Here is a 143,649-nt window from a genome sequence, read left to right on the forward strand (position 1 = left end):
TCTAAAGTATTAGTCGACTTTCTTAGAAACTGACAGAAAACAAATAGTAAGTAAATTATACACCTTAAAAACAAACAAATCCAGGGAAGAATGAAAGTCAAAGAGCTTTAATACGAATTGCAGCTTCACCATCCTGTGTGTTGTGTAAATTCAAATGTTAGAAAAATAGCCTAAATCGTGGAAGAAAACTCTGTTTAAAACTTCTGCATGCTATTATCAGCTAGAACAACTATTCACATTTCAAGAATTATCTTACGTTTTAAAATCAAGTCCATGATGTTAAACAAAATTAAGTGGGCAAGCTCAGAATACTGCAGCTGAGCATCCTGCTTCTGGAGGTTAAGTCTGCACACTACAGCAAATCCAGTGTAGCGATATTCAAATATTTTAGTCTCGTTTTCAATCTGCAGGCCTTAGTTCAATTATGAAATGTTAAATGCTTAGGGCAAGTATTAAATGCTAAAAAGAAATCAAGTTTCAGAAGTTTAACATACACTGGATTTATATTATATTTTATGGGCTAACTGAGTTAAGATTTGGCAGAAAAGGAGGAAACTTCTAATGTATGCGCTCAAATCCCACTGCCTCAGGAAAATCTCATGTCTGCATGTTTGGGGTTATTTTAAATACAGAAACTAAACAATTAAGAACTTTTTTCTGCTGTTTAATGCTTATAACAGGTCTTCAGAGGGTTTCTCCTTTTTTCTTTCTTGTTTCTTGCAGTTGCAAGTTCTGAGTCATGTTTCAGTCATGTCAGTCATATTGTATGCTGCGGCATTCAGAGCACGTGAACATCAGCTTCCATTCCACATGTACTGGAGAGCATGAATTGTTTTGCATGTTGCTAAACATATAAGCCAATATGTTTGAATGAACCTTTTTTTTTTTGTCTCAAACCACATCATTATGAACGCATTTAAGTCCTTAAAATTTCTCTTCTTTTGCCAGACAGGTTACTGAAAGACATAATTCTTTATAAACATCAGCTTAGGGATTTTGATGGAAACTCTTAGGTTATTGTATGGCTTTTCAATACCCAGATTTCCCCGATTTCCTTAAGCTGTGGCATTTCTTGAAGAATGCTGTCTTCAAGATGTAGAAATGCACTTAGAGGTCACTTCCCAACTATTTCCTCTTCTGCAAAGCTACATTCCCAAAACCTGTCTTCTACTCCCAGTTTCTTTCTTCACAGCACTACATCAAATATGTATATGGCACTTCAGTCAGGAACTGAGGATTCAACATTTGCAAAAAGAAATGCACTCTCACATATGGCAGCATCATCTTCAGACTGTGAAGAGTCTACCAAAAGCTTAGCCTTTATTTGTTTGAATTGCAGCTGATTTGGTCTTCAGCAGATGTAGAAAGAGACAATTCCTCAGTTCTAGGACGTTTTGGTGCTGGGGGATTTTGAAGACTGTCATCAGATGGTAATGGCCTCTCTGGAACAGGCAAACAGGAAAATCATTTAAGTGAAGTAAATCCGTATTAAGAAAATAAATTCGTTTGCTGAATTCACAAACAATTCAGCACTCGCCCCCCCAAAAAAAACCAAACCCAAATAACCCTGGTTTGAGAGTCCAGCATCTGAAACAATGATGTGCTGAAAGTACAAGGGTCTTAAAACCCACCTGTAGGACCCGGAGAACATCACATCCAAGTGAATATACTCCTCCTGGTTTCAGTGTCAGCTAATGCATCCATTAATATAAAAACTGTAGTGACAGTCACTACAAGAGCAACCCAAGTTGCCCAAGAGCAACCGCAGTGAGAACACATTCCATACTGTCAAAAGCACCTTTCAAACACACCAAAATAACAAAGCTTTGGAGTCTGCAGCTAGGTTTAGGTTTGTCCTTGATTGTGCCTGTGTTATAATCTTACAGCTTATAACAGAAGTCTATAATAGAAAGAACTGATTGACAAGACTTTGCTGGATATTAATAGCCACAAAAGTTTACCGTGTTCCTGTTCTGAGGAAGGAGGTATAGGAACTGTATCTGTATATGCAGAGGTTGGCGTATCTGGCTTCAGTGGAATCAAGTTTACTCTCCTTTAAAAGAGCAGAAACAGTTCAATTTCTTTAAAGCCATCATTTCCACAAATACTTTATTTAAAGATTTACTTCAGACAGAATCAGTTAAATTTAAATGTAGTTTAGGTATATTTCACTATGCATTTTTTCTTCTTTTTATACATTGAATAGAGCATTTTTTAGAAGTACTTTAAATACCACTAATGATCTTTTCTACTAGAAAATACTTTTGCATATATGTGGCACAATGCTTGATATTCACCTTCAGTATCTTTGTCAAATATTTTAAAATTAAGACTGCCTGCGCTTACTATTCCCTAGCCCTGTCCATGTTAACACTTCAGATTCATAAAACTCTAGGGAGTTCTTTTGCCCACGGAGGTCCACTAACAATTACTGTAAATCTATTTTCTTCTGCTAAATCTCTTCTGGTTAGCTCTTAAAAATTAAGCACAGAAGTGGCAGAGGATTGAACCATTAACAAAAGTCTTACAAGTAGCACCACGCATGCTACTACAAGATGACACTCATGGCATAATCAGTTGGTATGATTAAATATAGTTTCTCTCTCTCATAAATAAAGAGATTAATTAGCTCCATCAATCACCTCACCCTCCAGGCAAATGTCACTTTCAACTACCTACAACCTTTTGACTCGTTAGTTCCAGTACAGATGAACACTGGTGTGTAGAAAGCCATGACTTCTAAGATTTCTCTTTGCGGTTGTTGATGAAATCCACTATCCTGCTTTCTCGTTCACTATTTCCTCCCTAGCCATCTACTAATTAAAACATTCCTATGAGAAGTTATAGCAATCTCCTTTCATTCTAAAATAGCCTTGTTTTGCTGACAAGGTCTAGATCTCTAATTGCATGGCTGTCTCCTCACTGCTGCACACCAGCTCAGGATCTTATATTGCAGCCTGCTTGACAATCAATACATGGATTACAGGCAATTTCTAAAAACCTAGATCTTCACCTTAGGAAATAACCTTAATCAATGCATTAAGTCCCACGGCCATGACTGTGCACACTAAGGGCCTGTCTAGACTTGCACTCTTTAATTCTTAATATATTTCTTATCAGAAGGGTCTTTAAATAGTTCTTGTCAGCTGAAGACTTCAGGTCCATCTTTGTACAGAAACCGGGACCTGAAGATAGACACCTGCTGTTGTCATAGGGACAAGGCATAACTGTGCCTACTGCCTCACATTTCAGACAGAACTATAAAAGCTGGACGTTCAGGATTCAGGAGATGTTTTGACCTTTCAGTTGCAGTACAACTGGAACAAAAAGTTCCATCTCAAGGCAGCTACCACCAAGACACGGGGCTAGGAATTTACATCTAAACCTCAACCTTTAAAGGTAGCACAGGCACAGCTTGTCTTGGCCTTCGTATTTATAACTGGAAACGGCAATATAAATCTCACCTTGGCGTCTTGCTCCATGCTTGTAAAGTGTTGAGAGTAATCCTCCTGGGCTGGTTTACTTTAGTGCTCTGGCTGGCTGGCTGGCTGATTTTCCTCTCGTCTGAGGATGACACTGGAACATTTTTTATGCCAACAGGTGTGGAAGGCAAGTCCTTACCAGCAGCTGTGGGTGTTCTAGGTTGGAGCGTGGGTGTGCTGGGGTCAGTAACCCTGCTGGAAGGAGTCCCTTCTGTCAGCCTAGAGCCTGGGGAAACGACTTTGTGTGACTGGCTCTTTTTCACTTTCTTCTCTGTTGTACCAGAAGTCCTGACATTTATCTGTGGCATCTCCTTCAGTGGCACGCCCAGTTCATCCTTCTCAAAGGTAACAAATGAACAGTATCCATCCGTGGAAGAAATAGCAAGAAAGGCTCCATCGCTGGACCTATTTGTGATTGTTATTTTTTTTCCATTAAGAGTAAAGGTCAGAACTTTTCTTCAAACCCCACCCTCCCATCTAGAACACATGCTGTACTTATCTTTTCCTCCTCCCTTCCTCAAGTACATGTATACATTTAAACAAAACTGCAGTCAAGTGAGACATACAACTCAAATGAACGAAAGATCTTCAATTATGGCCTTCACATCTGGTTTAATCTCTCTGGTGCTGTCTGTGATCACCTGTAATATGCTGCTGTCAGCATCTGCATGTGTTTGAGCTGGCACAAAGTATGGTTCAACTGCAGGTACACAAATCTTCAGCCACAGTTTCTGAAACATTGCTGTACTCTCCTCATTCAGACCAGCAGAGCAGTTCAAGCTCTTTGGCAGTGCTCCTTGTGCTAACTAGAGGCAATGCTCAGAATCGCCATGGGGCTCACCTGAATGGGCTCCTCATGCTCATTGCAGCAAGTAATGTCTACCTATCACTGATTAAAACCACTTGATTTTCTATTCTCTTCCACTACCCTCCTCCTGACACCCAATGGTTTTCACAGTGTCTGAGCATCAACAGTTTCTGAAACAGAGGCCTCTGTACCTCAGCTTAGGTATACTGGCTAGAAAGGCACAACAGAAGAAGCCTTGTTCAGCAGAGGGGCGTATCCTGATTGCAAGATTTGGGCTCAATTTTCAGCTTCAGTTCCGACTCCCCACATCAAGTCAAGATAAATTACTTTGTCCCATACATGAAGAACCACTGAGCAGAACTGTGCAGATAAAGCAGAATTTGGCCAGGCTACAGACACCTGAACTCAGAAAGATGACCTCCAAAGTCTCCAAATAACTTCATTATTACGAGTTACACTGCCTAAACAATGAGTACTTTTCATGGGCACCTAAAATTTCCATCTGCTTGTCCCCCGGGTGCTTGCACCTTGTTTCCCAACCAATAAAGAACCATAATTCTCCAGTTTATAGGACAAAAAATGGTGGCTTACTGTTCAGACACTGTGATGACAGTGACTACACGCGTGTCATAAAAATAAAGCAAGATACAAGAAGTTGTGCAGAACTTCAACATGTAAAAAGGACATTTCCCCCATCACAACAAATCTTAAGAACATAACAATTACCTACCACGAAATGTCACTCAGGGTGTGATAATGTATGTTAGAAACATAACCAAAGGGGAAGGACTGCTCAGTATCATAAAAAAGCACAGAATCTTCTGAAGCAACAGCAAACACCAATCGATACGGCAGATTAAACAGAGCAGGAGATGACTTCTGACTGATTTCACCTAGAATGCAAAGAAATGAACACATTGAAAATTCTGTCTTGCATTCATTGCAAGGTAGTAACAGCGCTAGCTTAGCCATGAATCTAAACAAAGATTTCATTATTCATCAGTATCAAGATAATGGCTAAGAAGATAGCACTTCCATAAAACGTAAAGTTTAATGTCAATCACTAACATTTCTGTTGCTGAAGTTGGCCCTCTATTGTCTTAGCTAAAGAGAGAGAAATTGGCAGAAGCTTTGTCCATCTGGATTGCTATTATATCGTTTTGTAAAGTTTGTCATATACTTTCCAGCTGAAAATTTTCAGCATATTTATATGAACTTTAATACTAAAGTCAAGAAAAACACACCTTAGGATATAGTGTAAATCGAGGTCATGACAAACTTACACCACCACATTATATTCTGTATGACTTGGTCAAAACAATGGATTTAGCTCTATTTGTGTTATCTTGGATTCACCTCCTAGCTAGGCCTTTCATCACAACTTTAGGTCTTTGTAAGGCCAGAGTATTCCAACTTCCACTGGAAGCTGAATGCTAGCTAGCTGCTTTCAGAAATTCCTAGTATATAGGGCTCCCATTCAGTTCTATGATTATGGAAGCTATTGCTTAAACAGACAGGCCATTATCATTAACATAATGTAAGGTACGCACAGAGATTTCTAGACTACCATGTTTTCACTTTTCTGCATATATGTTGCAGAAACTAAACACTCTGTTTAGAGGAGCTAGAGAGACCAACAGCAGACACTCATCTCCTTACTTTGCAACACACCATTACAATGGATCTAAAGACTATGGTGAAAATACAGAACACAACAACAGGTAATCTCTAAATCCTGTAAGAAATACCACAAACTGACCCTCTAAAGAAAGGAGCAAAGCTCTGCCTTTTCACCAAATAAGACCAGTCTTGTTAAAATATAAACACTCCTGGACCCACTGGGCTCACAATAAGGCTGGATTTCAACCTCCAGCTAAGTTCTCATGCAACTTCATGCAATCCTTTCCCCATCTCAGAACTCCTGTTCTGGCCAGTAACACCAATACTGCTTCAGGTTTGACTTCCTTCAGTAAACATCAACGGTTGTTGCAAACTACACCAGCTCTCTGGTGCTTCTGTGATGTTGGTTAGTTAAGACTAACAGAAAATATTTCACTAGGTCATTCCTTTAGTGCTAAGCCAAGTTAATTTACTTTTACTTACACAACATGGTTAAAAACTAAACAAAAATATTAAATAGTGTTTCTGTAGCCTAAGAGGCCAAGTGAGAACATTTATCCACTATATCAAAAGCTACTCACAAGGTACTTAAGGTGAATTCAGGGTCTTAGAATCAGGAAACAGCTTCCAAGATGTGGTACAACACTATCTTAACGGAATGTTAAAAGGCTAGGGCATAAAATAGTAAACAGCCACACTGGCCTTTTCACATATTTGCTGTAAAATCATACTCCCTGAAGGATTTACAGTACCTTTATTAAATGCTCGTCTCAACTCAAAGTAGACTGGGCAGCAGCGAACAGCAAGAGTTGCCTTTCCAGGACATGGCAGGTGACCCACAGGCCTTTTAGAAAGAATCAGTATTTCAGAAGACAGCATTCCAATTTTTTTTTTTTTTTTTTTTAATAAAAAGATATTTTGATCTTATTAAACTCTACCTTTTAAGATTGCTTCTGGAGAAAACATACGTGGTGTTTGTTACATTTTCTCCTGATTCAACACAGCCAGCTGCAAAAATAAAGGTTAAAACGTTACCCATCAACTCAAAAAGGTACTGAGTCCACACTTTATGTCCATAAATATTATACTTCTCAGGAATTAGGCTTGTCAGTTGGGCAAGAGCTGTGCAACCTGAATACAACTTAAAAAGGCATCTTAAATATTTACTTAGTGCTGTTTTTGTTCCCCTCATATACTTCCCCCTCAAAGCTTCTTTTTGATGTTGCCAGACATCTATAAAAGCTGTGCTTATGTGGCCAAACTGACCCCCTTCTTGCAATGTTATTTTTACTATGGCTGTAGAATGTTCTTAAGAAAGGATACAAACAGAGAGAGACCAGTCAAAAGAAACAACTCATTATTCTTCATTTCTATTTTAACAGACATGTATTGTCTGTTAAACATGTATTTACATGTTTCAGTTCACAAAAATGCCATAAATATAGTTTTTATCACAGGAGAACGTTGATGTTCTGGACTGCTAAAGAAAGAGCATTGTGGAGTCTCTATTTTCTTCAGTAGGAAGAATGAGGAATGGCATAATTCAGACAAATAAGCATCCCTTAGCAGTGTGAAAGCAATCTTGATTCACATTCAATCAAACTAGAGCAAAACAGATACAATCTAAGTTATTACAGTACACGTTCTCACATACCTGGAGTGAGTAAATAGGAGCCATCAGGAGTAAAACTGAGCCTGCGGAAAAATGACTTCATGCTGTCATCATGAAAGATCCGATAGCTCCTAGCCTGTAACATTGAAAAGATCATTGTGTGAAGTCCCATCAACGTGTCAGCTGGAATTCAAGTGAGAAAAAACATCCAGTTGTACAATTCAGCCTGACAGAACTTTTATTTTAAAAGATGTTTTAAAAACCATGGCTCCTTGAAACTCACTTTCTGCTGTGCTATAAATTCTTCACAGCTAAGAAAAATAGTCCTTGATCCCTCTTCAGCTACTAATCAAAACACTCCAAGAGCAGTCACATTAGACTAGTAATCAAAAAATAGTAATAACCTGAAGAATAACATTATTTAACAGTCAATGTAAAAGCCTGTTCCTTAGGCATTTAATTTTAACTCTAGTATTACAGGTTTAAAGAGAACTTCCATAATGGCAAAACACCTTCTCTCAGGCCCGTTCGGCAGTCTCCATAAAACTGTTACAAATGTTTTCACAAAAAAAGAAAAGGAATAGAAGGGATTAAGAAGGTTATAGCCAGCTTGGAGGTGTTATTTTACTATCACTTACAACTGTTGGGGAGAAAAAAGCTCTTTGTTTTCCCTCTTAGGGTTAGAGAGAATTTCCTAAATTTTCCCTAATTGATATTTTTCCTAAAAATCAGACTACCTTTTTGAAAATTTCAGGCTGTTGACTTTCAAATATTATTGCTATATCATATCCATTCATAAATTTAGAGCTACTGACAGAAATGTTTGAAGTTTTTCCTATTAAGAATTCATTCCGCATACTATTTTTTCCATACTATTTTTAACATTTACAATCAAAGACATTGTGTTACTACTTTAATCGGCTGAACTTGTAAGAGATCAACAGCAGCAGGCAGTGTCCTTAGTCATTTCTGTAGTGTTTGAGGAAACCTGATGCGGCCTCTATTTACAAAATGCAAAGGTGAGATAGAGACAAAAATATCTGATATATGGATTACTTGAATGGAAAATATTTGCCCCTTTGGTTTCATAGAATAAAAGAAATATAAAATAGCACCCAGCACATTCTCCAGTACCATTAGTAGCAGAATAACGCACCTCTCCTTCAGCTCCTGATCCAGATGGCATCTTGGTAACGTTGAATGCTACACGCTTGGTTTGTGTGTTGTATACCCGCAGGACCCTACATGGTGGAGAGCACAGTTAACTGAACAGCTTCCTTTCACCCCAAGTTTCAGACAACACTACAGGACCTCACTTCTCAGTCAGGACTGCCAAATACAAATGACAATCACACATTAATTACAACTCTATTCATAAGACACCACCAGGGGGACAAGTTTTGATGGCTAAATAACCAAAGGCCTGAGCTCTCTGGCTCCGCTGATATTCCACAGTTGAATGTCTCCGATCCAAAGCATTGTGATGAGGCAGTTACAGGCAATTTTCATTAAAAACCACTGACAATTATTTGACTCAATAAGATTTGTGAAGTACCAGCACATGCGTTCACGGAAGGAATGAGGGAATTAGTGGACAGCAAATGGCCATGCCATTCCTACACAGGATGGTAGGGTTTGGAAGGGACCTCTGAAGATCATCTAGCCCACCCCCCCTGCCAGAGCAGGATCACCCAGAGCAGGCTGCACAGGATTGTGTCCAGGTGGGTTTTGAATATCTCCAGGGAAGGAGACTCCACAGACTCCCTGGGCAGCCTGTTCCAGTGCTCTGTCAGCCTCAGTGTAAAGAAGTTTTTCCTCATGTTCAGATGGAATATCCTGCATTCCCGTTTGTGCCCGTTGTCAGTGGGCACCAAACAGGCTGGCCCCATCCTCTTGACACCCACCCTTTAGATATTCAGAAGCATTGATAAGGTCTCCTCTCAGTCTTCTCTTCTCCAGTCTGAAGACCCCCAGGTCTCTCAGCCTTTCCTTGTAGGAGAGATGCTCCAGGCCCCTAATTATCTTTGTAGCCCTCTGCGGGGCTGTCTCCAGTAGTTCCCTGTCCTTCTTGAACCGGGAGGCCCAGAACTGGACACAGAACTCCAGATGTGGCCTCACCAGGGCAAAGTAGAGGAGGAGGAGAACCTCCCTCAACCTGCTGGCCACGCTCCTCTTAATGCACCCCAGGCTACCATTGGTCATCTTGGCCACAAGGGTACATTGCTGGCTCATGGTCTGGCTCATGGTCAACTTTGTGTCCACCAGAACTCCCAGGTCCTTTTCCGCAGAGCTGCTCTCCAGGAGGTCGACCCCCAGCCCATACTAGTGCATGGGGTTATTCCTCCCCAGGCGCAGGACCCTACACTTGCCCTTGTTGAACCTCATTAGGTTCCTCTCCGCCCAGCTCTCCAGCCTGTCCAGGTCTCACTGAATGGCACCACAGCCCTCTGGCATGTCAGTCACTCCTCCCAGTTTTGTGTCATCAGCAAACGTGCTGAGGGTGCACTCTGTCCCTTCATCCAGGTCATTGATGAATATGTTGAACAAGACCAGACCCAGTACTGACCCCTGGGGAACATCACTAGCCACAGGCCTCCAACTGGACTCTGCGCCACTGGGTTGGCTCTGTCCTTCAGCCAGTTCTCAATCCACCTCATTGTCCACTTGTCTATCCCAGACTTCCCTAGCTTACCTATGAGGATGTGATGGGAGGCAGCGTCAAAAGCCTTGCTTCCACATCCACTGCCTTCCCCCCATCCACCCACCCAGTCGTGCCATCACAGAAGGTTTTCAGATTGGTCAAGCATGATTTCTCCTTGGTGAATCCATGTCCTGATAACCTTTTCCTCCACATGCTTAGAGATTACATTCAGAATGAGCTGTTCCACCACCTTTCCAGGGATGGAGGTGAGGCTGACTGGTCTGTAGTTTCCTCGATCCTCCTTGCCCTTTTTGAAGAGTGGAATGACACCAGCTTTCCTCCAGGCATCTCTCCTGACCTCCATGACCTTTCAAAGATGATGGAGAATGACCAAGAACAATATCTGCCAGCTCCCTCAGCACTTGCCAGTGCAACCCATTAGGGCCCATGGATTTGCGAGTGTCTACTTTGTCTAAAAGATACCTAACCCAATCCTCCTTGACCAAGGGAAAATCTTCCTTTCTCCAGACTTCCTCCCTTACCTCTAGGGCCTGGGATTCCTGAGGGTCAGCCTTGGCAGTAAAGACTGAGGCAAAGAAGGCATTCGGTAACTCCACCTCCTCCATCACCAGGGCACCCACCTCATTCAGCAGGAGGCCCACATCTTTCCTCGTCTTCTTTTTGCTACTGATGTACTTGAAGGTGGCCTTCTTGTTGTCTTTGACATCCATTGCCAGATTTAATTCCAAGCGTGCCTCAGTATTTTGTTGCCTCCCTGTATACTCTGACGACATTCCTATACTCCTCCCAATTGGCCAGTCCCTTTTTCACATGCTGTAAACTTCCTTCTTCCCTTTGAGTTTTTCCTGAAGCTCCTTGCCCATCCAAGCAGGCTTCCTGCCTCCTTTGCTTGATTTCTTCCTCATAGGGATGCACTGATCTTGAGCTTGGAGGAGGTGACTTCCTCTCTGACTTCATCTCACTAAAACAGCAGGTAGCCTAAGCAAACCAGACTGCTCGTCCCAACACCCCTTCCCTTCTGCCAGCTCTGACCTTCACCAAGTCACGTTGGTTTGTTAGGCTGGCAGAAAACCAACTTAACACAAAAACCAGACAGCTTTCTGACGATTTAATGTGCTGAAACAGCTCCAAAGAATCCTGAACGGAGTTAGGAAGAGAAAACAGAAGGTGAAGGTGCGTCAGACAGCTTGAGACGGTTGTGGAACTACTGGCTCTGGATGTCACACAGCTAAGCTGGTCTGCCAAAAGGGGGAAGAGGTCTCCCCACCCTGGGCTGGTGAGTGCCTAGTCCTGGCAACGGGTCTGGCTCCTGTTAGACCCCCACCGAGCCAATGCTATTCACTAACCTTGCAGAAAAGCACCTGAAACCTGAGGGGGTGGGAGATCTCCTCTCTTCAGATTAGTTCATGCCCTCGCTTGCAACTTCACTCCAAGAAAAACTTGTACATCATTCTATTACTTGTGTTTCACTGCTGTTTATTTTAATAAAAGCACACAAATCTCACATAACTGATTACCAGAAGACAGAGGCTTATAATGACCTAGTTGTGATTAACTTACCATTTTTCTGAGGCTATTGCAAATCTTAAATCAAAACTACTTTTCCACTATTACAGTAATTTTCTTTGCAGTGGGTGCCAGATGACATGCATTTACTAGCCAGCTGCGAACTGCTGCAGAGCAGCATGCATGCCCTGAACAGTTTAAGCTCACTCAAGTTCTGACAAGGGCCAAGTTTATGAAGTGTGTGTTCAGCTTTCCCAATGACATCACTTACAAAACTGCTGGGAATGGAGGGAGCAAGAAGGCAAAAGAAAGGTATCAGTGGAAAAACATTTTAACTCATTTCTTAACCTATTTATTTATTTCTTTAAAACGACAGGGATGGACTTATTTAGCTCACTAACAACCGAGAACGCAGCACTCTCTTAAGATGCATTTGGTATCTCTAACGACCAACACCATGAAAACTTACTTCCTGAAGAAAAATTTCTAGAGAAGTTTATATAAGCTTATTTGCTGCTTAGAGAGGACACTCAGACTTCAGTAATCATTTACCACGAGCAAAAGGTTAACTACAGTATCATTTTACTTTCACATCAACCTTCTTACAGAACAATCTGAACAAAACTAAAAGAAAAGTCACATTTATCCCACATACTTGCTTTTAATTCAATCTCAAGTAAGAAAGAATACTAAGGCAAAACACTTAGACCAACAGCTCACCTATCACAACTCAGAGTTGCAATGTACTGGCCTAGAGGATCCCAGGTTATTCCTTGGACATAACTCTTGTGTTCATTTAATATTGAAACCTTCTGTCCTGAAATTGTAATATAAACAGTTTTCAGAATCTAAATTAAAACGTGTTTTAGAATTTTTTTTCATTTCAGAAATAAAAGACGACAAAGCGTTTCAAAATTTTGAGAAATAATTTTTTAAACATACAAACTGTTAACTTGATGGTACCTGGTAAAAGTATCAGAAACAGTTGCTTTATTTCTAGAATCTTCACAAGTATAGGAAATTGTGACGTGCCAATTTAGGGCTTGTTCCCTACAAACTAACTCAGATAAGCAGCTTGGCTTAGGCATTAAACATGCAAGATGAGTATATTTCAAACCAGAAGTATTTCAAAACCTTTGTGATTTAGAAAAAACTTTTCAGGCCAGTCTAGAATACTGTTCAACAACTAACTGAATTTGGCTGAATACCGAGCCGGAAATTCCAGCATTAAAACACAACTTCCAGCTGGGGAGCTGTATAAACTCATCTACTCTGATGAGCAGGCACTGAAAAAAATACACTACACACATGCTGACTGACGCTTACATATGGTCAGCTGTCAGAAACAACTCTACAGCAGTGCTAACTCACATTCTTCCACAGCTTATTCTGTCATGAAGATCTCTCAATGGCCTGAGCTCTCTGGCTCCACTGATATTCCACAGCTGAATGTCTCAGACCGAAAGCATTGTGATGAGGTAGTTACAGGTAATTCTCATTAAATACTTTGTTTTGAATACCAGTGACAGGTGGGTTTTTTCCTGTTAGTTAAGTGTTGCTTTGTTGCGAGGAAATTCTATAAGCTGACAAGTTTCAAAGACAAGAGCTCTTCAAAAAGATTACACAACTAGAGTTGAGGCCATGCTGCATAATACAAAAAGTCCTTCTGGTGTAGTATTCTGTATCTGACAGTCGCCAACAACAGATGCCTAAGGAAGAGTGAAAGAACACTAGTTGTCTCTCTGCCTAGAAGACACAAAATGCCTTCGATGGCATCAATTGCATGCTAAAAGAAAGCAGTGAGAATGGAACACATTACATATATGTAGCATATCATCTTAAGAGGCCATCCAGCTTTTTTTTTTTCAGTAATAATCCTAACAGATATCTCCCTTCAAAGTCGTTACAAGCAGTTTGAGATGCAAGAGACATTTGGACACAATGCCCCTACACATACTTACGCTCTAAGTACACACACTCTTGACTGAACATTCACGTATCTATGGTAAAGACTTCTGAAAAGAAGTACACGTGACAGTTTGGATGGGAGAGACATTAAGCATACTAACCAGGAACACAAAAAATGTCAGCAGCGAACATTCATACCTTCATGTGTGCGTACACTGAAAATTAACCTGGATCCTACTTTATTTTTCTTAATTAGATACTAAATATTAGAAATGTGAGATAAAAAGTTAAATTTAGAGAAAGTTAAGTATTTCCACATGAAATTAAAAGTGAAAGTAATGTTTACACTGCTAATAAGAAAACATCAAGCCACAGTAAAGTGACCTAACCTAGATGGTTACTACCAGAACTTCTATAAATGGGCCTTTCTTGGAGAATACAAGCAATCCCACTGCAGTAGGATGAGAATGAACAGTAGTGTTTTGCCTAATGGAGCCTAAAAAAAAAAGTCACATCTTGCCAAAACCAAGCCTGAAATCTATACTCGCTTCCCATTTTTTACCTAGGTAGTTAATTACTTGATACTAGTCAAGTTTGGTTTGTTTGTTGGGGTGTGGGGTGGAGTAAGTAATACATAAGCTGCTTGTCTAGGACTTGGGCGGGGGGGGAATTGGGTGAAGTTTATTTCCTGAACACTCCAAGATGAAAGGGTTACTTTTGTGTAAAATCTGCTGGCCTGAGGGTACCTTTATATGCTGGGCTATCTGCCTCACAATCCCAGAAATCTAGCGACCACAAAAAAAAGACGCCTTCAAACCTTCAGGTATATACTCTGAGGCACTTCCACCAGGACTGGAGATGCAAGTGATAAACGTAACATTTACCTTTATTGACATCCCACATTATAGCTGTGTTATCTACAGAAGCAGATGCCATGTAATTTCCATCTGAGGTCCAACAAATATCATACACATCTTCTAAGTGCCCTCTAGAAGCCAGAAGAGAAGAAACCAATTATTAATTTAAAAAAATTAACAGCTGTAAGTAAACATGCATTTTACGCATTTTTAGGTTAAAAAAAAATCAGACGTAAATAAAGTATCACTGAAGTAAAATGAACAACATGACTTTCAGCTTTTAAAAAAACTTCCATATTCAGAAGGTTGTAGTAGCATTTTAAAAAGCACATCCTACTTCTATTCAAAATTAGCTTGCCTTTTCAACAGGTCTTTTTCACAGACAATGAAAACTCCACATTTGAAGTAATTTATGAATTTGTACCAAGATCTGGAAACAAACATTTCTAGGATTTGTACAAATAGAAAATAAAATACTACATAATTAAGAAGTATCACTATTCAAGAAAATTTCCCGTATATTTATGGGTTTCATAAAAGCTGTAAACAAACACGCATACTCAGCAGAACCACATGAAACACAGAAAATTTAGGTTGATTTAGATATAGTTGAACAAACACTGCAAGACATTCAGAACCGCCTAGAAGGGGTCCATTAAAACCAATTTTTATTGCTTGTTATTTGAAGACTTACCATACAACGCATGTAACTTCAACAACAAATATTTGCAACACCAAGTTTATGGAAGGGGGATTTGGTTTATTTGTTTTCTGTAAGAGATTAATGTTCCTAAAGGATCATGCTGGTGCTTCAAGCAATGCCACTAACACTTTTGAAACTGTTCTTACATAAGCCCCAGCAGTTGCAAGGAATCTATCAGTTACGGATAGCAGTTACTTATTTTTTTGTAAACAAGTGTAAATTCTTAACGGTTTTATCAGTATGGACATAGACCAAAACTTTTAACAGATACTACAGAGAATGCAAGGCAGAGTTATACATACTGCTCATTCAAAACGCATTTCCAAGTCCAGAACCACTAATTTCTTTCAGACTTCAGCTGAGAGGGAGAACAGAACACTGTCATAGTTCAACTGCCAGCAGTGGTTTTCTGCCTTAGCCTCTATCAGCTAATACTTAGTCTTAGTAGGCACTGTGTGTGTATTTCATTAACCATCGTACACTTGAAACAAAAGCTGTATAATACAGTAGATTTTCAACTATTCAAATGAGCTAGTTGAAAATGATTGCTCAAGCCTCACAGCTATCATCTGGCAAAACTGCATGAGTCAATCTACTGCTGCTTTTTGCTTTAATAATGATCAAAATTTCCACTATAAAGCTAGTAAATAAAACTTCACATTTACTTTATATATCTATGTGCTAAGCGTTAAGTGACTGCAAATCTCAGGAACCTATTTCAGAGTACATCAGTTATGTCACATAAATGCCAAATCTTCTGCCTTAACAGAAGATGCAGGTTGGCACCGTATCAAAAAAAAGTTAAATACAATTAAAGGATGAATATTAGAGCAAGCAAATTTTAGAGCGCATTGAAGTTCTACATACACTCAAACAGAAATTTTACTAGATGATAAAAGCCACTGGGGAATCAAGAACACTGAACAGAAAACAAACTCTTAAAATATTAAGCTACCTTAAAGTTTTAATGACTGTCCAGTTCTCCTTGTTGAGCTGAGCTTCATCTTCATCCTGAAAAACTAATGGTTCCAATTCTTTGCTATCATTCAGCTTCCACAATAAAATAACAGCATCTGTAGAAGAAATCATATGAAGCTTCTTTCTTTCCCACGCACTGTTTTGTTAATGCATTGCATTTAGTTCAACGTTACAATTAGCTCATGTAAAACACATGAGCAGCAGTTCTCACCGTCTCCTCCAGATGCCAGGATCTCACCACTTGGAGAGAAGCGCACAACATTTACTGCTTTGGTATGGCGGGCGAGGTTGGACAAGAATTCCACAATTGCTTTTCCATCCGGCCCTTTTTCCACTTTCCATATCTATTACAAAAGCATTACAGACATTTTTCAGGAACAAATAGTAATATATACGCACCCCTTCAGTAATCCACAATTTACTCCTTGGCCAGTCATTCTGAACTTATTATCTGAAGCTTTAAGAGCTAAAGCTGCAGTTGCACCACAAATTTTCCCTCTATGAGCTACAGCTGTGTACTGGGGTTATGTGGCAAGGTTTTGGTAGCTGGGGGAGGCTTCAGGGGTGGCTTCTGCGAGAAGACATCAGAAGTTGCCCCCATGTTGGACCGAGCCAGCTCAAAGACTGTCCCGCTGCTGGCCAAAGCCGAGCACACCAGTGACACTGGTGACACTTTTGTGATAACCCGTTTAAGAAAGGGTAAAAAACCACTGCACAGCAGGTGTGAGAGAAGAGTAAGAAAAACGTGAAACAGCCCTGCAGACACCAAGGTCAGTGAAGGAGGAGGGGAGGAGGCACTCCAGGCGCTGAAACAGAGATTCCCTTGCAGCCCTTAGAGAAGACCATAGTGAGGCAGGCTGTCCCCCTGCAGCCCATCGAGGTCCACAGTGGAGCAGATATCCACCTGCAGCCCATACAGGACCCCACGCCGGAGCAGGTGGATGTGCCCTGAAGAAAGCTGCAGCCTGTGTACAGCCCGTGCTGGAAGTAGCTGTGGCCTGTGAAGAGGAGCCCATACAGGAGAAGTTTTGCTGGCAGGACTTGTGATTCCATGGGGGACACACGCTGGAGCGGTCTGTTCCTGAGGGACTGCACCCCTTGGAAAGGGCCCACACCGGAGCAGTTCATGGAGGACTGTCTCCCATGGGAGGGACCCCATGCTGCAGCAGGGGAAGCACGTGAGGAGGAAGGAGCAGCAGAGGGAACATGTAATGAACTGACTACAGTCCCCATTCCCTGTCGCCCTGCGCTGCTCCGGGGTGGGGCAGAGGTAGAAGAGTCAGGAGTGAAGTTGATCCTGGGAGGAAGGGAGGGGTGGGGGGAAGGTGGTTTTAGTTCTGCTCTTTTTTCTCACTATCCTACTCTGTTATTAATTGCCAATAAATTAAACTAATATCCCTACGTCGAGTCTCTTTTGCCCATGACAGTAACCCATAAGTGATGTCCCTGTCCTTATCTCGACCCATGAGCTTTTCCACCATATTTCCTCCCTGCCCTGTTGAGGAGGGGGCGTGATAGAGCAGCTTGGTGGGCACCTGGTGGTCAGCCGAGCTCAACGCACCACAAGCTGTAATTATATTGCGGTATAATAAACATAACAAACACATAACATCGTTCTCTCTGCATTCATCAACAACCACTAGCTTCAAAGCCATTCAACAAGCCTATGAATACAATGGTTCAATAGTACGGAATTACAGTATCTTGTTAACAAATCTATCAACGACCAACTGTAACAGTCTGAAAAAAACCCTGGGTACTACAGGAGAAAAAAACCCTATTAGCTCTCTTCAGAAGTCTGAACAAATTGAAGAGTTTTGCAGTATACCCCAAAGATCAATAGATTTACTGGTTTCAAACAGATGATTTGAACAAGTCTCAAATGATGAACAATCATTCCAGTCTCACTGATCACAACCACAGCATTAAGACAGTTGCAAAATATGGACACTTTTCCAGCAATGCTGGCTTAAGGAATTCCTGATCCTCCCACTTGTTCTCGATTTTGCAGCACATAATGAAGCCACTCCTTCTGCTCTATTTGTGCACTAGTTCAGCCATGAGAGCAACACTATTATGTCCCTGTATGGTGGGACTAAGGGCACAGATAGCTAAATCCTACTAGGTGTTTCAAATAATCTGCTCTTGAATACAGCCTCAGTTCAGGAAAACAAAACAAAACCATCCAACAACCAGGCCTTGATAGGAATGTACCAAACAATGAAGCAGCCTGAATTAAGACCTCTATAGCTTTTGCCAGTTTTCCCCTTTATGCAACAGTCCTCTGAAAGAAGACATAGCAGCAGTATCTTCTATGTGAAAGACGACTGAAATTTTTCTGACTGTAAAATATGTATATGTGTAAATATGACTTAAATATATGTTCAGTAACCTATATATACAGCCAAAATCCCTGAAATGCATACACCATCAGGTAAGAAGTCAATTTGCCAGTGAGGAAGGGAAAAGTTTTGACTGAGACTCCTGGAACAAAACCCTAATTTTTAACGACATCTATCCCATTTACCATCTCCAAAAGAAAGAGGCATTCTAATCATTTTCAGAAGAAAATGCAGCAGTAATACAAAAGAGAACCTTATTCTTTGTCTGCGCCTACAGCATTGGTAGTAAAACCTTATTATAGTATTTTTTATTTCTTCTTCAAATAGATGATGGAAACCTGACAGAACATAAGCAGGCCCAAAAAAAGAATTAAAATGTAAAATTACCATACAAAGACAGATAAATACAAAGACAGATACACAGACACAGAGCGGAGAACCTACAGGAATTCCTTGCATTGCAGTTCATTACTAAGGAGCACAGGGAGGGTCCCAGGTTGGAACCCTTCTTTATTGCCAGATAAGTTTGAGAAACTGTCTCAAACTGAAAGGTTAGCCCTAAAGATTTTAGTAAAGAAGCAAAAAAGTTTTTTACAGGAAATCACCAGGCCCAGATGCTGAAGCGACCCACAGGAACTCAAACATGGAACAAACAGTCCCACAGCGATGGGTAACCTACTCTCTTTCACTCTCATCTCCAAAATCAAGGGAGGCAAATGTGTCATTTTTTCAGAAGTGCTCTAATGCCAATCCAGAAAAACTCTGACCAATGTCTACCCTCCATGCTGACAAAGTTGTTAAATAAGTTCAACTTATTTCTCTGCAAAGGAAATCGTGCCTCACTTGGCCATTAACTTTATTTAAGGAGCTGACTAAATCCAGATAAAAAGAATAGAGTTCATCCAGTGCACTCCATTTCCCAAAGCTTTCCAACTAGGGCTAAGGCTTTTAGAGAAACCAAGAGATCACTGAACAGTGGGGACAGTCCTCACATGGATTAGGAATTTAGAAGATAGTAAACAACTGCCTGATTTTGAAAAGGTGAATCCTACAGCCACATCTTTTGGGACATAGTCAACACTTTCATAAGTGATTCTCAAAAGGATTAACAAAGTTTGCTAGCACCAACCAAAATTACTTAGGGGAGACGCATCCGAAGTTGAGTGAAAAGGGCTGTAGAAAGGCATCATCAGTGACTACTTATAAAAGCAGACAAAATTCAACTTTGATGAATATAAAGAAATTAAAACCATTTTTTTCTCACTAACCCACAAGACTGTGCCCTAAATTAGCAGTTACTACTCAGCATTTTCTAAAGTTTTATAGCAGCAGAACTCAAGGACAGTATGGAAGTGGAGCTGTCATTCTGTATACAGCTGTACAATCTCATACTCCTTCCCTAAACCATCCACCACAGGTGTCACTTGCCAGCCAATAACCTAACACCTTGGATAACAAGCCATTTCATACTCTACACATGCTACAAACCCAAAACAAACAGGTTTGAAACTTACCCGAACGGCTGTGTCCACACCTGCTGAGGCCAGTCGATTGATCTTCCCATCAGCTCCACGTTGGAAGTCTAAGCTGTAAACAGGCTCCTTATTATGCCAGGCTATTTCACAAGTGATGACCTTCATGTTTGCTGAAGAAAACAGAAGAAATACCAGATAAATTCTTGTTTCTTATGACTAAGGCAATCAAAGTTAACGCAGGTTCTGCAAGCACTGCAGACAGATGCTGTAACAATTTCACTGCAGAAACGGGCAGGATGGTTTAAGGAAGGCCATTTCTAAGGGTCATGATTTATTATGGCTAAAGTTACTGCCTGAACACTGCATGAGAAAGGTAATAAAGCCGTGGTGTCTCTCAGTAGAATTAAATGTTGTGGCGGAGGCACAGGACAGGGTTACAATAAACAGCGAACCCCGGGGGCAGACACCGCAACTCTCCGCTTTGAGGCCCCCGAGATGCGGCTGCCCTCCCTCGGCTGCCCCGACCCCTCCCGGCGGGGGGAGCCCTAGCCGGGCCGGCACCGAGCCCACCCGCCCAGCCCTCGGGTAGCAGCTACCCCCGCCTCGACGGCGGGGCATCGAAACACCGGAACAACGGAAAGACATGAGGGCCCCGGCGGGGGCGAGAGGAAGGCAGACGCACCGCTGGCCGCAGCCGCCCCTCGGCCCTGCAGGGGCCGCCTCGCAAAGCCCCGGAGGCCTCGGAAACCGCCGCCGGGGACTGGCGGTACCCGACGCCGCGAGAGGATCAGCCGCATGAAACCCAGCGCCCTGGCTGGCCACAGCCCCGCAGGCACCGAGGCTAACTCACCGGCACCCCGGCTCCCCGCCCGCAGCCAGCCCGGCTCCCGCCGCGGCGCCTCTCCCCGCAGCACAGCGGGGCCGCAACCGCCGCCACCTGCGGCCGCGGGGCAGGCGCGCCCCCAGCCCCTACCTGCGGCGCCGCGCAGCCTGGCCGGGCTCCCGCGCGGGCCCGCGTTTCCCGCCCCAACCCGCCTTGCCCGCCCCGCGCCTGCGCGCAGCCTCTCCGCCGCCGGCGGAGGAGCGCCCCGGCGGTGCGGGAGCGCCCCCTGCCGCAGGCGGGAGCGGCGGCAAGGTGGTACAGCGACAGCCTCGGCCGGTGCCCCGCGGTCGGACCGTGGCCGGGAAACTCGCCACCCCCCGCCGGGGTTTCCGCCGGCGGTTTGCTGCAGGCAAAGCTGGAAAAGCAAAAACGCGGGGGGTGGGTGTGTGTGTGGGGTGTGTGTGTGTGTGTGTGTCGTTGGGGAAAATCCACGAACTCTGCAGCGTCGCCATTTTGGCCGGGCTGCGTGCCTGCTTGTTCTTGCCTGGGGCGTATTGGCCCTGCTCTGGGGAGGGTTTTTTCCTGTATTTACCATGTGAAATCTCGTTGGTTTTAAGCTGTGTAGTTTAGCCTTTAAGAGCGGTTTGACCTTATGCCCTCTGTTTGTAATTTACATTGTTTGTCAGAGCCCAAACAAGATACAGGGAACTCAAATCATGTGTTTTGTGTCCAGGAAGAGCAGTTTGTGTGATCTTTGGTATCTGGAAGATGCAGACATACCAACATAAGTAAATAACAGGAACTTGGAAAAACACCCAAGTAAAGCACAAGACCAGGGGTCACAAAAAATATGTTCAAAGGACAATCAAGCACGCGCACAGGTTGGGGTTAAAGAAAGGACAATGTGAGGAAGACTACAGACGACCACCAGAGGGAGGAGAGACCACTACCATAATTTAACTGCGCGTGTTCCAAAATAATTAGTACATAGTAATGAGTTCCGGGAAAATGGTTGAATATTGATAAATATGCATGAGGTAAACCGTACTTAAGCTACTTTGCGAGACCACTCCAGCAGAGCGCTTGTGGTGGAGCCGTCCCCAGAGCTGCAATGAAGAAGTCCTCCTTAATAACACCCTGGTGTTACTGCGTTTTCATCTCGGAATCCTTACCCAGCCATACCTAGCCTCCCACCTCGGTGAGGAGCGTTAGAAAGCAAGGGGGTTTAGAAGCTCTGACTTTTATTTCACCCTAAGCTTGCTTCTAATTAAAAAAACCCACAAAACCAACAAAACAAAAACTAAAAAAAGCCCAGTGCTCTCCCACTCCCCAAGAGAAAAAGAAAAGGCATTGCTTCATTTGAGATGTTTTTACATTTAGACTGGTTAAAGGGCAACCAACTCCCCAAATCCACCTTTATTTCAAATGCAAGCCTTTCAATTTGAAACAATAATTAAAAATGTACATCCTTAGAAACTGGCATCTACTTTTCCTTCTTCCCACACCACCTGCGGCTGTGCCGCTTCCCACCACCTTCCCACCACCCACAGGCAGAACCACCACCAGCCATGCAGTTAAAGCCAAAATTTGGCCTCTGAAGACCTCACCAGTTACTATGCTGCCTAACAACAGGGGAGAAAGCAGAGAACAAATGAGGATTTATTATATACAGATTAGATTTTTTTGGTTTAATTTATTTTTTAAAAAGAAGGAGGGCAGTGAGCATTTCCATGCAAGTATGACTAGGCTTCGAATGCCAGGACAGTGCGAGTCCTTGTCCTTGATTTGAAATTTCACTTGCGCAGCAGAAAGCACACCCATATACTAAACTCAGTAACCTCCTTCAAATTCCATTAACACATACCCTGGATTATAACAGCACTGCTTTTTCCATACGCGGAACATTTCCATACCCGGTGCACCCCTTTCCACACCACCACCTTGCGTGCTCCCGTCTCTTTATTAGTTGTCGGTATTGGACGATCAAGTATCAGTCAGGGAAGAACAGTCTGCCTCAGCCACACAACCGCCACAAAAATAGCTGAAAGAACTCGAGCCTCTGATCAACTAGCCTAAGGGTAAAATTTCACCAAGAGAGCTGAGCTGATCTGATCCAAAGAGACAGGTGGTCCCACCTCCTAATACCCACCGCTGTGTTCCTGTCGCTTCCGCCTTCTGCCTTAGCACTGCGGAGACAACAGCTCTCTAACAAGGCCTTGAGAGACAGTTTTGTCCCAAATCCTGTTACAGTAACAGTCTTGTAATTGGGTAACGGAATCCCCTGTACAAAACCAACCACCTGAAGAAGCCCAGACAGTCAGACGGTGTGGGGCTCGGTGAGGATGCCTGCCCGGTCTGAGGGCACACGTGGTGTGCCCAAGCCTTCTGCTCAAAACCAGATTGAGACAGCTTTCTTGTAGGACCGAACACTTAAAGTCAGTCAGAAACATTAACCATTCTGCATAGTATTTATTTATAAACAAAAACATTGCATTTGATCACATACAAGTTTTGATCCAGCAAACAAGATTTATATATTGTTTTGTTTCTTTTTTTCTTTTTTTACAAAAAATACATTTTAACAAGTAAATAAAAACCATCTCCATTACTCCACTGCTCCCCAAAGTGTAAATGTACAGAGTAGATTTGCAATTTTTAATATAGACATATACTGTATTTTGCCAGTTGTCTGTAAGAAATTAAACTACAGAGTCTGATGAAACATAATAAATAATGATTAAGAAATTGAAAACTACGCACCAATAAATGGAAAATAGAAACTTTTAAAAAGTCATACAGTTATATTACAGCCACCTCTTCAAAAATCAAACATTCAATTTATCCATTATAAAGTCCAATGGTATTGCATTACCTTTATTGGCATATTAGAATGGATACCATCTTCAAATTGAAATACTGTCCATCGAAAGAACCTGACTGAACTACAACTAAAAGGAAAGTAACCTCATTAAATCAGGACAGCAGCAGTGCAAAAGCCAAAAATGTTGGCTTTACAAAAAAAGACACTTCCTAAGAATGAATATATTGAATGTCATGATTTTTTTTATTTTTTTTTATTTTTTTTAGAATTTCATAAAAGCATGAACAATTTTTTGGATCACTGTTTGGATGACAAATACCCCCCCCCCCCCCAGAGTAAAAGGTGGATTTGCCGCCTTTGCCGCCTCTCTTCTCATTCCTGATGACTTCAAAAGGAAAACATGCAATTGGCTGAAAATACTGTCACCACTCTAACAGCGATTTCTCTCGGTACAATTTCTTCCAGGAAGTTTTTGCATGAGCATTAGAGCATAGAAGTCATGGCCCAAGAGTCACTGTAAAACATTTATGGGGAAGAAAAAAAAAAAAAGGAGGGGGGTGGGGGATGGGACACAGAGAGGACTTCCCTATCTTGCCTGTAACAAAAGATGTCTCCACTTCAGCTGGCTTTGGATACGCCACCCCAGCTTGTTCTCTGCAAGGGTCCACCAGGATGCTTCCCATTCCACCAGCTGCCTTTGACTTGGAAAAAAGCAGGCAAGAGCTGCGTGTGAAATCTGACCACTGAAGCCGTGTACTGGCGCACACCTGCGCTTACGAACCAGCACCGCTGCGTTCCAGTGGGGACTATGGGGTAGAGCTGAAGATCCCTTTGACTGTGCTGAAATACAGACAGGTTCTTGGATGTAGGAAACGACAATCAAGTAGCAAGGGCAAGACACAAACAGGCATGTGGTTTCCATCACTGAAAAGACTGAAGTATTCTAGCCATATCCCAGGGAGTTGTTTACGCTGCAAAACTATGTACAGACAATGTTCTTCAGTGACATCAAAAAATCCAAAAGAGAGACAAAGATCATCAGTTTTCAGGATAGTTTCCTTAAAGGATTTTTCTTCTTTTGGTAGTAACCCACAAATATCACCTATATGGCCAAAATTTTCATCTACTAGTTATGTTTGTCCCGTTAATGCAACATACAACATCGCTGATAGCAATGAAACAATACTGTAGTATACAACAACACTACTAAGGTTTGTTCTGAGAAGGAAATCAAGGAAGGTTCTTTTTTTGCATTTTTAATATATTCCACTACTTAGATTTTAGAAGAGGAAATAATTGCAAGTATTAATGCTTATATAAGATCAGAAGTCAACAAAAAGAACTTTTGTAGAAAAGTATTAAGATTCCTAATAATAAAAATATTTGCAAATTTAATTACAAATACATTTTAAAAGCAAAATCCTTAATTAAGTACATCAAGGTTGGTCAATATTGACAGTGTTCCTTTAAGAGGAAGTGAAGATAACACCCACTGTACCTGTGGGAACATCTAAACGTGTCGAGTATATACATTTATTGATCAAACTATGTCAAATATATAAAGTGAAGAAGCAGTATATACAATTTTGAACCTACACAAAGGTTATAATGGAAGATCAAGTAAGAGTCTGCTAAAATCTTAAGTACTACTGATTTCATGCATTTGTTGTACAACTTGTCCTAAAATTTCATCTACTACATCAATATCATAATTTACTTGCTGCAAGTCTAGATCAGGCATGATTGTAGCCAGAAGTTGTCCCACGTTCACTCGAAGAGAGCGTAGTTTCAGGCTGTGAAGAAACAATGAGGCATGATTAGATACAGATGAAGTTTTACATTCAAATACACAGTATGTTATTTAACAAAGCTGGGCTAATACTCTTTACGGTAAAGGCTCCGTACATGACTTCCATAAACCAATGAAAACCTGAAGCAGTTAAAGCTGGTGATTTTTGAAATTATCTTGATGCAGTTTTTCAGAGATGAGCCTCTTGAGTTTTAATTTTGAAGGTGTATATTCCCTTAGTTTCAAACAAATACTAAGGGCTACACTGAACTCTGCCTTTCCCAACACAGATCGGAAGTATTTCTGAATGCTTTTATTTAAGTTAGCAAATACGCACTGGAACAACACTTTATCTCCCAATACCTTTTTATTCTCAAAACAATATTAAACCCCAGTATTTTTATACGTTTAGAAGCACAAACTACTACCACCTATGGGAACAAGAGAAGAGAAAAAGAAGAGAGAAGAGAAGGCAAGAAAGGCTAATTTGTCCAAAGGCTTTAAAATATGAAGAGGAAATAAGGTAAGAGTTATAGTACAGGCAAAATGCTATGCCTCCTCTTGTTGCTTTCTTTCCTGGATCCCTGTGCTGTGTCCTCTTCCTGATTGAACTGCTTCCAAATCACCCATCCCTTCTTTTGAGCATTTCCTTCTGCCACCAGTTCCTTTCCTCTATAATCTCCAGTAGCCAGTTTCACAGTGCCATCATATCCCAACAGGACTTGTGGCAGAAGTTACTGGCAAGTCCTGCATGTATTTGGTAATTCTTTTAGGGAGCACAAGTCAGATGCTATAAAAAGAAAATTAAATGCTGGCAGATAAAAGGGAGATGAACCACAGACAAAAAAATGAGACTGAAAGGGGTCTGTGGAAATCGTCCAGTCCATTCTCCCACCCGCCTCCAGCACACGTTCAAAGCAGGGCTAGCTCAGATCAGGTTGCTTAGGACCTTCTTGTGTTCTGAAAATCTCCAAAGATGGAGATTCCACAATCCCCCTGGGTCCCTTTTGCAGGGTTTCACTATCCTCACCGTGAACGCATTTTTCCCTCTAGTACTCAAAGCAGAATTTCCCTTGTTGCAGCTTGTGTTTATTGCCTCTCACCCTATCACTGTGCTCATGAGAAGAGGCTGGCTTCATCTTTTCTACACTCTCATTAGGCACCAGAAGAGAGCAATAGGATTTCAAGGTAACCTGCTCTTTGTAAGGCATTTCCCTCAGCTTCCCCTTCTATATCAGATGCTCCAAGCCCCTACTATCTCGGTGGCCCTTCAGTAGACTTGCTCCAATATGCCAGTGTCATTCATATACCAGGGAGCCCAAAACTGGACACAATACTCCATGTTTGGTCTCACAATGTCTAATAGTAGAGAAGAATCACCTCCCTCAAACTGCTGGCTGAACTCTTGCCAACACAGCTCAGTAGGCATGGGCTCTCCCACCACAAGAGTGCACTGCTGACTCACATTCAACTTTTAGTCCACTAGCATCACAGGCCATCTTCTTCTGAGCTGCCTTCCTATGAGTAGTCTCCAACTTGTTCAACTGCATGGGGTATTTCCAACACATGTGCAGAACTTTGCAGTTGCCTTTCTTGAATTTCCATGGGGTTTCTTTCAGCCCTTTTCTCCAACTTGTGAAGTTCCTTCAATAGCAGCCCTACTCTCCAGAGTATCAATGGTTCCTGCCAATTTGATGTCATTGTGAATCTACAGAGTTCATTTTGCTCCGTCATCTAAGCCATTGATGAAGGCATTAACCATTACTGGCTTTGATATTGATCCCTGGGCTCACCAGTCTGGCCAACTTTAAGACCCACATCTCAGTCTACCTATCCAAACCATACCTCAAACTTCACTATCATGATATTATGGCAGCCCACGTTGAAAACTTTACTAAAATGAAGGGCCCACAGAGCTTGTCATCTCCCTGTAAAAGGCAATGAGGCTGCAAAGGCATGATTTTGCCCTCAGTAAATCCATGCTGGTTGTTCTTAATCACCTTGACTATCATGGGGCTGCAGGTGGCTTCCAGGTAGATTTGCTCCATGGTCTTTCCAGGGACAGAGGCTACATTGACCAGCCTGTAGTTCACATCTTCCTTTCTGCCTATCCTAAATACGGAAACAACGACTGCCTTTTTCCAGGCATCAGAAACTTTGACTGCCACAACCTTTTGGAGGTACCATCGTGAGGCCATCCTTCCATCAACTGGCCACCTCCCTCCGATGCACCTCATCTGGTCCCACGGACTTGTCTATATTGAATTTGCTTAAATGGTGCCTTACTTCAGTCACCTTTTATTACAGGTAATGTTTCACCCCCTAAGATTACTACTTGGCTCAGGGGCCTGGGCAGCCAGAGGGCAGGCCTTACCAGTAAAAACCAAGGTAAAGAAGATACTGGGTACCTCAGTAATTTGTGCTTCATGCACCTCACGTCCTTTGCCACTACGCACCTGCCCCACTGAGCAGCAGGCCCACATTTTTCTCAGTTCTCCTGTTGCTGCTACTGTGCTTACAGAAGCCCTTCTGGTTGCCCTTCACAGGCCTCGGCAGTTTTAACTCCAGCTGAGCTCTGGCTTTCAACTCCACCCTCCGTGCCCAGGCAGCATGCCTGTATTCCTGCTGGACTGCTCATCCCTGCTTCAATCAATCTGTACATGTACTTCTTTTGCACGACTGCTATTGCTATTAATGGAGAGCTGCAAGCTCTCTATTTAGAAGTTTAAACACTCGTATAGTTCAAAGATACACCCTGGGCACAAGCTAGTTCCATAGGACTGGTCTGCAGCAAGATGTTCTTACAGGAAAGGTAAGTTTCAAAACCAAACCCAGACTCTTTTCAGTAGAGTATCATTGATCCAAAAAAGAAAAATAGACTATAAAAGTGAAGTTCATCTACACAGCACAAGCTAATGATCACCTTCTTTCCTACCTTTCTTTCTCCTTGTTCTAGAAGTCATGTCTAGAAGTTATGTAACATTTTTTATATTTTAAGAAGTGCCAGTGTGGCATTCTATTGTGCGATGGCCAACCCTGCTCACAGAAATAACTAAATCATAAAAAAATTTAAATAAATCACTTGATTAAAAAAATGTTACTGAGTTTGGAGTCACAAGAGGCAGTAGAAAAGAATTCCAAGCACCACTTTTTATTATATGATTATCAGACATGACCTTCATCAAGATACAATCAGCCAGCCAAAATCTTGCTTGAAATATAGTCTAGAAAGAACAAAATGAATACCTTTCTCCATCAGAAAAATTTACAGAGTCTTCTACATTACTGGTAGTAGAATCATTTGCACATGCTACTGCTTGTGGAATTGAAGCTTTTAACTGTGCAATTTCTGCTTTGAGTTCTTCACATTGACAGGCAATTTGATTTTTTTCCACTTCTAGTAGTTCAATCTGGCAAGTAAGTAAAAATAATGTTATATATCAAATAAAATTATGGTGGATTGAAATAAAGACAACTTTTACAAATTTAAATTTAACTTCATTGACAGCTTTGAATGAACTTTTCAGTGAGATTTTAAAATACGACAACTTAGACAAACTGCTATAAAATAGCCAGCTGTCAGCTGAACCACTGTGTGTGTGCTCCCTCTAAGCCTGCTCAGTCTCTCTTGTCTTTCAGTCAGAGCCACTCAGAGCCTTGCAGTCTCTCTCAGGTTTCCTTAATTCTATCTATGGAATCAAAAAAACAGAATCTCCCAGGCTAATTTTAGTATTTCTTCCCCATTTTAGGCGGCTTGATTAGTTAAGTTGACTGAACTATAGAACACGTTGTGTACTGGAGCTGCTATGAAACACCCATTAAAAAAAATTAACTGTTTTAACAAACATACCTCACTTTTATATCTGTCTCTCTCAATGCTGCACTTGTCCAGTTGCCTGAAAACATCGTCCAGTTGCACAGCAATTTCCTCTACTTCGCTTTTACTTTCACCATCAGCACACTTGCTGCATTCGGTTTTTAAGTTCTGCAGGGTGCTGCATTGTTCTTTTAGTTTTGATATTTCTTCTAAGGCCTGTTCGTAGAGAACGGTCACGTCTGCCAAACTTCTTTCGTTAACATTTTCTTCAAATGAAGAAACTGTCTCAGTTGACTGATGGCACATTTCTTTTTTTACATACTTATTATTCATTTCTACAATCCTCTGTTCCAGTGTTTCTACTTGTTTGGTTAATACTTCACATTTGGTTTGGTACTTTTCTTTTTCTTTGTTTAATAATTGAAGCTGATTTTTCAGTTCATTTCCAAGATCTACAGATGACTCAGAAACATGATTAACATTGTGCTGTTCAGTTTCCATCTCTGCCCTGGGAACCTGAATATCAGTCTCATCTTCCACCTCTTCCTTTTTAACAATTAAGTTTGGGACGTCTGTCTGTGTGGCTGACGACAACTGTTCACTTTTTGATTCTGAAGTAGCTGCGCTGCAAGGTTCTTCAAAATCACAGGTTTTCTGCATCTCCTCTTGATCCAAATTAATGCATTCAGTTTTTACTACAGGAACATCAGAATCTGCTGAAGGCTTTGGAGTACTGCTCTCCTCTAAAATAATGACGTCTTCATCATCGTCATCATCATGGTTGTTGAACATTTTGTCATTTAATCGAGGTGTCTTTACGGACACAGGTGTCACACAACTAGGTGTCCTCCGCTTAAGACTGAGAAGGAAAATATTAAGCTGATTATTCTATTGCTCAAATACTGCAAAGTCATATGTTTCAAACCACGTTTAGCATTTCTATAAGCACTAAGAAGAACTACCACTCACTAACTAGAAAGAGATGTCTCCCTGCATAGTATTTTAAGGTGTGTAGCGACAGTAAATACCTTTCCTGCAAAAACAAGTGGCTGAGATCCACACACTACATTATTACCTTCACACATTATTCTGAAACAGACTTGGACTCAGTATTTGCAGGAACACCCCTCCTGCAAAAGAGGTTCAGGAAAACATACTGCGGTGTGTGGTTAACACAATACGGTCTTTTCCAAAACAGACAAACTACTAAGCAATTTTCCTTGCTGGTCCACAGTATTTTTTGCTGCATTCACTTTTGTGCTTCACAAGGTTTCTAGGTACCTTTAATCAGCCTGCTCCTTCCTATACTCCTAAAGCGGCATATGAATTTGGGCAGCTGTCACCTGAAGATGGGACTACACCCAACACCATCATTTTAATTAAAAAAGTTATAACAAGAAGTCTGCTTTGTACAGGTTCACTAACCTGTTATCAGAATCAGAATGAGGCGAAGACACTGATCTATTTAAAATAAGCAGAGGCCTTTTGACAGAAGCATTTGATGTTTCTGGTAAAAGTGATCTTGAGACAGCTTCCTTTCCACTCACAGCTGAGAATGCTTTGAAGTCTTTAGTTGAAGAAACAGGTGTTTTTAAAAACATTTCATTATTGATCTATAAGATAATATTAGTTAAGAATGGAAAGAAGTAGACATTAGTAGAGTGTTCAGAATAGGTTTAAGCAGTTCTCCCAACTATCTGTCAACACCTCAAATTCTGACCGACATCTCTTACGTATACTACAGGGATCTGCTTGACCCTGGGCTCAGTATTTTGCAATGAGCAAGCCTAACTAGACTCCATGTTGCAAACCCTAGTTTTCTTAACATAATGATCGCACAACCCCTCCACCCTAAACTGATCCATGTGAAGTATTTCCTTCATGTTGGTTTAAAACGTGAAACGTATTAGAAAGCAGCAAGTTCTATATCATACAGACTTCTAGCAGATTTCTCAGACGACTTTGAATGCTGTACGCCAGGCTGCACACTTCTCTTCACGCACGGCTTTACTGCTGTCAGAAAGCAGCCTTCTGATCTTACAAGTCTTTCTCTAGATACAGCTATTTTTCAAGTACCGTGTAGAATCCTGGGCAAGAGCTGTTCCCAAGCTGTATTTCTGTCTGAAGCCTAACCATCACACACGAAGTACGGGACAGCCATCTCTATTAAAGCTGCTCATAATCAATTCAGTTTGTTTAAAATGAACAGTACTTTACTTTTAGAAATTGCTTTTGTACTTGGGTAAAAGTAGTGGCAGAAAAATGAATACAATGAGCTATATAGGTTAGAACAGCACATACAAAATATCTACTCCAGAAACGGAGTGATCTTAGGTTAGTACTCTACTTGGAAAGCCACTTAAGCTAAATCACACTTAGGAAATTTGATTCCGAATTACAATCTACACATTCTCATCACTCAGCCATGTTGGTTTGCATTTGCGTTGGATTTGAGTGCCTCCTTGCAAAAGTACAGCTACTACAAGTCCGTCTTGTATTGAGTCACTGACATCTTTTCTAGTACTATTTTCTGAGAGCGCTTTGTCCCTCTCCAACTCTTTCTTAAGTACTACACAGAAAGCAATGGTGTATTTTCCATCATTGGACAGCAAAGATGGGGGATTTTTGGTTTACTAATAGTGAGCATAACCTGTACAGCCATCAAAACAGAACTGGATGTTGAACCAATCAGATGGCCACCAGCTAAAGCAAGCTCTAACACAAAGCCTGGCCTATTCTATTGAACTGCATGGTATCGTTGCCAGCAAGAACAACTCTGCTACCAAAGTCAGTTTCCTGTCAACTTCAAGAGTTACCTGGTGGCTGTACTCTAGTCGCTTCTTCAGTTTTTCCTTATCTCTGCACAGCAGCAAGGAAAAAAAATAAATTAAGAGCTTATATTCAAAATATTAGTTCATTATAAAACCAAACCAATCTCAAAATCTAAAAGGAAACACAGTACTCCTTATCTCAGCTAGATACAATAAAGTTCTGATGGACATATTCTGGTTTACTGAATGAAAATTTTCTGCATTAACTTAGAAGCTAGTATAGCTTAAAGTCAGCTTAACTTCAAACAAGTTCTCAGATTAAGAGTTATTTTAAAAAAATTGAACCCCCCTCCCATAAATCCCACTTCTAAAATACTAGTCAGCATTAGATAAAATTAGCCAAGTCAGTTTTTTTCCCCATACACCTTAGCTAAGAATCCTCTTATTCTTACATAAATGTATTGAGGTATTCAGCTGCTTCAACGTGGACCTTGAAAATAAGTTACCTAGACAAGGTCTCCTTACAGCTTGCTTCTCTAACATCCCAAACTATGCTAACACCGCTTGCTACTACAAAACCACGCTCCTCAGAGCTGTACTTGAACACCAATTGCTGCATTGCTCTCCTTCGTGATCATGAAATGAGAGAGGCCCCTTTTGTTAGGGCTTTCCTAATTTCAATTTAGGAGGGCAAACAGGTATTAAGTCAAAGACAGAAATTTGAAAGTAATGCCAACATGCTAATAACAGAGAAGAGAACAGTGCTATTCATCTACTCACTGCTACAATCAAGTCTTGATTTCAGGGCACTATTTTCTGGCTGGATATATTCCCAGAAGAGTTGCAATTATACCACAGGCGAGAGAAAAGGGCATTTTGTTTTCACATTCCTTTTCTAGTGTTGAGACACTTGTAAGAAAGTCTCTAGTACTCACTTTTTCTTGTAAGTCTTCTCATATGTAGGATGTATTAAGTCATCATCTTCCGGTTCTTCTGGCACATTACAATTCCTGAGTAATGTAGGGGGAAAAAAGAAACACCAAACATGACAGAAGGAGCTTAACATCCATGCTTATAACAAATGATAAAATAAGAACCAAAAGCAGTATTTAGATATTCATAGAAATCTAATTTTACCTGAATTGTGGGTCAGGGTTCAGTGAGCAGTACCACTTTTCTGGCAAGTGCTCTATTCCATCTGGCAGCTTCCGCCATTTCAGACATGCATCACATTGTACCCACGTCTGATCAGGTTGTTTTCTGTAACAGAAAAAACACCAGAACTTTCACATGAAAAGTCCATTTTCATGACAGAGCGTAAAACAGTATGTAAAAATCTTTTATTTAGAAGTGATACTCACTGTATCTCCTCAACTGGCAAAGCTAATGGATATTCTCCATTTTTCTTAGCTTTCATTTCATTCCAGTAATCATTAAGCTTTTCTCCTAATGCCGCTATTGTAAGTCTAAAAAAGAGAAGTTTTTAAAGACCATCTTAAATAATCAAATCCGAGCACAGAAAGACCCTTTATAAACTACAGTGAAAGAATAAATGTATGAACCACTCTAATATCTACTCGCACAACAGTAAGCTTCTTGCTTTTAGAAAACCCTAGAAATTAGGAATTGTGCAAAGTCATGTTTGTCAACAAAGAAATTACTGGAAATGTGAGTTGGAGCACAAAGCCTGACATCAAGAGTGCTAAATTCAGAAGCGCTGTGAATGTACACCGCAAACTCTGAAACCACCTCACCAGTTCAACCTCAACCATAGAAGAAACAAGTACAAAGCCACCTCTGCCAATCCAGTACCCAACTGTGCATTTGGCTGATGCTTCTGTACATCCACTAACTGCAGGTTCATGACTACTCTTTGTTGACGCACAACAATACTATACGGAGACTGCAAACGCATGATCACTTTAACGTGGTATAAAGTCTACGCGCTGCTAAAAGCAACAGGCCAGACTTACCCTTGGTTAAATTTTAGCTGGATTAGCATCCTGATCAGGGCTCACCGTGCAGCTCAATGACCACTAGAGCTGGCACACACAGGAAAGATTGGTGCAGAAGAACAAGAAGCCCCACAGGTAAGGTAAAGGTAAGGCTGCCTCTTGTTAGCATGCTGAATTTACATCAGAGTAAAGTGGCTGGGTAACCAGAGCCTGAAAGTCAGTCCCTTCCTGCCTGGCTTATTCCAACACCTACACCACCCTGTCCCCTGAACTCAAATGTTTGTGCAGTGAACTCATCTGACCTAGACGGTTTTTATCTAGATCACCTCTGAACCCAGGTCATGAATTTCTGTGCCAAAAAAATGAAGTACAAGGGCAGAAATGAGCAGCAATGCATGGACGGGATCACGTCTCTCTTCTGAAGAGGGAAGGAGGGCAGGTCAGCTTACACAGACCGTGAAATTACAGCATTGGTTTTACGCTTCAGGCCGGAAAGTTACCTTTTCAAAACCTGCAGCACTCTTTGCAGAAAAACCTATATAAAAGATCTTTCAAGGGTAGTATCTCTATGCCCGCATTACAAGTGCTTTTAAAAAGAAACGAGCAAAAAGCATTCAATGCACACTGTGCCAGCCTGTGGGAACATAATGCAAACCCTGGTCAACACAAACGACTGTCCTACAGCATCCTAATTCCTCCCCCTCTGCCAACAGAGCTGTTAGCACCACTGCAAAGGAAATGGTTCAGGGAACATTTGTATTGAAAAAAACTAACAGAAGAGCTATTTTCTGTTTTGACCGGATTCCCTGATTTGCTTTACCATGTTTACAAGATTCTAGTGATGTGCCACACAAATATCCAAAGCTCAGTGAGTTATTCTGTGCTCATTTTACAATCAGTGAGGGGCAGAATTGCAACAAACCACTTTTAGGGCATTTGCTTTAAAACGATCTGTATGATACTCTAGACTTCCCTGACTGCATTTGCATTTGACATGCGTTTGCTGAATACGTGACTGCATACTGCAATGAATGCAGTATGACCAGTGTAGATTTAAGAGTCCCATCCCTACTGTTCAGAGCACTCATGCAGTTCAATGCATGAGTTCATGCAGAACACAAGCTTTTATTCTTACTACTTTGAAAAGAAGCCTTTGTCATCAAGTATTTCACAGTGATCACCACTATTCAATAGAAAGTCTACATTAAAATATGCATTTACCTGTATTCATTTGTGTAGTCAAAATCTTGTTTGTTATGAGTTGGTTTTAGGAAGTTGCATTCGATAATCCCAACTACACCAACACCCATGTTGTTTGCCTGTAAGAAACTAAGAACTATCAGGAAAACCTGGTAACACTGCAAGAGTTTGTCAGATGTAATTATAAGTGATCTATATTAGGTAAAAACAATTTCCTGGCTTATGGCTCCTCCCCAAAAAGAAACTCTTGACACAAACCCCCTAAATCAAAAATTATCTGTTCCACTCTTCTTTTTGTCCTGAAAGATATACTTAGGCTTATGTTTTGTGTATTAAGCTTAGTTTCAAAAGCAAACACTAAAACAACTGCATATAATTTATCAGAGTTTTTAACTGCTGCACAAAACTAAAACGGTGGTTTTATAAAGGATACACCAATATCTTACTTTCCACCTGAATTCTTTTTTAAAACCAGCGTTCGAGTGAAAACAATTTCTAAAGATGTTACAATATTTTTTTACCTTAAATTTCTTACCTTTAACTGACAGCCAACTCTTTCATAAGCTTTGATGAGTCTGTTTTTATGGTACATCATTATTCCATAATGATCTTTGTTTCTGCAGTTAAATCCAAAAGTAATTCTTACAGTTTTAGCCTTTTACCAGATATTAAGGAAAAATCTGGCTAATCTCATGTAACAAAACCCACAGTTGCTGAGCATTCATTCTAAACTGGAACTTACTTTTTTTTTTTTTATATTAGAGATAAATTCCTCCAGTGTACCTTTACAAAAATAAGAAAAAAAAAAAAAACAAAACATAACTGCAACACACCCAGCAGAATCCAGACAGCTTACCTGAAAAGTTGCATCATTAAATTCAGCATGGAATGATGTAAATATTAGCAAAGGATACATTCAAAAATTTTGGCCTATATATATCGCGTTCAATGAAGGCAAGGCTCTTGGAAACCAGCTGTGTTTTCACTTTTTGCCCTCGCAGAATGATCTGCATTGTTGGCTTCAGATACAAAATACTGCAATAAGCCTGCAAAACATACAGTAACTCCTGTTATTTAAAAAAACCCACCAGAACCTCAAGATAGGAATATTTCACAATGCACATTATGTTTAAGAAGACAAACTCAAGTTTTAATTAAATTTTATGAAATGTGGTTTATTCCAACTTGAATCCAGAAAAATAGGAAATGCAAGTGTGCATAATAAGCATACATTTATCACAAATTAAATGAACAGCAATTGAAGGACAACTGTCATGAATACAACAAATGAATCCAGTGTCTGAAGATTCAGCTTTACCACTAAAAGAGCTCTCAAACACTTTAAGTCTCTTTTCTTATCCCCTATTGGGAGCTTAAAAATTCTACTACAAACTTTAACAAACAAAAGCAAGTGTAACTTCGTTCTAAAAGACTGCACATTATCATAGCTTCAAAACAGCTACGCAATCTTCTTATGAATGTGTAGATCTATGAATTTTAATTTGCATTTCATTTATCACTGTATTCACAACTTTTAATAATCGAAGTGGATATAGGACTTCAGCAAGCCTTAGAGTAATTGAAGGTGTTCATTCAACTGGAATAATACTTCTGAATATTATCTACAAGAAGTGCCCAGAACATCTAGTAATTCCAGATGAACTTTCTTAGAAAAAGAAGGCTTCAAAGCTTATGAATCAATAGTGGATAAAACGCTCCTATCAATTAGCCTACAGAAAAGCCTTATCCCTGTCTGCATGCATGTATTCAAACAGCGGAGCTGCCTCCCCATTCCTTTACCTCTTTTTGAAACACAGAAATGACACCTGGCCAACCAAAACCTTTCTGTTTTAAAACACCCACACGGGCATAGCATCAGTACTATATGCACGTATACCTGCACTACAATGGAGTGTTTGCCGACAACCACACACCCCACTATTTAATTTCTGAAGCTACTGATTGCATTTCCTTCTTGCTCCTTAGTGGATAGTGATGGCTACATTTTAACAGCAAAAGTTACTTGCAAGACTACATAAAACTTGGTAATTTTCTTCTAAATAAACAGCAAATGTTTACACAAATTCAGAAATACGTCTCTTCAATTTTCAAAATTAACATTAAGTGTTAGGGCAATATGTCAAATTCTGACATTTGCCCTCCATCCCCCCACCCCATCAACACTTCCGTAGTATAGTACCTCATATTAAAACAAAACCATACATCCTTCAGTTTCAAAAACAACAAACAAGCAAATAATTTTTAAAAAAATGTTATACACACTCGCAGCGAGTAGTCACTTTCTGGAACAATCTGGTCCATTCTCTCTTGTTTTTTATATCCTCTTTTGCCTGTTTCATCCAAGTCTTCTGGAATTCTGATGTCGTATTTATCCTTGTCAAAGTCAAACTCTGTTTTTTCATTTTTATCTCTAAGAAATAAGATTAAAAAACCCAACTAATTATGGAAAAAAAAAAAAAAAAAAGGCCAAGCCAAGATAATATATTGTGGTGGACCCAGTGGGTATCACAAACATACAAGAGAAAGGGAATTCCTTTGAGCCATGCTGGTTTTCCTCATGGATTTGCTAAAATTCACATAAACAAAGTTCACCAGTTGCTTTCTGATATCCAAGGAATACAAGAGAAGTGATAGTAAGTGAGACATTAATAAACTTTAACTTAATTCTAAACAGGTCACACTTCAAAAATAAAAGCAGTCAGTATCAGCTTTAAATTCTGGGTGGACCAAGACACACACATTCCTTCTAAATGCAAAAACTTCTGAATACTACAAATTGCCTTCCTACGATTTTTAATGCTGCAAAAGTAACACTTATCACAGCTTTCCAATTCAGTAATTATCCCAATTTCTTACTGGATCACTCACTAGCGTAAAACAGTTATTTAGTTGCAGACACATACACTGGAGGATACTGGCAGTACCTTTGAACACTGAAACATCATAGTTGACACAAATATTCCAGAAATAAAGTCTTTTAATACTGAAACAACTCTCTATTTTTTTTTAAGTAGATTTGATAAGAACATATTAGAAACAACATGAATTCCCCCAAAAGTGTTCTTTCCCACAACTTCCCATGAATACACTCCAAAATTCAGAACATGGAAGTTATCCTGCCCAGTCAGCTGAGTTCACTGTATTTTCTTTTGCTGAAGCAATGAAGTGATGCACATTCCTAAAAACGCTCATACTTAAAAATAAATGAAAGTATACTCGGGCAACGCAAATTAGTTTCTGAAGTGTAAAGGAGGCAAAGTTCTTCTTACGGAGCTGCTGGCAAGGGGAAACAACCAGGATTAGTAGTATGTTTGTTACCTCCAGCTTTCTTGTATTAAAATCTCCTAAACTAAAAGTGACTCAGGGCTGCAATGCTCACGAGAAAATAATTAAATAAAAAGCCTCCACATTTTTCACCTGCTGTAACCAACTGAGACAATTTTTGTCCTATAATCTATACTCATCCAGGTGTGGTTTCCTGCCCCCCTCACCGCCCCCTCCTCCCTTTTTCTGATGAGCCACAATAAAGACAAGAAACTGAAAACCAAGCTAGTTTCTTGCCAAATCCACAGGACAGAAACAGTTAAAAACTGCTTCCTATGGATACCTTGTCATTTCAGGTATCTAAAACTACAGTAAGCTAAACACTTAAGAACATAGTACAAGACAACATCTTCCTAACCAGTTAGTGCCATCACAGCTAAAGGCGTGCTAAAGCTTTTCTGGACAGACCACCAGACAGGTTCCCTGCTAGTAAGGCAGCAGCAAAGATGTGAAGGAACGGGAAAGAAGACGGGAAGCGATGACATCCATCTGCCACTGCTACAGCAACAGTTGCGATTAAAAAAAACCCCAAAAAACAAAACCACAAAAGGAACAAGTAAAACCTAGAAAAGGCTGGAAATCTATACTGACATGAACAATCCCACAGAAGCAAGTAGATAAATAAGATAAATACAACTATTTATTTACTTGGATTTCTATGTATTTTATGATATGCAGTTAAGAAGTTTAGAAAGGCCTAGATCCCTCTAGAGGGATACTGCTGACTCCAAACTTAAAAAGCCAGTAATACTTGCCTGCACGTGCAAGTATTTGTTGTTTGAATTTCTGCATTCACAGTTTCATAGGTCTGAAATAACAGATTATAGTTTATCTATTTCAATTTTCCTCCTGGTAAAAGCAACAATATCTCAAAGGAAGATACAAAGTCCTTCACATTGTCCTTCCTTCTGCTTTGTTACTTGAGACATTAGCAACAGTTCTCACGCAACATTACAGCCCTTCAATCACGCGAGTTTGAGTCTAGTTTCCCAGTTACAGCTAACTGCCCACAGTCTTCTGAAATGATTTCACAAAAAAAACAATCCCTTGTACGTTTGCATACACCGAAAGATAACATCAACTAAATGAGAGAGATAAGAGACTGGACATCTTACCTTCTAAGATTCCATATTATAATTCTTGTTCCTTTTTTTCCTATTATAGCATCTAGCTCTGCCAGCAATTTCTCCTCAGTAGAAAATAAAGAATGTGTTAAGATGGCCTTCAGGCTGTTTTTGGATTCCGCTGGATCACTTATCTGTCGTAAATATTATGTTAAGGAGAGTAACTTTGAAGTAAGCTTTCAGAAGGCGAGGAAACTTCTGCAACAGTATCCTGTCTCAATTCACAGCTTCTCTTCCACATCTCAGAGCTCCTACAAATTTAAAGGTTTTAACAAGTTACAGCACTCCTTGCATCTTAAGCTTTATTTAGGGTATCCGTAAGACTAGACAAGATTTCCTTTACTGACATTATCATCCAAACTTTGCATGTACCCATCACTTTTCATTCAGAATTCGTTGAAAGGATATGTTGGTTGTTGAATGTGACTATAGGAACCATGACATGTTCTGCTTTTGTGACTTCGAGGAAAGTCTGAGATAACAGGCCCACACTCATGGTTTCTCCATTCTTGGTGAAGACTATTGCATCTTTTCCCAGGCGCATGGACCCCGATTTAAACCCATTTCCATACAGTCCCACTGGAACACGGCCATTCATCACAGATTTCTCACTGAAGCCAAAGCTGAAACATATGAAAACATCAGAAGAGGGTAAAAAGCCTTATAAAACTTGAAAACCCAAAAGATACATGCAAGACTTACGAAATTAGATTTAAACACAATGAGTTAATCTCAAGGGAATTTACTTTCCTCTTTACCTATGGAAAAGAAACATCATCCGTCTGGAAGTACGCAATAAGCATTCTTACAGGATTCTAACAGTTATCCTGTAGCTTCACAAAAATACTGAAAAAAGCCCCTAAAGCTCCCCATCCACTCTACTTGCTTGAAAACGCGCGATCTACAGATTTTAAATGTAATGTGTAGTTAGTAATGGAAAGTAAAACAGGTAACTGTATGTGGAACACTGAATTCAGCAAGCCAACTATTAATTATGGTATCTAACAGAAAAATAAAAATAACAGTTTGAATTCAAGCTTGCTCAAGTTTAAATCCAGAGATTTATCTGCAGGCAGAGCAATCTTCCGTATCGAAAGCACAACTGAACAGCAACTGCTTTGCTAACTGTAAAAACGAAAGATGCAGAAGAATCAGTTCAAACCCTACAGAATACTTAAAGATAAACAGACAAACCACATCAATTATCACTCCATAAAGTTTTCCACAATACCTTCTGCTTCCAATACTCCAAAGGATTTGAGCTGAATCTCCCTTTTTCTCTTTCTCACTAACTTAAACTAAACAATCTTGAATTAAAAAAAAAAAAAAAAAAATCCTCCTTAGCTCCACTAAAGGGCACTACAAAGAGTCTATGCAGCACAAACACTGCACAGAAAGTTAAACAGGAAGGTTGACAGAAAAGATAAAAGAAAATTATGAGATAAAAATACAATGACAAAGTTGTGCTAAGTTTTACTAGCATCTGTCTTTTCTAGAGTCTCACTTGGATAATCACCCACCTTCAGAAATGTTAAGTTTATGAACAAAATTAGTCAATTACATATGAGAAAAAGCAATAAGCTGAGCAATAACAGAACTAGTAGTTGGAATTTTTACAAGAAAAAAATTGCAAGAGGTTATCCACCTTAGCATTTTGTGCAGCTTCTCCGAGTCCATACCATTTCCATTATCAGTGAATGTCAAGCACATATTGTCATTAATCACTGTTTTGTCTATCCATATCTGTTTAGCGCTCACATCTGGATCATAAGCATTATCTGAAGAGAGAGAAAGCAAACAAGGGTGGGATACTAAAAAGCAAAAATTAAACAGTTTAACTGTCAGATAGTAACTCTTCCAAAGTTACTTAAGTCCATATGTAGCACACAACAGAGCCTTATCTAGCAGGAATACATATATAATCAACCTGCTGAATGTTAGTCTTGCAACACTGCCAAACAGCTGTATGGAACAGCTGTCCCTAACTTTAGTATGGTGCTATGCTTGCACATATGTTTATTCGGTGAATATTTGGAAATATATCTTAATATAGTTCCCTAATCATGGGCCTATGACCCTGAAGAGTCACATGCTAAACTAATGGAGCTCTAAAACTGAGGCCGTTTTCCAGCTCCACAGATAGGTATGTAATACAGTTGTGGAAATTTTGTGCCGGCACAGGTAAACATTTCTCAGCTAAATCACAGATTATTAGTCAATTTTTACACAGAAGCAAGAAGCCATAGTTTTTAAATAAAGTAAATGTGACACTAAGACCTGCGTCTCCTAAATCACCATTTTCTTTATAGATGACTTCACTAAATCAAAAAATCACAATGAAACAGCTGCATCTAAACCTGGCAAACCTTGCCTGAAAACAGCACACAATTTCCCAGCTATTAGAGATGACAGTAATACATAGGCAAAAGTTTGGGTGGAGATGAGCAGCTCAAACATGAGAACAGAAAACGAAACCAAGGCAAGTTTCTACTTTCATATCCTGTCTCCCAAGCAGCTGTTGCAACACTTTTCTCCCAGCCACACAAACACCTCTTCTGACTGGTTCTCAGGAGGCCAAGTTATTGTCCACAATGCAGACTGGCTCATCACCAATATACAAGGCTGCAGCAACATTTTACCTGCTGTGTGCCTGTGGGGTTTTTAATTGGGAAACCAGATTTGAAATACTATCACAACTTCAGATAATCGAATTTGAGACACTAAAAAAAAAAAAAAAGGCAAGCAAAAAAATTGAAGCCCGACTCGCTGAATCCCAGATAGTTCTGTGAAATGTAGAATTTTGGCCCCACAGGTACAGGAGATTTATATGAAAAAGCTGTTGCTGCCCTGCCACCGCATCACTTCTGTATTAACAAATATGTATTTTGCCGGTGCAAGTTGTTCAAATCTAAAAAGGTGCGACTTTCACTGAAGGGAAGTACAAAACACTTTAGACTAAACTTTCTATCTACAGGATTTGAAAGTGCTTGCAGCATTGCTACCGCAAGTGAAACAGAAACCGTGGCTCCACAAACATTTCTTGGCAGCAAAGCTAGTTTAAATCTCATCTGCCCTAACACCACTTTCTTGCATCTCTCTTCCCCCCTTCCCCAGCACTGTACTACTCATGGAATTTGTGAGGGGGGAAAGCACAGGGAGGAAGAGGGGTGGGATGTGATGGCACAGCAGGAGGCAGTGCCCCTGCCTCACTGCCTGTTTTACAGATTCAACTGAGGTTCAACAACTCAATAAATAAACAGCTTAAGCCAACACTGTGGCCTATAAAAAGGAAGCACAGCTTGGCAGCTTGCCTTCTATAAGCATAAAGTACAAATCGCATCCACAGTGAGAAAGTTCATAAAATATATTTCAGCATCAACAAGACAGGACATTTCAAGTACAATTGAAAGCTTGGAAGTATTCTCCTAAGACCATGATTTGTGGAAGTCTTCTGATCTGCTAGCTCACCAACTCTCTCTAGATGTCCCATTTACCCTCTTTCCAAGTATCACCATTAGTTCACCTAAATGTAATCTGACTGACAACTAATGGGAGAAGCCAGCAATATAACCATCAAAAAATGGACAGGAGGGATTAAATTTATAAGGCAAGTTTTAGCATACAGACCATTAACGTTTTAGGTAAGTTCACATAAACTAGAATTCAGGCCTCCATAACGTAACCTTAGTTATATTACTTGGTATCCAGCACACGGTATAGCCTTACATAGCATGTGAGAGATAGATTACAAAACTTATTTAAATCAATATGACTAACTCAAAGCCTTTACAACCAGTTTGTTGCTACTATGCTTTTGAAGCTTTGTTAAAGCAAGACACATAACAAACCAGAGGCAGAGGAAGAAGACAAGCTTGCATGCCTTCAACAGTGCATCTAGCATCATTCCAGCCAGGTACGGCATGGGCTGATAAAACAGGTGAAATGACTTAACTCATTGTTACCCCCAAAACAGCCAGCCCTTCCCACAGCCATGTGGTTCTGGTTTCCTCCTTTGTGACAGCTCTGCCCTCATCTAGCTGAAAAATTCCCATTTGCTTTGTTTCTGCATTAGCAACCGCAACACTCATGCAAAGGAAGCGAAGCAATGTGTGACCAGAAGAGTTGCTCCATTTGGCAGCAGTAAACTGCTAAAGAACCTTCGCAAGTCTTTCCAAACCACACCTTTATTTTGAGGAACCAGTTAAAGAAAATCTGCTAATCATTCCTGTCCTAGGTTACAGTGTAAGACGTGCCCAAAAAAGTATTCTATTACCATCTTCGGGAGCTGTTGAGCCCAGGTGGGGCGGTGCTCCCTGCCACCTCCCTCTGGACTATCTCCTGTTAATGGCCCATCAAGGAACTGCCTCACGACTCGCCATCTCATTGCGAGATGCTCCGCCCGACGGGGGGGGGGGGGGGGGAGGGGGGGAAGGAGCCAAGCATTCCATGCTAAATAAAAACTGAGATCTCGAACACCCTAGCAGCCTTCTTCCACTGGATTCCCAGAGGAGCTTTTCCCCCCACTGGAGTTCCAGAGGACAAGAGCTACCTACCTACCACTGGACCTCCGGAGGAAGACCAGACCCTTTTACCTGATCGCGACTTCAACAGAACTACATCCATCGCTTCAGGAAGACTGCCGCCACCATCTTATTGGACTGCTACTGCCACCCTAACAGGGTGTCAGGTTGTATTCCTGACTCTGTCAGTGTAAACCAGTGGGTTGGTTTTTTTTTTTTCTGCCCTGTGTTTTTTATATATATATGTAAAGAACTGTTATTCCTATTCCCCATATCTTTGCCTGAAGGCCCCTTAATTTCAAAATTATAATAATAATTTGGAGGGAAGGGGGTTGCATTTTCCATTTCAAGGGAGGCTCCTGCCTTCCTCAGCAGACACCTGTCTTTCAAACCAAGACAATTCCCTAACTCTGGAAACAAGCAACTATGAAGATATGCAGCGAACCACTATTCAAAATCAAAAGCAAGATGATCACACAAGCTAATAAATTAAACAGATACGCGAGCCCTAGCTAACAGCAGACAACAGACAATAACAAACAGCAGAACTCTTAGGACACTGATGGATGGACCATTAAAAGCAAACGCTTGAGTATAACCCTGAAGATGTTGAGCCAGAAACTTGGTAACCCAAAAGAAGAAAATTAGGATGTCTGAAGAGTATTGTGACAATGTGCAAAAATTACTACTGGATGTTTTGAAGAAGCATCAAAGAAAAGAGAAAGGTCAAGCTGGATGGGAGAAGAATGGTATAATGGGCGGGGGATGGGGAATAACACAGGCTGATTGTGTGCAAGCTGGCTGCTAGTCAGTATGCTTCTATGGTCGGACCCTGTGCCACTCTGCTGTACATTCTTACTACACACTATTTCTAATGATTTCCTGTGTGAGTGTGTTCTCTGTTCTCAGCGTGTCTCTGTACACATTTGTTCTGCTAGCAAACTTCGAGCTGGACAAGCCAACAAGTTGGAAGAAACTAGGAACTGTTGAGATCCAAAGTCTAAGCCAGAGACTGGTAAAAAGCCCAGGACACAGGTACTGGAAAGACCGCCAGGTCTTGGTGAAACACCCAGAAACGTGGGTAAGCACGAATGGTGAACAAGAGTACGCGTGTGTGCCACTACCAGACTTTAAACCTGGTTAGCCAGGAAGCAGAAGTAGGATAAGGCCGTTGGCACTGTTCACGTTTCAAGTGTTGCTTGTGTTTACGAGTGTTCTTGCAAAGGTGCTCTCCTCCTGCCTGCGCTAACCTGCCCGCGGCCAGCTGGGTCTGTACGGGATGCAAGTGGGCACGCACACCTCTGGAACACGCACTCAGCCCTACTGCTCTCTGGGCTTGGGAACAGCAAAAAGCAGTAAGCTTGCATTTGGCGGACTAGAAGAGAAGGAATCCACTCGGTCCCACAGTCTTCTACATTTGGCAATCCTTAACAAACACAGTAAAGAGAAACTGGCAAATCCTACAAGGCCCCTCCAACTGATGTCAGGTAGTATGTATGCAGTTAAGAAAGAAAAAAAATCAAAAACCCCATTGTAAGATTCTGAACGGTAACAGGATCAACTCCTTCCCACACCTGAAAGAAAAGAGTTTTATAACAGAAGTATCACAATCAAGTACTCAGGCAAACTATTGATCCACCTACCTATAAGTTCTGCAATTGCACTGAAAGGCCAGGTGTGACTGGTAGAGTTGGTATGCAAGAACTTTGGACAAAGCTGAAATAAACCACAAACAATGGCATTAGTCCGCACTCTTCAGTGATACCAAGCCAGAAAACAGTACAATAAATAAAGTAACATTAAACAAAGCTGTTTTGTACAACACTACCAAAAAAAGGCTGTAATTTAATTTATTATTAGATATTGTCATACTAACATCTTTTTTTTAAAGGGAACATTAATACAGCTATTAAAGACAAAAAAGCAATACAGAATTCAGCACAGTATCATACTATATTCCGAGCATGGGTTATATTGTCAACCTATCAAATTCTATCCTTATAAAAATATAAGGAACTATTTTGCTATTATGTACTGATGCTGGAGGTTACAGAAAACATCAAAGCCGTAGTCCAAATCTAGGAACAGAAGCACATGCTCTCAAATGTTAAAAACATACATCTTAAACCATGAGAATTAAACTTAATCCAAAAAGTGAGCAGCACCTAATATACTCCATGGCTTACTGTCCTATGTCATTGCTGCTTTTGCCCATATCGATCAAAGTCACCTGCCAGATTCTTTCAACTAGTGGTTTGCGCTTTCAGCAATTTATCTCATACATTTTATCCTCGCTTATGGTAAGATGTAACCAGAGGAACTTAGTCACTACTAGGATTAGATGAAAATATGCAAATAAAGTACCAATTTATGGGACATAACTTCTAGATTCCTGTGACAAAAGTATTCTCAAGTAATTTAAAAAAGCCTGGGTTCATATATATTCACCTAAATCAAAAGAGTAGGAAAACCAGAAGTAAATATCCATATAACTTAAGGATTTGTCAGTGCAATGTTTGGAGAAATTCAACTGCTGAAATTGATACAGTTGCACTTGCATCACCACTGAGAATATCTGTAATTATATTTTTACAAGGCCTTTAACACAAACCCACTGCACATATATGCTTAAGCCTCACTGGCATAGTTACGTTGATGGCAAAAAAAGCAGTATCTACGAATACATAACGCTAGAAATAGTCCTTGTACAGTGCAGTTACATTAAAAAACAATAATTCACATTATTTCTAAATATTTTTATGCCTTTTTTATATTTATATTATAGTGTGCACATACCATACTTCATAGATTTTACAGAACTACTGCACTGACAACCACTTTTACGTAGTTAGCAAAGTCTAAATAAAAGCAAGCGACCACTTCAAGTCTCCAGGTTCATTTATCAGAGAAAAACAACAAAGCTACAAGCAACTCCTAAAGCCGTAAGCCATGTACCAGAGCAGGAGTAAGGCAGTAGCAGCAGCCCCAGTTCAGAACAACATAAATTGACAAGAATCCTCACCTTGATTCTAAGATCATAAGAGCACAGGACACACTTTCAGACTGCAACCTAATCCCTGCATTCCTCCTCCGAGCTAGAGCACAAGTATGAACAGACATCATGTTCTCCATCGCCATCTGTGCTTTAAAACGCTGGTTTTATAAAATCTGGTAAATTGAGTCAAGCTAAGTCATTGAGCCCCTTTCAAATTCCTAACAGATATTTACAAATGATTCAGAATCCAAGAAGCAAATAACATCAAGCCTATTAATGGAAACCTCACATATTCCACGGCTCACGGTTAAAAGGATCTTTCAATTTCTTCCTGTGCCATATGGTAACTCAGCAGATCTTAAGACTTCTGTATCATTCTCTCCACTTCAGCCTTTCACAGTGCTGGAAGCATTTGTTCCTTTGCTTTCCAAGCTTCCTGATCAAAACACACAACCAGGGCTTTTCTTCCACCTGAAATCCCTCCTTGTCAAAATATAAACATAAACACTTAAAAAGACCCCACCACACAGATGCACATTCAAGCATTCAGCATCTGCTCAACTCACTGCTAAAATATTTTCCTGCCACTAGCCAGTGAAAAACTCCAACCTTACACAAGGTAAACCGAGACATCTGGAGTTACTGCCAGCATTGTAACCTCAGAAATACATACTTGGCAAAAAGTCCCGATTGTAATTTTAATAAAGGCATGAACTCACAGTTGTGAGAGCCTCCCCTGATCACCAGACCATGCTGATGAAGGAAGGAATCTCAGCATCACGAACACTGACATAATCAAGAATAAGTGTTCTTCTTTCTGTGAAGCAAAGCGCACAGGCGTACAGCAAGAAAATCTCTTCACGTGTCATCGGTATAATGCAACACTTCTCCATCCCTCATTTCACTGCTGCATACTAGTGATTAACTTCGAAAAGAATTGCATCTTAAAACAGCAGCATCTTCTATAAACAAAAAACAGAATTATGCAACACTTCTCTGGATCACTGTTTCAAGTGGTAAGGTTTTGAGAAAGGCTGGAAGGTGGTACACGTAACTGGGAACTTGTGAAAAGGTATATGAAACAAGACGACATGGGTTGGAACATGGGAACTGTAATGGATTGGTTCTTGGTTCTAATATCTGCCGCCCCCCAGCAAAAGGCGAGCAAGTATCCCCCAGCGTAGTTCATGGGGATGTCTACCTCAGAGCAAACAGCACTACTTGCTCATGCAAGGCACTGGAACAAAGGCACATGACAAAACTGGTCTAAAAAAAAAAGTGGAGAATAGTGGTTTAAGGCCATTACCTTCATCGTTTGCTTCAGAGCATACCTAGCTGTCAGCAACAACTCATCATCTCCTGATGAACTCATCAGGAAATATTTAAGCCCATTTTGTCCCCTTACACTTAATTTTGTGAAAGCATCACTTTAATTAGCTCATGAATAATTGAGGTTCAATAAGAACAGTAAGAAAGAGTTAGTTCCCTGGTGAACACTCACTTTTGGCTGTTAGCATGACTGTAGCTGAGAAGATCCAGTCGCTTTGTTCACTGGGCCTAATACATTTCCTTACTAAGTGGGTTTTGGTTTCATTTTCTCCTGAGACCAAGTGCAGCCAAATTCCTTTTGGAGATACAATTAAACATCTCCCTCCTTTAAACCGCTTACACGGTGCACATCATAAAAAGACTAAACTGCATTAAGAGGAGCATCTTCTACAATTATGACAAGCAAATATTTAAGAATACAGCAGCTTACTTCTCAAAAATGACAGACAGCTTCGGGAACTTTAGTTTTCCAAGAAAACTGGAACTCTTCCATCCCTCGCAGATCACAAGGCACACACAAATCAAATTACCACTGAACAATCTGTTTTAGCTTACTAAAGTGTTTTACAACTTCATGGGGGACAACCCCACTGCCATTTTCCTCCTTTCCCTCCCAGTTATGCTAATCCAGTTACACGATTGTGTAATGAACCACATTAGGGAGCTGAACCAAATTAGAAACCATTTTTCAAATCTTATTTTTAACCTGGATCACTTCCCTCATCTGTCTCATCATGCAGCTGAGGAAAAATTTTACCAGAGCAACAGAAGGAGATAAATGCCAGTGTGGGAATGAGTTACCAGGCCTGCTGATGCTGCCTGTGCTGTTTATACATACTCCTGAAACTAACTAAAATATTTTGGTGAAACCCAAGGTATTTTCAAAGAACAGCTGCTGACAGAAGAGACTGTGACCATCAACTCTTTATTGCTCTCTAGAAAACACAGCCTTTTACACTGTAGGACATAACCTGCTAATAAACTGTAACAGCTGCTTAACTTCTTTAGCGAAAACCTATGAAAACCACAGCTTTCACTGGTAATAGGCTGAATGTAAATTTTCAGTTATGACTACTGACAAACAAAACCAAACAGCATCCTAAAAATAATTCAGAAAGTTACCAATTGCACCAAGTTTAGTTTAGATTTCTCATCTGTATCTGTAAGAGTTCAGCTTGCCAAAGTGATTTCAACTTGAGAACAGTTTTAAACGCTGTAGTCTGGCTTGTGATATGCAGGTTTTCTGCAAAGGCTGATTATTAATGCTGATGTATTCTTCTCTTCAAGATTAATAATGCATTAAAAACAAAGGGAGACCTCCCTCCTTTTTTTTTTTTTTTTTTAAACATTGTTATCTAAAGAACACTTCCCTAATAAAACACATCAGATAAACTGGATTTCAAACACTTCGAAAAATTAAAGACCTGAAACAAAAGTGTAATTCTTGAACTTCACGGAGATGACAGATTTATAGCTAACTTCTACAATCATGGCAATTTATATTAAGGCAATTTAAGCAGCGCTGAGAATGTATGAGTGTATGTTTTTCACTCCAATGTTTGCTAAGTTCCTGACTATAATGATCCAGCTTCTTTCCACTATTCTGTAAGTTAGGTTATGAACCAGGTGTTTTCGAACTCTAAGTTAAACTAACAGGTATAGATAACTGAAATCAGAAAGGCTTAAACAAAAAATACTGTTTCATCATTGACGTATCAAACAACTGAAACACTACCTTTTACTTCATTTAGATCAGCACAAATAAGGAAACGACCAATTGCCACAAAAGGACAGCAACGAGCAATACTGTGATCGAGAAGCACAACACAGCAGTGGATTTAGCGACATGCACATTCATCGCCCTGGTTAAAACATAATTAGGCCTCTTACAAAAAAGTAGTTAAGATTTTAAGCCGCAAGCTTCCAGTCAGAGGTTACTACCTTCACAACTAACTGCATCCATACACCAGGCTGCAAATTCCCCTCCCCGCCCCCAACAGCCGACCCAACCCACCCACAGACCGTAATTTCCCCTCCCGCACAGCCTGTTCCGTGCCCAGGGGGACAGCGGGGAGCGCCCCCCCCCCTCCCCCTCCCTCCGCCTGCCGCCCACCCCGCCCTGGGTCTTCCCCATCCCCGGCTGTTCTCCTCCGTAAAGTGCCCAAGTACCCAGGGGCTGGGTAAGGGCACGGCCGGGTACAGCACACGACGAGAGGCAAGTCTGAGGCACGGAGGGGGGTGCTGGTTTATTTTAGGCGAAGGGCTCCAGAGCCCGCCCTTCCCAACACTTGGCCGACAACTTTTTACGCGCGGAGAGGCCAGGCATAGCCCCCAGCCCGGGCAGACTCCGCTCCCCGCTTTACACCGAGGGAAAACAACAAGCCGTTCCAGCGGCGGCCGCAGGGGCACGGCAGCTGCCTCCTCCCCCGAGCGCCCTGCCCCCAGCCCGCTGCCTGCCCCTCAGCCGCCGCGGGCCTCCCACGGGCACCCCCGCTCCCCTCGGCTGTCAGACAGCGCCGGCCCCGCGCCGCCCCTTCGTAGCGGGGGCCGCCGAGGGGCCAGAGAGACCGTCCTCCTCCCCTCACGGGCGCTCCCCCGCCGCCCCGCTCGGACTGGCGCCACTCACCGCGCTGAGGCGGATGCCGCCCTGTGTTTTCGCCGCCATCTTTTGTGCCGCAGCGAGCGCCGGGGTGGGGAGCTCCCGCGCTTCCGCCTCGCCCCCTCCTCGCCCGCTTCCGGCACCGAGCGCGCCCGCTCCCGGGGAGAGCCTTGGCGCCCAGGCCACGCCCTCTCCCCGGCGGGCGGGGGCCGGCCGTGACGGGCCGGCGGGGGCGGGAAGGCGGGCCCCGGGGCGGCGGAGGTTCGGCCTCGCTGCCGGGCCGAGGCGGGCGGCCCTGCTGCTCGGTGAGGTGGAGGGGCGTGCGGCGCATCAGCGGCACCGGCTGCGGTGTTCCCCGGTGTGCGGTTTTAACATCGGCACGTAACCAAACACGAGCAGCATGTGCGGTGCGAGGTACGTCGTCGCACAACGTTACGAAAGACGTACAGAGAAAGGACGCAGCCCAAAAAGCGGCTCCGGCGGAGGCGTTGAAACCGCGCTCCTCCGGCCTCGCGCGTTCGAGCGGGAAGTTTTCTTCCTGCCGAAGGGAAAGGCAGCGCCGTCAGGGCACCGGCCCTCAGCGTGCGGAGGCGGGCCCTCCCTCCGGGGGGGTCAGTGCCTGGCGGTCAGTCCGTCTGCTTCACGCGGTGCTTCCCAGACATACGGACCCACAAAACTTGTCCCAAGGCCCCAGGGCTGGGATCCCGGGCTGGAAAGTTAAGGAAGGCCAAATCCAAGGACGTAACAGCTGGAGCAGGAGGGGCTTACGAGGAGAGGGTGAGGGAGGCGGTGGTGCCGCCTCGCCCTCGGCGAGGGTAGCGGCTAGCCCAGGCTGCCCTGGGCCCCTGGGGCTGGATCCAAGCTGCGGGCTGGAGAGTTCCTTGAAAGGGAATGGGGACGCTTTTACAGAACCAGATGAAAATTAAGGTTGGTGAGTGAGCAGTAAAGGTAGTCTGAAAAATGAGAATTGCAGTTGAAAAGGTATTTCAAAATAACATTTAATATTATTAGAAGAATTGCATTCAAATATAGCATCGAATACACTTAACCATTACCTAATGCTCCGTATTTCAAGTTCTGCTGTTCTTTGGCCGTTACCTTGGTTGCACCTAGTGTATTTTTCCTTCAGGAAAATGAAATCCTTGTATTTAAATACGTTTCCCTCTGCCTATCATGCACTGTGGCTATGCTATCTCAAAGCTGAAGTATGCAAAAGAGAAAGAAAAGCTTGGTTATTTTGAAAACAAGCAAAGAACTACACAGCAAAGCAAAAAGCATTTTCTCTCCTGTTCTTGATACAGAGTTCTAGGCAAAAATTTTTCAGATTCATCTACAGTTAAGTTACTCCACCTGGGCAGTACCAGTGTGAGAACAGTACAGCCCTCCTTCCTGTGGATTTAACAGCTGTAGCATAAGAAGTAAAATGGCTACGGCTAGTCCCAGATAGAAAGGAATAAAGTGACACTGCGGGAGATACCTTTAGGCCTATGTACCTGTGCCCCTCCACCACCCAAGTAGGACTTCTTTTAGTTAGAGCCCTTTCCTCCTTATTCATGTGCTATTTATAATGATACAAAATCTGCTTATATACTAAATTTTAATGAACTTTTTGTTCTTAAAAATTAGATTTCTCTGCAGTGAAAGGATTCTGCGCGTCACAAATATCTGAGGCCATTTAGAGCAGGCATCTGCAGAACCACAGGACAAATGTAAACGTATGTGTGAAGGCAGGAGTTGGAAGCAACTGGTATTTTTCTAGAAAGCGAGATCATCTTAGGTGTTAGAGAGAGATACAGCCCTAAGTCACAGATTCTGCTTTTGAAGCTCAGCACCATGGCTAGGGAGGAGGTGACTGATGTCTGATCCCCTGCACATCTGAAGTACAGGCAGCCAGAATGGGACATTCCCTTTCAAGGGGAAGGATGACAAAACCCTCAACCTAAGCAAGTAACTTGTTCACCACCTCCAGTTAGTGATGAAACTACGTGAAGACACAGGTTTACAGCTCTTGGGAGCATGTGAAAACAAAAGGTTTGATGGCAAAAAGTCAAAAAGTTGTCTTAGATTTTAATAGCCCATTGGACAGCATCTCATCAGGATTTTAAGGGAAATACCCAAGTACGGAATGCAACTACTGGAAAACTGAAAGTAAAACTACCAAATCATCCTGAGTATTAGCAATATTCTCTTTAAAAATTATTGAAGATATGTAAGTAATGAACACAAACATTTTAAAAATATCCTGCTTCAATTTTCAAGTAATGCTTTCAAAGGATAACTTTTCACTTGTGCTCATTCCAATAACATTAGAGATCATTAATAAATTATATTGATACAAATAATTCACATTCTTAGTGACCACACAGTATAACACTTCAGTCTATCACCTTCCTTAACTGTAGAAGTGCAAAGCAGCTATTTAAGTTTAGCATAAGCCTATTATAGTGTTATCTTCATAGAGCATTACAGTATTATCATAGTAAAGCATGTTGTTCAGTTTCATTATTTTAGTTTGTAACCCAAAGATGAAAACTTTATACATCTACAGGTTAAAACCACTGCAGAGTAGCCTTCCGTGTTTGTTGTGTGAGTTTTGAAAAAACTAAATCCCTGACCTCACAATATAGTGACACAAACCGTACATTTTGTATGCCCTTTTTTAATTAGCAAGACCAAGAGGTGTAAATTCCAGTAGCCAGCACATTTACCTTAGTTGTGATGTTCGAAATAACTCAAGCAGCACATACCAATCTACAAGTATATTTTACAAAACCAACTTCTCTGGAGGCAAAGGTGTCTAAAAAGAAAAAAAACCACACCCACAAAACAAAAAAACAAAACAAAAACCAAAACAGAGCAGACAAAGCTTTTCATCATGAAAAATATGATAAGCTTCCCCTCCCAGGCAAATCAGGATTGGAAATTCAGTCAGATAATCCAGTAAATACGGAAATTCAATGGAGTCCACCTCCTCATTTACAAAACATTCTACTAAGCCTTTTGTTGTATGTGTTGCTACCATGGTGCTTATCAGAAGTGTCCTTCAGACACACAACTGAGCTGTTTGGTGGCAGAACTAATCCCTGTCTCCCATGTCCTGAGTGGTGGCAGCAGTACAGTTCCAAAATAAACTGCATCTTGAACATTACTGTAGTGGTGGCACTGTGATGATCTCCCTACCTCTCTTGACACCTAGGAACAGCCAAATACATTCTTTTGTATAAAAAATGTTCTTTAAAAAAAGGAATTTTATTTTCATTTTAAGTAGGCTGTTGGTATACAGCAATTTATATTTTTACAGAATTATCTTCATTTAGTTGCATTTCAGAAGTTGCAAAGTGACCTTAGTCACTGAAAGGACAAAGTTTAATTCAAAAAACTGAATTAGAATATCTTTAGTTAATTCATTGAAATAAAAATCCCTCAAGTAATGTAAATTACAAAATGTAACTGCGTAGGTTTGTCTTTTATGCATGTTTGTCTTTTATTTAGGAATCACTAATCCTGAAGAATGGTATTATAGTACAGAGTTGAAATTACAAAGGTGGTAATTCCGCAGTTATTTGCACAATGCTAAGACTTACAAAATGCATCTGTTTGAAATTTAGGTGATTTGTTCAGAAGTTGGTAAGTTTTAGGACAAGTTAAAGAAAGGAGAAGTAGAAGTGAGCTTTAACCTCAGGAAATGGCTTATATGCAAACTGACTGTATGCTGGCATGCAGTATTAGCCTTTTCTTGAATTTCCTTTCAGAATACAATTCCAAAAGCAGTTTAAAGTACTTACTTGAGAAGTTACTGGATAGATGGTACAGTTGCTACTTTCACCAGGTCAAAAATATTCTTCCTTTATTTACAAAATCTCTTTAATCCTTCACATTGAAAACAAGTAAAAGAATACAGTAACTATGATAAAGTACCACTAAACTGTACTTTGTCTTCCCCCCCCACCCCAGAACTGAAGAGTCCTGCTTTTTAACCCCAGCTCATAAGCCTGGATTATTGAAGAGCACTCCACAACAGCAGGAAGAAAAACCCAAAATGTAGTTTCAAAACTGGGGAAAAAAAAGAAGAGAATTGCAGTCAAGTTTTCCCTTTTTTTTTTTTTTTTTTCTATTGATTCGCCATGAGCCAAGTGTCTGATGTGTGGCTTAACTTTCCATGTTTTCAAGGAAGTCACACTCAACACCCTCCTCAAGCTGCTGCAAGATCTTTATGCCATTACTGCCAACGTAGTCCGCAGAGAGAGCTGCAGAAGTATGTGAATTCTGGGACTCGCTCCCGTTTGTTGTAAATGCGCAACACAGAGTCTTGAAGAAGGGCATAAGCTGGGTGATGCTAGATACAGAGCGGAAGTTCAAAAGAGGGAATTTGTGCTTCTTGGAAATTCCCTCCGTGTTGTTTGTTTCCTGTAAGCAAACAAACCGAGATTGACTAGAGGTTTTGCATTAAGACACAGTGTTGTCAGGGCTTGTCTGAACCCTATACTATACACTTTTTTCATACCAAAAGATCCGGACCCTACAACTGTATCACAAATTAAATTGTATAGATGGTATACTGAGTTACCTCTGCATTTGGATTTGAGGTCCCATTAAACAAAAGTCTCAGAAGTTCAGAAGACTGCAAATTTGGACTAGCCTTCTGGGAAGGACAGTGATTTTTTGCCTTAAACAACCTGTTTTGCATATTTTATGTATGTCTTGAACAAACCTGTTTTACAGTGCAAGTTTTACGTGTTAGCCCTAAAACCAGCCTGCTTTGCAGTAGACTGCTCCAGGGAGGGAACAATCCCTGCAGAGGTGGAACAGTGCTCCTCCTCAGAGATAAGAGGGTGGAGCGGTGTTCCCCCCTTCAGAAACTTTAGCTGGGGTGATCAATAAGGGAGGCTTCAGTTGGAGTAGCCACAGAACCTGCAGAAGAGGGATGTTTCCGGACTTGGGGAGGCCCACTCCCTTATCTATAGTGGACAAAACCCCCTTGGAGCCCCCAAAATGTTGTATACCACACCTGCATCCTAATTAGCATGAAAAGCAAGAAGAGGAGGGGATAATGTGAACATGACTCATGAATATTAATGAACGGGACAATAAGAATACCAATAATCAAGGCACCAGTGTGCATCCACCATTGAAGAACTAAAGATCAGACTAGACCTGTGAGATGTTGCTGGACCGCAGGAGTGCTGATATTTCTTTCTTTCTCTCTTTTTTTTCCTCTCTCCATATTATTAGATAAAATTAGTGAAAGCCATACCTTTATCTGATCTGTGAAATATTACTAATAAAGTGTGTTATTGCTGCAAATCTACTTACCAAAGAGGGTTATTAACTCGCTAGCTTTGCTGAGCAAAAGGTCTCTGCTGTGCAGAGGAAAACCCCTTTTAAAAGGGAGGATACAAAAGATTCACCTGCCCCAAAACCCACTGAGTGGGACGGGACGGGACACCTTCAGAATCAGATATCAAACAACAACAGAATACAGAGATCTCTGAGAAATACTAATGCTTCTATTTACTTTTCTGGAAGAATTAATATGAAACCTTAATGGTAATTTAAAATGCTATGATGGTAAACTTTTTTGACAAAGTACAGCATACTCTTTTTTTTATAAATGCCAGTCCCATCCGAGATGGGTGGTTGTGGGCAGATTTAAGGGAACAACAGGGAAACTGCCTATTGTTCCCTCAGTCAAAAGCAATCTGACATCTTAAAGATATATGTGTGAAAGCACGCGGATCATTTTTAAAAGCCTCATTAATTTTGTCAGAGTATCTGAAAACCTCTTGCCTAACTTAAAATCTTGTCACTTGTTTAGAAAAGTAAGTGGAAAAAAAACCCCAAACAAACAAGAAAAAGATTCAAGTAAAGCATTCTTTCTGTACCCCATATTTAATCTTCAGCAGATCCATGATTCTTATAATGTGTGGTCTGCATTCCTGATGATTTTCTACCAGATGAGAGGTCACAGTAGATGACTCTGTGTCCACCTCTGGAACAAATGCCCATTTGTACCTGAAACAAATGGATTACTTGATAAGACGACAGGCAGGAAAAAAAAAAAATCCTTGTTTGGATCACACATAGTTTAATAGAGCACTGATTTGTTTACAGAAAGCTGTCATAACTATAATTGTATGCTATTACTAGAGCCAAACTTAATGAACAAGGATGTTACTACCATGTCAGTATTTAAATGCAACTGGCTCCAAAGAAATCCCTAGTGTGTGCAAGGGAAAACAAAGAACAGTCTCCATTTTCCTCTTTTCCCAGTTTTTCCAAGTTAGGAAGCCTCCTAATGAGGATGGTGAAATCCTCCTACACTGACAAGACCAAATTGTTTTTCCAAATACCCGGAATTATGTTTGTCTGAGTATCAACATCTGCACTTGATGGCAAATTTAAGTCTAGAAGAAAATAGATCTGGGATTACTTTAAAGGATAAGAACAGTAACAACCTGGAGAACAGGGAAGTGATTGGAGAACTTACATTTGAAACAACTGCATCCTGTCAGGCGGGAATGAAAGTGCTGTGTCCAAAAACTTACAAGCTGATAAGTACAAGGACAGCTCATTCTGCTGTATGTCAGATCCACTGCCATCACCTGAGACTTTCTGTTTGCTTATTTTGCTGTTGCTCCTGTGTTAGTTACAATTAGGAAGTGTACCGTTAATAAATAAACCACTAAATGTTTCTTCATTCAGCAAGAGAGAAATGTACACTTTTACACAAATGAGCACTTGCACCTGTGCGCAACAAAAACTGTATTTATTCTGTATGACCACTGTGATTAATATAAAAGGCTGTTAGATGACAAAGTAATCTAAAATATGCAGGAAAAAAATGGCAATATGTTAAGACATTCAAATGCTGACTTAGCAGCTCTTCTATTTTTGTATGCAACTAGTAAGCGGTATTTAGATTTTTTGAACACATCACTATTTTAGCTGCTGAAAAAAATTCCTAAACTATGATTCAGCAGTACCGGAAATACACAAGCGCAATAACAAAAAATTCTGTTGTTTCCTCCCTATCCCAGAGAATTAAATAAATAAAAATTTGCAGATACAGAACAAGCGCAATTGTTACCAGCTTTCACAAGCTCTCTACCAGACAAATGGTAATTCTTACTTTGATGGTTCATCTTCCTCAGTTAAATCTTCTTCCAGCTGTAGAAATGTCTGAATCTTTAAAGAAATAAATTATTTATGAATATTGAGCTATATGTACCTAATAGCTCAAATGCTGAAATGTCCCTGCAACTCAATCACAAAAAAGATATGCTTCACATAGTATAAGGAACCAGACTCTTAGTATACTCTTACGACTGACAACAAATTAACAAATCATGCAAGGGATTACATTAGAAACAACAACAAAATTAATCAAAAGGTATTTCCTAATGACAATGTTAATTCTTTTCCCAAATTATCAGACTAATGTAGAACTATGAAAACATTTTCTTTTTCAAACAGGGCATGTATTTGGGAGAAAGAAACAGGTGAAATGGGAAAAAACACTAATCATTTTGAAATTATTATATTCCTTACCAATTCAGTCACCATAATTGGCCACAACGAGGTTAGATGCTGAGGAGAAATCCTTAACAAAAGAACTCTGAAGAAGAGAAACATTTGTGCGGCAACTATAGAAGTCTGCCCAACACGGAGGTTCTCAGTCAGTCGTTCTGAAATAAACATGAAAAAAAGTAAAAAAAAAAAAAAAAAAAAAAAAAAGAAAACAACCAAAACCCAAAACAACCAAAAAATCCAAAACAAAAGACTAGTATTTTCCTGAACAGGTGTTGTTTTGGGAAATTAAAAATGTAGAATGTGGCAAAACAAAATTTGTGCTTTATCTTCAGTTTTGGGTTGAGTCCCTTGCACTCTATTAACAAAATTATGATTCAGAAAATCTGAAGACATGTTGGTTTTATACGGGACAAAATTTTGTCAAAACTGACATTTAAGGACAACAACAACAGCCCAAGAGTGGCTGGAAGATTGCCACAAAATAATTGTGTTTCCAGTTATACTTCCAGACCAAAGGCTTTGGAATCCAGATTCCTGTCTCGCTCTTAATGAGATTACTTATTTGTTAGAATTCAGAGATTCACAGCGTAATAGATTTTGTTAAAAACTTTAAAAAAAATGGAAGTATGTATTGGAAAATAGGTGACATTCTTTTCTTACACAATTAATATATGTGTTATAGCTGAAAAAAAAAAAAAAAGGCAGGTGAAATTACAAATCTTACCTTGTATTAAGGGAAGATAGAGATGATACTGATCAATCTCTCCGCTAAAGACAGCAAAAGCTTGCCGCTTTAACAACATTGCTTTTTGCTCAGAACTTGGGTACAGTTTTAAGGCGCTGCTCTGCATATCTAGAACAGAGATAAGAATTGTCTACCATATAAAGACTTTTTGTGTTTTGGGCTGAAATACTTCCTATGTCCTGAAATTTTTAAAAAGGAAAAAACCTCCCTTTAGGCCTACTAATTAGAATAATAAATTAGTGTTGATCCAGATTTGCTCACACGAGCAGGAAATTTATATGAAACAAACACTGCAGCTCCAGGGAGGCTGTCCAATATTTTAAACTTTTGTCTCTGCCCTTATGTGCATGAACCTTCCCCTCTTTTCAGTCTCCTAAATCCACAGATGAGTGATCTCAGAGCTTTAAGACTTACTGAGAAAAAACTGAGATAAGTTTAAAAATATATATTGTTAAAAACAAAAGTGCATTATGAATTAGCCTTGCATTGTAACCCTTCAAATATTCTTCTGGAAGATCTGAAAGAGACTAAAGCTGCTTTTTCTTTTGCTCCATGTGAATTTAGGGGGTTCTATCCCACTCCTTCCACCACTTTTTTCTACGCTCTTCTCAAGCCTGAATTAGAGGTCAAAGCACGTTGCTCAAAGGTTTGCTGTATTGGTGCTCCATATTCCTACAGCTCGATGCCAGCATACAGACACCTGCAAAGTTAGCCAAAGTCTCCTTGCTTTCTAAGAGGGCACAGCGGCAAAAGGTCACAATTCAGCAACTTAAAACCACGGCAAAATGTTAACGCAGGGGTCCAACATTAACATTTCTAGAACAAAAATACTTAGTGGGTGTTTTAGACCTGACTGAAATACAGAATTAACTTAGCACAGCTTTTAGCTGTGAATAAAGTTGGCAACTCAATTATGTACCCAATAGCTCCAATGCAAATAGATTTCAAATTAATGTAGAAATAAGATACCAGTAGTTGATACTTACTCATCAAATCTTTAAACATCGTTTTCTCATGTGTTAGAAGATGGTCAATAATGGATCTCCAACTGAATAAGATATAGAAGGAATCAGATAACCAGAGAAAGCGTTGCTATGGATTCACTTCAGAAAAGATTTTTGTCAAACATTTCATACAAGGAAGCAGTTTCCAAACGGGACTCAATATGCAGGCTCTTATCTGGTTTAACGCATACTGCATTCTAGGTCCTCCAGGTCTACTGTATGCAGTTCCCTAATCACTGAGGGGAGTATCAGCATGAGACAGGTTTATCCTTCTGCAGTATAATGAAAACTTCAGTGCTTACAATGCATTTAGTAAAATTAGTTGTCAAGACCCATCTTTAACATTACTACATTCTGTAAGAAAGTACTAAACAGAATTTTCTTTCCAATATTAGCCATTTTTTAAAGCCTTTATTTGCAAACTCAGAATAGAATTGCTACCATCTCATGTCTTACTGAGTGCATGAAGTGTCCATCTGGAAGAAAGCTGGATCCATAAACAACTCAACAACTTCTTTTTTCCAGGCTCGCTTGGTATAGGCGTATCCACTCAATGAGCTGAGCAACTGAGCACCAGCACGAAAACTAGGAATGTTATAGGCACTGGGAGAAGAGAACAATAAAGATAAATATATATATTTTTTAAGGTTAAGTTTATGTAACCAGAAAATAAACTCCGGGGTTCCCCAGAACTTCTAACCAAATTCTCTCAGTAATAGGCTATGTCTACATTAGCTTATAACTCAGAGTAGCAGGAGATCAGTAGATCAAAACAGTTTGTGCAGAAGCTCCTCACATTTCCAGTGTGCCTGGTTTGGGGAGATTTTCAGATTGGATGCATCTCAGCACACCACTGCTCGTCTCCACTACAGATGTGGTTCAAACTTCCCCAAAATAAAGTTTCCAATAAGCTTTGAATCCTTGTCAGCAGGCCTCTTTAGAAGGTACCACACTAGACTTCATCTGTCGCCCAGATAACATGCATCAGTTCTCATGTCATCACCTGTATAAATATCTCGCACACAAGCCTTTTTCTCCTTGTGCTGCCCTATGCACCATCCCACTGCGGAACTGGGCACCATGCTCTTCAAGGCACAGTAGGGAAGGAGCGTGGGGCTCAAGTCAAAACTGGTAGGAGCAAGGTGAAGGGACCCTGCGTGAACCGATGCTTGTCCTCTGGCACCTCAGTTTTACTGAAGACACAGATGTCAAACAGTGTCCTGCTTACAAATCCTTGCTATGGTAACTGCTTTGCCCCTAGCTGAACAAAGGTTTCAGGCTGGTGAGATAGTGCGCAGACTGCCAGGAATGTGACTTTCTGTGGAGAAGGGATGCTGTCAAGGTCCTCTGTTGTGAGGTGACACCAGACCTTCACACACAAAAGGCTTCAGCAGCCCCTGTGTTTTCAAGGGCAAGGCTACTGCTTTTTTTGTGGAGCCCTGTAACCAAACTCCTGCCAAGCTGGGGAGGACAGAGGCATGAAGACAGTCTTGGAGGTCATAGTCCAATTGCTGAGTGGCACATATGAGTAACATGAAAATCATCCAGCACATCTGTGGGCCTGATGGGGGCTCCACATTCTTAACCAGTGACGACCTCGCTATGGTTACAGCTACAGAGATCACAAGGACTGCTGGCCTTGCCAGGCCAACACTGGAGAACTATCCAGGGACAGCTGTAGGCACCTCAGCAACTTCATCAGAGCTCTGATGCTCATGTCATCTGAACCATCAGACTCAGATCTAAGGGGACGGCAGTATCTTCCTTGCAAGAAAAAGAAAAGCTGGCTGACTCCTGGTGTTCCGATCCCATTTGCATTGCAGAAATTGTCATTTATCCCCTGCACCAGTTCACGGGGACATCCTGACAGCAGTGGTGTCGAGGCCAATTTTAACTGTGCTGTTTCCACACATGGGGCAGAGATGGAACGAGTGTTTGGCTTGCAGCCACTGGCTCACAGCACACCAAGCACGGCAGCATAATGCCAGCATTCCCAGGAACAGTTTCGGTCATGGCTGTATGCAGGGATTTCCATATCTACTGCAAGTGGTGAGGGGACAGGATGCATGTGCATGATGCTATATGCACCAGTCAACAAGAGTGACATACACTCCATACATCAAGAATCTGACTGACTTGGTTAGGGCTGAAGTAGGCAGAAAACATAGTAATAGATACAATGGAAAATGCACAAATATAATGAATAGAAAAGAATAGCTTCCCAAAACTTCTCTACATCATTTTTAATCTGCCTCCCTTGAGTGGGAGCATGGAAATATCGTTGTCAAACCCTACTGCAACCTGAGGCTTGCTGGATCTAATGCTCACTTCCCAGTGACACTCAACCCATCATCCCTTTTAGACATGGCTGGTTGTATCTTCCCTGACCGTCTATACCCTTTTTTGCTCTTGACTGTACACTGGCTAGTGGTTTTGACTGTAACTTTAGTAACACGTGAAACAATCCCTTCCTGCCACGAGCCGTGGCTGATGCTCTCCCACACTGCAGTGTAACTGGTCTGTTCAGAAAAACATAATAGCCAAAAGGTAGCAGCCAGGAGAAGGGGAAGCTTAAGAACACCTACAGCAGGAGCAGCTGCAACTCAGAAAAACGGAACTGGCGGCAAGCAGGGAAGCGAAGGGGAAGGTGGCTTCCTGCCACTTGGCAGAGAACTGCTAGAAAAATGAGGATTTGTTTTCTAAAAGACCTGTAAATAGCACTGTGAGAAAGGCAGAGAGAGATGCATGAGGAGGGCTGAGGAATCACAAACAACTGATAAGGCCATGGAAGATGGAAAGGAAACCCTCACAGTAAGGAAAAGTTCTCCTCTCTCTCCTCCTGGCCCTGTGGGAAAAGGGTTATACTGTTTAGCTGACAGAGGATATCCCACATCTCACCTATGCTTTTGGCTGAAAAACTAGGCAGAGTATAGGAGGATACTGTACTCTTCCTCCTTCATGATGGGTCCTGTGACCTGCCCAGTGCTCTGCTGCCCACTCACACAGCCCCTCTCCATTACCTAACATACACAGAAAGGGGAGCTTTAAGTAAAGGCTAAAAACCCAGATGGGAGGAACACCTACAGCTAAACAGAAACAGCTGTCACAAAGCTCAGACAACAAAACAGTTCCTGGGGCAAATACAGCTCGTATCTATTAGAACAGAAACAGAGGAGAGGACAAACAGAAGAAAAAGCAAAAGTCTTACAGTGTCGTCAAAAAAAAAAAAAAAAAAATCAGACTTAAGAAAAATCACATGTGCAAAGAGAGAAGTCACCTGTGGTTGCGTAGATAAGGAAATACATAATAAAGCAAACGCGAAATCAATGGCACAGCTTTCTCCTTCTCGTCGCTCCGGTAAACCATGTCCAAAAGAGAAGCAAGAACCTTAAAAATGAAAAGAATGCCTCTTTAAACCTCTAGTTGGTATCTGTGACAAAAGGGGAAAAAGCATGCCATATTTCAGGCTAGAATGCCCGTGCACATGGGATGCCTCAAAGATTTAAGCTCCCATTTAATCTACCAGGAAAACCTAATGTATTCCTCTGCGCAGTAATATCAACAAACAACCATCCCACAGATGAGAGCAGCAACTACAAAAGTGGTTCCTACTTACTTCTGCAAGAAGAGAAAGAGCTTGGACACTGTATATTGAAGGAGCAGAGGCAGAAACCATTGAAGATGGTGCCACTGATGTATCTAAAAGAGGCAAAATCGTTTAGTTTTCTCTTCAGATATATTTAAATTTTGCTGTTTCCTAATTTTCTTCCCAAACAGAACTTTTATTTGCATATCGGTATTACAGTGAAATGCTCCTGGGCATGTTGCCACAATGACATACCTCATGCCCCGTGCTGTTCTGTCACATGTATTGCATGCACCTGCAGTAAGTTTTCCTCTGTTATACACAATCTGCAGATATTTACTAAACCTGCTTAAGCTGACATTGTTATTGGAGGATAATGCGCTTTTTTTGTTTTAATTTTTGCCTGTATTACTCCTGTCTTATGCAAACTACACACTGTCAAACACCTTGTATTCTTCACTGACTTAAGCAGAAGTCCTGGTTTGGGCTAAATCAGAACTACTTCTGTTTTAGTGCTTTTAACTTTTCAGTTAAGTCTCCTCTAACTAACGGCATTTTCTGAAACAGCAGCCTGTTTTTCCAGACAGTGACTGCTCCTAGCAGTGATAAGGCCTGGTGTTTATAGTTCGTACCAAGGAATGGTGTGCAGAGAGGCCCTTGCTTATACTTGTTCTTATGGAGACCAAGGTCACTGCTAAATCTTGTACTCCATATTGGGGTGCCAGGAGTGAAAAGGGTCGCACCTACAGGGAGGAGCGAACTGGACAGGTGACCCAAACCTGACCAACAGAGTATTCCATCCCATAGACGTCATATTCAGTATAAAGCTGAGAGATCACGAGGGTCTCGCTCTCTTCGTCTCTTCCTCTCTTCTTCGATGGCTGACATCTGAGGAGGACTGATCCGTGCATCCCTGAATCCAGTGCCTGAGTCCAGCTCCTGTATCCCATCCCTGTCTGCTGCCGAGTCCAGCCTGGGACTGCCCCAGTGCCAGCCCTGCAGCGTGGTGGTGACTTATTGTCATCAGGGTGGGGGGAGTTGGGTTCGGTATCGGTTTTGTATATATTTGTACATATTGTATATATTTAATTTTTTCCTTATTCTTATTATTATCTTTTCTTTTATTGTTATTGTTCCATTAAAGCTGTTTTAGTTTTCTTTTCCAAACCGTAAAGTCTCTCTCCCTTGTTCTCTCTCCTTTTCCCTTTTGGGAGGGGAGAGGGGTTAGTAGAGAGCGTCTGTCATTCGTGGCCAGCCCAGCCTCAAACCGTGACAGCAGAACAGATGAAGCAGCAGAAAGTCAGACAAAACCACATTACCGTTCACATCTTCAATGTTGAAGTCATCTGGTAAAATCTGAGGCTGAGCTTTCACTTCTAAGTTCCGGCTCAGCCAGCTAGTCTGTTCCAGAGAAGAACCAGCAACAGTCCCTACAGCCTCCAAGATTTTTTGGGTCACCTCCTATAATATAACCAGACAATGTGGCATCAGATGAAAGCTATCATCGCTTGGCCAATCCAGTGAAGTCCATTTCATATGAGAAGTGCTAGGAGGATCAGAAGTAGGCACTTTTATCTCTTAGAAACATAAATACTTCCCTGATTTAACTATCTGTGCTCTCAAGATAACTCGCTACTGCTCACTTCAAATAAGAACAGGCGAGAAAGTGAGAAGCACAAAAAACTTCCAAGTTAGCTTATCGTGGAGGTTTTAGTTATGATTTTCCATGCAAGCCATTAGCATTAACATAGTATCAATTTGGCATCAGTCCTGCCACACTTGACACATTAGCTGTCATGTGTCAAAGACATGATCTGAATTGTTCAGCCCCTCCGAAACTGTTTTGAACGCTGTTCGTTTTATATTTGGAGAACAGTAAGTGAGGCAGAGCACTAAGTGAGGCACGGTGTTATTTTATGGCAGTCCATCTGTTCATATTTCAGTCTTTTTATTAGGGGTAAGCAAGACATAGCATCAAACTATGGGCAATGTCACACTTCAGTATATTTAATTCCCAGTGAAATGAAAAGCTGGTCACTCTAATGAAACTAAACCCCAAGTATCCAAAGCAAAACAGAGGTCACTTGATCAGATTGAAAGATGGCAAAACTGTCTTTTTGTCATCATCATCCTCTTGCTGGCAAGACTCTCAAGCAGAAGTGGAGTTTTAGTTTCTCTGTTGGCACACAGAAGTACTATAACCATAACACTGTCTCACCTCATACGTTGTGTTATGTTGGCTCAGTGCCAAAACTGCATCCACGTTGGTAGGGCTTAAACTGTTTTGGTGAAATCACAATCAGTATAGGAAGAGAATCCTGCTCTACTCCACCCCTTCTTTACATAAAAGGTGAGCTGACAGCCATTTACATTGCAAAACACAGCTATGAGCTTCAAGGATAATTATGCTACTAATTTTCATAGCTAAGTTTAAGATTTCAATACTTACACATATGACATGAACTCACGACATCACATTGTGTTATGATATAAATTCTGAGAAAAATCATAAAAATACCCAGGGAAAACAGCTTTGAAAAGTCCACAGTTACCACTGTGATTTCCTGCATCTTTGACAAAATTTTGTTACAGACATTCTGTGCATCATGTCTCTCCTATTCAAGTCATGTGTTACCAAGCCTAAGCCAAAATGCACTGGTAAATTCAGATACAAAGTACAGATCATCTCCACTTTTACTTAGAAGTACAGTGCCAGATTTATGAACTAAAAGATATACATATATCCACTGTACCTGCAAGTCTTTTTGGTCTTTTTTGTTTTCTAGAGTAGGTGTCCTAGTCACAAAGTCATTCAGAGTACTGTGGGAAAAGCAATTCACTCAGAGTTAGTAATTGGACAGGTCTACTCAATGCATCTATAAACCTTCTCCTCTCTTACACACTACCTGAGAAGAAGAAAGTGTCCAGGAGGAGCCAAGTTCAACTGCACAGACTCTTTGAGAAGTCCTAATAAGGACTGGAAGTTCTCCTGCAAGGCTGAGACAGGCAGTCTGCCAAAAAAACAATACCAAAACACACCCAAGCCTGAAGTTAGGGTTAAGGAAAAAACCAAAAAACAACATACAGAGGTAACTTGGTGGCCTCAAAGCTTCCATCAAGATCAGTCCTTTAGACCATGCCCTTTCCTAACTGTTCCAACAACATGGTATAAGTACCCAGTAGCACAGGCAATACGCAGACATTAGTAAATGGTAGCAGCACATGCGGTATGCCAGCCAGCACTGTAAGAGGACTGGGTCTTCAGGGGGAAGAAAAGGAATAAAGTCTAGCTAACTATTCCACTGCATGCCAGCTTACTTTATCTCCACAGATTATTGCATACAGTATATTGTACAGTCTGATATATCCCAAGGCTTCCGTATGAGAAAAGCCAAGTATGTGAAGAAGAGTTTTGATCAAAGCAATGTTTCCAATCAATTGCCTAACTCACTACATGTCCAGCACAGACTGCAGCTATAGCAGTTTTACTGAATTTAGAAATTCTCTATCCATTCACCTGGCAACACAGAACAGACAAGGAGAAATATCATAAGCAATTATACAAGTATCTTGCTAATGAGATGCCTGAAGTATGTTGCTCTATTAGTAAGAAATGAGGCTTTCATGCTGGCATTATCAACAGACCAATGGAACACAATGTCACAGCCCAGTTATTTTGTGTCATAACACAAACAATACTTAACAATGAAGTGTCAATAACCAGTTTCTACATAAAAGTGTTTTGTGACATTGTGACTACGAAGATCAAAGTAAACCAGAAATAATGATGCTGGCTGTTATCCTAACTAGAGTCAAACAGAAAATTCTCTTATTGTAATGACTGAATTACCTTTGAATGAAAGCATAACTGAACTGCAGCACTGGAATATCTACAAGAGAAGATTTCTGGAAAACAAAAGCAAAACCACAATTATTTGCCATAAGAAAAAAAGGTCTAAGCTGTTGAATACTTGTGTTCAATGGTTAACACACTCTTCTTAGAAGCCACTTGTACAGGTGACAAACTACAATAAAACTATCTCTACAGCAGTATCAGGGAATTCTGAGGACCCTAGTTCAGAAACAGTCACATTACTTTGGAATATCTGCTACAGTTTATTCAGAGTTGTAGGAGCTCCTACAATGGCATGCATAGTAGCAAAACTGGGTTCCTTGAAAGTCAATTGAAAATAGCAGACTCAATGTGAAGTATTTCTAACTGTTCAGATCAGGGCAGAAAGACAGAAAGGCGTCACTGAGTTGTTTATCTACAGCCATTCCACAAAAACTATCAGCAGCTTTTGTACTGCAAGATCCCACACCTTTTCATTACCAGCAACTTCTCTAGCAAAATATTCTGAAGAACCTACTTACACTGATGGATCAAGACACAGAAAACCACATTCTGGAAAACGTAACTTATTCAGGAACAACAGAGAATCACAGATTAAAAAAAAAAACAAACCAAACCACAACAAAAAACCAAACCAACAACCTTTCCTTCTAACAATATTTGGAAAACACATTGGAATAGATCCACAATAGAATATATTAAGAAAATGGAATTATCTTCATAGTTACCTCTTCGCCCTTGATTTGTGATGGTTTCTTGACTACCTCTTTCACTAGATGTAATATAGTGTCAATTTTCAATGTGTTAAGCGCACATATTAAATCCACAAGAATAAGCTGAGATGCACTAGCCACTGGAATAATCTGACAAAATAAAAGACACAGCCTCAGATCTCTGTACCAGACAAAACACTAAGTTGAAAAAACAGCTTTTGGTGTGATTACTCAAATATCAATACTTATACAAAACATAAATGAGACAAGTTAAATCCAGCATGCAACAATTTGCCATATACAGGTCTCCCAACACCTTCATGAAAACAACTTCATTACGCTCAAATGAAAGCAGAAAAGAAAGAGGTGTTCTAATCAGAATAAATGCCTAGTTCCAGAGAATACTACAACTCTCACTTTTCTCTGGAAATGAAGCTGATTCAAGGTCTTTAAAATACAATTGGCAAGTTGCAATCCTAAGATTGCAATCCAGTATTGAATAGAAAACTTGGCTATCACTATCAAAGTGCCACACTATCCTTTTTATTTGATAACTTATTTAGGTTTAATTGTAGTCCTGATGCTTTGTGGAATTAAGTATAAATAAGAGCATTTGCAATTTTTCAGTGGCTTGCTGTTGTCACATGTAAAAAACCACAAAGTATCTATAAACAAGCCCAGAGTTTCTAACTGATCATGTAAATGTAACATTTGCCTTTACGCTGGAAAACTAAGGGTGCCTTTCTTTAGTTTCACCTTGATTTTACTTTGATTCCTGTGAGGTTTCTTGCTATTCCATACTGCTGCAATTGCTGCCATCAACTGGATTCCAAGTTGTGCTGTCAATGGATTCATGAAGTCCAGTATTTTAGTTCTTAATGTCTGCAGAGGGGGAAAAAAAAAAACCCAAAACTGTCAATGGTAATCTTCGTAAGGCAAAGGCTATCTCTCAGTCTGTAAAACATTCTTCCTTTTCCCAAGATGTTCAGAAAGTACACAACAACAAAAGAATCTCTTTATATACTTGGCAGTCAGAGTAGTTTTGACAATTTATTTACGCGTTATTGTATCTTTCTTACAGATTCAAGGCACTTTTGTTGGAAAACGGATTGCAAAATAGAAAAAAATAACTTATTGTGTTATATTCTTCTCTTCAATACTATGATTTACCAATATCCACAGAAGAAGGAAAAAGTCTACTATTTTATTCCTCCAGGAACATGTTCTACTGGCTGTGGAAGGTGCAGACAATTCAGAGGCAGTTGGCTCTACAGCAGCTATTACGGAAGCTCACAGAAAAAGCAATATTTAAACAGATCAGCTAAGGGTGCAGAAGGGCAAAAAGAATGGGGAAAAAAAAAAACCAACTACTTTTGTAGGTAGGTACTGTGCAAGCCTGTAGCTCATGAGAGTTCTTCAATAGTACTTTGTGGTCTGATACCATTCTGGGAATGGCAAAACTATTCCTACGAACTCTGTGTAAAATGCACTGGTAAGGAAGGGGATGATAAGGATAACGAGACACACAGCAGTTTAAAAGAACTCCTACTTTGGTTGCTTTAAAGTAGACCGAAGAAGAGCCTTTAGTTGATCCAAAGAAGTCAGCTGGTCTTTTTTGAGAGTCTTCCCTCTTTATAACGCTCCAAAGAAGGGACATGGTATTAATAATGCGAGGCAATTCTTCCAAAATGGCATTCCTAGCATTTCTCAGGTTTGCAGGTTCAGCTAAACATGATGACTAGAAAAAACAAAAATAGCAATATTAAAATACATTATATTATGCACCACAGAGTGATTATTCTTATTCTATAATTAGGAGAATTATAGTCACCTTTTGCAATGACAACTTTAAAAATAACTCAATTTCTATTTCTGAAATAAACTGCTGCTATTAGGGTCTACTGAGTTTGCTGTTCACTATTTTGGCACAGAGAGAATTGATTTGTCTAGGAAATTATTAGGATAATATCCTCTTCTGACAAATGTTATAGGAAAAAAAAATGCATGTTATCAACTCAAAAGAAAATACAAGACTTTGTAAATGACGGAGCAACTGTAGACAAGCTACACAGGACTAATATTTTTGTGACCAAGATCATCATAAACATCTTCTGCTTTAAATTAACTTTTCTGTCTTCAAACAAAAAAATTAAGTTCAGTCCCGTTCCCTCACACTTTTACTTAGTTCACTACTTTTGGTGTGCTATGAGGCTTCTTTAAGGTTATCTTCTCATACAAGCGCTTTACTACTTATATGCACCTCTGAATGAAAAAGTGACGCATGCTTTGACAAGTGCTGAGGCACTTGCTTGGTGATGAGGCACCAGGTACTTACCTTTTTAGTTTGATTAGGGTGATCCAGAAGGCAGAAGTGACCAATGGTTGTCAGACCTTCCAAAAGGGTTAGTGGGTAATCAGGAGTAACATTTTCTCTTTTAGAAGTTAAGCTTGGGGGGGGGGGAAGGAAAAAAAAAAAGTTAACAGGCAAAGTTGTATTTCCTTGATTAAAAATTCCAGTAGAAATGTTTCTGTTCAATAGTTAAAAAAATACTGGAATGACCAGACAGGAATATCAATACAGGATTCACAGACTATGCTTGGACAACCCCGTTTCCTTGTCTAGATCTTTCAGAAAGTTATTCCCCACCTGACCATAAATGTTTAGTGTTCAATTATTTTTCCCTACTCCTTTCACTTACTGCCTGTTCTGAACAGTATCACTGTATTTTTCTTCTCCAGGGCGTCTCTCCTCAATTAGTCCTCCAAAATCCTCAGTCTTGTCAAAACTGGGAACTTCTTTTTACTTGGATGGCAGGCAGAGGGGGACAGGAAGTATCACAGCTGCTGGTCATTCTTGCAACCACAGTGAGCCCTGCTGCAACAATACTGCCTCTACTGGGCTCAAAGGACAGACGCCTGCATGTGCAGCAGGGTTTGAGGATCAAACTCTGGGAGCCACAATGCTAAACCAGTAAATCACCATGCACTACACTCTAGTAAGAGGAACTTAAAAAGGTTTCAGCAGAACAAATCCCACACTGCGACTTCTCTTACCTTGCAGATGCTTTTGCAGATGACTTCACAGCTTCATTTTCATACTGTTTGACAAGCTCATCCAGGTTTTTACAGATCTGTACAACAAATGGTGCCACAGTCCAGCCTAAAGACTTCCCAAAATAGGGCAGGGAACATGTGACTAAGCCTACCCAAGTGGGATGCATCCCATAGCCATACTCTGGTTGCAAACCTCTAACCACAGCAGAGACGAATAATCCCTGTGAAGTTATCGGGTGCGGATAGACATACTGCATTGCACCAATAGCCTGCTGGAAATCAAGAGCCTGCTGCCATTCCTTAGAGAGGTCTGGATGATTCTCCTGCTCCTCATGAGTCTGTCCAAGATGGTGCTCCAAGACAATCAGTACCTGCAAAAGCTTCAGCAACTCAATCTGGAGTGGGTGTTCACTCCATATTTGGTCATGCCCAAAATTGATTAGGCTCTCTTCAAAGAGTTCTTCTTCAGTAACATTATTAACTCCATCTGCCATAAGCAGTTCATACCGTTTCTGACTTGTATACATAGATGCAGACAAAGAAAGAAGAACAAACTCCTGAATTTTGCATCTTCCTAGCAAACTGCGTATGAACTCTATGCTCTTATTCTCTGGTGCCTTTGCCATGGTAGCTAGCTGGGTCATCATTCTGATCAGAACTTCCACACTTTTTACCTGAACATCTCTGTTGCCAAGCACATCTCTGTGTGTGACCTTCAAGTAGCATGGATAATATGAGCGCAGAAAACTGAGACAGAGGTAAGTGAGCAATTCTATTAGAAGAGAATGGGGACACATGGTTGGGGACTGAGTCTGAAGCTTGCCATAAAAACTCTGCCCTACAAGAGCTTCCTGATGGCGAGCTAAGAGATTGTAAATGAGATTCAAATGTGCTGTGGAGCTGGTATCCATACTCGTACTAGCTACAGCTTCAATAAATTCTTTAGGGTTTGTTTTAAGCACTGCCTCCAGAACAGAAAAAGCATACAATACCCTCTTAGAATCATAAGGCTGCAAATATAGCAGCATGTGTTTGAACAGAGCCTCAACCATCTCCCGTTTTTCCTTCTGCTGCTTGAGCAACCTAGAATGGGTAATCTCCTGAAGTTCCAGGTCCACCTCTTCATCACTTGACAGAGACTCTGATGCTTGAGTCCTCTCAGAGTCAGCACGCACAAGGTTTAGGGCTATACTGGATTTGGAGCATTCAGGAAGGCAGGCATTGGGAGAACTCATGTGGTTTGCAGTCTCTTTGCCATCAGTGGCAGCACTGTCATTGCCCTCATTGCTCACTTCTTGCAACTCCAAAGAAGCAGAAAAAGAGGATGTATTTTCACTGTCATGGCCTGTGCTGGTGTCTGCTGATTCTGTGTGCTCACTATTATCATGGTCACCATCTACTTCATGTAAGATGACAGGATTACAAGAGCCATCGTTTTCATACTGTTCATTTTTTAACTCTGGCTTCTCTGGATCTTTTTCCACTTCTGCCCAAATTGCTTCTCTATCCACGGTAGTAAACTGGCTCAATGGAAGGTTTTCCTCGGAATTGCTCTCAGAGATGCCAGACTCTTTCAAAGAGGCCTTTTTCTTGCAAAGCCAATCATGTATATCTTCTGAAAAGAAATTTTTTTTTTTCAAAAAGCGTATAATCATTTATTTCACACAACATGCTTTATATTGAATAAATCACTGTGAGAACAAAAAAAGGTTAAAGAGCTACTCTGCTCTAGTCTACTATTAATTATAACAAATGGAGCTGAAAAAAACCTGCAAGGCAGTTAAGGGTTAAGGCAAAAATGATCTTTTTTTTTTTTTTTTTTAAAGTGGTAGGGCAGTCCTAACCTACTGTAAGCACAAGAGAATAGGATTAAAACATAAAGCACATGCTGTTTCTTTTACGCTATGACTCCCTAGATGTAACAATTCATTTTTTATGCTTCCCAAGTATAAAATGTTTGTTGAGATCAGAAGGGAAATGAGAAGGATAGCAATAGAGGAATTTTCTAATTTTTTTTTTTAATTTATTTTTTTTAAGAGCTAATGTTTTCCTTGTTTTCATGCTGTGGAACAAGGAAGGAATATATTAGCTCTGTGTTTGTATAGCATCTAATAAACAGGTCCCTTTGGATGCTATAGTCTGTCATCTAACTATTTGCCAATAAAGACAGAAAAACAATTATGCAAGCTGACATCTAGGTTGAGAGTAATGAGACAAGACGGGTGACATGGAAGTTTCTTTACACAAAATTACCAGACACTTCTCCACTGACTTCCTGCTCTGCTCTAGGAAACAACCTTGGCTACTTGGGCCAAATGGTGCAGTCTCATATCCATACTACTCCCAGCAATCCCAAACCTGAGCAGACTTCCAGCCTCCATAGGACTCCACACTTGGAATGAAGCCTGGCTCCATACCTGTCTCAGTCTGCCTCAGCTACTCCTCACAGCTCTGTCACACTTGCCTGTTCCACATTTGACACACAGATGTGGTTCACAATGGTTCTCATTACAGGTCTTAAAATGGACATCTTCCAACTGTCAAGTTTAGCCTTTCAAGGTAAAGATGCCCTGCCGTATTCCTAAATTTGGGTGGCTGGAGGTCATCTTCAATTCCAAACATCTCTCTTTGCTTCTACAAGCTAGTTCTGGGATACCTCAAGACATATGCCACAAGGGCTCAGCTCTCCTCTTGATTCAAGATGGATCTTCTTTGGACAAATTTTAATTTTTAGAAGCTAGCAGAACTAAGTTTGCATTTTCCTCTGTTTTTTTTTGTGTGTGGTGTGCCTAAATAGCAAGATGTTCCTCACAACCTGTCTGATTATTTTAACAAGATGCTGAGGGAATCATTAACATGGTTTCTGAATAAAGAAACATGGTATGAGGGTGCATGGTGTGCTGGGGCAAGACTGGGCAGAGAAAGTGAGATTTGCTTGTCCATCCTGCCTACTAGAACAGTTCCTGGACTGACATAGTCACCAGACTGCTCCTAGATTTCATTTGGTTGCAGACCTAGTTTTGCTCGAGAAGGGATCCTGTGAACAGTGAACACACATGCAGTGTGGATCATCTGGGAACGGCAATAAGAAGTGGGGGACTAGATCCCAGAGCAAAGCAGGGAGCAATCCAAATCATCAGTGTAGGTGCAGCCACCATAATAGAAATGATCATTAGGCCTTCAACTAGCATGACTTACTCCTGAACTCTGTTTTAGGCATCACTAGACGTACTTGGATGAGGAGGAATCTATGGAACCGATACAAGACAACTCACGGTAATAGGATACCATTGCACTTCAGAGACTACCTTCAGTAGGTGTTCAGGAGTATGCAATGCTATGTTAGCACTTACAGTTTCAGTCCAAGAACAGTTTTACCTGCTGAATTTTTCTGTTTGATGTAGTGGATGGACGTGCGCTGTGTCTTTGGATGAAGCAGCAGCAGCAGGACTGGTTCAAGAATCCGTGCAACATCATTAAGTGAAAGAGCACGGATCAGCCAGCCCTGTGCTGCAGCACCAATTGCGCCATCTGAACAATTGAGACTGTCCAGTACCACAAACAGAGACCTGAGTGGAGAAATCAGAACGAAGAAGTACAATTGAAATCCCTAAAAAAGTTAATGCAAACAACAAAATAGTGGCAGGGAACAGACATAGTGCATGTTCAAATAAGTACCAGCCAATGGCTCACGTCTGCTAACAATAGCTTGATCATGCACATTTTACCGAGTTGAGGTCAAGTACACATGCATTTGTAGAAGCAAGGCCATACATATACTCACACTCTAGAAAAGCAGCATGTTTTAAAGTTATTTCACATATTTATTCAGAAAGACGCTTAATGCTTTTGTCTCATTTTATACAAATATTATGATCTCATAAACAGGAAGTAAAACTAAAATAACATTTTATTATTTATTTATTTTTGCACAAGTAGCTGGTTCTATTTTCTTGGGGAAAAAAAAATAATCTAACCTGGTCCAAGATAAAAAATGTTTGCTATGCAGAAACTTGTCTGCAAGCTACTCTTCATATATGAAGCTCTTTCTGTTTTTACAGCAACATCCTTCACGCAATGAACCATGCACACAGAGTGGTTTGCAAAGATAATAGCACAAGGAAGTTGAAGATCTTCCTTTTGCTCATTTTTTGTTCTCTCTACAGAGAACTTTTTCCTACCTCAGAAAAAAAGAATAGAACAAAGCATGATATTGTTAAATACATAAACGTAAGTCTAAGCCAGTGGAAATAGAAAATACCTATCAAAGGATCGATTGTGAGAAGTCACTCTGCTGCCTTGGATCTCTCTGGTCAGATGCCACATGACAGAAAATCTGAACAGTGCTTCCAGCCTTGTCCCCTTTGCAAGGAAACAAGACAGATAGATATTTTTTTGCAGCATTTATCTCCAAGTAAGTTTTAGTGATTTTTAAACCTCTAGCAGAACAACAGTTATTGTGCAGACGACTGCTAATCCTTCTCAGGTAGTTTGAGAGCACTTTCGTATTTTCCAACAGACTAAACCAAAATGCCATGTATCTGCGAATGCACAAGCAAAACTTAACAGCCAAAGTGGTTGTCAGAGTGAAAAAAAAAAAAAAAAGACTTGCCAATACACCAAAAATGTATTTCAGGACTCTTGTGTTTAAACATTTTCGTCTTGGTTTGGTGTTAGGGAGGTTTAAAAGTTGGATGACAAACAGGAAGACATTGGTATATTAGGTAGTGTTTATTATTGGTAATTTTGTTTGAACGCTTTTAAAATATTTCAAAACTTTTAAGTTTCAAAATTGCAAAACCAAAGATATGAAAACAATACCAAAGAATGAAGGTGTCTGTTTTAAGTTCTGTTGTGCAAGGCACTTCTCACAAATATACTGTAAGTTATTAAGGAACTGCTGTGTCATTAAACTAGGCAAGTAAAATAATTATTAACTAACTCACTTAAAATATAGCTTTCTTATGAGATCTAAATACTAGGGTGGACAGAGGGTCAACATTATGCTGACATACGCTAACAAGGTAATAAAATCTTTTGTTCGAATATGAAGTTTACAAAATCAACACAAAATAAAATTATTGGTGGAGCTGGGTCAGTTTGGAAACACTGACAAAACCTGCTAGTTTTTAGGTATTACATGATTTAGGATGAAACTAAAAAGGCTCCAGTATTAACTGATAGAGCTTGTATCCAGGGACTAAGTTTAGCAGTAGTCCTATGATGAATAAATCCCAGGGAATTGTAAAGGCACAGACAGAGTCTGTAGGACTTTTGGAAGGCAGAGGGACCACGGGGAGTGAAGACGGGTGGTGGAGGGGAACTGGAGGCAGTCTGGGAAGCACAGGAACAACTCTACAGCAATGAAGGCGCTTCAGTGAATACAAGACTTACTTTATCATGATCCAAAAGTGCGTGGCAGATAATGTCTTCGCAGATATTTGCTGATGGTGCCAAGCAGTGCAGCCTGTAAAACAGTTCCACACATGCAATATGATGCTCCCGTGTCTCTTTGTTCAGCTGATTCCAGAGCACATAAGCTACTCTCTAGGGAAAAAATAACAACAATTAATACTACTACTACTACTACGACGTGCCATTTCTTCCCTGACTTAAAAGCTTTCCATTGCATAAATGTTCTCTATTACCAAGAGGGGTTTCCAAATCGTGTTACTTTAGCAAAGAGCTAGAATTCAGGTCATACACTCAGACCTAAAGGAATGCAACTTTCCTATCCTAGCAGGACAGGTAATTCAAATGTGCATGCACCAGAAGTTAAGAAAGGCATTTCTGCGTCCATTTTCTGGGTCAAGGCGTAACAGATTGTACATATGTCAGGCACAGCAATTGGAAACACAGTAATTAAGAAAAAGACCTTGGAACCAACTCTCATACTAACACTAAATAAATGGTCAGAAGGAAAGCATCTTTGAAACATATATACTCAAAACAAGGAGGACAGAATTTCTTCATTATTATTTGCCCACTAACATTTTCTTTTATCTAAAAACTTAGAGTGGTATCAAAGTTCTCTAAAGTGTAGCTTTCCAGCTAATGAAACCAAACCCTTCAAGTCAGAAAACAACTATACCTACCCCTCAAGAATTTCGGCACAAAACCAACTAGCAATTTGAAAATAAACTCCCAGTTTTGAATGTTCTGTTAGGAAGCACACTAAGAACAATGCAACTGTTTGTGGAAGCAAAAAAAAAAAAACCAAAAGCGCCAGTGTGTCATTTTAACACAAACATGCTGCCCCCAAACATCCATACAGATAACATTTGCTTCCCACCCCACCCTTAGAGGTTCAGTGTAGTTGGGTGGTAAAAAAGAAAACGAAAATTGACACCTGGTAGAAGTCTGTTTTCTCTGAGATGATCTTTAGAACTCCAGGAGCAATGGGAGGAAGGGTGACCATCTGTAGCTTTCCAAAGAAGGGGTTGTGGCCAGACACTTTGTACCTCTTCATTCTGTCTTCTATCACAAGCGCCAGTGACTGGGAATGGTTGATCACCTCCAGCAGTGTGAAGATGGACACATTCTGAACATAGCAGTCATTCACACAACAGCATATTGTCATTAAGGACTTCAGCCACAGAGGGAAGCTGGCATCACAACCTCCTGAGAAGATAAGTGAGAAAAAAGTTTTTGAATACTCTCAAGGTTATGGTCACATTTTCAAGAATTCTTCAATCAAGCTCACAGGACCAAGAGGCAAAAATGACTGCTCAAATCTAACTGTCATACTATTATCAAGTCCCTTTTACTTCAGAAGAGACTTGCTTCAAAGCAAGTTATATTCTTTCCCTATTTCTCCCAGCAGAAAGCCTTGCAGGACCTCAGTAACCCACTAACTAGTGGACTTCTGCTTTCCAGTTTATGTTTATTCACAACTAGTTTTTACAGCTGCTGTTTTCCAGCTGTCACTGTCAAAACAAACAGAGGTCTGCTGATCCAAGGGTAGCATTGAGACATATCACTTCAGAAACCATGCAGCATACAATGAACTGATATGGCTAACATTGAGTCAAGCTATCTTTGCCCCTCCCGAGTGAATAATCAATCAGATAAAGTTTTATTAAGGTTTGACTGGAGACAATCTGAAGTACGAGTTCATACCTCTGGCTTCAAAACCAAATGTTTTAACAGCTTTACTACCAGAACAAAATGACCACTCTTCCTTCTTGACATCAGGCAATTTCTATATCACATTCAACCCAGACCTTCATTATCAGAGGTTCTCTCCTTTTGGCTTTAAACCTTACTGTAGTCTCCAGGGTGTGCAGTTGAAAAGAATCTTGAAAATAAACTTCTATAATCCTAGGATGATATTCCAAAGAAAACCAGCTATGAAAGCAAGCCTTCTAAGTTCAGCTACATTGCTGACCACAGGGAAGACGCTGCAAATACGCAAAAGCGTCTATGTCAGGCAGACAGCTCATCCATGTAGATGACGTCTATAATGATGTCATTATAGATATATAAGATGATATCATCACTTCGCTAAGGAAAACAGCAGAAATTTATAGTCAGGTTAGGAAAAGAACCCAAATTTCCAGTTTCTCACCTCTCCATTCACTACAAACCTATCTTGTCAACTAGCTTTCAAGGCAATAACTGCTCCTCCTTAAGCTAATGAATGAATTCCCAGAACAAACAGGCCCTCCAATTATACAAGACTATTCTTATGTGTTAGCTGGCATCGGACTCCTTTGAATTCTGAGGGTTAGGGAAAGAGATGTTTTTCTTCTGTTATGGGTTACAGCTCCAGTTTTCCACCCACACCCACCTTCCTCTAACACATCTTTTTTCTTTTGGGAGGGGGACGGATTTCCTGAAAATCCTGAACCATGCCACGAGGCTCTACAGGCCAGAAGGTCTTTTCATTCCTTCAGCTACAAGTTTTGTAGTGAAAACTTTCAAAAGAATGTGAATTTGAAAGGCTTGGTAAAAATTGTCCCCCAGCTGCAAGACACAAAACAAATGCTGATGTGGGCAAGTCGTTAATTCACGTGCAACTTGCCTTCAGCCCTGTCAAAAGGAATTACTACTGGCCCTCGTCACATCTTGCAAATAGCCAAGTTCACACTGCTGTTTGCACCCTCAAATGCTCAAGTTGCCCAGTAAAGGAATCTTTTCTTACCAGGAACCTGAAACAGAGAGAGATACAACTGTTCCATCTCCTCCTCTGAAAGATAGACTGGGAATGTAGTGCAATCCAACAAAAGATGACAAGCCGCAGAGAAAGCTTCCTTGCAGTCACCTCTAAGGGGTCCCAAGACAAGCATTACTTGTTCTAAGTCCCACTCTTCTTCCTCCTTTTCCTTTTTATTACTAAAGCTGCAGTCAGAAGGAAGAGGATTAGAACTCTTGTTCTTGAACGGTGACCCTCGAACTGAGAACAAGTCTGAAAGCATTTGTTTAAACTGAGGTACAGTGATTTGCTTTGCATCCCATGGGCTCTTTTTCTTGCTAGCACTTTCAGGTAATCTGTAGCCATTCTCTTTTTTCTCTTTTCCACTCAGATTCATTGCTGAGATGCTTTCATTACTTGTTTCTTGAAATTGCACCCCAAAAATGTATTTACTGGAAAACTTGGCAACCAGCTCTTGGATGCAATACAAAGTCTTCTGAATGCTCCCCCCTTTCTTCCAGACATCATCTCTCTCAAGGGTCACAGTTGGCAACCCCAAGTGCTGTGAGAGCTCTGGGGAGGAAGTGCTTAGACCAATGCCACTGTCTTCTGACTTCAGGGGAGGGAACGAAGTCTCATCCTCCTCCGGCAGCACAGACTTAGTCTCCAAGGCTATGTCCACATTTTCATTTTTCACTGGGCTCTAAAACAGAAATGTTAATGTGGTGAATGCGGCATTGCATAGATCATTTTAAACTATGTAGAACTGTGTCAGGCACTGAGGAACAGCAATGACAGGGGAAAAACCCCTAGTATTTGCAATTTCCAGATACAGATTACTCTTACAAAAATCACGAGACATAGTTATTTGTAAGCAGTTCAATTCAATTGCATTTAAACCTAACAAATGTTTGTATAATCCTCACACCTTGACTCATCAAACAGATGAGCCAACAGACCCATAGCTACAGCTACTTAGGAAATGGAAATGTTTCCTTGAAATCAATTCACTACTAGAACATTGTTACATATGTTGCATTATTTCTAGTGAAATGCACATGTTCGTTCTACTGCAAAACTTTGTCAGGCTGTGCTTGTGTGATTGCTTTATGCCATCTATTCCTCATTCCCTATTATGGTCTCTTGCACACAAATAATACCACATTGTCTTAAACTAAAATATTAATTGAAAGTCTTGCAGACATAACCAGCTGTAAAGCTGGTCTTAATTTGGCAACTTGGATCTTTAGCAACTTCATGATGCTGAGTGCCTTTTCAAAACTGTTAAGAACACATTCTTCTCAAGAGGTAGGATTATAGCCCCAGTTTCAGAAAAGACTATACTCTTCACTGTCACAAATAATTCAAACAAGTCAAGAATGACAAGGCATCAGATAGCTCTGGAAGGGGCCAAAGAAGGTAAGTTTCAAAAATATTTGTTGCTACAGTTATCTAGGTTTAAGTTAGGAGAATTAGCATTTTAAAATAAGTTATGTCACTAACAACTTTAAACAGCTATGAGTAGTTGAAAAACACTTACCCCATTTCCACTTCCTGTCTCAATGTCCAAATAGGAAGGGGGCATTTGCACTTTGCTAAGCACCTTAAAACAGGTCTTTAAGGCATGAGTGAGCTCTGGTAAACCTAAGACTTCCATATTTTCCATGAGAGACTGCACCATATAGCTAAGCATTTGTGGGAGATACTGAGTCTGCACTTCAGAGTAGAGTTCCTAAAATAAATAAGCATTGTTTAAAATAGTTACCACTTATTATTATTCAGCTGTCTAGCAACACTGATCAATGATTGATAAAGACAGTTCATGAATGGTTAAGCCGTACAAACTTGCTTCAATGCTATTCCTTCTTTCTTCATTCTACATTATGAACACTGAATCATACCCTAAAAATCTTATGATAGTCAGCCAGCTACTAAGAGACCAAAAAATCCCAGGAAATTATTTACACAAGAAGCAAAAGGTACACATTTTCATTCCTTTGATAGAATCATTATATTTTAAAATGCGAACAATTTTTATTTTGCTAGGCAGTAGCACAGGTAGCCGTAAGTCAGCACACAAAACTATACTTCGCAGGACATTGCATGCATACACATATGTATGTCAATTCGCCTGTTTTCATTTTAAGTAATCACAATATGAATTATTTGATTTTAAGTTTCTTAAGACTTTGAAGCAGTTAACTTCAGGTTGCCTTACCAAAGGAATCACGTCAAGAAGAAACACCAATAGTGTGCAGAGCTCTGAAATTGTAGGAGGAGTACTAATATTTTCATGAGAATATCTCATCTGTGTGGTTTTGTTTCTGGATTGAGAGAAACATTATTATGTAAGCTTTTTTCCTGTCAAAATTCTTGTTACAATAAAAAAGCTTCATTAAAACCAGCACAAAATACTGAACAGCTAGGCTTTCTGAAGCAAAGTAAAATGGGACTTCTAATACAGCAGGATAAAACATTCTGTCAAAACCACCTAAACTGTAGCTTGCATGTGGGATGCTAAAGTGCTTATAACTTTCAGATTGAATCGCTATACACAATCTTACTACTTAAAGTATAATCTCTTATATTAGAAAGAGATAAAGAGATATCTTTATTCTTCTTCAAAAAACCACTTGTTCTTCCAAGGAAGATCTCTCCACCTCCCCTCCCAAACCTTTTCCTCCTCCAGCTGCCATTTTGAAAGTAAGTTCTTTTGTTCTCAGGTTGCTAGTTTCATAGAATCATAGATTGGTTTGAGTGGGAAGGGACCTCAAAGATCATCTAGTTCCAGCCCCCCTGCCATGGGCAGGGACACCTCCCACCAGACCAGGTTGCTCCAAGCCCCATCCAGCCTGGCCTTGAACACTGCCAGGGAGGGGGCAGCCACAGCTTCTCTGGGAAACCTCTTCCAGTGCCTCACCATCCTCACAGGAAAGAATTTCTTCCTTGTATCTAGTCTAAACCTGCCCTCTCCCAGCTTCCAACTATCAACCCTCATCCTATCACTGCAGGCCCTTGTAAAAAGATCCTCCACAGCCTTCTTGTAGGCCCCCTTCAGGTACTGGAAGGCTGCTATAAGGTCTCCCTGGAGCCTTCTCTTCTCCAGGCTGAACAAGCCCAACTCTCAGCCTGTCCTCATACGGGAGGTGCTCCAACCCTCTGACCATCTTGGTAGCCCTCCTCTGGACTCACTCCAGCAGCTTCATGTCTTTCTTGTGTTGGGGGCTCCAGAGCTGGACGCAGTATTCCAGGTGGGGTCCCATCAGGGTGGAGTAGAGGGGCAGATTTCCATCTAATTGTTTACCTGTTTGCATTCCTGAATTATTTTAGGATGCAACTTACATATCTGCCTGATTTTAACATGTGTTATGTCCCTTCCAGAATTTAAATGCTTCAGTAAACTTCATTATCTTACACAGATAGCTCTTAAATAGCATTTTTAAGAGCAGCACTATTGTTTGACAGTGTAAACACCTGAAACAATCTTCAAAACATTTGGTCATGTAATCCCAAAGAAAATCCGTGCTTAAGGATGTGATCAACAAATTGACTGTTTTGACAATTTCCGAAGCATTTTTGTTCTCTTTGATTGCACTGTGTGAAAGAAAAAAAAAAAAGGAAGAAAAAGAGAAACAGATGTCAGTGAAGATTCTAAGAGTGTGCACATCACAGTGTTAGCTGATGTGTTCTAAAAATCTTTCCCCCCTGCTTTTTCTAGAAGCTAAAACACGTTGATTGTTTTAAATCAAGGACCAAGTCATTCTGGAATAGCTAGAGTTTGAGTATCTTTCTCCCAGAAGAAAGAAATCAAGCCTTTAACTTTGAAAAACAAAAGACTGAGAATTCTGTCACCAGACTGATTCTTGGCCAATATAACTGAATTTAATCAACACCAGTCATATGCAGTGTACTTCATTTTCTTCGCTGCTAATCAAAGAGAAATCAAGCATCTATTTGGAAAAATGGAAGCAGAAAAATCTCATCTTCTGTACAGGTCACTGTTAAAAATTTAACCTTTCTTAAACTGGTTAGATTTTAATAAGCTAGCTTATATAAATGATAGTTTCAGTTCGTAGTTAAAAACTTGTTGTTCTACCTTGCAAGTATGTTGCCACTTTGATTGTAGCTAAGTTTGAGATCAGAACCAAGTGAATCTTTGCAGTGGGAATAAAAGGCTCTAATAACTTCAAGGAACAGATCCCCAACAACCTGCGGCCCTACAATTGAAAGAAAAAAAGAATCCAGTAGTTGTACCAAAGTGATTGCTAGGCAGCTCAATTACAAACTTGTATAGGCTTAAATTAGGGGTAGCTCGACTGAAAAAAACACCATCACCCAAGTAAAAAGAAAATGCTTACATGGCTTTTTAAAAGTCAGACTTTCCAGTTAAAATAAAATTAAATATGGAGTTAAATATTTGTGGGTTTTTTTGTTTGTTTGTTTTAAATTCTAGTTAAATACCACCTATTGTTCATTTTAGGAACTTTTTAAAGTGATATTTGGAATGTAACTCAAGATATGGAAAAGCCATAGCACTGGTTCTATATTACACTTAAGTCACTTCAGTAAGGCACCTCCACTTCAGTCATTTGTAAGTGGGCATACTCATAACCATAAATCCGCAGTTCATGTGGCAAAAATAATCACCACATCTGTATCCATAAGGAAAACAAGCAGATTTCCTAATACACATTTAACATAGTAGTTTTGATTAAATTTTGAGGGACAGAAGCCAGAAAAATTGAGGAAGTTCAAATGCTTACATATATATATATAAAAAATGCATATTTATAAACAGTTTTAAGAAGAAAGTATAGATGTGTTAGGTGTGCCCCAACAACTAAATCCAGTTTTCAAGGGGCAGCACTTTTTTGTTTTATTTGAAATTGACTACAGAGGAGGTGTACAAATGGTAAGTATAAGACCCTAAACATGGAACCATTAAAAAACCAGTAGTATATAAAGCATTCCAGTGAGTGCTTTTAAAAAGCAATAAAAAAGTTAAAAGTTAAAGAGTAGCAGAAAAGGTCAAAGGTTTTTGTTATGTTTTAGTTTGCTATCTTTAAAAAAAAAAAGTTGCATTGCTAAATCCATTTCAAAAGGAAGTGAAAGTCATATTGGCTTAAGGCTCAAGAAGTTATATTTTGTGTGCCAACTACAACAGAAAGGTTAAACTGCATAATACAGTTCAGCTAAATAACCCTTATTTGTAGTTCAGACTAACACTGATCGTCAGCCAAATAAAATAAATAATAGGGTAGTATGTCATCTACTTTCAACGTTAAGATTAATCAATAAATTTATAATGTAACAACCTTGGTCTCTTCAGCTTTTTTGTCAGGAAATAAAAACACTTTATATAAGAGGCTTTAATTGCAACTGATTTTTTAAAAAACAGCTAAAAATCAGCTAAAACCAGCAGAAGGAATCATTAGCACCACTGTCTTATAAACAGACTAACAGCTGTTTCTACTAACGTAGCATTCATTTGTTGGATAAGCAATACAGAATTGTCGCTTTTCCTGGCAGTGCTTTGATAATTCTTTAACAGGAACTGTGCTTAGAAGGATTTTCCTGACCCATGAAAGAAGATAAGCTTACCAGATACAGGAGGCTGCAAAATGAACGGCTGCTCAAGAGTTTAGTCTCAGTACATGAATTTTATTCTAAGTCTATGGGCTTAGTCAACAGTCACCACTCTGTATAACACCTAGAACACCACTTTGGGATCCAGTCAGTCATTAAGACTCTATTAGCTTCCAACAAATGCCAGTTAACCAGTCCATAGGCTTCTCATAACTATCAAATTCACAGACTATAATTTCAAAGACTTATCTGTACATACATGGTTCTTACAGAATGCTACTAAATCCTAAAAAATTGTTAAGTCACTTTGGCTTAATTTTTTGATATAGAAAAGAGAACTTGCCCTTTAAAATCAGGACCTGAAGAGCCTCACCCTTCTGGTGCTGGCAACTTCACGTACAGAACAGGACAAACGCATGACACAAGGAAGAGAAGGAAATTCTTCTCAGCTCAGTCATGAAGTCTCAAACTATAGCTCCCACAGCAGCGTCAGGCTGGCACAAGCCGATAGCACCACTGACAGTGACACCCCTGCCTCCCCACACCAGCAACAGGTTATTTCCAGCTGGAGCACCTGCAGGTACCGCTTCGGCAGCAGTACCGCCATAGGCTACCTTGAAGGCCTTCCTATACACTTGTGTCAGACTCTCATGACTCTGTTGCTTTTCCAGACACTGTAGTCCCGCACTCTACAAGGAGAGCCAGAGACAACCTGGAGAGAGTGCTCCAGAGCACCGTCTTGAACACGGTCCAAGGCAAGCAACACAGCCCCCTGCACACTAATACACAACACACACACGTTCAGAATTCGGAAGAATGGTGCAGGGTGTTGTCTTGAGTCCTGCTCTCAAAGGCAATGAACACCAAGTTTTAACATTTGTTAGCAGTCATGAGAGAAGTGACAAACAACATTACCTATCTCAGGTTTGTCAAGGAGACTGATTAGGATGCGGAAGGGTTTCAAATAAGCTTGATGCTGTTCCTCTGTATCAGACTCTGGGAGTTTCTGATGTAAAATTTCAATCAAACTCTAGTAAAAAGAAAACACCAAAAGGTTACATGCAGAAGAGAGACTGCCATTTTATTAAGGCATGAAGTGTTTCTAAATTTGATTTTGTTTAGTACCAACTAGAACCGAACTTTTATTTCCCATACAGGGTGGACAAATCAATGACATCTCATCATCTGTACTCAAGAGCTGATCTTATTCAGAAAAGCATTTTTAAATAATTCAGGTAGTTCATCAAAGATGCTACCCTTTGGTTTCATTAGATTCCATTTGTACTGTAAGCACATACAATATTGGGATAATATAGCACAGCAGGCATTTAGATAGATGAAAATAAAACCATCAAAAGGATGTTATCTTTAGGGACAGAAAGTGAAGGACAAACCAAGTGGCACAGCGAAAAATTCTAGACACAGTTTGTACTAACATTTAAAAGGATCATAAATACATCTGTATACAATGAACACTAACCTCAACCAAAAGATCTTTAGAATATTTTCCAAAGAAATAAATAGCCTGGTCTTCAGAAGTTGTTGAGTCTGGAGCAAAAGTACCACCTTTAATGTCAGAGCCTATAAGATAAACAGAGGCATCAGGAGTACAGAGAAACACTACAGCACAGAGCACTACATACACGTCATTTATACAAATATTGACATTACACTGCATTTTTAACCTGTGTCATTTCAACATTTTGCTTGAAACTAGCTCATATACTGCCCAAGGACAGCCACATACCACAGTTTGGGGCATCCAGATGTGCTACACTGAACATGAATCAAAACTAAGGCCAGATCCAGACATGGGGTCAGCAAAGGCAGCTTTCATGCAACTACATGGCTGCAGTTGCTGCCCTGTCACTTTTAGCTTCTTCTTACACTGTTAAAAGGAGGCAGATGGGGAAAAGCTATACCTCTCTTATAGCCCCTCCTTAACAATTAAACCCACATGGGATCAATAGACTATTACTTCCAGAAGAGACAGATTAAAATAGCACCCCGCTCCTTTCAGTCCACTGAACCACTTCAGAATAAACTGTGGACAGGACCAGAAACAACTCATCAGATACCCTGTGATTCAGGACAGTGAAATGAATTCACCTCTGAAGAGAAGACCTGTTTGCCAAATGAACGCTTAATTTTATTAATCAGGTACTTAATAAATAAATGGCAACTACACAACACTTTCATCGTCATTCATTAACTGCTGAAAAAGTGTATTACATGTTTAAGCACGGATTTATTTTTTTTCTCTTAGGTGTTCAGAATATTGAATATCATGGTGTGTTGTACAGTACCTAGCAACCATGCATACAATCTTCTATTGAGTGACATGTCTCTCCTCAACAATGTCTGTGTAGCTGCTGACAGAATATAGACTAAATCAGCCCTGCGCAACAGGATAGTGCTTTCGTTGCAGTCCTAGGATGAAAAACAAAGATACTTTAGCTCTTTGTGAACACTCAAACAAGTCAAATTGGTAATAAGGGGGTTTTTTTAATTGGTAATACTAATGTTTCAGAAAAAAAAAGGCAAGCAACCATCAACAACAAAATGTTTTGTATACCACAAATATCAAGAAAGGGAATCTGACACAAGTGTGATCATTTTCATATTTAAGGTACAGAGCTACAGTTAAGCTAAAAATACTGAAGACTTCATTATGTTATGCCTTAAGACTTAAAACTACTTGCTACTTTCAAAATACCAGCTATACTACTAGGTAAGTTAGGAAATTACAGGAAACAGCTCTTGTTTCAAGCAATATTTTCTTTCCTAGTCTTTAACAGAAGTATCTTAGCTTAGCACAGACAATTCCAAATGCTGAAATCCTGCTCGAAAAAGGAGCATGATATTTTTTCCAGATGCAGTTTCTCAGGCCTGAATACTTCAAGCACATTCCAAATATCACACAATACTCACTGTAAAAGCACATCTTAATTTGAAACCGTAAGAAAGAAGAAGCAGAGTCTCCTCTATTATTAAAACTGATGGGAGGGACAAGAAACTGCATCTGTTCATTGATTTTGAAGGTACAAAGTTCAGAGGTAGGAGCTGGACTGGTTTCACAGAAGACACCTTCCCGCACAAAGCGTGCATGCGACAGTACCAAAATAGTCCTCTTACCAAAGCTGTATAAAATGGGAAGAAGAAGAGAATCACTTCTAGAGTGTTTCTTTGCACAAGGACATTTGAATCCAACACTGATACACACAAAGACTTTATCTGTAAAATGAAAAGAGAGCACAGTGCTGTTTTACTTCATGATAACATTTAAACTACAATCACTGTTAATAATCACAAGAAGGAAACAAAGCAAACTTGGTTACATGTGAACAATATCTTTTTAAAGAACAGGGTAATTACTTATCCATTTAATTCCTGCCTCTAAAATGAGTTTTAAAAAAAGTTTTGTTAAAAGAATCGTTAATACTTATGAAATACTTGGGTTTGTAACAATAGAGTGTCACAGTGCGACATCACCAGCTGACAGAACACGAAGCCTCACAAAATGCAGATATTAAAGTACTCTAACTAGTACTACAGTTATTCTATCACTCGTTTAACATAAATTACTACCTACTGAAGATTTCCATTTTACTGTAAAAAACCAACCAACCAAACCAAAAAAACCACCAAACCAACCCCCCCCCCCTAAATTTCAGAATTGTTGTCCAAGACTGCAAACACTTTGAGAAATCCACATTAAACATTGTATATACTGTATTATAGAAAATTCAGAACAAGTAGAGAAAAAATGTAAGGTTTATCTTCTGATTCAAAAACACAGTCAGTCTTTCAAGGCAGTGTGCAGTACTGATTACCAGAAACTGCAGAAGCTCCAGAAGACTTGCATTCTGCAGGCTAACCAAAATCAGTATGGGAGATTCTCTGCTATATTTCAGGTAAGGCGCTCCCATGAAGTAACCATATCAAGCAATTCCCATCAGCCTCTCTTCCTCTCTCTCCAAAACATTTTTAAGAGCATCTCATTCTAACCGAATACAGAGAAGGCACAATCTGCTAGTATGCAGGTATTACGGTAGATAAGACTGTTCTACAAGGATTGTAATGAACTTACTGTGAGCTTATAATCGGTGCCAAGCATGTGCTTCTGCTGTTTTCCAGGCAGCTCTCTGTTAATGTGGTTGACAACAAAAAGAGAAGCAGGCAGCCTGATGGATGGGCTGACCAGGACACTGCCCCAGAGTGCTCCATAGAACGTTTCTTGGCCCATCAATAAGGAGAGCTTCACAAGCAGAGCATCTGTTCTGTATGGAAATATATTTGACATGAGAAAATAGACTATTATTAGTTCAGTTCTATAGCATAAAAAGGCAATTATACACAGAATTAGTATTGCAGTTGACATTATTTCATTTCCTCATCTTTGTATTATCAGTATTGCCCTTTTCATGTGAAGATTGCCAGCATCTGATTGTACAAAAACAATTAAAAAACACTCAGTCCTTTGTGACTGTGAACACTGACTGAAAGAAAGTTTCTGTGTGTACTTTGGAAATTTCTCCCATTATCATCAGCAAGCATTAAGCTCTGACCAAATTACTGCAGTAGGTCTGATTACACAACTCTCACTGTAAACATTTTGCAATGCTGAATTGGAAATAATTTAAGCTGATGCCAGACTCTGAAAGTAAATTTTATCAGTCTGGGAACTGGAAGATATCCTACATATTTATACTTACAAATCAAAAAGGGCTCAATTTATAAGTCACCGGAAGAAAAAAAACATAAGCTAAAATGACACACTGTCAGTTATTGCACACAGGACTGGTACACTGAAATTAGTAAATTAGTTTAAAGACAATCGCATTGGAGGTCCTGTGACATTCTCTGCTTTGGCAACTCTGTGGGTACTCTGATATTTTACAATAACGCAAGAATTAAAACCTCACGTGAGGAATGCAGATGTGAGAAAAGAGGAAGAAGTCCAGCATAGAAGAGGGGGACAGCCCCCCCCCCCCCCCCAAGTCTGATGTTCTTTTCCATTTCTTTATAAAGCAGTCCTGCAGACATTTTTTTCTTTTCCATTTTGTGTGTGCATCCAAAATCACGCATATGCATGTGTTTAAGGAGGAAATGGTGTCTAGCCTGAAGCACGACCTGAGCTAGTACTTCTGCCACTTTCAGGAACAGCTGGGATGTATTACTGTTAGTCCTCAATGTTGAAGATTCTGAAAACCTTCAGTGGACAGTCTCTCATGAAGCTGAATTTAAAATCAATCTAACACATCTTCCAACAAGATATCTTGGTCTGTCTTTCTTACACCAAAATCATTACAATGAGGAAACTAATGAAAGACTTTCTCATATAATTTTTGTATTTCACAAAATAACATTAAATTAATTTTAGCATAAATCTTTCACAGCAAAATAGATGGTCAGTTCCTGTCTGTGATTCTGTTTGTTCAAGGCAAAGGAAAACAATGGCACCAAGAATAGGGAAAAAAGGTACAAAACCAGAAGTTGGATCCTGGAAGTTAATCTGCAGCTCCCATTAACTCACTACTTCGAATTTAGTCAGTTTCAAAATAAGTTCAGTCTCCCTAAAAAGGCTTCAGATAGACAGGAGATTTAGTTCCAAAGGAGCTCCCTTCTCCCCAAAGTCCCCAGAAACTAGCGCTGTAAGAAAGAGAAAACTACACACCGTCACTTATAAGCTCGACTGACAAAAAACACAGTAAAATTCCTGTTTCTACAGCAGATGTGTAAGAGGAATATACTTGACCATAGATCTGATGTTCTGGAATTGGCAACTGAATGCTACTCGCCAAGTTGGGAACACATGCAATCTACTCTTAGGCACTCCACTTGTTTTTGAAAAGAGGCATTAGAGGTAGAAGTATTTTGCTTATCAACTGAAATCTATGCAGCCTAGCATATCTCACTGGGGGTTTTGGTTTTTTTTGTTGTTGTGGTTTTTTTTGTTTGTTTGTTTGTTTGTTTTTTTTACACGTGTACACACAGCTATTTAAGATTCAAAAAGGGCAGAGAGACACCAAACATAGCCAGACTGGCAATACAGAAGGAAGTACATTATTAGTGCAACGTTTAGTGACTCTTTAAATGAAGAAACATTTGGATGAAACCTACAGTGGTTAAGTTCTTCTAAGATCTTACAAAACAATTCTGGTAACTGAAGTAAAACCAGTACACAAACGGGTGCTGAGCTGCTCTTCTCAGCACACTTCCTGATCCCGACTTTATTGTACTGAATGCCATCATCATTACTGCCAAGGGCATCCAAGAGAGAGATACTTTTTTCCACAATAGATTTTTCCACAATAGATTATTACTCATGTTTTCAGAACCAGAGGGTAAGTATCTGGTATAGAAAGACTGGAAAAAATTCCACTGTTCTCTCACGTTACAATATTTAAACAGAATTTATCGGCACAGCAATGGTTTGGGTAGTCACATTACTTATTTAGGAGTTCAGAGGAGCTTTAAAAAATAGTTTTTATTCCTTTCTCTCAGCATGTCTATTTTCAAGCTTCCTTTTCATCTCATCTCCTCTTGTCCTCCTGAGATGAAACTAGAAAAGGAAAGTGTTTTTTTTTTTACTTTAGTACTATTCGTTGCATCTTTCAAGGACTCGCCATTCTTCTACCCTTAGAAGCTGTTTTATCAAGTCTTTTATATAGAAAGCTGACACAAATTTCTTGAGAATTCCCTGGGAGCGAGAAATACTGTATATTGCTTTGAAATTAATATTAGTTCTCACCTGTCATAAATTTCTGATCCTTCTTCCAATCCAGGCAAGAGTCCAATTACAAAGGCTTGAAGACCAGGCAGGAGGGACTTTTGGAGAGGAAGAAAGTATTTCTCGTACAAACCAAGGAGAACAGGCCTCACTGACATTGCTGCATTTGCCAGCAGAGGAAACAAACCAGAGCTTAAAAAAAAAAAAAAAAAGTAATAGAAAAAAAGTAAGAAAAAAATTTATTTAATTAAAATAGACTGTGAAATGCATACGCCTTTAAAGAAAAGTTTACCTGTACAAGAATAAATCCTTGGCAAGCCATTTTGTGCCAATAATTTTAAAGATTATTTCATAGGTTTCTAGTGCCTTTAAGTGCACTCCACTAGGTAGTGCTGGATGCAAACACTGAGATAATCTTTTACTGATGATCAGCCGTCTTGGCAACAGAGAATACTTCAGGTTACTCTGAAGAGCCTGTGGAAGAAAGGAGATGAGAACAAATAGCTATAATGTAAAAGATGATGTATATGATGACTGCATCTCAAAGGTTTCCTACTAGCACACAGAGAAGAACTAAATACATTCAAGAGTTTTCTCTCATAAATGCATTTTGTTACACCAAAACAGCAGAATTCTGCAATTGATTTTCCATATGGAATCAGTCACGAACAATCTAGAAAAGTCTGGTCTTACTTTGCTTAGAGGTTGGAAATAGAAGTCAAAGAACAGGACAGGGACAAGGTACCCTTATTGTATCTCAAGTGGAAGTAGGGAATGGACAAGAGCAGCCTCTCAGCTTTTAAGGACAGGGAATAAAGCAAGAATTAAATAACTATCTTTCCTCATAAATTTTCATTTCACATATAGCTGAAATACAAACAAAAATCCTTCTACCCCAAACTGGCATGATTAAATTGGACAATAACATCTTAGAAGTTATTTGTAATTCTGTGTGGCTACGTTCAGTAAGCTTTATTAACTATACCCGCTGTATTGATGTATAGGTAAAAGATCTTCAGGACAGGAAATAGCCAAGTATTGCAGACAGGGCAGGTCACTGGAAGTAACAGAGCTATAGTACCTTTCTTTGGAAAGATTACCCTTTTCCTTGAACCATGCACGCATTTCAGCAGGGTAGTTAAGCATGTCTCTTCAATTCAGAGACAATTAAAAAAAGAAATTGCAAGTAAATGGCACTTTAGCCTTTGATCACTGTCTGCTAAGGCAAACAGATGTTTCACATTTAGGATGTTTTCAGGACTAGGCAAATCGTTGACTCTCGCAAAGGTTAAGTCATGGTCTTACCCTACGTAATTGATTAAAACTTGAGGTTCTTCTATGCTGCCTTAAAAAAGTGTTTTGAAAAAGCAGCAAAGTGGACTAACCTTTCCTTGCTCATTTCCAAGAAAAAAACCCCAAAACAGTTCAGCAGTGATCGCGGCATTCACTTGAATGCTGAATATTCTCATCAGCAGCAAGAGGAAGAGGTAAAACCCACCATCTTTCAAAGGTGCGTGCAAGTTATCGTTTAAGACTGCAGTTGGTGGGCATGAGAAGCTAGAATCTGTGAGACTACTATTGCATTATTTCTCCCATTTGCTGCCCTGCCTAAACTGAGAGACCAGCTGTTAGTAAAGAGCTTCTAGTAAACAAAATTTACTTGAGAGGAAAAAGGTTGAGAGTTTGTAACAACAGTAAACAGAAAGGTCACACCATTCTTAAATACACAGGACAGATGCCATTTAGAGCCAATTTCCTTCCTTCCCTCCTCTGCTACGAGCATGAGATCTGCATTTTAATAGCTATTAAAAACTAGAATCCAACAATACAGCAATATTTCACATATGAAACTAAACCAGGCTATATTTTTTGAGTTATCTCATATCTTTTATATTTGAGACATTTACTCATATATTACACAAATAATATTATTTCAATACTACAGACTGAAATCCTTAATACATGTAATAACTTTGAAGACTGCTTCAAAGCTGGACTTTGAAACATTCTGTTTATATTGGTTGGTGTGTATTTGCCCACACCCTCTGTATATATAAAAGAAAGCAATTACAAAAAAATATGCCAGTGGTAAATATTTTTCCCCTCAATCTTAAGATTGAACAAATACCATCTTAATATTCCATCAGTTAAAATTTAAATATCAACTAGGTAGAAAATGAAAATATTCGCTTTTTTTTTTACACAGGGAATCTGATCCATTACAGAAATAATGCTATCTCATAAAAAAAGTGGTTTGGCTTATTTGATTTCCTAAGGATGTAAAGTACATCTCCACCAGCAAATAAAAAACTCTCCTTCCACAAACATCAGGATAGCCAAGGAAAACATTTAGTCAGAAGAGGAAAAAATACTCCAGGCATCTTAGGAGTTGAATAGTGGATATTCAAGATAATTCAGTGTTAAGTATTTCTCCCGGGCAACTCTGAAACCTTCGTACATCCAAATTCCAGCAGGTGAGACTAACTTAGAACAAGACTACATTCGTGTACATGTCCCAGCTATACTGCTTCACATAAAGAATCAGAAGACATCTCTGTACAGGAAGCAAGATTTGAAGATGCTTGTTATGATCCTCATACATAAGCTGAGGAGAGTTTCTGCCCATCACATCAGAACAATCCAGAGAGAAAACTCCCCCCTTAAAAGCATGTAGTCTTTTTTTCTGACTTGGGTTGAAGAAATACACAGTTGGACACAAGCTACAATTCTCTCAAGAGTAGGTGTTCCTAGTTAACAGCTGTCTCTGATCTTTAAGCAGATGCAAGGGATTTTAAACCACACTGCAACATATTAGAAGACTGTGGTTGCATCAAGAGCCATTCCAGCAGAGGTGGGCTGGCTGCTACTTTGCTGAAATGTTCACATTCTTAACAGCTTCCCCAGAATTGCACGGCTCAATGAATTTTAAAAGGTTTGAAAGACATTAATTAGCGGACGGATCTAAAACTGTTCATTGAAATGACTGATATGATAATATATATATTTCCAAATGCCAATTAGTTTCTGTGAGCCAACAGACAAAGCTAAGCAGCTTGATTTTTAAACATCCTGAGCTCCCACAACTGAAAAAAAAATAAAAATCAGTTGTCTGTCAGACCTAGGACAGCTGAAATGCCATTTTAATTTCAGCTGTAACAGGTAGTTAAATTTTGTGATAGCAAGCCTGGTATCATTGGCACTGTATGCAGATGAAGATTCCATCCCACACCATTGCTTCCACATTCAGAATCCAACACTAACAACGGCAGGTGGACAACTCTGCTCACAGATTTTGACATCTATCATTCACCCGTTCTTTTGATTCTTGTGAGCTTAATTTGACCATGTTCAGCTACATACGTGCTGAAGCCCACCCATGATCTACTTTTCCTCCTTGTCTCCAACCGCTTTCCACATGAGCAGTTATGGTGGCAGAAGTGTTAAATGTCACTGGAACTCCTAGCAGGGGTTGGCTTGAGAAGCCTAAGCTGCCAGCAAGCACTCCACACTTAATATATCATCCCAGGGTTTGATTTTCACAGATCAGTGAGAAATCAACAATCCCAGAAAACCAAGATGCATTTCATCTACTGCTGGCTTTTAAAATAAAGACTTTAATCAGTAAGTCAGGAAAAAATAAGACATGCAGAGTAGTGACACGCATGTCCAGTTTTCAACTTTTTACATGTTCTTTTCCTTTATGACTGACTAGAGAGTACATTACACACACTAAACATTTTCTAATGCATAAGCACGCTCAGTTTCTTTGAATGTGGGCCATAAAGGGTAGAATGGGAAGACTATCTATTCTTTGCAGCAGTGTACAAGTGTGCCTAAAAACAGAACAAGCACAGACACACAGAGGAATATTCACATTTCCACAGTTACCGGTTTAAGTCATTCTGTACTGCTTTATAGCACTAGAGATCAGCTCGATCAATTTACCTAGACATAAAAAACCCATGCAAATCAAGTAAGTATTTTTATTTACATAACTGGAATTCCAGAAAAATGCAGCATGTGCATTGATTTATATGATTATCTTCAACTAGGAGATACTATAACTCTTGTTTTAGACCACAGCAGTGGGAAAGGAGCCTGTGATTCCATTTTCTACTGATTCATTTTCCAAGTAAGTAAAAAAATTTCTAAATAGAACTCCAGCTTCCATAAAAATAGCAGCATGAAGTTCAAAGATGGTTGTGAGGAAACTGTAAACTAGGAGCTGAAGTGATATTAGAAAAGGGGATCAAAAAAGATGTATAAAACATCCCTAGTCCTGCACATCGCATTTGTGCATCAGGTGTGGTAAAGTTCCATAAAGCAATTAGGAGGCAAAGGTACAAGGCCTGCCTTCAACAGAAGGCAAGTGGTGCTTGTGTTTGTAATTCAGCCACAGCTATAAAGCCGTGGCAGTCAGAGTTCTCATATGAAGCAACTGGTGTAATTAATGCCTATGCTCATTAAATCTGTATTTCAGAAGAATCCTTCTCTTCTTTCCCCTCAAGACCAGACATATTGTAACATCAAGTGTTACTAGTGAAACAAACAATAGTTGTGCAGCTGCAATGATTTTTGTGCTCCTTCCTTCCCCTCCAAACAGATCAAGTGTTTGGTTGAGATCACATTCACCTTCAAGTTTTGGAAGCAAGAAAAGCCTACAGAAACAAAAAGTAACATACTGATTTTCTATTCAAAGTCAAATTAAAAAAAATACTTTGAAATTGCAGACTAAAGACTAAAAATTAGTATTGTAAGAATTTATAATCTGTGCATTTACACACTTGTGTTATGTCCAAGGATAAAAAGCAGTTTGAAAGTGCTCTTTTAGAGCAAATATTGCTATCATTACTGAGCCAGTCAATCACGCTGTAAGCATAAAATACAACCCTCTAGAACAATCCATTTTTCAAAGGTTATAATATTTTGTTTTCATGGTGAACAATAACTGACATCTTGCTCAGAAAAGGGACATTACCTTCCAGCCAGGCTGAGTGGCAAGAGTCACTAGCAAAGCTTCTGTGCAAGTTCCATACCACTGACATACAAATACTGTTAAAAAATTGTTGACAGAAGCATTTCTGCCAATATGCATAGCAAAATCCTGTCCACTCTTCTTGTCAGACAGACACAGAGTAGGGGGTTTTGGTAGGTTGGTTGGTGGTTTTGTTGTTGGGTTTTTTGTTGTTGCTTTTTAATATATATGGATTAAACAAACAGGTGAGTTTAAACACTGACTTACCAAAAACACAGTGAGATTTTGTGCTATTCTGTGAGTCAGTAAATTTCAGAGACTTTTTGAAAAACCTCCTTTCACAGTTTCCTTACAAAAGCAGGCTGTGGAATCCAATATTTACTACTGCCCAGCTCTTCGTTTTGCAAACTGTCACTCATCTACGCATTGCCTGTACCTAGATTTAAAATTTGTAGAAAATACATGCCTCTAATCTGGATTAAAACCCCTAATGCAATCTACGCATTTGGATTTTCCTGTCTTCATAGTATTTTTAGCCTCTTAGTTGCCTGAAGTTCCCCTTACATGAATACTTTTATATGTAATTTATATAATACACATATCTCTTTATACTCTGAATAGACAGTGACAAGCATTTTGGATATGAGAATGATGTTAAAAGCACCTGTTTGACTGACAAGCCCACATACACTGAACCACCACCTATTTCTATGTTTAGAAAGACAACAGCTCTCCCTTCCCAGCATTTTTTTTTCTATCAAAGTGATTTTGCAGAGTTGTATCCTTTTAAAACATTGGAACAAATCTGCAATAGCACAATCACATTTCAGCACTAAAACAATTGAAAAGGATTACTGTATTCTGGATGCAGCAATCTGCACTGAACATCTGAAAACCTCAGTCACAAAACAGTGCTCATATGCAGATTTGCAAAAACAATAAAAGTGTGGTTCAAAGCTGTACCCGTGAACAGTACTGAGAAGAGAATAATCTTATTTCTTGAAGCATAGAGCAGCCTAGGCTGCAACTACTAAATGACTGGTTTATAGTAACTAAAGCTTGAACAGGAGCAAAGCACAGAGGGCAACAGAGATTTACAACTGGAATATGAGTAAGTTTCAGGGCAAATCTGAAGGCCCTCTTTAAAACATTAACATCCATATTTACTGTCTCTTTAATCCAGCTGTTTGCATCTGTCCATTTATATTCTTCTACAAGTATTTATAAACACTACTTTCCACTGTTTCTCCTTCATTATGACGACACATAACATCCACACTATACAAATTAAAACCCCACAATCTTTCCCTTACAAATTCAGGGCGCAGCATAAGTTAGCAAATTCTGCCAACTCTAGCTTTTCTTAGAAAATGCAGTTTCTCTCCATCCTTTGCTCACGCTCACACTTGCTACCTGCAGTTCTGCTCAGAGCACTGCAGGGGAGATTCATCTTACCTAACCTTAGAAATCCAGGTCAGCTAAAAAACGTGGGGAAAATTGTAGCAATTCACGTCAGGCTCCCTACAAAACCAGTGAGGAACACGTGTAATTTTAGGACAGCATTCATCTGACCTACTTTAAATAGTAAGAGATGAGTCATAACAACAACAAAAAATAACCCCCCTTATTCCTCTCCCTGCCTAAAAGTGATTCAAAGTGCAACTGTCCACACAGAATCATCTGAAGTTAGATAAGGCTCATCTCCCTTAAGTGACAAAAAATAACCTTTCTTAGATATACAAACTGACCCATTTGGCTGACCATCCAGATGAAAGTCAAACGGTTTCTCTGTTGCTTCCCTGGTTCTACAAGTCACTGTGAAACATTAAAACACATAGAAACAACAGGGAAACGGTGAAAAACAACCTTCAGTTTAACCTTTGTAGCTAAGTAGTAATAGAAAGAAGTAGCAGAGCTGTCTTTTCACCAGGAGCAACAGCAGCAAGAGCTCCAGGATCATTTGTTTCAGCCAAGACAAAGGCATTTGGATCAGCTCCCTCCACTCTTTTTCCCCTCATCTTTAAGCAAGAAAAGCCCGTGCTGATTCCTCCAGACCTTGTATTGCCACTGACCTACAGAAATAAGAGTGCGCGCGTGTGAGCGTATTAACTTGCGGGACTCAATAGTGCAAAGTATTGTTGAAGTCTGCCTATAGGAGAAAAAGCCTCAGAAAACATTATGCCTATATAAGCAAGAACACCCACAATTAAAGTCAACAATACAAAGATCCTTAGAAACGTATGCTTAACAGAGATCTTCTAACAGAGAAGCATGAAAAGTACTTCCGAAACTCCTCCACTTACTCATTCTCTTTGCCTCTCCCTTTCTCAGCATTTTCACATTTGCTTAATAATAGGCATCACTGCACACTAGCTACTGACACCCAGGTTCCTGAATATAGCCATATGTAGTGTTTAAAAACATCTTTATCATTGAGATACTGTTGATCTCCTCCCTCCTACCCATTCTCTCCCTGCTCATTCATTCACTCTCAGAACTGACTGTACAAGAAACTATGCTCTTATATTAGAAACACCTCCCCTCCCCCCCACACTAACAGAACTCAAAAACAATATTTATGTTTTAGGATGTAAGAAACCAAGAAATCATAGGACTTAAGAGAATAACTATTGTCATCTTATTTCACAATCTTCCTTTTGGCAACACATTCCCGTGACATATCACCCTTATTTTCAGACAACAGAAAGAAGCAGATGAACACTGGGGACGATTTGCTCTACCAATTCTTAAGCTCCTAAAACGATTAAGTCCATAAAATACCACAGCAGATGGACTGATGTAACAGCTAAAAGCTTTTTTGCTTGTTTTCTATTATGCCGCTATGTATTTTGGCAATTCTGTACTTAAATAAGAGTTTCATATAGGTGTTAATCAGTTCAGTATGCTCATCTAGGTCAATATAAAACATCAAAGCCTACCTCTTGCCACAGGTAAGAAATCTCTCACTCTTATTATTTCTTGTTTTCCCTTTTGAGAGAAGCATTCTGAAGGCCTCTAGCTCTCCTTATTGACTCAACAGGAACCAGAATGAAACAGTGAAGGCAGAAATGCGTACCTCATGTCGCCAGAGGAATATCCATCTTCTCTCCTCTGAAGAGGAAAGAACATGGCTGCCCTTAAAAAAAACCTTAATTTGGCAAATGTCCCAATTTTCAAGAAGGGTAAGAAGGAAGACCTTTAATAATTACAGGCCTGTCAGTCTCACTTCAGCACCGGGTAAAATTATGGAGAAGGTTATTCTGGGAGTTATTGAAAAGCACTTGAGAGACAATGGAGTCATTTGCCATAGCTGGCACAGGTTCACAAGGGGAAAGTCCTCCTTAACCAACTTCATTTTCTTTTATGGCACAGTCATCCATCTAGCAGACCAAAGGAAGCCAGTAGATACTGGGTTTTTTGTTATTTAGCAAGCTGGGTGAACTATCCAGCACACAGCTAGATAAGTCCATAATACATTGGCTAAACAATTGGCAGACGGGTAGGGCCCAAAGGGTTATAGTAAATGGGGTTACATCAGGCTGGCAGCCAGTCACCTGTGGGGTTCCCCAGGGCTCAGTTTTAGGGCCAGTGCTCTTTAATGGTTTTATAAATGATCTGAACACAGGAATCGAGTGTACATTAAGTAAGCTTGCCAACAATACTAAACTAGGAGGAGCTGTGGACTCCCTCGAGGGTAGAGGCACCTTACAGACAGATCTGGATAGACTAGAGAGCTGGGCAATCACCGTCTTAAGTGATCACTTAGATCACTAATCATTTAGCAAGAGCAAGTGCCAGATCCTCCACCTGGGACATACATACAAACTGGGAGAAGAAAGGCTGGAAAGCAGCCCTTTGGAAACATATCTGGAGGCTTCAGTTCATGGCAAGTTGAGTATGAGTCAACAGTGTGCTCTGGCAGCCAAAAGGGCTGGATGAAGGAGGGGATTGTCCCACTCCACACTGCACTGGTGCAGCCCCACCTCGAGCACTGTGTGCAGTTTTGTGTACCTCAATATAAGGACATGAAACTATTAGCGTGTCCAGAGAAAGCCAACCAAGATGGTGAAAGGTCTCGAAGGCAAGGAGCGGCTGAGGTCACTTGGTTTGTTCAGCTTGAAGAAGAGAAGGCTGAGGGGTGACCTCATCTCAGAATGCAACTTCCTCAAGGGGGGGCAGTGGAGGGGGTGGTGCTGATCTCCTCTCTCTGGTGACCAGCGATAGGGCATGAGGAAATGGAATGAAGTTGCGTCAGGGGAAGTTCAGATTGGACATTAGGAAAAGGTTATTCACTGAGGGAGGGTGGTCGGTCACTGCAACAGGCTCCCAGGGAAGTGGTCGTGGCATCAAGCCTGTCAGAGTTCAACGAGCGTCTGGTAGATGCTCTTAGTCACATGGTTTAGTTTTAGGTAAACTTGAGAGGAGCAGGGAGTTGGACTTCTTGTGGGTCGCTTCCAACCCGAGATACTCTGTAATTCTATGGATTCTCCTCCCTTTTGAAAACTCTGTAGGATTAAGGCTTAGCAATGACAGCAAAGGCATGTGAGGCAGCTGTCGGGTAACAACAGACACTTTTATGAATTCTGCAGAAGCTGCCTCCTCCCACCCCTATTTCCTTAGTGACTGTAACTACTCTTGCCCCACATACATTCAGGAAGAGCTTTATGTTAAAAGAGACCAAATGGGACACAAACAACATACACCTTGTTTCTTGGGCAGGAGAAGAGGACACACTTCCCAGGTGTTTTCCCATAAAAGTCTTTTTATTTCTTCCTATATCCAGCCATATTTTCTATGGTCACACAAAAGACACTACCAGCAGCAAATCAATTATTTCCCCAAATACAAGGGAAAGGTATTGTCAAGTAAATAAGATCTTTAAATACAAACTTCACTCAAATATATACTAAAACTTTTGATGTCTTGTTCTATATAAAGACTTTTTTTTGCTGCTCTAGAGTAACCAGCATCCTGAGAGTTTCTCAATGCAAAAAACCTAAATTAACTTAGCTGTATAAAGGCAACAGGTAACATTGAAGGAAACCTCCCTTGGTTTTACCAGAGCTTCTCACATTTTTCGGAAAGATGCTGACTTAGCTGCTTCCATTACCCTTCTTTTATGAACTAATACTTTTCTTGAGTGAATTTTCAATTTTGCTAAGTATTTTAAGTTACAGAAAAATTAATAACAATACAAAGATAATAAAAAAAAAGTCACTCCTGTGACACTGTACCTTATTGAGTTTGCCAAGGGAAGATATAAGATCTGCCCATTCACTTGATGATTCAAAGTTTCTCAAAGCTTTCTCAATTGCTGAAGAATAATTTCTGTATCTGTAATCACCAAGTAATTCCTGCTCTTCTGGATCCATCTTTGGTTCTCATAGCAAGGTGAAATTTCCTGGTAAACTAAAACATGCACATAGTTACAAAAAGATAACCCACATTTAAATTCTGGCAAACCTTAGATACTGTAAGATAACAATAAATATGTAGAAGCACTGATGGATCTCAATAAACAGGTCATCTGATCAAGTTTCAACACAAAGTTAAAAATAATTTAAGAGGCATGACTCCAACTCCCCACTGCCTGTTTCAGAATTTTTATAGTCACATTTTCCTATTTATGAAACATGCTTTTTCCTTTCATGCACGTGGATCTCTCACACAACAACGAAGGAAAGGAAGCTAAAGTCTCATTATGAACAGTCAAAGTACTGACAAGGAGTTAGGGAGAAGTAAATAGTTTTCATAACTTATCACCTGTGTAGTGTTTTGAAAGGTTATCTGTAGCCGTGGAATGTGAAACATTTCCTATCAAAATTTAACTTTCCAGAGGAATCCCATTAAAGGGCCCCTCAGCCCACAGCAGAAGGAGCCCTCAGAACTCTGCAGCTCAACTTGTCAGCAGCAGATGCTGAAGTACAAGACTAAGGTGCTGTGCCAAAGCATCAAGGCATGCATCCAAATCTTCCTTTATTTCACCAAAAGGTATCCGTATATTTTTATGGAAGAAAAGACATTATTCAGAACTGATTTTCTCATGTTCTCCAAGACATTTAGATTAAAAAAGCAAAACACATCTGCTTTAGAACAATGGGAAAGAAGCACGGCTGGATTTTACATGCTGAAAAATTGTACCTTCACTCCTATGCTAGCTATGACACGAGCTCTCCTGTTAGCTAATATAAAAATATTCTTCTAGAGAGTTGCTTAGGCTCAGCAACACCAGGTTTTGGTCAGTCCACACTACATCACTGATACAGAATAGAAAGCACAATCCTATAACAAAACATTTTATAATGTTTTGAAAGAAGTCTGCTTTCATGTTCCTACTGTTAGGACAGAAAAATAAATCTAAATAGTCTTCTCTAGTCTTTCAAAGAAGCTCATCTCTCACAGAACTTAAAAAAAAATAATGGAACTGCTGTATATCAACCATTAACTTTAATAAACAACAATAACTACATCAAGATTTTGGTAGCAAACTCTGAAACAGAAAAATGCCAGATGCACCCACAAAAAGAGAGAGGATTTTAAAGGCAGGTTTAAGCCACTTTTGCACTCCCTGATAGTAGGACTCAGCCATTGCTGATAGAATCACTCTGTGATCCAACCTAGAGCCACCTTTATGGAGGAAAAAAAAAAAAAAAAAAAAAAGAATTCCCACACAATGTCATCAGGGCCACGTTTGGTTGGTTGGTTTTGTTTGTTTTGCTACAGTAAAGGTTTATTTTTCTGTTTTCAACAGGATGTATGCAGTGCTTCTCACAGCAGAGAGAATAAAAAAAAACCCACTGCCTTGCAGGGTATAACATTTATCTGGGATACAGCTATCCTTGCTCCAACATGGATTTAGAAAACATCAACCCTCCCATAAAACCTAACAAAGTGGAAAATTTGCAATATACTGTCAGAAAAAAATACGAGTAATCTGATAGAGGCATTGCCTCAAAAAAAGCAGGGCAAGAAATTTTCCCTCATCTGACTTAAATACCTTAATTATTGGACTATTGGATTGTGTTCATACTCCCTACAACAAAGCACAAGCTAGGAAGTATCCCAGCAGCTCTCTGCCAAGCCAAGAGTGCTGCCACTTTCATAAATAAGAGATTTGTGCGGATCATTTGGAATTGGGCACCCGTTTTGCTGACAGAACACATCAAATCTCTTCATTTGTAAATGCAATATACCTTCATGAATCCACTTAAAGAACCGGAATCAATCCAATTACCAAAAGCACTTAAAGATGTTCTAAATATTCTATGAAAATCATGTCTTAAAGCATTCTCATAGCATTAAAACCTGCTCTATTTAAGTAAAATCTAATTAGGTTCCAATGGTAAAATAGAACATACTATTCCAGAAAAAACCCCTAATAGAACTTCAGTTGGGGGAAAAATTGTCTTATTCAGTTCTTAAGACATTTTCTTTGGACTCTGCTCTGAAAAGACAGGTGAATAGTGCATTCCCATCCAGAAAAGCAAGGATGGACTTGATGATTTAGTGTGCATCGATGTTTATGTACCTACATCCTTAGATGTCAGCAAGGTTTGAAAAAAATCCAATAATCTAAATACAGACAATAAATTCTATTTGTGCTTACATACAAAGGCAGGAAGATTGAAAAAAAAAAAAAAAAAAAGAAAGAAAGAAAACAAATCACCAAAACAAAAGCCACTTGCCAGTGACCTTCAGGCACGTCTTAAGAACCTCAGGTCACGAACTCCCTTATCCAACGGAGACGTTAACAGCTACTCATCAGCTCTCTCTCAGGTTAACAGCTACTCATCAGCTCTCAGCACTGCCTTCAGACAGGTTAACGAGGCGGGCGCTTGGCCACCGGTCCCACGGGACGAGACGCTGCCTCCCCGGCCGGCGGGGCCTCCCCGAGCACCCCGTAGCCGGCTGCCCACGACTCCAGAGCCCGGCTGCAGCCCCGCAGGCCCGGGGCGGGGGGGGGGGGGGGGGGGGGGGGGGGGGGGGCGGCACGCAGCCCTGCGCCAGGACCGGCGGCGGCGGGGCCGGGGCCCCTCTCCGGGCCCACCCGGCGGGGACTTCCCAGAACACCCCGCTGGGCAGCGGGGCAGCCCCGCGGCGAGGCTCCGCCGCGGCTGCCCTCCGGCTCCACCTGCCAGGCAGGGACCGCCGAGGCCGCACCGGCTGCGGCAGCGGCGGTGACAGGGCGGGCTCCCCCGCTGGCGGCGATGCTTCCTCGGCCGGGCCACCGACATCCCCCGCCGCGTAACGGCCCCCCGGCGGGTCACCCCCAGGTGCCCACGCGTTACCCCCCCCGCCCCTTCCCAACCACACGCCCGCCCGCTGAGCGCGGCCGCGACAGCGCTCTCCGCCCCGCCACCCCCGTACCTGGGAAGGGCCCCGCGGACCGCCTGGGCGGCGGCGGCGGCAGCGACGTGTCCCAGCCGGCGCGGGGCGGGGGGCGGCACCCCGCAGTCTCTATGGCAACAGGAGGGAGAAAATACCCAACCAGAACCCCTCCCGCTCCACCAAGGGCCGCGCCGCAGTGGGCAGCTGGGGCGATACCACTGAATACAGCGCGGGGAGGGAGGAGCCCGTAGCCCGGTGCAGGAAGGCTCCGAGTGCCCCCGCCCAGCGGCGGCCGCTGTCGGCTTTATCGACTGCCAAGCCGCGAGGGAAGCTGCCGGTGTCGGTGTGCGCTACAGCCCGGAACGGGTCATCCGCGATCCCCCACGGGGAAATGGTACACCCCGGCGGCCGGGCCGGGCTGCCGAGCGCCCCCTGGCGGCGCAGAGCGGGCACGGGCGGCTCCGCGCTCCCCGCCCCGGAGCCCCGGGGCCGCTCCCCGCCGGCCGCCCGCTGCAGGGGAAGCGTCGGGGCGGTACCCTGCCGGCGGGCCGCGCCCGGGCCGCTCCCTGGGCTTGGTGCATCAGTCTCGGCTGGCCCGCGAACAAGGCGGCGGCTGCGCGGAGCTGCAACCTCGCGTGTCCCCGTTGCCCCCCCGCCGCCACTACCACGCTGGGGCGTCGCGCCGCCGGCCCCAGGTATGCGCGTCCCTGCGCGGAGCTGGGCAGCGAGGGCTGCTGCCTGCTCCCCCAGGCGAAGCTTCGGCGTCTCCACTGCAGTGAAGGCACCTTTAGCCGTTTTGCTCCCATTCCAGCTGGTTTTAGGCCTGAAGCACTTTTGACAAATTTTGCTTTCATGCGGATTCAGTTGTCTCATTCAAGTGCAATACAAGAAGCCCTCTGTTCTTTGCAAAAAGCCTGAAAGAAAGTTAATGTGCTGGGCTTTTAGTACTCTTACAGCAAAAAGAGAAACTAGCAAAATACCCATGGAAAGTAAAATACTCGATCGTGCCAGGCAAGAATTTATGTACTGTGGAAACATACCACCTTCCCCTTCCCTCTTCTCCTCCCCTCCCCACTCCTCTCCTCTCCTCCCCTCCTCTCCCCTCCCCTTTCCTCGTTGCTGAAAAAAATCAAGGAAAATCCACCTGTTCAGGTATTCAAGATAAGAAAATAGAAACTGTTAAGATTTTGATGCATACTGATTCAGCAATGACCTCGAGTTTTACATTAATACACTCTTATTTTCTGGAGACCACTCACCTTTCCTCTTCCTCGCTAGATTTGAGTAATATAATTTGGTACGCTGTTCTTCTGGCAAATAAAAGCTACGGTTACTGGCAGCTAATGGGGCTGGTTTACACATGTGCTGGAAGGACAGAAGCAGGATAGGAAGGCTTGCACGTGTGCTGTCACTTCGCAATCGTGTACATCTCCAACAGCTGGACCAGGTACCAACAGGCACTGCCGGCCTGGCTTCGGCACGCGTTACCTCGCTGTAAAATCTGAGCAGTTGCTCACCAGCCTTCGCACAGCCCACGTGGCTCTTGCAGGTTCCATCCATGTGGGCAGGCAGCATCTGCCCGCAATGCTGAGGTCAGTGTGGACGCCTGAAAGGCCAGGTAACCTCAGAGAAATGTGTAACAGGTGTGGGAAATTTGTGTCACAAAATGTTAAAAATGTTTCGCAATGATTTGCAGCTTTATTAGAGATCTGTCACCATTTTAAAAGACAAACGTTCAGAAATGGGGTGGTATTAGAGTATGCAGTCAATCAGGTTCTAAATTCAGATGGGGCCCCCTCCCAACACTGACCTGACCACTTGAATATAACATTTTTCCTTAGGTGTACACGGCAGTAGGTATATTCAGCACCATGGGCATCCACATAGCTTATCTTTCTAAACTGCAATGCCATCAATTTAAGTTTCAATTTCTAAATTTTAGGGTTTTACAACTTCCAAAGGCAGCGTGGCGCAGTTCTGGGAAATGAAGGTCAGCGCTTCTGAATAAGTGCCCAACAAGAGCACAGAACTCATGCTTTTGATGATGTCCTTAACGCATGACATTTGTGTCCTAAAACACAGCACGTTACTTAGGGTATCTTTAAATTAAGTCTCTAAGGGTTTGCTATCTTTTTAGAAGTTCTTTTTCTTGCAAATTTGTGTTCTTTGCCCAGTTGTGTTCTTTGCCCAGTTGTATGTGGATGCCCAACTGTATTCATTCCAATTTCCACCTACCTTTTGAACTGATTTCCCATTTCTACCACGAGACAGAAGTCTTCCCGAATTTCAAAGAACCAGGCAGTCAGGTGGAGGAGAGAGATCCTCCTGGGCTCCCGTTGTGTCAGGTCAGCTGCTGGCAGGCACCAGAGCATCTCCTGTTCAGCCTGCTGGGAAGCTTTGACCAGAACATGCATCAAACCCAACCAACCTCCAGACCAATCCACTTTGCTCTGCTGCTTACAAATCTGCTGGTTGGGAAATCATTTAAAAAATAACTCTGAAGGCTGTTTTCTGTATCAGAGGTTATGCTAATTCAAACACTAACTACTCAGGACTTTTTTCAGGGGAGGCCATAAATCAGTTTATGCGCACCATGGCAGCACTGACCATGCTAAATCCTGGCCCTTGGTATCGGACTGAGTAACAGATTTACTGATGTAATCACCTCTGGAGACAGCCAGGCTGCATTTCAGCTGAATGAACATTCACATTAAGTTTCATGTGATGTGGACATATATCTGGTTGGTTCATACTGGAAAAGTCTACTCCAATCGTATATCACTCGTCAGATTATTTTGTTTAGAAATATCCCTTGCAATTTAAAATGTGAAATTTATACCATGAAATAATACTGCGTTTATATCATTTACTGAGGGAAGTTTAAAAAGTTGCTTCTTTCAGTATTTCACCTCCACAGCAGAGTCCAAACCAATACAGTCACAAATAAAACACCACCGGAGCCACTACTGCCGTATGTCCTCTAAACATTGCATAACTCCAATCACATAAAACAGACAATGCCCATCAGATCAGGGCGTCTGAGTATGTGGGTACTCACTTGAAGAGAGACAGGGTAGGATTTTAAGAGTGCTGAGTTACCACAGCTCTAGATCAGTGAGCAGGGTCCAAAGACGAGACAACACTCCAAACTGGGAAATGTGACGTTGGGTATTGTTCATTCAGGTGTAAGCGCTATGAATAGCTAGCTGAGGAGACGTACAGATGATAAAAACTGGCGGTCTCCAAGACCAGAACTTCGTCCAGCTGACACTTTCCTTTGTTGCCAGCTCCAAAACGAAGTCTTTGCAGAATAAAACCTGAAAAATCTCCATTGTAAAACATCATTATCGTCTCTTCTCTTTTTTTCATTATTTGAGATTAAAAAGCTAAAAACATTCCGATACTAACATAAGACTGGAGTTTTAGGTCTTTCAAGTAATACTGGGTGGCATATATCATCTAAATTTTCTTGACACATTTTTAGGCTGAGAGAAACGCCACAGCATTCAAAGTCAGGACACTGCCTACATGTTGGGTTACGCTACTGTTAGAGATAGGTTCAATTAAAACTACCTATGGACACAAATGAATTCTCAAGAGTTCTTGTCACCTTCATTATTTATATAGGAAAACACTTAAATGGAAAATTTAAGGCAACATGTTAAGCTAGGTATATTCTCTTCATCTTTTTAGCTAAACTGACCTCAAACTGTAGGCATGTTCTATGGCGCAGTTTTGAAAACCAAATGCACTGCGCTGGAACCGTAAGGGACACAAACGCCTGGCCCACGCTCAGTTACCAGCGTTGTGGGGGACACAGATAGAAATCACCTGGTCGCAATCCCCTTTAGACTCCAGAAGGTTTAGAGCAGACCAGTCTCCTTACAGCTTGCCCCCATGCCTTCCGACCGCTGGATTTCCAAAGCAAAGCTCTGCCGAAGGGCTGGCCTACTACAGCCTTTGAAGATGACGGCTGCATTGTTAACCAGTGCTCGGGGATGTCCGTAGCTTCTCCTTCAGAAAGTCCCAGAGGCTCTGCATTCTGGTTATGTCCAGCTGATGCTTCCACTCCCAAAGTTTTGCCACTGCTGCCCAATTGTGCCCTGCACGAGCTACGGCATCCCCAAGAAACTGCCTCCACTGAGCTCTCACAATTGTGAATCCAATTCCTTTATTGTCCCATGTCACCACAGCTACTGCATTGCCAGGCATTTTCTTTGGCTAATAAATTCCGAAGTAAAAATGGTAGTGACATGCTGTAAAAAGAAAAACAGTAAATCACGCATAAAAGTTCTATAGAGTAGAACAGTCATTATTATTTCATCCCTTTCCTAGCCCTTAAACTTTACACAATAACCACTCAGCAAGCATGCCAGAACCTGAAAGCAACAAAATACTTCAGACACAACGGACATGGGAGAGAAGCAGAGAGGCAGCTAAAAAAAAGAAAAAAAAAAAAAAAAAAAGACATTTTGGTTGAACAATGCAAGCCCTGTCCACGGATCCCGGGTGCCACACACGCTGTACAGCCTGTCCTCCGATTCTGCTCTCAGCAAACAGCCCTCCCTGTCAGGCTGCCTCACAGGCTCCCAGCTCTCTTCCCAGGACACAGTGCTTCTGCCAGTGTCACCGAGGGACGTGCTTCTCCTGCATAAGCTCCTTCCTGACTCTGACCGATCCTGTGAGCAGCCAATATTTTCTGCCTCTTGTTTCCACATCCCACAGCCAAGGTTGAACCCATTCACACAGCTGATTCTCCTTCCTCCAGTACTGCACCACAGCTGCAAAGATTGTGAAAAGATCTGCCCTGTGGTCTTCTTTCTAGTCATACCAGAGAAACTGTCTGTATTACAATCAATTTCACCACAAGAAATGACGTTTCTGAAGGTGACTACTTAGCCATCATCTTCCACTTTGCTTCCTTACCCTGAAACAGGCTAAGTAGGTTCGACAAAGATCAAGCACCATGAAAGGGCTTAATGTATGAATTTGAAATACTTCTTCTGCACAACTTTTAAACCTACAAACTGGCTTGAATGTGAAAAAAACCCCAAACAACCCCAGATCCAGAGTCAGACTTAAGGGGCTTTCTAGAGCGTACGGGATACTTAGAAACTAATTTGGGGTGTGTTTGGGGTGTTCATACACGGCACCCAGAAGGGTACACAACTTTTGGAACTTAATGACCCAAGCAGCATTTCAAGTATGAAGAACTAGGTATGACTCTCCACCATTGGATTACATCTCTTGAAGCTGTGCACAAATTATTACCAAATCAGAACAGCCACGTTTTATTTTGCTGAGATACCATTAACGCAATGAGAAGAGCGCAGACAAACCGCAGTTCTTTCAGTTGCACATCAGAAGGACAGTCAAGTTACTGTATTAACCGGGTGGCTTTCGGAGCTATCGTACTGTAGGCAGTCTGTCGGTAGTACTTCAGATGCATTAAAAACTTCAGACAGGGATTTTGTGACTGATCTGTTGCCCTTAAACTAAAGGTCTCTGAGATTTTTTTTCTTCACAGAAAACAGATTACCATGAGAACTTTTGGGGCAGCGCTTACCCTTCTCTTCAATGAGCTCTGGGGCATGACTCATCTTGGCAATACTTCCATCTTCGTAAAAGCAGTATGCTTAAAACTACTACTGCATGCTTAAAACACCAACTAATAATCACCCCTTTGTTCTGTGCTGGTAAGTGATTACCAAACCCACCCATGTTATTTATGGCTAAAGTCTTTTGATGCAAGGCTTCCCTGAACACAAACGGTACCAGGGGAAGGCAATGTAAAACCCCGCCAGCTCAGCCACTTTGGCACTGTCTGGCTGACTCCTGATTAAGAATTAACATGTAATGACAGGTTTATAGGCAATTGTTTCCAGCTCCTTCAGCTTCTCACAGCAAGAGGGCAGCAGCCTCCCCCTACCAAAAGCAGCGCCAGGCACACCTTGCCCTGCAGGGAAGATGGGGCTTGGCCGCGGAGCAGCATCCCCCCCCCCCCCCCCCCCCCCCCCCCGCACTGGCGGCAGGACAAGGCGGAGAAAGGTGGTTATAGCCTGGGGGGGGTGACCAAACCCCACGTCACTCCAGCCCCCTGCAGCCTGGGACTGTCCCAGCCTGCCTCTGCTGCCACATGGCTCCGCCTCTACAGCTTGAAAAGCCGTGGCAACCTTTCAAGATTAAGCAGTTGAAGTGAAATAACCAACACTTCCAATGAGAACACAAATTTGGTCACGTCACTGCTTCCTCTACTTGTAATTTTGCTTAGATGACCTGTTTTGGTTACCATGCTAATTATTTCGGTCCTATCCTGTAATAGCACTGTAACATTTACAGTTCAGTTTCTCTACTACACGGAGAGCACTTAACCCAGGTTTTTAAACAAGGAAACTTGTGGCTGTGCAATAAATGGACTGGAAGTCTTGAGGAATAGTTTGCCATATCAGTCTTGTAGTTTATTGTCTCTTTATATAGTCCAAACATCACACATTCCAGCTACAAACAGAGCTACAGAAAACAAAAGTGTATTTTTGAACATTACAAATATTTTAGTATCAGAATAAGCTAGTAGGATGAATACAAATCAGTAAGTAATCATTTATTGCCATACATATTAGTAACACCACCTGATTAAATTCTATTAATGGTACATCACTGCTATTTTTATTTTTCACCTACTTCCATTTTGTACTGATAATAAGGAATCTCTATACAGCAGCGATTCTGATCTGTTCCTGTTCGCCTCCCCCCAAACTGATCAGACTGTAAATCTCAGAACAACCCCCTCTCCTTCCAAGAACCTTGTGCAACCTCAAGAAGCAACTATGGTCCCTACAGTGATCTACTGCACTGGGAAAGCGTTAAGGCATCTGCTTCCTCACCCCAACTCCATGTCAGAGATCTGTCTCAGGGGAGTGGGAGAAGGGCTGGCAATTATTTAATTAAGGGTAAATTCAGGTAAACAAGATCAGGCACATGTACATTAGGGCAACAGCAAATTAGCCTGTATCATCTGGGATAGAACACCTACAAATCACATTTTGGGCTACACAGGCAACGCTGTGAGCAGGCCAGCGGGGACTGTCGGGAAGCGTATCCTAGTGTGAGCTTAATCCCAGAGTAGCACCATAACTGTAACCCTCGCTGTAATGATGAAGGACCGTGCTGCTGCTGTGGACAGGATAAGGCTGCTCTGGCTAAACACCCTACCAGGGCACGGGCTGTTCCACAGTCCTATTACCGCTTGCACGGGTCCACAGAATACATAAGCTCACCAGGTCTGAACAGTTTTGTTACTAAGGAACTGGCCGTGAGGACCATCAGCATCAGAAGGCAAGAGGGCCAAATAAACTGGGGTCTCAGCCCCTTCATCTGGTGATTTAGTGGCTCTAGGACCCGCCATGTCTGTTCTCACCCATCCAGGACAGCAAGCATTGAGAAGGATGCAGTCACCTTTTCTTTTCTCATTTAACATCCGGGCTTGAATCCTGGACAAGACTGTGACACCAATTTTGGATACCCCATAGGCAGTATTTGGCCAACCCTCTTTCTCATGCACACTTTTCTTGGTATCTTCCACAAATTTGGTCATGAGTTCCACTAACTCATCCTCCGTGATCGTGTCGCTGCGAAACTTTTGCTGTAGTTCTTGGCTGCAGCCTCTCAGAGCTGAGCTACTTACCATACTAGAGACATTCACCACTCTACCTGGTAAAAGAGAATAGAGACTGATTACTTTTACAGACATTAAACAAGCCCAGACACTGAAGTGCGCTTGCTCCACAGTTATGTATTTGCTACTTTGGCGAATACCTATAAAATATTTTGTGAGGGATACTTTGCAGAGCTTCTGGAAGACCACAGTTAACTTGGATGTCAAGCGTTTCTAGTGAGTTCTGTTACAGAGGACAATTTAGGGTGTGAACCTGCAAAAGCTCTCTGTCGAACTTCAGGTATGCTTCCAGGAAACAGCCTGTTACAATCTGTAGGCATATTCATAGCAGTAAGTGGCTTTCTCAGTCACGGCAGCCAGACTTTACTCTCAAAGTTCTGGTTGAAAGTGTTCTCACTTGTGCAACAGCTTGAGTAAAGTGCCGTGAGAATGTACCTCAAAAGCCAGAATAACACAGAATTCAACAAAAGCAACCTAGTCCTTAATGCAGTGAGACTATTGGCTCGTTTACAGAATACCTGAAGATTTACAAATCCCAGCATGCAAAACTGCAGTAAGCTATTTATCTCCCAGCACTTCAGCTGAATCCGTAATTCCCTCATCCTCCCCAAAATGACATTACTTTGGCTGTGAACTAGCAAGGAGGGGGGAAACATTTAGGGGATAAACATGAGGATTTAGATGTTAAAACCCACAGAAACTAATCCTTTCTGTTAATGACTTTAACACATTTGTCCTTCACCCTTAGTACAAGAGGACTAGATTGCAATTTTGGCACTCTTTACTCTCTCCCCTACCAGCCCCCCAAATTCATTTACTCTATCCTTTCCTTCCTCCCTAGGGACTAACAGTTCCCAACTTCTCTCTCATCTACTCGACTTCTTTTCTCTTAAAAGCCTAGGTGTATTTAAATGTTGGTATAGACAACATTTCACGCATAGCATGAAGCACTTATCCAAATATCCACAAAAATACCCAGTGATCAGAAGTCTTGAAAAAAATTGTATTTAAAAAAACCCCTTAGATTTGGTGTGGCTATTGGATCCAAATACCCTCCTTTCAAATCATCATCAGCAGCATTCCAGGGTACTTCCAGTGCTCCCAGGTTTCAAGAACAGGAGCATTCTGTACAGGACAGTCACCCAACAAGTACAGACTATTTGCATGTTGCTAACACCTCTTTATTATCGATGCATCTATCTTCTTTGACCCTGGTCCACTCTATTCACCATTTTTGGTCAAGTCCTTTCTTCCACTTCCTCCTAACACCACCAAATCACAATCACTTCATGTACATCTTCAAGTGCCATTGATAACCACATCACCAGACACCTGCAAATACAAAGGCTGTGATCTACCTAGAGACAGACCAACAGCCTACTGAGGTTTCTTCAGCTGTAGCAAGAACAGGCATGTCACATCAAACCCAGCTGAAACACTAATTTTAGGTACTTCCTTATCCTAGTTGTATCATCCAAATGTCCTTTCTGAACCAAGAATAGTTTATGTAGGCAGATATCATTGACGGAACACGGGTAAGTTCTCTAAGTCTTCTTGAGGGCACCATGAGAATACCACTCCAATCCATAACAGAAGAACACAACCACCTTGAAAGTAGACTTAAATACACACAGCAGAGACATTTTGGGGATCAAGACAGTCCATTTGTTCTCTTACACACAGTACAGCAAAGTGTACTCCTCTTGCTATGGGGCAGCATGTGTCCGAGACTGGACAGGATTCTCCCATTTCATGAGGGCCAAAATTCATATAAAATTATTTCTCTACTTGTTATGTTCCACTTACCATAAGGCTTCACAAGAGGCAACAATTCTGTGCAAACATTCCTGGTTCCGAAAAAGTTTGTCTTCAGCGTAACCTCTGCTTGGACTGCAAATGGAGTTGTGTCATGAACTTTTCGTAAGAGGCGGTAGCAAGGGAGGGAAAAATAAATAATAAAAACAAATATATATCAGAATTGTACTACTGTTTGAAATAAAGTCACCAAACTACTAAAACTCAAAAGTTCTGGTTTGGGTTTTTTTTTTATATAATTAGGAGACAGGCATTATGATCAATTAAAATATGTAAGAAAAAAAAGCAACATCATTAACACTTACATTCTTACTAATGAAGAGACCTAGCTCTGTCATATTATATTAATAATGAGCTAATTACGTTTTCACCTCTTCTTAGCTGAAGGCTTTAGCTTTGCCCCAGGAGAGCCCATTGTGTCACTCTACAGAGTCATTTGCCAACCCATAGGCAATTTGTCTTTCTGTTTTTTATATGAAAGAGAGAAGGAAAGACTGCTCTCCCAGAAAGTGCTGCCCAACCTGCCCCCTGACCTGCCTGTACCTGCTCACACCCAGCGCTCAGAGGCCATGCTACAACCACCACACGCGAGTAAAATCTGAGGTGCCCTCTCAAATGCATAGCACAGCACAGCACTTTGCCACCATCGTGACACAGCAGGGGAGGGGGCAGAGGGGAAATCAGTAGGGAACATCCTGAACTTGGGATGCTGCCACTGATGATGCAAAAGTTAGATTATGACACCCGTAACAACAGGGCAGACAACTGCTTCTATATCCAGACTCTTATGTTGCCATGTCTTGGGTTCTTAGCTGGGACCTGAAGTCAGAGCAGTGTCAAACCGCAACAAACACTGTAAAAGCTTCTATAAAGAATGCAGAGGTAAGATTTGGTGCAGTCTGAAAAAAATTAAAAAAATAAACCACAAACAAAAAACCCACAACCAACCCCAAAACGGGTAGATACTTGCGTCATAAATCACGCCCTGAACTGATGGATCTGTGCTAACACAAGCAGACGAGTGGAAATTAGGAGCTAGGAAAGGGAGACGAGTTAGGTAAGCATAAGCAGACCATAGAACTGCACTGTAAGGGTATGATTTCATCAGATAGGATTGACAGCTTGCCACCACCAAACATGGGGTACGATGTGCCATCAGCTGACAACTTGGCTCAGCAATAAACCATATGCTGCACGTCCTCCACTTTGAGGAGGAAGTAAGAGTTAAAGTAACAGCATTCCTCCTCTTCTGCTACAGGCTCTATCTCTGCAGGGATTAAGGCCACCTACACAGATTAGGTAGATCTTTGCTTGTCTCCATAGCCCAGACCTATGTAAACTCCAAAGAGAAGCTGTAAGAGGTCATTTAGTATTTAATGTAGTTGTGTTTTGATTACAAAACACAGCTTTAATGGCTGACACTTATAATCTCAAGCAACAGCCACCGATGGCATCAAGTTTTGCAAATCATTTGCTTGCATTTAAATCTGAGACACAAAGCCAGACCATGACCTATTGCAAGAGTTATGACAGTGGGAGAAGAGAAGAAACTAAAAACCTACACAACTCCAAACTCCTGCTTCCATCCCCGCTTTGCAAGAGGGAAGCTTCCCTACACTCTAAACCCAACTCATTTGTCTAACAAGATATATTACTCATAACATCTGAAAGATACACAGTCCCTTGATTTAACAAGCATTACTAGAATGACTGTTCTCACAGAAGCTCATCCAGAAGGCAACCCAGGGGTACATAATCATTTCATACATGAACAATTTTTGCTGGACTAAGGACATTGCTGTAGTGCAGCACGAAAACAATAAATTAAATTGAACGGTAAATCTAATCTTTGACAGACAGCAATGACACACAGTACTACAATAAAGAAAGGAAAGCATAAATTCTGGGATGACAGCAGAAACCAGGCAAGGGAACAAGCAAGCTTGGGTAGAAATGCCAACCTCAGAAGCACAAATTAAAGCTGAAATATGAGATAAGCATCACAGCGAGTTCTTACACAGGTGTTAAACCCTCTAGCCTCCGCACTAGATACTTACACAACAGTTACCACTGGCTCCACTATCACATTTCTTAATTGTATGACCTATTGCTGACTCACAGCAAGTCAACAGCAGTCTAAGTTAAACATCTGGAAGCAACTTCTGAATAAAAAAAAAATCTATGATGTAGTAAAGGAAGTTACAGGAACTCCACTGGTCATGCTATTTAACCTATTTATCTGTTCAGTGGCTCCACGATAATAAATCTAAGATCTCTCACAGATGAGCTCTAGCAAATCTTGCTGCAGCGATTTGAGGAGCTTTTATTTCACCTGCCCAGATACCTGCCTTGATGGGGGCTACAGCTGCTGCAAAGTCAGCAAGAGGAAACACACACTGCACTTCAGCTGCTGTAGCTGCAGCCTAGTCTTGCTTAAACTCACTGTCACTAGTAGGTTGAGCTAAGGCCCTGATAACCAATTGAAGAAATACTGGTATGAGCACCTGCAGGCTTTATAAATGGTAAGCACAGGCACAGATACAATCTTTCAACCGTTGCTGCAAGGTTTTAAGACCTCTCTGTCTTGAACACATCCTGAAGCTCAGAAAATTCTATTAAGAGTTGCTTCCTATTAAGTTGATCTTGAACACAAGCAAACTTCCTGAAAAGCCCCATGCAAAATATACAATGACTGGACTTCAGAACACCGTTGCTGCACTCCCGCTACATGAGAAGCTCCATCTTCAGCAGCAGGTGAGGTTTGATCCATACTGCCTGACAGGCCTCCTTTAGCTCATGTTGTGAGCAGATGAGTCAGCACAACACTGTGCTTGAACAGTTACATGTCCTAACTGGTTATCAGGCAAAGAGATTAAAAAATAAAACCAAAACCAACCCCAAACAAAAAATCCAAACAGAAAATATGGAAAGAACAAGTTTGTGCTGGCAGGGAAATGAACTAGTAGTCACACTTGTGATCTGCTCCATCTGGAGCTAACACGATTCTCAACTTGTTTTTATAAACCCCTACAAGGAGAGTGCACTCTTCTACCTTACAACTGCTGCGTCTTCCTCACTTTCACCATTTTCCTGTCCTCTAGAAGATGAAAGGGTTAAATTCTTGCTCAGCACAGCAAGATTACGTTAACTGTTCTACAGGTAACTGAATGGCCTGAGAAAGTTAATTACAGATTACATAACCACCCAGGGTCAAAGGTTCTTTTTTATCAGCTGGAATCCTTGAGCAAGTAACCCACAAAACAAAGTATGAGGCTGGCAGAAGAGATAAAACACAGATCCTCAAGGAACAGGCTGATATTCACACAGATGATCGAGTCCCATGGGCCTGGTGAAACTCACGGGCACTGAGGCAATAAACCCAACTCTGCTCACATGCACTGTGCACCTAAAGTATTTTCATGCTCTATACGTGATGCAAATACAACGCTCCAGGGAAGCATCTTTACATGCACAGTTAGCCCAACAGATGCTAGAGCAAGAGCCACTTCACACTGCCCTCTCATCGTGCTTAAGAAGGTAGACAGCTTGCCGAGCCAAAAAAAGCAGCATGCCATCGGCATAGAAGTTCCATAAAAAAAGCTTTGTAGAGCCCTGATGCATCCACTATCCTTCCCCACATAGCTTTGTAGCACATAGGACTATCCCAGTCAGTCCACTTCCTACCTTTGAAAGCGATCCCTGCATTGTTAACCAGCACATCCAGCCCTCCATATTTCTCCTTTAGGAAGTCATGGAGTGCTCTGATGCTCTGCAGATCATCGATATCCAGCTGATGGAAGAGTGCATGCAGCCCTTCCTCCCGGAGCTTTGCCACTGCTTCCTGCCCACGGCCGGGGTCTCGGGCTGTCAGGTACACATCTCCTGGGAACTGCTTGCATAGAGCCCGCACAATTGCAAATCCGATCCCTTTGTTGGACCCGGTCACCACAGCCACCGGCACGCTGGACATTGCCCTCTCTGAACGTACGCCAAAGTCACGGTACCTGTAAAGTAGGTAAGAAGAAAATTTCACACTCGGATGGACAAAGATGGCTATCTGAAAATGTGTTAAAAAGTTATTTCTTTAAAATCTTATTTAGAATTCCACTTTGAATTACATAAAACTACATTAGAGCGTACACTAACTGTAACTTACTAAAGTAGCACGAGGTGTTCGAAGAGAAATAATCATTTGGTGTTAAATGTTCTGAACAAAGCACAACCAGTGACTCGGTTTAAAAAAAAAAAAAAAAAAAAAAAAAAAAGGAGGAGGTCAATGACTAATCCTTAGTTCTAAATTAACTTTTAATGAGAGTAAGCTCTTCTGCACATACCCCTCACAGGAATTCCATTTCCTTCTTTCGAGGATATTCAATTGGTTCAGTTCAAGCACTGATGCAGTGAAAGATGAAAAACTCAGGCTCAAATCAAGTGGAGGAGTGGCTTGAACTTCAAGTGTCAGGCAGGAGAACCAATTCTAGCGTTTTTAGAGGAAAACAGTGGACCATAGCCTGACTACAGACGATGTTTCTTCTGTTTAACACACCAGTCAGCTCTAGACACAAAGCCTGTTTGCTGGTTGTTTTTTTTTTTTTTTTTTTTTCAGACATAGCATATTTAAAGATTTATTTCCCACATAAAAGCAAGTGTAAAACGCTGGTTTTGCTCACTTTTGACTTAACTGACACCTTTCCAAATTAGTTTGTAACTAACCACAAGCTGACACCAAGCGAGGATGAAATCCTGACCGGCTCCTAAAGGCTACCGACTGAGTTCGCCAGGGCCCGGAGCCACCCTCCCGATTCACCAGCGAGGTCCCTCCTCGGTGCAAATAGGCACATTCCACTTCCTACCACCTCCTCAGAACCAGTTTTATTCTTCCTAACGGGAACGTAAAGCAAAGCCACGACGAAGCCCGATTCCTCCGGGGACCCCCCCGCTTCCCGCCGGCCGATCCCGGCCGCTGACGGACGGCCGTTACGCGCCCCGCCATGGGGCTGAACGCGCCGACGAGCTGCGAGTGAGCCCGGAGGCGCCGCCAACACTCCCGCACCCACCTCCAGCACTGCGTGCCTTTCCCCCCCCGGCTCCTCGGCTCTGCGCGGCGACGAGCTGGCTGCTGGCCACAGACACCCTTACAGCGTCCAGCCCAACGCACCTAAAATGGCGGCGGCGGAGCCCCGCCTCTCGCGGCAGGCGGGGGCTGGTGGCGGGAAGTGAGGGGGTGGCGGGATTCTGCGTCCTCTCCGGGGCCGGCTGTGGCTGGCGTGTCCGGTTTTGCCGTTTTCCCTGTCGCGATTTCAGCCCGGGAGGGAATCGGAAGCCGGAGCCGCTGTTTGGTTGCCTAGGGGAGATGGGGGTTTCTCGTTATACTCTTCAGACTTCACTGCCTTAAAGTACGAGGGGGCATAGACGGTCCCAAGCGGTGTTTTTCCCGTCAGAGCAGGAGGCGGGGGCAGGCCCAGCGTGCGGCGGGGAAGCGCCCGGGCCTCCCGAGTGGTTTCTCTCCGGCTGACACTCCCGCAGCGGGTGTCTCCCGCCGGTGACAGCCGGGAGGGCTTGTACCGAGCGGGAAAGGAGGTGCTCTTCAAACAGCCTCCCGGGTCCCGGGGGGCGGGGTGGTTAGCGGCCTCAAGCCTGCCGGCAGCTGGGGAAGGTGGTGCCTTGGCGGGAGAAAACTCTGCGCCGCCGTCCCCCGCTTTCTGCCAGCGCCGCTTCGACGGGCCCGGGTCTCAGGCAAAACCTGCGTCTCTGGAGTTCAATTAAAGGCGAAATTGGCAAAGGGAAGTGAAATGCACGTTTCAACAACAGGCTGGAGTATAAGGAGCAAGGTTGATGCAGTTCAGCTGTTATGCGCGCTGAGGGGTGTTGAGCTGAGGTGGGGTGTCGCAGGCTGGGTGGGATTGGGCTTTGTGGTGTGGCGGTGGGCGGTAGGGCTGTTTCCTGCAGTGTTTGTAGCTCCATTCTGCTCTTCTAGTTATTCGAAGAAATAAAATGCAGAGGTTGTTTATGCCAATTAATTTTCTATAATTGTAATACATTTGCTGTTTGAAAACTCTTAGTTCTGTGCTCCTAAACACCAATGTCTTGTGTCCTTTAGAGGATTGTGGCCGTGCCTTGGCCAAGATCGTGTTTGGCAGTAAAGGCTTTCCACCTTCTCTCATCACTATCACCCACCCTCATTTAGGGGTTTGTTTGTAATATGTTTTTTAAAATGTAAAGAGGCAGCGTATTAAACAGGCAATGCTCTGATTTTTCTTGTTGGTGTAAAAGAACCATGCAGTATTTGAAAGGGACTTCAAATATTTTTAAGTAACTTTTTCTTTTAATACAGGTTGTCTAAATAAGGTAAAATCTGTTACTTAATATGAAGAAAAGCAGAGGTCGGACAGGTCGAAAGAGAAGAAGAAAACACTTGCAGAGTTTTATGGATGGAGGTACTATCCCTGGAAGTACTGCTAAATAATAAAGTAGCCAATTGTTTGTCAAGATGTCCTTTTGTGGTGTATATTTGTCAAACGCTTTTGTGCTTTGAAAATAACATTCATAAATGTTATTATATGCAAATATTTTTATATACAAATATTCCAGCATTAGTTTACAATCCCATACAGAACATGGTGAATATTGTGAACTATTTTCTGGCTGGTGACAAGTACTACATTATTCTGAAGTTCCTTGATCCTTGAATATGCTGAATAACTCCTACAGTTCTGAGAGCTCCAGGTGCCTAGAGACCCAGAACTTATTAATCTAGTTTGAGGGGAGCCTTTCTTGCTATTCTATTATGCTACACAAAAATTTCCTTTATTTTCCAATAGAGTGCTATTTCATAACATCAATCTCTTTTTTTTTTTTTTTTTTTTTGCTTTTAGTCAACTGCAGTCACACGCTGGAATACATTAAACTTAAGAAGTGGCTGAAAGACAGAGGATTTGAAGATGGTAATTTAAGGCCAGCAGAGTTCTGGGGTAATGTCTTTAATTATTTATTGGTACAAATTTCTGATTCTTCTAAGAATGTTAGATTCCTGCTTTCATTTTGAATCACACACCTGGCTGGCATCAGGAAAAAAGCCAGTTACTGTTAGTCTTTTAAGGGCTTATGGCAAATGCCCGTGAATATCATTTAGCATAAACCAAGTAGACATGGAGGCCTGAAGTAGTGCAAACTGTTTCTTATATAAAGATGATCCCATGTAAAACTCTTGTATGAGAATACTCTGGTATGCTGCAAAACATGCACACCTATGCTGAATTCCTTATAGAAGTTGAGATTTTAAGTGTTAATAGCACAGTTTTAAAGATGACAATAATATCTCTTGAAGTGTTTCCAGTATCGGAACCTAACCTTGTTATAATTTCTTTGTCTTTTTTTCACTGTGCAAGTTCAGCAGATCTAGTGATACAGATAAGTAAATGATTTTAGAATTGGGATTCACTTAGTACTGTTTACAGTAAAAGTATATATTTGTATTTTTTCTCTTTAAGTAGATCATGTTTCAAAAACTTTTGCAATATTAAAGAGAAAATAGAGGGAATAGAGTGAATCAGAGAAAAATACTGTGAATAGAAACTGTAAAGTTTAGTTAAAACTCTGAAGCCAAGAACAGCAGCCAGTGATGAAAAATGTGTTTAAAGAAAGAACTGGGGAAAAGAAGTTGAGTAATTGCTAGAACGGGACAGCAAGTGTTGCAGGGGATGCAGGCAAAGGGCTTTCATGGTGTCCTGAAAAGTAAAAAGAGAGTCAGAACAAAGAAATGAGGTATATATCTGGAACAATCCATAATTTGCTTTTTTGTTTTGTTAGAGAGAATGTGTGTTCTTTTAGAGCTTCTCCTTCCTGGCTTGTTAATTTGCTGCAGCTTGTCGTAGTCTTGTGTATTTCACATGTATACATATATTTAATCATCTTTGTTCCTGCTTCAGATACAGGAAGAGGACTGATGACAACAAAAGCTCTTCAGGTTAGTGATGTTGATTCTAGTGCAAGAGCTTCTCAGGTTCTTTGGGGATGTAATGACTTTTGCAACAAGCAAAGCTCAAAATTCTAGAGAAGGTCTTCACAGTCCCTGTGGTGAATGTAATTTCTGGCCTTATAGCAGAATTTGCAGCGTTGGTGTATCTATAATATAATGTCCTATGTACCCTGAGGACTTGTTGGACGAAGACATTCCTGTACTCATTTACAGACATCTAGTATGTTGTCTGTACTGTATGTTCTCATGCTGGCTCAGGTTTAGAGCCAGCGGTTGAAGCCAGAAGCTCAGATTATCCACAATGCTGTGAGCCTGCAGTAAGTGGAATGAGAGCTAGACTCAACTGGGCTTGAGCAAGATAGGGAAACTCAGGAGAGGAATAGGAAGGGGAAAGTATTGACTTGATTCGTGTCCTCTCCCTACAGGCGTGAACACATATCGCTCAAGCCAGGCATGAAAGCTAATTTACACACACAACAGCTTGGCAAACAAGGTTAGGATAGACATGACCTAAAATATCGCTAGCCTGTGCTTCTATGTTGATAGAAGTTCAGCTATTTGTGAGATCTAAACTGAAATATATCTCAGTACAAAGAAAGTGAGTAGCCAAGCACCAAGCTTTCTGTGAACAGCTAACTTTCTGCAGCTGACAGTTCCTGCTGACTACAGTTGTCCTCCTTCCCTGGACTGTGACTGTCTGAAAACCATGCCAGTTCCATCAAGTTCAACATCACATCTGTTTACTTCCTAACATGAGTCTTCTCTAGGGAGTGTCTCTATCCAGAAATTGCTTAGTAGATGAGTCATTTACACTTGACCTTTACTATGCTTTGTGTGTGACGCTTTTTTTTCCCTCCCTCAAAGTCAGGGGATTTGATTATTTCGTTGCCTGAGAAGTGCTTACTCACCACGGGCACTGTCCTTAGTAGCCGCTTGGGAGAATACCTTATGAAGTAAGTGAAAAGTGACACTTTGTGGGCAAGCTGGCTTTTACTGTGCGTTGCTCATTAGCAGATAATCGTCTTAAGTGGTAGTAGGGCTTTAAACTGCATAGCCTAACTTGTATGAGTATTTCTTGTGGACTTTCATGCATGTGGAATACTCAGAAAGTAAGATTTGGACACAAAAGAGCATCCCCTTTTAGCTCAGCACAGTTGGAGAGATGATGCAGGCTTGAACTTGACCTGCCTGTAGAGCCAGCTTGGGCCTAAATGCCAGTTATGAATGGTTTCTTGGGAATTTGTGAATATGCTTCAATAAGAAAAGGAGGATAAAATAGGATTGCAAAGCAGTTACATGAACATGGCCTTTTAGAAAAATCAGAACAAACACCTATGCTGGACATTGAGTACTTGTTACGTATCCTGAACCACCCCACCCCCCACCCCCCGAAAACAACCAAACAACAAAAACCCAAGAGGTGAGCCTGAAGTTATGACAAGCCAGCTTTTACAGCCCCTTTGAAATCATCAAAAGGACTTGGAGATGAACTACAAAGAAGTTTAAAATAGAAGCTATTTATAACATTTAAAAGAACTAGAAGAGAGGTGAAATACTGCTGCATCCATTTCCTGTCTCACCTCCTTGTATCTGCTGTGTGGATATTTTTATTTTCTAATAGGTGGAAGCCTCCTGTATCTCCTTTGGTAGCCCTGTGCACATTTTTAATAGCAGAGAAGCACGCTGGCGAGAAATCTCCGTGGAAGCCGTATCTTGATGTTTTACCCAAGACATACACTTGCCCTGTTTGTTTGGAGCACAATGTAGTAAGCCTTCTTCCTGAACCTTTAAGAAAGAAGGCTGAGGAGCAGAGGACAACGGTCCATGAGTTGTACATGTCTTCCGAGGCTTTTTTCTCTTCCCTGCAGCCTTTGTTTGCTGAGAACACAGGAACTATTTTTAACTACAGTGCTGTAGAGTGGGCTTGGTGTACTATTAATACCAGAACAATATACATGAAACATTCACAGAGGGAATGTTTTTCTCTTGAGCCAGATGTTTATGCATTGGCACCATATTTAGATTTGCTAAACCACAGTCCAAATGTTCAGGTAAGAAACTGAAAATAGATCACTTAATTTCTTTATTTGTAAATGCACTATCTCAATACAGTATGCATTTATGTGATGGATTAAGAGTGTCTGGAGGTCAGTGAGAGATCTCATAGTGAGAAAAATGTCTACTGAGGACATGTGCAGGCTGAGTACTGATGGTTTGAATATACCCTGGAGCTTGTTATTCAGCCCAAGGCAGCTGAATAATGGTTATTCAAATGTTTCAGTTTATGTAGCAAAGCAAAGTTACAGGGAGAGCGCACAATGGCTTGGTGAGATTTGCATCCAGGGTAGCTACTGGGAAGAGCTGCTTGTAAATATAACCTGCTCGGCTCCTGAGAAATCTCAAGTGACATAATTCCTGCGTTACTTCATCTCTGGCTGAAGCTTCTGAGCAGCCTTAGGAACGTCTGTAGAGCAGTTCCACCTTATGTCAGGGACTGTGTGCCAACACAGAGTTGGGATAGCACAAAAGTGGCCATCTCTGCATGAAATCTTTATCTGTGGACTTGGGGCCTCTGTAATAAGTACACAGTGGGTGGCACATCCTGCGGACTAAGATTTTGATGTTTGTTCTTCTTCATACTAATGGGTTCCCTTTTCAGACATCTGTAACGCTATCTGTTTTCTTCCAGTGTTAGTGTTCAATACTGTTGCATTTTAATAATCAAGGGCTGATTCCTTTTTCACAGTCTTCCTGCCAAGAGTAAAACCTTTTATTTTTAACTTCTTGAAGGTAAAGGCTGCATTTAATGAGCAGACAAGAAGCTATGAAATTTGGACAAATTCACAGTGCAAAAAGTATGAAGAAGTGTTTATTTGCTATGGGCCTCATGATAATCAGCGACTGCTACTAGAATATGGATTTGTTGCCATGGATAACCCTCACAGCAGTGTTTATGTCTCATCAGGTTGGATTTATAGCTTGTCTTGACATTGAAAGGCTCAATAGTAGAGAACAGAGCATCTGAGCATGTTAATACTGCCTGTCTTCAACAGGAGATGTCAGTAAAAGGGGATAACTAAAGGATAGTGAGGAAGTTCACACGCTTGCTTATATGCACAGTGCACATTAAGGCATAATGATTTTTTTTTTCGGTACGATCAAAATATTGTGTGTATTTCCAAGAAGTGGAATATAGGGTTTGGTACCACTTTGAATTGCATAGAATTTAAGGATTGGAGTTTTAAAATGGAAAGTGTTCTTTGGTAACTTTTCCTTTTGTAAAATTGCTTTTCTTAGCAGTGTAAGTGTAGGGATTCCAACTGGATGTCTTAGATTGTACCATTGACTTCAGGATTGAAGTCCTGATCCCCCCAAACTGAAGTTGCTAAGAGTTGTTCATAATTTTGGTTTGAGTCAGGATTTCCATTAGAAGTATCCAATCCTGGAGACTGCTGATAGCTTTTGAGAAGTAGATACATTTTTGATTACATTAAGGTTCACCAAAATGTAGCAGGTTTTGTTCTTTGTCCTGTAGCTACTTGAAAAATATGGTTGAAATGTCATTTCAGAATTGAGGATTGTGGTTTCATCTACATAACATTTATTTACATATCTGAAATGTGTTTTAATGCAGATACTCTCCTCAAATATTTTCCACCACTGGACAAGCAGAGAAATGCAAAACTTTCCATTCTAAAGGATCATGATTTCTTAGAGTAGGTATCTGGAGGTTTTTTTGGGTCCCTGTGAGCTTTCTTTTCAGTTTTTCTGGGAGTCAAGTTTTCCTTCTAGTATCAAAATCCAGCATAAAATAACTATTTGATTTTTTAACGAACTGATTTGTTTGCTGTTTGTGAGAGAATGTAGAAGTGATAAACACCAATATCAAAGCCTGAGATAAGTTTCAAGGTACAGCCTGTTACCTGTCTGTGGATAGCAGCAGAGTAAGGGGAGTCAAGGAGTTGTCTAGTTCCAAAGAGCAGATCTTCACTGTTGACACTTGTCAGGAAGAAAGCTGTCGAGTGTAAAAGATCACCTATACTTTCTGCATCTCATCACTTCTGACTTTTTAGAAACCTGACCTTTGGATGGGACGGCCCATCTTGGAGACTCCTCACAGCCCTCAAGTTGTTAAATCTCAGAGCAGATGAATTGTAAGTGTCAGTACTCTGAATATTTAGACAAAGTGCATATGCCATTTTCCTTTATTTGCTCTTTGCTGGCTGTATGTGAGATACTGGGACAACTGGTTTGAATGTCCTGTGTCTATCTCATTGACTCCAGGTGAGAGGTGAAAAGAAGGCAGAGAACACCATATAATGTAAAGTCATTGCCTATTTGCTGCTTTGGTCTTTTGCTTTCTTGTATTAAATACTAGAAACACTGCATTGTTTTCCCTTTCTATTTTGAGAACCAGATATTACTTTAAGATTTAGACTCCAGACCTTTTTTCTCTTGGTTTGATGGGACTTTAAATGCTATTGACCTTGGTTGATTTCTTTGAAGCATGTGTTCCACAGGCTGCATCTAAAATTCTAGGGCCAAGTAAGTCACTGAAGTTAATCTCCAGTGACTGTCAGCACAGGTTTGATCATTTGTTCCAAATGGGAAATCTGCCTCAAACAGCATTAATAGAAAATGATTACCTGGGCTTTACATGTAATAATTAAAAAGAAAAAAGAGTTTTCTCTTGTTCAAAGCTGTTTATGCTTTGAAGATTCATTGCTGAGTGGAATAAGTTGATTGTAAGTAATAAAATAAATCCCCATCATACTGGTTTCAAGCCCAGGTGAGCTGAAGCTTAGCAGAAGCCATGTTAATCAGTTGTGAGTGAATAGCTTTTACTTCTCACTGGTGCTGCTGAAGTTGGTGGCAGCATGGCAGAGCATTGGTCTCAGTGCAGACTGTGGCCGAAAGGGTAGGGGTGGAGGACTGGAACCACTGCTCCAGACCATTCCGATTTTTGCTTCCTCTCGTATCTGAATGCTGTGTGCCTTTTTCACGTATGCTAACCTTGCTTGCCTTAAGCCAGCAATGTTATTCTAGCATAACCATATGTTTATTATTCAGCTGGGGAATATACCAAATGATTGTGTGTTGTTCAAACATTTTGGTTCTAGTACTTGCTGGAGGAGAACGCTGCTTGGTGATGTAATTTCTGCCAGAAACGAACAGGAGACTTTGAATGTAACAGAAAAAATATGCCATTTTTTAATAGAGGAGACACAGCATGTCCTTCTCCAGGTAATTTGACTGGAAGAACAAGGTAGCCCAGATTGCTTTCTCTCCTAGCATACATGTACAGCAGTGTAATTTTCTGGGGTGAGAACAGAAGGATGGAGGGAATTGAGTGCACTGGGGTGGTGTAGGATTTGTTTCCAGGGTGACTGGCAGCACTGAATTGCTCAGCAGAATTTGTGGCTGCAGCAAAGAAAGGGACCGTGTTACAAAGGTTACACGAAGCCCTGTAAACAAGTGAAAAGCATTTAACCTTTCTCTGCCTACAGTATCAATGTGTTTGTTGAGGTTACCTCTTAAAAGAAAACACAGACTTGTATGAGACGGGCACGTAAGATGTTGCAGACCTGCCACGAGTGCCTTGTTGCAGACAGTGAAGGCTGTGTTTGTTAGAGCCAGTCAAGCCAAATGAACTACCCATGTCAGCCAGTCTCCTGTGAGGGAGGCCTGGGCTCTTAGAAAAGCAATCTCGCCTTCCTTTCCGAATTTTGGCAAACAAGTGTGTACTTAATGTCAAGTTGGGTAGCTATCGTGGAAAAGGGTTATTGGAACCACACTTCTGCGAAGGAAACACGTATATGCACAGTGTATGAGGTGAATCTGGTCTTAGGAAACATCGTGAGCGTGGATTTAGGAGCCTGATACCGGGTAAACCTTTCCCTTCCCCCCTTCTCCTTGTTTTTGATCTGCTTCCTAGCCACGTGATGACTTTTCTCCTCCCCCCCCCCCCCTTCTTTTCTTCTTTTACCATTACAGTTTCTCTTGAGAAAGTTTAAGAAAAACACTATTTTGACATAGTTCTTGGAATCCCTACTGGAGATAAGCTTTCCACAATTTTATGTTAATGTTCTATATTAAATAATTGTATTTTTAGTAATTTAATTCCATTTGTATAAACTTCAGATTTCCCAGTTGAAAAGGAACAAAGAGAACCTCAAAAAACACCTGGCTTTGGTAGAAGCACTACGCTTGGAAGATCTGAAGATACTACAAAAGTCAGCTGAGATTCTTTGCAACTTGAATACGGCAACAACTTGACCCATCTGGAGCTGCGATAGCTACGGCTGATTGGAGCTCGTTTGCCATGGATGTGCCTTGCTCAGCTGCTTTAAGGGACCTGAGCAGCGAAGAATAATGTAAGAAGTCATCAGAATATGCCTCGTTTTGTTTATAGGGTCACACAGGACTCAGAGCCTTATATTCTTCATTGCTGACCTTCTTCAGTGATACAAAAGGTTAGCCCAAATAGTACCAGAGAGCACAGGTAGCTTTCGTCGCATCTCGTTGAAATCATGGCTGCTGCAAGCAGAACAGCTTCTGGGGTAATTTGAGCAGCCCCAGGATTGTGGGCTCCAGCAATCCTAGTCTTTACAGCTGCCTGTGTGGCTAAAGCATGGGTCATAGCGTCAAGCAGATACTCCTCAGCATGTATTTGAGCTCTGGCACTTGCCAGAGGAAGAGAACAGAGCTACTTATATTTGCCCTGTGGTGATCCTTTACTTTTCCCCTGAGATCTGTACGTGTTCCCAAGGCTTAGCAGTTCATGTAGCGCCTGTTTAATGCTGCAGTAATAGGTGTGGAGTAGAGCACAGGATAGAGCACAGATCTTGTGACCAACTCCAAGTCATTCCCTGCGCAGTTTCAGCCCAAGCGTTTCTGGAACGTAAGGAAGTGTGAATTTCCCTCCTTTACTCTCGAAGCTCCCTCCAGACTCACTAGTTGGTGTTCTGACTCCTCCTGCTGGGAATGGAACTGAAAGGATATATCACTTTGAACTCTGTTTCTTGTTTGGAAGACCACCCTGACAATTGATTCTTTTTCCATTCAGTTCTGGTGATCACATTGAGAAATGTTGCTATCCTATCTACAAGGGGATAGTCTCATGAGCTGCCTTTCAGTATTAGTTCAACTTAAGTAGGGAGCTTGTTATTTAGAGAAGACAGAAGCTGCTTCAAAGAGGATTTCAGGGCAGGACCCTTATTTAAGCAGTATAAACTTCACTTGTAAGTGGGATTATGTTGTGATTATTTTCCATTTTGTGGAGAATCACATTTCATGGCATTTTTCGTTACTATGTTTAACATTTTTTAAGAACTGTGTTTTTAAAAATTGTTTATTTTTGTAAATGTGTTGCTTCATTTTCTCGAAGACTTCTCTATTTTTGAAATACATGAAATTGTGTACAGCAGTAAAGGCATTCTAGCCAATGATATAATTTAAGGGAAAAAAAATGCAATAAGTGAAAACTGTTAAGTATTCAAGCTCAAATGCACTTTCAGACTTTCTTTGGTACCTTGTGAAGAAGAATGTTATTGTGTCAACATGCTTGGATTTGAGGATTCCAGGAGTTTTCCCTGCTTTTTTTTTTTTTTTCTGCCTCGATCTATTTGGGACAGGAAATGTCTTGCTACCTGGAGCTCTGAGAAGGCCCCTTCCGTACCTAGGAGGAGATGTTGGTTTAAGTTCGAAAGACTGTAGGAACTGAGAAGTGTAACTGTTTGCTGTTACTCAGTTTCTTGGTTTGGAGGTGCCTTCTTCATAACCTTTTCCTAGGATTAGGAAATTTGGAAAATAAGCTTCTTTCTGCCTTGTTTACCATGATGCACAAAGACTCTTGTACTCTCCGGCTTTCTGTATTGTCATACGGAGATGCTGACAGGGTGTGCTTACTTTACATTTCAGAGCAGAGGGCAGGGTGAAGGGGTTGGGAGAGAAACTGAAGCGCGCTCTGGAGCTAGAAGCACATTTATTACATCTTTTGGGACAACTTACTTTCATATTTGCCTAAACTGTGGTTATAACCCCCACAAGTCACTTGGCACCATATTTTATACTCGTCAGTCCCATTCTGAAGTACCTCCTGGGATGAGATGACTGGATTTGGGAATGCAGTCTCTGCTAATCTCACCTTGAGCAATTCTCATCAGCTCACGTAAGGGTCCTTCTGTACCGCTGAACCTGGCTACAACAGAGATCAGCGGGGCTGAGACCCTGGCCCTGTGACTGGTGCCCGTTTGTTTTGATTAGGTCTGCGAAAAGGTCTACAGAAGTCATGGATGACATGAAGAGGGTGGATGGTGACTGAGCCTTCACAGTGCAAGAAGTAAGGGCTTTCAAAGGACGCTTGAAGAAGTCAGGTTCAAGACTAATGGAATGTGGTAACACATCCTTTGATGTTACTAAGGAGTAAGGATACAAAAGTTGACGTGGGTGCAGAGCACCTACACATGGGGGACCGAGCTGTTGGCAGTCACCAGCCAGACGAACAGCTTTGGGCTTACGTAGCCTCCTGATCTCAAAATACTCGAAGGTTGGGAGGGTATTGATGGTAAGTATTGTGTGTGCTCGACCTGGGCTTGCTTTTAAGGTGTTGGTGGGCACTGGGAAACAGGGTACTGGGCTAGAGGGATCCTTGCTTCGAACATGTCCTGTAATTTTGTTGGTTACAGTTGAACTGTTTGACCTCTTACTTTCTTTTAATAAAAAACTTTTCATTCTGTAAGAACAGATGTGGTTTTCATGTTATAATGAGATGGTACCAGAGTTAAAGAAGATAAGGATGTTTGGTTGTTTGTGGGTTTTGTTTGTTTTTTTTCTTTTTTTCTGGAGATGGCTATTTTAAGAACAACTTGTGTATGATGTGTCTTGCAAGATGGATACTAGTTTGGCAGGAGTTTATATGCTTCAGTATTGCGCTACGGACTACACATTTATACCAGGTGGTTTGAATATGGGCCCTACTTCTGTAACTCCTACATGCCCTCCAGGGAGCGTAGGAAGGGGATCTGGCAGTGCAGGAGAGCAGGCAGTATGAATTGCTTGCCTGTCTCTGGCATGCAAGCACAGCAGTAAGCCCCCAGCTTTACCTTAAGTGCTGTGGCAAGTGTTCTGAATTGAGCCATGTGTGCTTCATGTCAAAGGCAGAATGCTGCCTGAATGAACTATGTAGCTGGAACCAGTGCTTTTGTAACACACGTCAATAGGAACGGGTTTTCAACAGGAATAAACTAGTATAGCACAGGCCGTAATTCAGCATTTATGTATATATACGCCTAGTCAACAAAAGCTTAAATTCTTTTTTTAATCGAACCTAAACTATGCAAGACAGGGCACCCTAAGCTGAACTAAGAGCTAGAGTGTCTGAGGAAGTAACTGCACCAGGAGTGCTCTCCAGCTGTCTTACAGAACACTAAATCACTTTTTCAGAGTGAAGATGCTTACTCCCCGCCTCTACTTTAAATAGAGCCCCTCTGAGCTGCGAACATCTTAATCGCTTCGCTTTTGTGATGTGCTGTTAACATTTGGCTCTGGCTCTCTGTTAGTCTAAGAGGAGATTTAGCCATGATCTTAGTGTGGAAAGACTGCATCTCCTGCTTTGTATAAATTTCCTTTCAGATCGTATCTGCAAATCTCAGCGATAGCAGCAATAAACCCCAGCTTTTTACCATTAGCAGTACAAGCCCCGTATAGGCCGTGGCAGTGAGCTAGGTTCTGTTCCAGCTTGTGCAGGACTACTCAAGGAGAGCTAAAGTAGGAATGCATTCTGTGACTGCAGTGAAGACACTGGGTTTGAGTAGGTGCAGTGAGAGAAACTATTTCTTGTGATAAGAGTGTGAGACAGAAATAGCACAGCTTGATTGTTGTTTTTTTTTTTTTCTTTTTTTTTTTTTTTGAGGGGGGGTGTGATTTAATGCACTCTGAAGTGACTGAAAAATTATAAACATGAAACTTCATGACAGTGTCTTTCCTGTGTCAATTTATGTAAATACAGCATGGATTTTCTTTGATCTTCTACAGAGTGGCTTCTAGTTTACAGTTTTCTTCAGTGGTAATGTGTGGAGACCATCCATCACTGCTAAGTGCCTTTAGACCTGTCTGTTTCAGGACAAGATAAGGGAGTATCAGCCTTCATACCCTGATAATTAGAGCTTTTAGGTATGCTATGAAAACATTTCAAAGATGACATTCCCAAAGAAAGAGCTTTTTAAAATGATGTCTCCCAGGGTATGTAGGTCTTCCCCACCTGTAAGGTAAAGAATACCCCGTTCAAAGTGCCACACTTGGGCACGATTTGAAGTGTTTGTTTGCACTAAGCATGTCTACAACTACAGTGATGAAGACAGTGAACTCTAGGACAGAGGGAAATTGTCCCAACAGAACTTTATGGGTTTCTTTACACAATAAATACGAACTAAAGTTGTTAAAACAATTACATATTTTCCCTCAGTTTGGACCAGCAGTTGGATCTGAATCCTGTGAATTTCTCAATTCTTACCATTTCAGTACAAAACAGGGAAATCACAGCTCAGTGGCTGAATTCAACAGCTCAGTGGCTGAATTCAACAGCTCAGTGGCTGAATTCAACTAGAACAACTTGATTTTATCCCTATTTAGAGCTTAGGTGGCGTCAGTCTACTGCAGGTTGGAATGGAAAGAAAAAATAATACCTTTCCAGTTCATTCCACTAAATGTTTTAGTGGATATCTACAATTCCAGAATTAAGTTTTAGAAAGCACTGCAATGAGCTATATTCAGTGGAAAAGCAAGTACTCAATGAACCCCAAACTGGTTTGTGTAAAAATAGTGTAAACCTAATGCAATCTCCGTGTTGTCCACTAGATGATGCAACTGTTCTACAGAGAAATAAGAAATTACAGTATTTCCATATGCAATTATAATCCTATTTACTGTAGTATATTTTGAGTAGTAAAAAGTGTTGTCCTCAATAATACACCATGCTCGGTATTAGAGAAATAGTTGAAAATGTAGTTTTCTTTATGCTGGTTTCAGGAGAAACTTGAAGCTTTGTAATCTTTTATCTTTTCTCAGTTTTATTGTATTTTAACTTTGTTGGAGGAGTTGCTCCTCCCTCAAGTTGAATCATGTCGTTCTTCCCTGAAACTATCACCTGAGACATAACTAATAGTTCATTTTTGTTACATTGACTTGACCCTAATGGTTTAGCTGGTGGGGTTGCAATGGAGAGCTCTCTGCTCGTGCTTTTTCTTCAGAGATTAGGGGCCAGATTAATCTTTTGCACAGATCTCTTTCAATAACATCCTTTGATGTGGCTGATTGAACTCTGATTTCCTCTGTGTAAGGCAATTTTGTGGGCTTTCCTTTGTGTCAGTTCTCTAGGGTCTAATAGTAATAAGCTGATGTTTGACCCTTTCCTTTACTGGGGTTTTCTTCACTGCCTGTTTTCATGACTTGTGTCTGCTTATTGATTTTGATGCATGTTTGTTGCCTTGCTCAGTTTCCCAGGGGCTTCTGAAACAGCCAGAGTGTCCCTGCTCTGCGTGTCCTTAGATCCCCTTCACGTTGGCCAAGTTGCCCTGCAGCTAAAAAGAGGAGGAGTGGAGGGATCTTCTGCTTGCAAAGTTACTGTTTTCTCCTGAAGCCCTCTCTCCCGTTCCTTACCTCTTTCCCCCTGCCTCCAGTGCCTGACCATACTGCAACATGCCAGGCTTGAGAGCACTGAAGTGGATTGGGCTCTATTATCACCCTGTGCATGGCAGAGGCAAGTATTTGCAGTGCACTTTTAATATAAAAATGTTTTTCCTCTTTATATACGCCTGTACTTGTTCCAAGTCGGGCAGGGCCAGCTGTGTCCAACACTTTACCTCTCCACTAGGATGCCAGAGTTGGGCTGGAGAAATTGGTAGATGAGCACTGTATCGTATCCCTTGCACATACATCCAACAGGCACTGGATGTGCTATTTTAGTATCTCCCTCCTGCTGGGGCTGCTCTGGAAGGAGCTGGCAGTGGCAGTTTGGCTCTTTTGACCCTTGGCAGGCAATGGTGACTATGGAAAGGACAGAGGGACGTTCTCAGCATGAGGCTGGTGCCATGCCTGTCTGTACCACCCTGCCTGGGCTGGCATCCAGAGCCTGTATCTCTATCCGTAAGAAGGCAGCGCTCTTTGCAGCGAGAAAGTGCCAGCAAATTTGTGTATCCTTCCCATGAGACGAACTTTGCATGGACAGAGCTGCTTGCTGTGGGTGGGCTGGCCTGCAGAGGTTGTTGGCAAGAGATCAGAAGGGATCATGCCACCCCAAGATGATTCATGCTGCTCTGAACCGTTTCTGGTGAGTACTTAGATGCCGGGCTAGCCAGTCCCTGACTCAAGAGTGGGAAAGCACTGTGTAGGTCATGGGAGACTACTAAAGACCTGCTGGGAGCGCAGTGTGGGCTGGGCTGTGGAGGTGGAAGGGGAAGGGTGGGCTGGAATAGGAAGGGTGGAGTGATCCTACTGGAGAGGGGATATTTTTACACTAATAGAGAGCCCACATACCTCTTTGGCTTTTATCTGCCTCTAAGTTCATGGAGATAACTGGACAGTCCTGCTGCTCCATCAGAAATGGTGTGGAGGCCTGGGTGGCCATTTCTGTGCGAAATGGGAAGGAGGTGGGAAGGTGAGGGGGTAAACGTACAGTCTGGACAGTAACCCTTAGAAAATTTTATAGTGTCAGGCAAGTACATATGTGCATGCCTGTGTGTGCCACACTGTGGCTAACCAGTGCTACCCTAGCTTCAGGAGAGCAGGGCTGTCTGGTTTACTGCACTGTGTAACCCTGGTTTGGCATTTTTTCTACAGTGTTAGAGCAGGGGCCCTAGGCTGAAGGATGGGAGAAAGAACGCTGTTCGTGCCAGAGCTGCAGTGATAGGGGGAGTCTTTTGGTTGTGCTGGTCCATCCAGGTGTCCCGCTGCTCTGTGCTGTCATGCACAGATGGAGATGGGCATGGATCCCTCAGTGTTGCCAGGTGGGAAATCTCTCATGTTAGGTTTCTGGTATGGCAGTGTAATCAGCCTCTCTGTTGTGGAGACGCATATAATGCTTCCCACCGTCACTCACTGGTGGGGTTGCCCTGCTGTATGGAATAGGAGTTGGAGGATGTGAGCTTCTCTGGCTGGGATACTCTTGGGTGTGGAGCTGTCTAGTGAGGTAGGGAACGTGTATTGAAGGAAACAGAAAGCAATGAGCAGTCCACAGATTTCCTCTGGCATTTCAAATAGAGTGCTCTCATGATCACCCTTTTGAATATGGTCCAAGGCTAAGATGGTGTGGATGGTCAGAGAGCTGGGCTTTGAGCATACAGCCAACAGCATTCACAAAGACAGTGTAGGTGTGGCATTTGAGACTGCTCTTTTATGTCCCCTTTGATAGATGTCCCATTGGCTAATGTGTTCAGAAAATATGTGAGAGTGGAAGGGGAGAGTGGCCTACTGAGATATACAGAGATTTGTTTTCTCATGCATCCAGGCTAAAATCACAATAGAAAGTCAGAAATTTTTAACCCAACCTTAAGCTTAACTATACTGGAGACAATGGCAATGGTGGGTGCTTGCACTCCGCCGAAGAAGTCCCTGCCTATAGGAATGGACATTCTAGACAGAGGTGGAGGACCACGTATGCTTGGCATAGGCCCTGAGGAGCACAGCAGATCAGTCTGGTCTGAAGCTTAGGAGACTTAGCGTTGTCACTGTCTCTGCCAGTTTCCAGCAAAAACTGAAAAATCAGTTCATCCCATGTCTATTTTATGCTGATTTAATTCCACTTGGCTTGAATGGAGTTACACCTTGCCTTTGATATCTGGCCTCAGGGCTTCATTAGACATAGTTGTAGTCCAAAGCTTGCTGACAGAAACTGGTTTATATATTCTCTCTCTCTCTTTTTCTTTTCCCCAAGAAAAGAACAAAATGCGTTCCAATTACAGCAGAGTAACTACAGCCTGGTAGGAGGATCAGAGAGCATGACTCCTCTTCCAACCTACTTTTTGCACTGGAAGCACTGGGGTGTAGGCTGAACTCTTGCGCTTGGGGAAAGCTCTGTGTGTGTGTGAGAAAGGGAGATCAAATTCCTCTCTGTGCAGTGTGGCTGGACAGGGTAAGAGGTGGCCAGGTATGGTACCACTCTGTCTGTCAGAAGATATGTACTGCAGCCTTGGCTCTCTTAAAGTGCACTACATCTGAGTCGTGACTGGGATAACATCCTGCAGTGTGGGTGGAAGTCTCATGGTCAGAGGGTTTGCACCATTTCAATCTACTCACACTTGAGGTAGCTCTTAATCTCCTCCAGTGCAAGCACAGAGGCAAAGCCATGGAGGAACAGCACCTGGCACAGCTGAAGTGCCATGGTTAGGCTGCCATATGCCTGACTTTTTACTGAAAGCAGTGTTGTTCAGGCGGAAAAGCAGAATTTCATTCTTACTCTGTGATTTCCAGAAGGCAGAGAGCTCCTTTGGCACAGCAGTGACTGGAGCGTGCCTGACCAGCTACATCAATGCTGTTGAGCAGCTCAGGAAAGGCTCATGTCCGATGAGACCTGCACACGTTGGTCTTAGTGTATGTGTGCCAGGCAATCGATCTGCCCCTGTGCACGGTCTGATACATGCCACCTGTACACGCTCTGGCCACCTGGGCCTTATAAATAAAGCCACATGTGCACATTAAAGCCACCACGTTTATGCTTGTGGGGCTTGTTGGCAAGTGAGTCCCTGCTTTATGCCTCCCTGAGAGTAAACAAGGAGCCTGAGGCAGGAGTCCTTTCCTGAAATCTAAAGGAATATCCCTGCTGAGGTTTTGAGCTGTAACACTCATATCACAGCATTGATTATTTTTATTAACTCAAAATTCTTGGGAGAATTACATGATGAGGATGAAAATTCCCCCTCACCTTAAAAAAAAAAAAAAGAAAAGAAAAGAGAAGCAGCACTGGAAAAACAATGAGTTAAGCATTCCTAATTTCAAAATAAAATGTTTTTGTTAAAGAAAACGTGCAGAGAATTGTGAAACAAAGAAACCCCAGACCATTACAAAATGAAACAGCACGAAAAATGTTCTTAATGTACCCACATTCTCTGGAGTTTCCCCCCTGCTTTCCCCACTGGTTCAAGATGAAAGTAAGATTTGAATCTAAATCAATAATAAGATGCAACAGTTGAATGTCAAGTAGCGGGGAAAATGTGACCATTACTTGGGTAATTCAGAAAACAGCTGCTGCAGCTACGCAGCACTGTACTAGTTAGAAAAAGATGCTGCTCCCCTTGGAAAGAAGAGGCGAATTTCTGGTAACTTGGTGTCCTAGGGGCAGCAGGCAACAAGGTTGTGATGCTGTGTGAGCCCAGGCCGGGCAGAGATCGGGGTGAGGATACCTCTGAGGGTTTGGGCTTTGGGGTCCTTGTGCCACGCTTCCTCCCTCCTAAACACTTGCTTGCCTCTGGTGGGTTGTAGAGTTAGAGATGGTGTGTTGAGCAGACCTCATGATACCAGGACATGAGACAAATACTCTTGACAGTCTTAGGTAGAAAATGTAGAGCTAAATGGACCGCAATCCTGTGTTTAAAAGGAGAAAAGGTCAAAAGAGGACTAATAGTCAGTTATTTAAGTCATTCTTTAAACACCTCTTCCAGTCATATAGCTTGAGCTATTTTTACCTGTCTTGAAGCTCCTTATCATGACTGATAAATATTTAAAAAAATACAGTATATGCTGATTGTTACTGGTTGCAGGTTGCAGCTTATATGTAAATCAAGTGCCTCTGACAGAAAGCTCCACTGTACGCCCTCTTTGCACTCTGACCACTTCAGTATTAGAGAATCATTCTCTCCATTAATGCACTTATATTATGAAGAATGATATGGAACAGAGGTACTAGCAACTCCTCCTTTGTTTATAGCTAGAAAATATCTGACTGCTTAAAAGAACATGAAAACGAGTTTTGTCTTCCTTTCCTATTACTGTCAAACAAACTTCACCTCTGCGCTCAACATCACATGGAATTTGTCACTGGCAGGAAGCGTAAACCCTACCTTGTGAATATATAACTTACAGTCACTTCAGAGGGAGAAAAAAAATCCTTTCATCATGTTCAGTTTTCTTCACTGTTTTATTTCACTTAAAACATCACTCACTACCAAATGGTATTTGTCAGTAGTAATTGGCAAATGCTGGAGGCGGTTTTCAAGGCTGTCTGAATGGAAAATCTCAAAGCAGTTGTCTGCACTGAAAGAAAATATTACATTTGATCTTTTTATGGTTCTTGCAGACATGATGTATGTCTGCATTCCTTAGCTTGAAGAATTCTTGGTGTTTGGGTTTCTTTTCCTTTAAATGACAGGAAGTAACACTTCGCTCTATTTTGCAGTATTGTCTGAGAATTAACCACAACATAATGGTAATGTACGTTTTTTTTATGCTTTACAGAGATTCGTTTTTATTAGCCATTTATTGTGGTTTTGCTTGTTGGCAAGATTCAGATCCTCTGAATGATAACTGGCTGTTGCCATCTTCATCTGTGTTTGTATTCAGACGTGTATTTCTTCTTTCTAAATAATATCTCTCTCAAAGATTGCCTTGCAATAAATCAGCTTTCCCCTAATGCAATTGTACAAATGTGTTATTGCTCTTGTCACCTCTGCCCCTGCCCTATTTGGTCATGAAGGCAAAGGATAGATAGCATGCTACATTAGCACCGTAACACCATGGTTTATGTCTGCAGGCCTGGGATTTTCCTTGCGCCGAGTAAAGCCCAATACCAGGGAGTGGAGGGCACAATAACAGGTGAATAGTAGCTCTCTGAGCTCCTGACAGCTTCAAACACTACTTAAAAATGCCACTGCTGGGCTCCTCAGCATTTTAAAACCTAATGGCATGTAAAGTATAACTGATTCCCATGTTTAAATAATTTTAACAATTTTAACTTTGGTTTTATATATGACAAAATGCCCATTGAGGAGTTCTTTTACCTCCAGTTGTTGATGCTGGCTAATTCTGCCGCATATTAACATGCCTAGTACCACACATCAGGTGTGCAAAATGTCCCTCTATCCCAGAGGTGAGCATGTTGTCACTGGCTGCAGACCTACTGCCTTGCATCTGGAAAAGTCACTAATGCCCTGGCCCAGCAATTCCCAAGCGTCTGAAATCCCAATGTGATGCCTGAGCTCCCTCAGCACTGGTGGAAAGCCTTGAAGGCAGCAGTTCTCTGCAGTAAACGAGACCTTTTCCAGCCACCTGAAGCACAGCAATGACTTGCTGGTACGATGGTGCTCTTGACAAAGAAGGAAAAAAAAAGAGACAAGTGAGGATGTAACTTTCCACGGGATGCTCCTCCAGTGGAGGACAGCTGCCTGGTTCCTTTGAGAGCCACAAAGATGATTAAGGGGGTGGAACATCTACCTTATGATGAAAGGCTGAGGGAGCTGGGTCTCTTTAGCTTGGAGGAGACTGAGGGGTGACCTCATCAATGTTTATAAATACGTAAAGGGTGAGTGTCAGGAGGAGGGAGCCGGGCTCTTCTCAGTGATGGCCCATGATAGGACAAGGGGCAACAGGAGCAAGCTGGAGCACAGGAAGTTCCACGTTAACATAAAGAAAAACTTTTTCACTGTGAGGCTGACAGAGCCCTGGAACAGGCTGCCCAGAGAGGTTGTGGAGTCTCCTTCTCTGGAGACATTCAAAACCCACCTGGACGCGTTCCTGTGTGACCTGCTCTGGGTGGTCCTGCTCTGGCAGTGGGGCTGGACTAGATGATCTCCAGAGGTTTCTTCCAACCCCTAACATTCTGTGGTTCTGTGATTCCTGGCCTGGTGAGGGAAACCTTTGTGTGCTTTGTGTGCCCTGGCAACCCGCAGGGATGACTTCTCCCTTCTTCCTATGATGAGGCACTGCCAGGCTGGCCTCTGCTGTCAAGATCTGCATGTCAGGCAAGGCTCTTCTTTTCTGCCGTCTCCTGCTGGGTGCTGGAAAAGAGAAAATTTGCACCGCTTGGAGGTCTTTCTTGAAAAGGCAAAATTGCAGAAAATTTTTTCAGAGAGCACCTTTACTGTTGCCCAAGGGCCTGACATCTGCCTCTCTTGACATCGTAAGGCTAGCGTGAAAATGCCAAGATTACATGAAAAATAGTTGTGCTGATTTTGCCTTCTGGTTTCCAGCTGTACTAAACACAAATTTTCTTTACAATAATCAGAAGAAGCAAGAAATGGTTTTTCCGTGCAAACTAGAAGGTTGATTCCACCAATGGAGGCTTTGAGCTCTGCAACATACAGAGGCTGTGGGCAGTTCTGAGGTGTAGCATCTTGATTATATCACCAGAAATGAATGAAATACTAAAATCCTGGCTATGTCCTGCAAGAAAACTCTGCTATGTGGCTTTGTTTGCTATTAAACAAAATGCTGTCAGTCATATAGATGATGCTCTGAGAAACAGTGCTTATAGTGAGATGAGGCTATGTGTACGATATATACACAAACACACATGCATATAAATACAATTTCCTTTTGAATGTCAACATACCCTTCAAAACAGTGTAATCCCATGGGAGTGAAATGACAGCTTATTTGCAAACAACGCTGTGTTTGTTTTATTTTGTATCAGGAATGAATTAAGTTATTTTCCCTTCATGAAGTGTTGAGGGTTTTGCACTGAGTCATTGTGGGACTGTTGGCCAGGAGAGGTCAGATAAGGCTTGTGTGGTTGCAACCAGAGGCTTGGTAAGCTAAATTAGGTGTTTGGGCACTGAGAGGGGCCACTCTTGGGGTGTCTGTGGGGTGTGCAGTGGACTGCTAGCGGGCAGAGTTAGCTCACAGGTTGGGAGAGAGGAGCGAAGGCACTAACCGAGGTTGTGGATGCTCCTCAAAGTGCTAGAAAGGCTGCTGGGGGGCTCGGGGGTTGGGGGGTGGTACCACCCTCCAGCCACGCTGCCTCTGCCTCCACCTCTCCACTTGCTCCCTGGGGTGCTGCTGCCCCACTCCTCCCACACTGCAGTGCAAAGCCTGGTGCAGGGAGAGCCAGGCTGCTTCAAGCCCAGTGGGGCCATTCCTCCCACATTGCAGGGGCACCGGCTCCTGGGAATGGCGGGTGCAGACCCAGAAGAAATGTGGGGTTTTTTAAACTTCGCTGCCTATGGAATAACTTGGTTTTAATGCAGTGCATTACTTGGTGTTTTTTCTCTGTCTGCGATGGGAGCTCAATCTCTCATGTGTGTATGGATGGGCTCCCACTCTTGTTGGGCAGAATTCAATAAGAAATACTGGTTTTTTTTGCAGCCTGTGACTTGAGCTATTCATCCACATCTGCTGTGGCTCTGATGATTGTCACTTTTCCATAGTTCCCAAATTAATGCCACATCACGGATTCCTAAGCCAATAGCACAATTAGTTAACAAAACTATGGATCATGAGGAAAATTAAAGATGAGCTGTAACAGTTTTCTATCCCCAAAAGTTTTGTGGGCCTTGTGTAATTATTATCCTCAGGCAGTTACTGTTGTCTTCTTGTAAATCTTGTGTGAGAATATTCAGGAATGTTTTCCTTTATTTTTATCACCAATCAGCAGAACAATAAATGCACAAAGAACCCTTCATTTTTCTTCCCTCTTTTGACACAGGGAGCCAAGAACTTGGTGATGTATGTGAGAAATGATCAGTCTTTTACAAAAAAGTGCCAGTCAAATGTTTTCACCAGAAGGAGAGGATGTGATACCAGGTCCAGCAGAATAGTTCTGCCTTATGTCACTTATGTTCTTACTTCATGCAGCCTATCTGCAGGGCTTTGTGGCCAGTGAAAAGGCGTGAGGAGCCACAGGGGCCCATGGAGATGCTAGAGCATCCATCAGACGTAGAAGGGTGCAGCAGTGATGGATCCAAATAAGGGCTCTGGGTCTAAAACCTGAAGGTTTTGGGGTGTTTCAAGTCTATCTAGATTTAGTAGTCTGGATCCATCTCTAGATGATGACTTGGGAACACCCTTGTGCCAATGAACCTGGCCATGCTGAAAGGTGCACCCTACTGTTTCAGAGATGGGAGGAATGGAGAAAGGGAGAAAGAGAGCAAGGGAAAGAAAGAAAGAGAGCAAGGGAAAGAAAGAAAGGGAGCAAGGGAAAGAAAGAAAGAAAGAGAGAAAGAAAGAAAAAGAAAGAAAGAGAGAGAGAGACAGAGAGACAATAAATCAGTGTGCAGAAAACATAGGTGACACAGGAGCACAGACTGGTTCTCTGTAGTAAGAAATATACAGATGTGACTGCAAGGCATATAGGAAAGAGAAAAATGTATGCAGTAATCATGAGGGTTTCAGAAGCATTAGTCTTGTTTTTCACATGAATGATCTCTTCTGAGTATGTGATGCACTTTTTCACAGTAGAAGCATTCTGCAGAAATGATGGGCTGCTTTTGTGTAGTGCAGTATCAGTCTGCAATGTAGCTTTCCCCAGGTGACAGCTGATGGGGTATGTTTTTAAACAGACTTTTTACTAAAACCTGTAACCTGGGCTGTGATGAATTGATTCATTATACTTGAAAGCACACTGAATTTCCAACCAGATCAAGACTTCTTTGATGTGAGGCAGTCATTATAAGTTGTCTTTTCAAGTCAGTTGCTCTAATTTGTGCGTAATATTTTAGAGCTTAGAAATTCTACAAATGCTTATTTTTACTTGCTCTAATAATTCTTGATATGCTTTAATAGCTAAAATATATTTTTTATCAGTAAATATATGTAATTTTAAGATTATTTTAGGATCTGCTTCCAAATGTTCATCTCCCTATCACAATGTATACAACTGAACTTAAATAGAAATATTTTATTGACTGAATTAATTAATCTTAGTGTCCCTCCCAGACAATATATGTCCATGCTCTGCAGTATAATTTCTGTGTTC

At 41.3% G+C, this 143,649-nt stretch overlaps 5 protein-coding genes across 7 annotated transcripts; 1 reads left to right on the forward strand and 4 right to left on the reverse strand.

Moving 5' to 3' along the window:
- Positions 1-1,320: 1,320 nt before the first annotated feature.
- Positions 1,321-20,118, reverse strand: CHAF1B (chromatin assembly factor 1 subunit B). Its single transcript, XM_009957247.1, has 13 exons — positions 19,993-20,118; positions 16,348-16,480; positions 16,114-16,231; positions 14,483-14,586; positions 12,411-12,507; positions 8,679-8,763; positions 7,565-7,658; positions 6,849-6,918; positions 6,663-6,754; positions 5,021-5,183; positions 3,465-3,887; positions 1,962-2,053; positions 1,321-1,442 (listed from the first exon to the last, which is right to left on the reverse strand). Exons 1-13 carry the CDS (start codon positions 20,116-20,118, stop codon positions 1,321-1,323), a joined length of 1,719 nt encoding a protein of 572 aa, XP_009955549.1.
- Positions 20,119-25,023: 4,905 nt separating this feature from the next.
- On the reverse strand, positions 25,024-51,107 carry MORC3 (MORC family CW-type zinc finger 3). Its single transcript, XM_086477707.1, has 17 exons — positions 51,069-51,107; positions 45,762-45,834; positions 41,244-41,376; positions 40,007-40,221; positions 39,590-39,737; positions 37,413-37,560; positions 36,044-36,175; positions 35,665-35,784; positions 35,151-35,248; positions 33,336-33,440; positions 33,112-33,234; positions 32,910-32,984; positions 32,020-32,062; positions 30,629-30,816; positions 29,237-30,062; positions 28,633-28,796; positions 25,024-25,390 (listed from the first exon to the last, which is right to left on the reverse strand). The coding sequence occupies exons 1-17, from the start codon at positions 51,105-51,107 to the stop codon at positions 25,237-25,239; spliced, it is 2,784 nt and encodes a 927-aa protein (XP_086333833.1). The 3' UTR covers positions 25,024-25,236.
- A 4,071-nt stretch (positions 51,108-55,178) lies between these two features.
- On the reverse strand, positions 55,179-102,326 carry DOP1B (DOP1 leucine zipper like protein B). Of its 2 annotated transcripts, none has more exons than XM_086482385.1 (36): positions 102,189-102,326; positions 92,272-92,453; positions 92,001-92,171; positions 89,337-89,526; positions 88,382-88,480; positions 87,553-87,676; positions 86,727-86,827; positions 86,162-86,276; positions 83,757-83,877; positions 83,135-83,254; positions 81,879-81,984; positions 81,201-81,392; positions 79,670-80,363; positions 77,876-78,144; positions 76,921-77,073; positions 75,788-75,888; positions 74,905-75,095; positions 71,527-73,141; positions 70,808-70,919; positions 70,022-70,210; positions 69,229-69,354; positions 68,488-68,622; positions 67,757-67,812; positions 66,813-66,917; positions 66,660-66,726; positions 65,226-65,367; positions 63,937-64,019; positions 63,598-63,707; positions 60,777-60,923; positions 60,303-60,364; positions 59,296-59,424; positions 58,590-58,726; positions 58,171-58,226; positions 57,529-57,678; positions 56,924-57,053; positions 55,179-55,448 (listed from the first exon to the last, which is right to left on the reverse strand). In XM_086482385.1, exons 1-36 carry the CDS (start codon positions 102,324-102,326, stop codon positions 55,191-55,193), a joined length of 6,876 nt encoding a protein of 2,291 aa, XP_086338511.1. In that variant the 3' UTR covers positions 55,179-55,190. The 2 variants fall into 2 exon arrangements, with proteins under 2 accessions (XP_086338511.1, XP_086338503.1); XM_086482377.1 differs by having other exon boundaries at positions 77,876-78,147.
- Positions 102,327-111,715: 9,389 nt separating this feature from the next.
- On the reverse strand, positions 111,716-119,878 carry LOC104340552 (carbonyl reductase [NADPH] 1). 2 transcript variants are annotated; one of them, XM_086482408.1, is made up of 4 exons: positions 119,830-119,878; positions 118,457-118,776; positions 114,764-114,871; positions 111,716-112,992 (listed from the first exon to the last, which is right to left on the reverse strand). In XM_086482408.1, exons 2-4 carry the CDS (start codon positions 118,740-118,742, stop codon positions 112,556-112,558), a joined length of 831 nt encoding a protein of 276 aa, XP_086338534.1. In that variant the 5' UTR covers positions 118,743-118,776; positions 119,830-119,878; the 3' UTR covers positions 111,716-112,555. The 2 variants fall into 2 exon arrangements, with proteins under 2 accessions (XP_086338534.1, XP_086338540.1); XM_086482414.1 differs by lacking the exon at positions 119,830-119,878 and adding an exon at positions 119,107-119,127.
- A 1,261-nt stretch (positions 119,879-121,139) lies between these two features.
- On the forward strand, positions 121,140-129,099 carry SETD4 (SET domain containing 4). Its single transcript, XM_009954987.2, has 10 exons — positions 121,140-121,209; positions 121,648-121,743; positions 122,701-122,738; positions 123,615-123,703; positions 124,372-124,801; positions 125,541-125,715; positions 126,385-126,466; positions 126,824-126,904; positions 127,871-127,994; positions 128,892-129,099. The coding sequence occupies exons 1-10, from the start codon at positions 121,140-121,142 to the stop codon at positions 129,024-129,026; spliced, it is 1,320 nt and encodes a 439-aa protein (XP_009953289.1). The 3' UTR covers positions 129,027-129,099.
- Positions 129,100-143,649: the final 14,550 nt, after the last annotated feature.

This window comes from Leptosomus discolor, chromosome 1, assembly GCF_034619465.1.
Source record: "Leptosomus discolor isolate bLepDis1 chromosome 1, bLepDis1.hap2, whole genome shotgun sequence".
NCBI lineage: Eukaryota > Metazoa > Chordata > Aves > Leptosomiformes > Leptosomidae > Leptosomus > Leptosomus discolor.

What these genes read in the sequence shown, in the direction of transcription:
- DOP1B (XM_086482377.1), bottom strand. Translation starts at nt 102,326, where the DNA reads ATGGATCCAGAAGAGCAGGAATTACTTGGTGATTACAGATACAGAAAT. An exon ending in AGTTATGCTTTCATTCAAAG is followed by an intron (nt 66,918 to 67,756) that starts GTAATTCAGTCA and finishes TTTTTTTGGCAG; the next exon opens with ACTGCCTGTCTCAGCCTTGC. An exon ending in ATGGACACTTCATGCACTCA is followed by an intron (nt 60,365 to 60,776) that starts GTAAGACATGAG and finishes TATCTTATTCAG; the next exon opens with TTGGAGATCCATTATTGACC.
- SETD4 (XM_009954987.2), top strand. Translation starts at nt 121,140, where the DNA reads ATGAAGAAAAGCAGAGGTCGGACAGGTCGAAAGAGAAGAAGAAAACAC. An exon ending in CAGTGTTTATGTCTCATCAG is followed by an intron (nt 125,716 to 126,384) that starts GTTGGATTTATA and finishes GTTTTAATGCAG; the next exon opens with ATACTCTCCTCAAATATTTT. An exon ending in AAGGATCATGATTTCTTAGA is followed by an intron (nt 126,467 to 126,823) that starts GTAGGTATCTGG and finishes CTGACTTTTTAG; the next exon opens with AAACCTGACCTTTGGATGGG.
- LOC104340552 (XM_086482408.1), bottom strand. Translation starts at nt 118,742, where the DNA reads ATGTCCAGCGTGCCGGTGGCTGTGGTGACCGGGTCCAACAAAGGGATC. An exon ending in TGCAGGGATCGCTTTCAAAG is followed by an intron (nt 114,872 to 118,456) that starts GTAGGAAGTGGA and finishes TCTTACGAAAAG; the next exon opens with TTCATGACACAACTCCATTT. An exon ending in GCCTCTTGTGAAGCCTTATG is followed by an intron (nt 112,993 to 114,763) that starts GTAAGTGGAACA and finishes CTCTTTTACCAG; the next exon opens with GTAGAGTGGTGAATGTCTCT.
- CHAF1B (XM_009957247.1), bottom strand. Translation starts at nt 20,118, where the DNA reads ATGAAGGTCATCACTTGTGAAATAGCCTGGCATAATAAGGAGCCTGTT. An exon ending in GATCAGGAGCTGAAGGAGAG is followed by an intron (nt 7,659 to 8,678) that starts GTGCGTTATTCT and finishes TCAATGTTACAG; the next exon opens with GCTAGGAGCTATCGGATCTT. An exon ending in GCATGGAGCAAGACGCCAAG is followed by an intron (nt 2,054 to 3,464) that starts GTGAGATTTATA and finishes GCTCTTTTAAAG; the next exon opens with GAGAGTAAACTTGATTCCAC.
- MORC3 (XM_086477707.1), bottom strand. Translation starts at nt 51,107, where the DNA reads ATGGCGGCGAAAACACAGGGCGGCATCCGCCTCAGCGCG. An exon ending in TGCAATTGCAGAACTTATAG is followed by an intron (nt 41,377 to 45,761) that starts GTAGGTGGATCA and finishes CTCTCTCTTCAG; the next exon opens with ATAATGCTTATGATCCAGAT. An exon ending in GAGAAGACTTACAAGAAAAA is followed by an intron (nt 32,063 to 32,909) that starts GTGAGTACTAGA and finishes GCTGCTGTGCAG; the next exon opens with AGATAAGGAAAAACTGAAGA.